The following is a 144,179-nucleotide window of genomic DNA, read 5'->3' as shown; positions in this document are numbered from 1 at the left end:
GGGAGAACATCAACGCCCCGCTTCTCCTTGAAAAATTTCTTTCTGACCAAAAAAAGAGGGGGCCTAAAGGGGGGGGGTACTGTAGCATCGGCGTCTCTGCCCCGTACTAGACAGAGACGCCGTCCCTCTCACCTCCCCGCTCCTGGCGCAGCGTCCTCCAGCGCTTCTCTCCCCGCTGCTTCCGGCACGCGCTCCTTCCCCGGCAGTGTGCTTAGGGAGTCCCCGGCCAATTGCCGGAGGACCTCTCATATATAAGGCACCGCCTCCAAAATGGAGGTGCCCGAGCAATGTTGTTGCAAAGCCTTCACTCTGCTTCAGCCCTCAGGTCCCGTTACCAGTTACCTGCCAGTCTCCTGCCAGATTTCTGCTTGTTACCTGCCAGTCACCTGCCTGATTCCTGCATGTTACCTGCCAGTCATCTGCCAAATTCCTGCTGGCAAGCCTGCGGTCCGACGGTCTGCTCTCCGACACCTGTCAGTCTGTCTATGGACCAGCCTGCCCGCTCACCTGGGAGCGCTCACCTGTTACTTGCCTGCTAGCCTACCTGGAGGCTCTGCCGTCACTTGCCGTGACCACCAGCCTACCAGAGACTCTTGCCTGCTCACCTGGGATCGCTCACCTGCTACCTGCCTGCTACCTGCCTGCTAGCCTACCTGGAGGCTCTGCCGTCACTTGCCGTGACCACCAGCCTGTCCAGAGACTCTTTCCCGCTCACCTGGGAGCACTCACCTGCTACCTGCCTGCTAGCCTACCTGGAGGCTCTGCCGTCACTTGCCGTGACCACCAGCCTGTCCAGGGACTCTTGCCCGCTCACCTAGGAGCGCTCACCAGCCACCAGCCCGCTGCCCTTCTACCCAGAGACTGTCCCTGTCACTTGCCGTGACTGTCTGCCCGTCTTCCCTGGGAGCCACCCGCTTCCTCACAAGGACTGCCCCCTTGTATAGTTGCACAGAGGTTCCACCTCCCAGACCCATTACACCTAACAGGGAAGAGTATCGCAGCTACAAAGATTGCACCTCAGTCAACAATCTATCGCATCATCAAGAACTTCAAGGAGAGAGCTTCCATTGTTGTCAAAAAGGCTCCAGGGCGCCCAAGAAAGACCAGCAAGCGCCAGGACCGTATCTTAAAACTGTTTCAGCTGCAGGATCGGACTACCAGCAGTGCCGAGCTTGCTCAGGAATGGCAGCAGGCTGGTGTGAGTGCTTCTGCACGCACTGTGAGGCGGAGACTCTTTGAGCAAGGGCTGGTTTCAAGGAGGGCAGCAAAGAAGCCACTTCTCTCCAGAAAAAACATCAAGGACCGACTGATATTCTGCAAAAGGTACAGGGAGTGGACTGCTGAGGACTGGGGCAAAGTCATTTTCTCTGATGAATCCCCTTTTCGATTGTTTGGGACATCTGGAAAACAGCTTATTCGGAGAAGAAGAGGTGAGCGCTACCACCAGTCTTGTCTCATGCCAACTGTAAAGCATCCTGAAACCATTCATGTGTGGGGTTGCTTCTCAGCCAAGGGAATCGGCTCACTCACAGTCTTGCCTAAAAACACAGCCATGAATAAAGAATGGTACCAGAATGTCCTCCAAGAGCAACTTCTCCCAACCGTCCAAGAGCTGTTTGGCGCCCAACAATGCCTTTTCCAGCATGATGGAGCACCTTGCCATAAAGCAAAGGTGATAACTAAATGGCTCATGGAACAAAACATAGAGATTTTGGGTCCATGGCCTGGAAACTCCCCAGATCTTAATCCCATTGAGAACTTGTGGTCAATCATCAAGAGACGGGTGGACAAACAAAAACCAACAAATTCTGGCAAAATGCAAGCATTGATTATGCAAGAATGGACTGCTATCAGTCAGGATTTGGTCCAAAAGTTGATTGAGACCATGCCAGGGAGAATTACAGAGATCTTGAAGAAGAAGGGGCAACACTACAAATATTGACTTGCTGCATTAACTCATTCTAACTGTCAATATAACCTATTGGTACTCATAATATAATTGCAATTATATTTCTGTATGTGATATAAACATCAGACAAACACTAATAAAAACCAGAGGCCAGCAGATCATGTGAAAATATAATTTTGGTGGCATTCTCAAAACTTTTCGCCATGACTGTATACACACTGATGTCACAGTATAGGGATAATAAACACAGTGATGTCACAGTACAGGGATAATACGCACAGTGATGTCACAGTACAGGATAATACGCACAGTGATGTCACAGTACAATGATAATACGCACAGTGATGTCACAGTACAGGGATAAAACACAGTGATATCACAGTACAGGGATAATACACAAAGTGATGTCACAGTACAGGGATAATGAACACAGTGATCTCACAGTACAGGGATTATACACACAGTGATCTCACAGTACAGGGATAATACACACAGTGATGTCACAGTACAATGATGATACGCACAGTGATGTCACAGTACAGGGATAATACACAGTGATATCACAGTACAGGGATAATACACACAGTGATGTCACAGTACAGGGATAATACACACAGTGATGTCACAGTACAGGATAATACACACAGTGATGTCACAGTACAGGGATAATACACACAGTGATGCCACAGTACAGGGATAATACGCACAGTGATGTCACAGTACAAGGATAATACGCACAGTGATGTCACAGTACAAGGATAATACACAGTGATATCACAGTACAGGGATAATACACACAGTGATGTCACAGTACAGGGATAATATACACAGTGATGTCACAGTACAGGGATAACACACACAGTGATGTCACAGTACAGGATAATACACACAGTGATGTCACAGTACAGGGATAATACACACAGTGATGTCACAGTACAGGGATAATACACACAGTGATGTCACAGTACAGGGATAATGAACACAGTGATGTCACAGTACAGGGATAATGAACACAGTGATGTCACAGTACAGGGATAATACACACAGTGATGTCACAGTACAGGGATAATGAACACAGTGATGTCACAGTACAGGGATAATATACACAGTGATGTCACAGTACAGGGATAATACACACAGTGATGTCACAGTACAGGGATAATACACACAGTGATGTCACAGTACGGAGATAATACACACAGTGATGTCACAGTACAGGGATAATACACACTGTGATGTCACAGTACAGGGATAATACACACAGTGATGTCACAGTTCAGGGATAATACACAGTGATGTCACAGTACAGGGATAATAGACAGTGATGTCACAGTACAGGGGTAATACACACATCGATGTCACAGTACAGACATAATACAAACAGTGATGTCACATTACAGGGATAATACACACAGTGATGTCACAGTACAAGGATAATATGCACAGTGATGTCACAGTACAGGGATAATACACACAGTGATGTCACAGTACAGGGATAATACACACAGTGATGTCACCGTACAATGATAATATGCACAGTGATGTCACAGTACAGGAATAATACACAGTGATATCACAGTACAGGGATAATACACAGTGATGTCACAGTACAGGGATAATGAACACAGTGATGTCACAGTACAGGGATAATACACACAGTGATGTCACAGTACAGGATAATACACACAGTGATCTCACAGTACAGGGATAATACACACAGTGATGTCACAGTACAAGGATAATACGCACAGTGATGTCACAGTACAGGGATAATACACAGTGATATCACAGTACAGGGATAATACACACAGTGATGTCACAGTACAGGGATAAGATACACAGTGATGTCACAGTACAGGGATAATAAACACAGTGATCTCACAGTACAGGGATAATGAACACAGTGATGTCACAGTGCAGGGATAACACACAGTGATGTCACAGTACAGGATAATACATACAGTGATGTCACAGTACAGAGATAATACATACAGTGATGTCACAGTACAGGGATAATACACACAGTGATGTCACAGTACAGGGATAATACACACAGTGATGTCACAGTACAGGGATAATACACACAGTGATGTCATAGTACAGGGATAATAAACACTGTGATGTCACAGTACAGGGATAATACAGTGATGTCACCGTACAAGGATAATACACAGTGATATCACAGTACAGGGATAATACACACAGTGATGTCACAGTACAGGTATAATACACACAGTGATGTCACAGTACAGGGATAATACACACAGTGATGTCACAGTACAGGGATAATACACAGTGATGTCACAGTACAGGGATAATAGACAGTGATGTCACAGTACAGGGGTAATACACACATCGATGTCACAGTACAGGGATAATACACACTGTGATGTCACAGTACAGGGATAATACAGTGATGTCACAGTACAGGGATAATACACACAGTGATGTCACAGTACAGGGATAATACACACAGTGATGTCACAGTACGGAGATAATACACACAGTGATGTCACAGTACAGGGATAATACACACAGTGATGTCACAGTACAGGGATAATACACACTGTGATGTCACAGTACAGGGATAATACAGTGATGTCACAGTACAGGGATAATACACAGTGATATCACAGTACAGGGATAATACACACAGTGATGTCACAGTACAGGGATAATACACACAGTGATGTCACAGTACAGGTATAATACACACAGTGATGTCACAGTACAGGGATAATACACACAGTGATGTCACAGTTCAGGGATAATACACAGTGATGTCACAGTACAGGGATAATAGACAGTGATGTCACAGTACAGGGGTAATACACACATCGATGTCACAGTACAGACATAATACAAACAGTGATGTCACATTACAGGGATAATACACACAGTGATGTCACAGTACAAGGATAATATGCACAGTGATGTCACAGTACAGGGATAATACACACAGTGATGTCACAGTACAGGGATAATACACACAGTGATGTCACAGTACAATGATAATATGCACAGTGATGTCACAGTACAGGGATAATACACAGTGATATCACAGTACAGGGATAAAACATAGTGATGTCACAGTACAGGGATAATGAACACAGTGATGTCACAGTACAGGGATAATACACACAGTGATGTCACAGTACAGGATAATGTACACAGTGATGTCACAGTACAGGATAATACACACAGTGATCTCACAGTACAGCGATAATACACAGTGATGTCACAGTACAGGGATAATACACACAGTGATGTCACAGTACAAGGATAATACGCACAGTGATGTCACAGTACAGGGATAATACACAGTGATATCACAGTACAGGGATAATACACACAGTGATGTCACAGTACAGGGATAAGATACACAGTGATGTCACAGTACAGGGATAATAAACACAGTGATCTCACAGTACAGGGATAATGAACACAGTGATGTCACAGTGCAGGGATAACACACAGTGATGTCACAGTACAGGATAATACACACAGTGATGTCACAGTACAGGGATAATACACACAGTGATGTCACAGTACAGAGATAATACACACAGTGATGTCACAGTACAGGGATAATACACACAGTGATGTCATAGTACAGGGATAATACACACTGTGATGTCACAGTACAGGGATAATACAGTGATGTCACCGTACAAGGATAATACACAGTGATATCACAGTACAGGGATAATACACACAGTGATGTCACAGTACAGGTATAATACACACAGTGATGTCACAGTACAGGGATAATACACACAGTGATGTCACAGTACAGGGATAATACACAGTGATGTCACAGTACAGGGATAATAGACAGTGATGTCACAGTACAGGGGTAATACACACATCGATGTCACAGTACAGACATAATACAAACAGTGATGTCACATTACAGGGATAATACACACAGTGATGTCACAGTACAGGGATAATAGACAGTGATGTCACAGTACAGGGATAATACACACAGTGATGTCACAGTAGAGGGATAATAAACACAGTGATGTCACAGTACAGGCATAATACACATAGTGATGTCACAGTACAGGGATAATACACACAGTGATGTCACAGTACAGGATAATACACACAGTGATGTCACAGTACAGAGATAATACACGCAGTGATATCACAGTACAGGGATAATACACACAGTGATGTCACAGTATAGGGATAATACACACAGTGATGTTACAGTACAGGGATAATACACACAGTGATATCACAGTACAGGGATAATAAACACAGTGATGTCACAGTACAGGGATAATACACACCTTGATGTCACAGTACAGGTATAATATACACAGTGATGCCACAGTACAAGGATAATACGCACAGTGATGTCACAGTACAGGGATAATACACACATTGATGTCACAGTACAGGGACAATACACACAGTGATGTCACAGTACAGGGATAATACACACAGTGATGTCACAGTACAGAGATAATACACATAGTGATGTCACAGTACAGGATAGTACACAGTGATGTCACAGTATAGGGATAATACACACAGTGATGTCACAGTACATATATAATACACACAGTGATATCACAATACAGGGATAATAAACACAGTGATGTCACAGTACAGGGATAATACACAGTGATGTCACAGTACAGGGATAATACACACAGTGATGTCACAGTACAAGGATAATACACAGTGATATCACAGTACAGGGATAATACACACAGTGATGTCACAGTACAGGGATAATATACACAGTGATGTCACAGTACAGAGATAATACACACAGTGATGTCACAGTACAGGGATAATACACACAGTGATGTCATAGTACAGGGATAATACACACTGTGATGTCACAGTACAGGGATAATACAGTGATGTCACCGTACAAGGATAATACACAGTGATATCACAGTACAGGGATAATACACACAGTGATGTCACAGTACAGGTATAATACACACAGTGATGTCACAGTACAGGGATAATACACACAGTGATGTCACAGTACAGGGATAATACACAGTGATGTCACAGTACAGGGATAATAGACAGTGATGTCACAGTACAGGGGTAATACACACATCGATGTCACAGTACAGACATAATACAAACAGTGATGTCACATTACAGGGATAATACACACAGTGATGTCACAGTACAGGGATAATAGACAGTGATGTCACAGTACAGGGATAATACACACAGTGATGTCACAGTAGAGGGATAATAAACACAGTGATGTCACAGTACAGGCATAATACACATAGTGATGTCACAGTACAGGGATAATACACACAGTGATGTCACAGTACAGGATAATACACACAGTGATGTCACAGTACAGAGATAATACACGCAGTGATATCACAGTACAGGGATAATACACACAGTGATGTCACAGTATAGGGATAATACACACAGTGATGTTACAGTACAGGGATAATACACACAGTGATATCACAGTACAGGGATAATAAACACAGTGATGTCACAGTACAGGGATAATACACACCTTGATGTCACAGTACAGGTATAATATACACAGTGATGCCACAGTACAAGGATAATACGCACAGTGATGTCACAGTACAGGGATAATACACACATTGATGTCACAGTACAGGGACAATACACACAGTGATGTCACAGTACAGGGATAATACACACAGTGATGTCACAGTACAGAGATAATACACATAGTGATGTCACAGTATAGGGATAATAAACACAGTGATCTCACAGTACAGGGATAATACGCACAGTGATGTCACAGTACAGGATAATACGCACAGTGATGTCACAGTACAATGATAATACGCACAGTGATGTCACAGTACAGGGATAAAACACAGTGATATCACAGTACAGGGATAATACACAAAGTGATGTCACAGTACAGGGATAATGAACACAGTGATCTCACAGTACAGGGATTATACACACAGTGATCTCACAGTACAGGGATAATACACACAGTGATGTCACAGTACAATGATGATACGCACAGTGATGTCACAGTACAGGGATAATACACAGTGATATCACAGTACAGGGATAATACACACAGTGATGTCACAGTACAGGGATAATACACACAGTGATGTCACAGTACAGGATAATACACACAGTGATGTCACAGTACAGGGATAATACACACAGTGATGCCACAGTACAGGGATAATACGCACAGTGATGTCACAGTACAAGGATAATACGCACAGTGATGTCACAGTACAAGGATAATACACAGTGATATCACAGTACAGGGATAATACACACAGTGATGTCACAGTACAGGGATAATATACACAGTGATGTCACAGTACAGGGATAACACACACAGTGATGTCACAGTACAGGATAATACACACAGTGATGTCACAGTACAGGGATAATACACACAGTGATGTCACAGTACAGGGATAATACACACAGTGATGTCACAGTACAGGGATAATGAACACAGTGATGTCACAGTACAGGGATAATGAACACAGTGATGTCACAGTACAGGGATAATACACACAGTGATGTCACAGTACAGGGATAATGAACACAGTGATGTCACAGTACAGGGATAATATACACAGTGATGTCACAGTACAGGGATAATACACACAGTGATGTCACAGTACAGGGATAATACACACAGTGATGTCACAGTACGGAGATAATACACACAGTGATGTCACAGTACAGGGATAATACACACTGTGATGTCACAGTACAGGGATAATACACACAGTGATGTCACAGTTCAGGGATAATACACAGTGATGTCACAGTACAGGGATAATAGACAGTGATGTCACAGTACAGGGGTAATACACACATCGATGTCACAGTACAGACATAATACAAACAGTGATGTCACATTACAGGGATAATACACACAGTGATGTCACAGTACAAGGATAATATGCACAGTGATGTCACAGTACAGGGATAATACACACAGTGATGTCACAGTACAGGGATAATACACACAGTGATGTCACCGTACAATGATAATATGCACAGTGATGTCACAGTACAGGAATAATACACAGTGATATCACAGTACAGGGATAATACACAGTGATGTCACAGTACAGGGATAATGAACACAGTGATGTCACAGTACAGGGATAATACACACAGTGATGTCACAGTACAGGATAATACACACAGTGATCTCACAGTACAGGGATAATACACACAGTGATGTCACAGTACAAGGATAATACGCACAGTGATGTCACAGTACAGGGATAATACACAGTGATATCACAGTACAGGGATAATACACACAGTGATGTCACAGTACAGGGATAAGATACACAGTGATGTCACAGTACAGGGATAATAAACACAGTGATCTCACAGTACAGGGATAATGAACACAGTGATGTCACAGTGCAGGGATAACACACAGTGATGTCACAGTACAGGATAATACATACAGTGATGTCACAGTACAGAGATAATACATACAGTGATGTCACAGTACAGGGATAATACACACAGTGATGTCACAGTACAGGGATAATACACACAGTGATGTCACAGTACAGGGATAATACACACAGTGATGTCATAGTACAGGGATAATAAACACTGTGATGTCACAGTACAGGGATAATACAGTGATGTCACCGTACAAGGATAATACACAGTGATATCACAGTACAGGGATAATACACACAGTGATGTCACAGTACAGGTATAATACACACAGTGATGTCACAGTACAGGGATAATACACACAGTGATGTCACAGTACAGGGATAATACACAGTGATGTCACAGTACAGGGATAATAGACAGTGATGTCACAGTACAGGGGTAATACACACATCGATGTCACAGTACAGGGATAATACACACTGTGATGTCACAGTACAGGGATAATACCGTGATGTCACAGTACAGGGATAATACACACAGTGATGTCACAGTACAGGGATAATACACACAGTGATGTCACAGTACGGAGATAATACACACAGTGATGTCACAGTACAGGGATAATACACACAGTGATGTCACAGTACAGGGATAATACACACTGTGATGTCACAGTACAGGGATAATACAGTGATGTCACAGTACAGGGATAATACACAGTGATATCACAGTACAGGGATAATACACACAGTGATGTCACAGTACAGGGATAATACACACAGTGATGTCACAGTACAGGTATAATACACACAGTGATGTCACAGTACAGGGATAATACACACAGTGATGTCACAGTTCAGGGATAATACACAGTGATGTACAGGGATAATAGACAGTGATGTCACAGTACAGGGGTAATACACACATCGATGTCACAGTACAGACATAATACAAACAGTGATGTCACATTACAGGGATAATACACACAGTGATGTCACAGTACAAGGATAATATGCACAGTGATGTCACAGTACAGGGATAATACACACAGTGATGTCACAGTACAGGGATAATACACACAGTGATGTCACAGTACAATGATAATATGCACAGTGATGTCACAGTACAGGGATAATACACAGTGATATCACAGTACAGGGATAAAACATAGTGATGTCACAGTACAGGGATAATGAACACAGTGATGTCACAGTACAGGGATAATACACACAGTGATGTCACAGTACAGGATAATGTACACAGTGATGTCACAGTACAGGATAATACACACAGTGATCTCACAGTACAGCGATAATACACAGTGATGTCACAGTACAGGGATAATACACACAGTGATGTCACAGTACAAGGATAATACGCACAGTGATGTCACAGTACAGGGATAATACACAGTGATATCACAGTACAGGGATAATACACACAGTGATGTCACAGTACAGGGATAAGATACACAGTGATGTCACAGTACAGGGATAATAAACACAGTGATCTCACAGTACAGGGATAATGAACACAGTGATGTCACAGTGCAGGGATAACACACAGTGATGTCACAGTACAGGATAATACACACAGTGATGTCACAGTACAGGGATAATACACACAGTGATGTCACAGTACAGAGATAATACACACAGTGATGTCACAGTACAGGGATAATACACACAGTGATGTCATAGTACAGGGATAATACACACTGTGATGTCACAGTACAGGGATAATACAGTGATGTCACCGTACAAGGATAATACACAGTGATATCACAGTACAGGGATAATACACACAGTGATGTCACAGTACAGGTATAATACACACAGTGATGTCACAGTACAGGGATAATACACACAGTGATGTCACAGTACAGGGATAATACACAGTGATGTCACAGTACAGGGATAATAGACAGTGATGTCACAGTACAGGGGTAATACACACATCGATGTCACAGTACAGACATAATACAAACAGTGATGTCACATTACAGGGATAATACACACAGTGATGTCACAGTACAGGGATAATAGACAGTGATGTCACAGTACAGGGATAATACACACAGTGATGTCACAGTAGAGGGATAATAAACACAGTGATGTCACAGTACAGGCATAATACACATAGTGATGTCACAGTACAGGGATAATACACACAGTGATGTCACAGTACAGGATAATACACACAGTGATGTCACAGTACAGAGATAATACACGCAGTGATATCACAGTACAGGGATAATACACACAGTGATGTCACAGTATAGGGATAATACACACAGTGATGTTACAGTACAGGGATAATACACAGTGATATCACAGTACAGGGATAATAAACACAGTGATGTCACAGTACAGGGATAATACACACCTTGATGTCACAGTACAGGTATAATATACACAGTGATGCCACAGTACAAGGATAATACGCACAGTGATGTCACAGTACAGGGATAATACACACATTGATGTCACAGTACAGGGACAATACACACAGTGATGTCACAGTACAGGGATAATACACACAGTGATGTCACAGTACAGAGATAATACACATAGTGATGTCACAGTACAGGATAGTACACAGTGATGTCACAGTATAGGGATAATACACACAGTGATGTCACAGTACATATATAATACACACAGTGATATCACAATACAGGGATAATAAACACAGTGATGTCACAGTACAGGGATAATACACAGTGATGTCACAGTACAGGGATAATACACACAGTGATGTCACAGTACAAGGATAATACACAGTGATATCACAGTACAGGGATAATACACACAGTGATGTCACAGTACAGGGATAATATACACAGTGATGTCACAGTACAGAGATAATACACACAGTGATGTCACAGTACAGGGATAATACACACAGTGATGTCATAGTACAGGGATAATACACACTGTGATGTCACAGTACAGGGATAATACAGTGATGTCACCGTACAAGGATAATACACAGTGATATCACAGTACAGGGATAATACACACAGTGATGTCACAGTACAGGTATAATACACACAGTGATGTCACAGTACAGGGATAATACACACAGTGATGTCACAGTACAGGGATAATACACAGTGATGTCACAGTACAGGGATAATAGACAGTGATGTCACAGTACAGGGGTAATACACACATCGATGTCACAGTACAGACATAATACAAACAGTGATGTCACATTACAGGGATAATACACACAGTGATGTCACAGTACAGGGATAATAGACAGTGATGTCACAGTACAGGGATAATACACACAGTGATGTCACAGTAGAGGGATAATAAACACAGTGATGTCACAGTACAGGCATAATACACATAGTGATGTCACAGTACAGGGATAATACACACAGTGATGTCACAGTACAGGATAATACACACAGTGATGTCACAGTACAGAGATAATACACGCAGTGATATCACAGTACAGGGATAATACACACAGTGATGTCACAGTATAGGGATAATACACACAGTGATGTTACAGTACAGGGATAATACACACAGTGATATCACAGTACAGGGATAATAAACACAGTGATGTCACAGTACAGGGATAATACACACCTTGATGTCACAGTACAGGTATAATATACACAGTGATGCCACAGTACAAGGATAATACGCACAGTGATGTCACAGTACAGGGATAATACACACATTGATGTCACAGTACAGGGACAATACACACAGTGATGTCACAGTACAGGGATAATACACACAGTGATGTCACAGTACAGAGATAATACACATAGTGATGTCACAGTACAGGATAGTACACAGTGATGTCACAGCATAGGGATAATACACACAGTGATGTCACAGTACATATATAATACACACAGTGATATCACAATACAGGGATAATAAACACAGTGATGTCACAGTACAGGGATAATACACAGTGATGTCACAGTACAGGGATAATACACACAGTGATGTCACAGTACAAGGATAATACACAGTGATATCACAGTACAGGGATAATACACACAGTGATGTCACAGTACAGGGATAATATACACAGTGATGTCACAGTACAGAGATAATACACATAGTGATGTCACAGTACAGGATAGTACACACAGTGATGTCACAGTACAGGGATAATACACACAGTGATGTCACAGTACAGGGATAATACGCACAGTGATGTCACAGTACAGGGATAATACGCACAGTGATGTCACAGTACAGTGATAATACTCACAGTGATGTCACTGTACAGGGATAATACATACAGTGATGTCACAGTACAGGGATAATACACAGTGATGTCACAGTACAGGGATAATACTCACAGTGATGTCACAGTACAGGGGTAATACACACAGTGATGTCACAGTACAGGGATAATACACACAGTGATGTCACAGTGCAGAGATAATACACACAGTAAAGTCACAGTACAGAGATAACACACACAGTGATGTCACAATACAGGGATAATGAACACAGTGATGTCACAGTACAGGGATAATACACACAGTGATGTCACAGTACAGGGATAATACACACAGTGATGTCACAGTACAGGATAATACACACAGTGATGTCACAGTACAGTGATAATACACGCAGTGATATCACAGTACAGGGATAATACACACAGTGATGTCACAGTACAGGGATAATACACACAGTGATATCACAGTACAGGGATAATACGCACAGTGATGTCACAGTATAGGGATAATACACACAGTGATGTCACAGTACAGGGATAATACACACAGTGATATCACAGTACAGGGATAATACGCACAGTGATGTCACAGTATAGGGATAATACACACAGTGATGTCACAGTACAGGGATAATACACACAGTGATGTCACAGTACAGAGATAATGCACACAGTGATGTCACAGTACAGGGCTAATACACACAGTGATGTCACAGTACAGGGATAATACACACAGTGATGTCATAGTACAGGGATAATACACACTGTGATGTCACAGTACAGGGATAATGAACACAGTGATGTCACAGTACAGGGATAATACACACAGTGATGTCACAGTACAGGGATAATACACACAGTGATGTCACAGTACAGGGATAATACACACAGTGATGTCACAGTACAAGGATAATACGCACAGTGATGTCACAGTACAGGGATAATAAACACAGTGATCTCACAGTACAGGGATAATGAACACAGTGATGTTACAGTACAGGGATAACACACACAGTGATGTCACAGTACAGGATAATACACACAGTGGTGTCACAGTACAGGGATAATATACACAGTGATGTCACAGTACAGGGATAATACACACAGTGATGTCACAGTACAGGGATAATGAACACAGTGATGTCACAGTACAGGGATAATACACACAGTGATGTCACAGTACAGGGATAATACATACAGTGATGTCACAGTATAGAGATAATACACACAGTGATGTCACAGTACAGGGATAATACACACAGTGATGTGATAATACAGGGATAATACACACTGTGATGTCACAGTACAGGGATAATACAGTGATGTCACAGTACAGGGATAATACACAGTGATATCACAGTACAGGGATAATACACACAGTGATGTCACAGTACAGGGATAATACACACAGTGATGTCACAGTACAGGTATATTACACACAGTGATGTCAAAGTACGATAATACACACAGTGATGTCACAGTACAGGGATAATAGACAGTGATGTCACAGTACAGGGGTAATACACACATCGATGTCACAGTACAGACATAATACAAACAGTGATGTCACATTACAGGGATAATACACACAGTGATGTCACAGTACAAGGATAATATGCACAGTGATGTCACAGTACAGGGATAATACACAGTGATGACACAGTACAGGGATAATACACACAGTGATGTCACAGTACAGGGATAATACACACAGTGATGTCACATTACAGTGATAATACGCACAGTGATGTCACAGTATAGGGATAATACACACAGTGATGTTACAGTACAGGGATAATACACACAGTGATATCACAGTACAGGGATAATAAGCACAGTGATGTCACAGTACAGGGATAATACACACCGTGATGTCACAATACAGGTATAATATACACAGTAATGCCACAGTACAAGGATAATACGCACAGTGATGTCACAGTACAGGGATAATACACACATTGATATCACAGTAGAGGGATAATACACACAGTGATGTCACAGTACAGGGATAATACACACAGTGATGTCACAGTACAGGGATAATGCACACAGTGATGTCACAGTACAGGGTTAATACACACAGTGATGTCACAGTACAGGGATAATGCACACAGTGATGTCACAGTACAGGGATAATACACACAGTGATGTCACAGTACAGGGATAATACACACTGTGATGTCACAGTACGGGGATAATACACACAGTGATGTCACAGTACAGGGATAATACAGAGTGATGTCACAGTACAGGGATAATACACACAGTGATGTCACAGTACAGGGATAATACACACAGTGATGTCACAGTACAGGGATAATACACACAGTGATGTCACAGTACAGGGATAATACACAGTGATGTCACAGTACAGAGATAATACACAGTGATGTCACAGTACAGAGAAAATACACACAGTGATGTCACAGTACAGGAATAATACACACAGTGATGTCACAATACAGAGATAATAGACAGTGATGTCACAATACAGGGATAATACACACAGTGATGTTATAGTACAGGAATTATAAACACAGTGATGTCACAGTACAGGGATAATACACACAGTGATGTCACAGTACAGGGATAATACACAAAGTGATGTCACAGTACAGGGATAATGCACACAGTGATGTCACACTACAGGATAATACACACAGTGATGTCACAGTACAGGGATAATACACACAGTGATGCCACAGGAAATAAATATTGTCACAGATAAAGGGTTATAAATATAGTGATGTCACAAGTGAAAACTGAGGATAGCTGTGATGTCACAGTACAGACAATCTAGTCATTAACATTCTGTTAGCTGGTGGTGAGGACAGCGCCAGCCCTTGGGCTCAGATGCAGCTACGCCTCCTATAGTTCTGCCTTTAAGCTACTATATTGCGCTGCGTTCAGCATGCGGCATGTTCTTATACTTCACGGCTGGCATATGCGGCCATGCTGCCGCTATGGAAGGAAAGCCAGCATACTTTTACTACACTTTTATAAAGTTTGCATAAATCTATACAATCAGACATATTTTTCGCCTTAGACGTTGACACCATAAGAAACATAAAACACTGCGTTAAATCTTCTAGCAGAGTTTCCAAGGACATTTAGCGCTAAAGGAAATCCAGGTGGCTTAGTAATGTGGATCGAAACATCTGCACTCCACTCCGAGGATGTCCTTGTGAACCATCTCTGGGGAAACTAAACTGATTGAAACCCTGCAGCTGATCCGACATTCCCAATATTCAACACTTGGAAATAATACAGATCCCGGAACCACCGCCGCACATCGCCAATTAACCCATTCAGGACATCTGGAAGCCTGCTGCTGACTAATTGGATATAAAAATTTTTTTTTTTCATTATTTTATTTTATTTTATTTTTTACATTATTGTCATTTATTGTTATATAAAATGGATTATTTAAAGAATGTTTCCACCTTAAATAAAATAAAAAAAACCTGGGTCCAGAGCTGGGCGAATACATTCTGTCTTTGTCATTTAAGATATTTTACAGTGTTTGGGGTCCACTTTCCTGAAAGTGGACAATCCCTTTAAGTCATGTTTTGGTATGAGCTGAGTGAGTGCTTGTGAGCAATCTCTTGAACGATTTTTGGGGGTCTCAGGGCCCGGACTCCTTCTGATCCGCAGCACTTTCAAAGGGGGAATAACATCTAAAAATATGAAATTATAGATACCCTTTAAGCCTCAAGAGAAGGATATGGAAAAAATATATCTGTGCAGATCAGACATCTGTGCACATAACGGCTTCACTCACAATCTGTTTTCATACTTTAAGAGCCTATGTGCTGTATGTGTCTTGTATTTCCCGTTCCCTGCAGCAGCGTCCCCCTCCTCCCCCATAGAACAGGTGCTATAATTCACTCTCATGTCCATCACAGCTTGTAGTTAACCAGATGGTAACATAACGCTCTGCTCCATGTCACCCGGGGTGCTCTTCTTCGGGAACAATCATGTGTTCTTTAGAGAAGGTCAAACTATACAGTTCTATATAGGTTTGGTGTGGTGCCCACTACTCTACAGCGAGGCATTAGGCAAGACCCTCTTGATGGATGTTGCGCTATAATTATTCTTGTATGGCTGGTTTTAGACTACAAAATACTAAGAATAAAGCCCCCTGTACACATTGGATAACCGTCACCCCCACCCAATTGCTTGGATGGCTTCCAAAAAATCACAGGGTCTCATAGCAGAAGATCTAATTGTCCCCCCCCCCCCAAAAAAAAAATATATATATATGAGTGTGCTACCCCTGGCCCGGCTGCTGAACCTACCGTATATACACAGCAGAGTCATATCTCTCACAACTTTTATAAACCATTCTATTGTGGCCTGTACACAGTAATTACTGTATGCCCTTGCTAAAGCCCCTTCTCACCAGCGATACTACTTATATGGTCATTGTAGAGTATGATTCCCCCATCCACCCACACACTGAGTATGGTATCCGCAGAGTTTCACCCCACACATACAGTATAATGACTCAACAGTGCCACCAATGCGGTATAATAACATAATACCCTCACAGCATGATGCCCCTAAAATGCCCCCCCATAGTGTGCTATCCCCATAGTTCCCCCCACACACACACACACGCACAGTATCATGGCCCCCAAACAATATCATGGCCTGGCAGTATAATGACCTCACTCAGTATGATGGCCCCCAGATTGAATGAAACTCTCACAGCCCCCCATTTAGTATGGGAGCCCTCACAGCCACTCACACAGTATAATGGCCCCCACAGCCCCCTACACAGAATGAGGGTCCCCACCGCCACCCACATAGAATGAGAGCCCCCAAAGCCACTCACTTAGTATGGAAGCCCTCAAGGCCCCCCACTCAGTATTGGATTTCCCACAGCCCTCCACTCAGTATGGGAGCTCCCATACAGAATGATAGCCCTGACAGCCATTCACACAGTATAATAACCCCCACAACTCCCCTCTCAGTGTGATGGCTCCCACAGCCCACCACTCAGAAATAAGGGCCCCCACAGCCCCTCACACAGTATGAGGACTCCAACAGCAGACCACTCAGTATAAGGGCCCCTACTTAGTATTTGGGCCCTCACAGTACTACACAAAGTATAATGGTCCCCACTCAGTACAATGGCCCACTCAGTATAAGAGTCCCCACAGCTTCCCACTCAATATGATGGCTCCCACAGCCCCTCACTTAGTATGATGCCCCTACAATTACTGACATTTAAAAAAAAAGCCGAACGAGAACCCCTTGACTCACAGGCCTCATAGCGGCCATATGGGCTCCCCGCTATGGACGGTACACCCCTGCCCAACTCTGCCAACTGTTTCTGTGTTCTCTATGGGAGAGATGCTGCCATACATCTCTGGCGGAGTCTTATCTCCCAAAGCAGAAAAGGATTGTCAGTCCGAAATCGAACATACAGGACCCTTATCTCCTTATCACATTAGATTGATCGTGACCATATTGGTGGGTTCAGACGATTTTACTCTAGTATGTATGGGGTCTTTTAGGAATAAATCATTGTGGTGTGAAATGGAAGCTGTAGAATTCTGTAACATCAATATACATTAGAAATAGAATTTACTAACGCTGGTATTTCAGCCGTAAGCCTTATACCGGACCCCGCTGTAGAAAGATTCGCCAAATTTATTAAGAGGCACATATTATTTACCAATGACAAATCAGGAACAACCGGGGGCTTCTAACCCGAACTCTTACATATACACTTGACTGTGGAGTTTGGTGGCTCTGGAGACCAGTGGTCAGTCCTGAAGTCGTGATTTGCACTCCTACCATAATATACCGGAGACATTATACAATTTGTAGAGTAATTATAGTAAATCTATCAGGCTTTAATTGACCCTGCCTCTATAGGCTATGCCCAGTGGTAAAAATTAGCAAAAAATTTTTCAACCAAAATGTTCGTGCTTCCAATGTGGGCCATTTTTATGCACCAAAAAAACTGGTGCAAACAGCTTAAAGTGGTTGTTCAGCATTACATTGGTTTTTCTTTTAGGCATGGGATGTAATAAAATAACAAAAAAGAAGTTTACCCATCTCTTGCTCGTGGATCTAGCTCCGGCCGCTCTGGTAGTTGATTCTGGCTCTGGAAGCGATGACTGAGTGTTATAGGACCTCTGAAACCTGTGATTGGCAGAAGCGGTCAGGTGACTAGAACAGTACGTCTTTGGATTTTTGTCCGGTGGCATGCTGTTTCAGTCTCCTGACCGCCGCAGCCAATCATATACTTAAGAGGTCTTATGACATTGGGGTAGCTCAGTCGTTTCTGCAGCCGGTGCCGACCACCAGAGTGACCTGTGCTGGATCCACAGGGATAAGATGAGGTCAGTATGCCCCCATATGGTTTTTTTTTTACAACCCAACTACATCCGCCACTCAAAAAAATAACGTCAAAATATCCCTTTAAGAAATCTTTCCTATAGTCTATTATCCCCATGTTTATTACCAAGTGCTAATGGTGTCCATATAATGTATGGGAAACTCAAATCTACCAGAGTGGGGGGTAAAAACACTATGAAGTCCATATACCCTAACGGGACATATGGACATGGGATATCCTGATGGGACATCTACCCCTTTAATACCCTGGTGTTATTTATGTAGCACCCTGAGGATTCGGCTGCTACAGGAGTATTGCACCTCAACCCAGAGGTGTGATATTCCACTCCCGGGCAAGGATGGAGTGTGGAACTGAGCTCGGTAGGCTGCATGCACTACACACATCCCATTTCCGAGGAGCAGACCGACGGTACTCCCACTTAGAAATGTGCAGGTACGACCGAGTCTGTTCCTGGCTGGAGTGGGAGGGGGGTGGTACATCCCAAGTAGTGTAGGGGCAGATAGGGGGAGCAGCCTGGGTAAAGTTAGGAGCTCATTGGGTGCTGGTCACCTGAGCTCACACATAGAGGGTGTATATAAGGTGGGCACCAACTAAGATCAGGGTCAGATGCAGAGGATCAGATGCAGAGAGTCAGTCAGCTGCAGAGAACAAGTCAAGAGCAGAGGAGAGAAGAAAGACAAAGACCCAGAGTGAGAGAGGAGAAAAGAGAGAGACCCAGAGCACAGAAGAGAAGGACTCTGAGATCCCAACTAAAAGCACCGGGTGAAGAGTCGGCATCAGGGTACCGGAACCCAAGCTGGTGGGGGTAAAAACATTCCCCAGCCAGAGACCGGAGACCGTGGGCAGCGTCTGCCACGGTCACCCATCACATCCACCCCGAAGGCACACCACATGAAGGGTCAGGGAACCCAGGGCCAAGGGTGTCCCAACAGAAGGCCCGAGGGAGCTGGACCTAGGTGGATTACTGGTGGGGACGGCCAGAGAACGGGACAGAAAGAGAGCTCAGGGCCACGCTCCGGACTTGTTTGGGGGTTGGCTGGATCCAGGACCTGGTGGACGCAGCATGGCTCGGGTGGTCACTAGCAGCTGGAGTGACCAGTACAACATCTGCAGTAAGTAAACACCCTTAACTGCACAACCCGACTCTGTCTTCACTGCCGTCTGCACTACACCACCACAACCCCCATCCTCTGCGCCTGTCCCCTCTGAGGCTATACCCCTCCCGTTGGGGGTTATCCCACCAAGCTGCGCACCCACCATCAGCCTCAGCGGACCCTGCTGCAGCGGTGGCCACAGTGACCGCATCACAACGGGTGGCGTAGTCGACACAAAAGAACTCTTAATAACATCTGTAGGACTGCCACATAACACTGAGCTTGACGCCCTGGGCACGGGCCGGGTCACAGCCGCTCGGAGACTACAACCCCCCCATCTGATCCGGTGCCGGGTATTCCCCTCAAAAAGGAATATGTCCCAGGGGGCGCGTCAACTTTGGCGTAGTCGGCAGGATTACGTGCCCGCAACACCCGGGTACTGCGTGCCTGAAGAAAAGTGCAAGTTTACCTCAGAAAGAAGTCTCCCGCCGGTTCCGGAGGGTCCACGCCATCGGACCCCATCACAGGTCGTTTCCCGCCGATTGTCCGCCATTTCCAGCTTGTTCCCGCCATCTGCAGAGTTTCCCGCCACTGGGCGACGCTTCCCGCCAAATCCGAAGATTTCCCGCCTTGGAAGAGCAGCGGACGCCATTATGGGCGTGCCAAAGGAGGGCAAGAGGCCACCTCCCATCGTGGGCCAGGACAGAAAATGGCGCCAAAAGTGGAAACCGCCCCCACCAACAGAGACTGTGATGCTGGAGGTGTCTGTCAGCGTGAAAGAACTACCCCTGGAGCTGACAGTCACCGAGTTGCCCCGGGACCGCCCTCGAAGTGGGAGGAGACGAAAGAAAAGAACGAAGATGGGTGCCGCCTGGAGCAGTCTGGAGCGAGCGCACCCGGAGACAAGAAGTCTGGAGAGGAGTAGCAGAGAAGCTCACCCGGAGATGTCCAGAGAGCAGAGCAGCACCGGCCCGCTGGCCAGGAGCCTGCTGGAAGAAGAGCAGAGCAGCACCGACCCGTTGGTCAGGAGCCTGCTGGACACCACGACCCCACTAGGCCTAGTGGAGGTCCTTGCACAGCTCCCCCGAGACCGGGAGTGTGCGCAGACTGCCCTGGAGGGCCTCGCACGGAGGATGGCCCGGGTACAGCGCGAGATATTGGCGGAATGGAGCCGGGAGATGGCCCAGCAAGCTGAAACCAAGACGCAAGCTGAAACCAAGACCCGGAGCACGCCAGCCGAGATGAGGAAGGAGACCGCCTCTGAGGATGGCGCGGGAGGACCCAAGGCCGGAGACGGCGCCGAGGAGGGAGCCGAACGCAGGGAGGCAGGTAAAGGGGACGCCTATACCCCAAGCCGTGACACCGCTTACCTGCCCCAGCTCCCCGTCGCAGAGCCCGAAAGTCCCCCTGCTGTGCCCGAAAACGCCATGTCACCGACGCAGACTAGGCCCCAACCGGAAGCCGCCGCCGCGACCCCTGTGACGTCACACGCCTCGACCCCGAGCGTGACCAAGCAGGAAGTACCACCAGCCTGGTCGCAGGGCCTAGAATTCCCGGGCGCCGCAACACCAACAGCGCCCCCTACCTCTGCGGAGCCTCCGGCCTGGTCGCAAGGCCAGGTAGCCCAGGGCGCCGCCGTATTAACGGTGCCCTTCACCTTCCAGGTGCCCCAGGCCTGGCCGCAAGGCCTGGGCAACCCGGGCGCCACCACCACCGCGCCCGCACCCGTAAAACCAAGGGTGCCACACCTGGGGGAGGACTTGTTCAGCCAGCTCACATGGCCGGACGGGTCTGAAGTTACCACCAGCTATAAGCAAAGAGCAGGAGGAAGACGCCGTTGAGTGCGGCAGAGAAGTGATGTAAATAGTTACCCGACCGGGTACCAAAGAAACTGTTGATACTTATATATAGTCCCCGTTGGGACCAGCTGAGTGAACTGTTTACCCATTAACCCCTTAATCCCACAGGCTGAGGACTGTGAGCAGCCATTCCCTTCCCTCTACCTGGCCGAGGACTGAGAGCGGCCAACTTCCCCTGTATATAGTTGCGCGTCCTAAAGCGCCCCCTACCGGTTTTATAGGAAAACCAGTTTTTCTAAGAGACTGTCGCACTTTTCCCGGACACACGTTGCACAGTGTCCGGAGGAGGAACCTGAAACAAGAGACGACGAGAATGTTATATGAAAAGTTATATATATATAATGTTTTATATGTTTTATATGTTCATATGAAAAATTTGTATGTTTTGGTGATGTTTTTTTTGTCTTTACAGCCCGAGGACGTGCTGTGATTTACCAGGGGGGAATGTAGCACCCTGAGGATTCGGCTGCTACAGGAGTATTGCACCTCAACCCAGAGGTGTGATATTCCACTCCCGGGCAAGGATGGAGTGTGGAACTGAGCTCGGTAGGCTGCATGCACTACACACATCCAATTTCCGAGGAGCAGACCGACGGTACTCCCACTTAGAAATGTGCAGGTACGACCGAGTCTGTTCCTGGCTGGAGTGGGAGGGGGGTGGTACATCCCAAGTAGTGTAGGGGCAGATAGGGGGAGCAGCCTGGGTAAAGTTAGGAGCTCATTGGGTGCTGGTCACCTGAGCTCACACATAGAGGGTGTATATAAGGTGGGCACCAACTAAGATCAGGGTCAGATGCAGAGGATCAGATGCAGAGAGTCAGTCAGCTGCAGAGAACAAGTCAGGAGCAGAGGAGAGAAGAAAGACAAAGACCCAGAGTGAGAGAGGAGAAAAGAGAGAGACCCAGAGCACAGAAGAGAAGGACTCTGAGATCCCAACTAAAAGCACCGGGTGAAGAGTCGGCATCAGGGTACCGGAACCCAAGCTGGTGGGGGTAAAAACATTCCCCAGCCAGAGACCGGAGACCGTGGGCAGCGTCTGCCACGGTCACCCATCACATCCACCCCGAAGGCACACCACATGAAGGGTCAGGGAACCCAGGGCCAAGGGTGTCCCAACAGAAGGCCCGAGGGAGCTGGACCTAGGTGGATTACTGGTGGGGACGGCCAGAGAACGGGACAGAAAGAGAGCTCAGGGCCACGCTCCGGACTTGTTTGGGGGTTGGCTGGATCCAGGACCTGGTGGACGCAGCACGGCTCGGGTGGTCACTAGCAGCTGGAGTGACCAGTACAACATCTGCAGTAAGTAAACACCCTTAACTGCACAACCCGACTCTGTCTTCACTGCCGTCTGCACTACACCACCACAACCCCCATCCTCTGCGCCTGTCCCCTCTGAGGCTATACCCCTCCCGTTGGGGGTTATCCCACCAAGCTGCGCACCCACCATCAGCCTCAGCGGACCCTGCTGCAGCGGCGGCCACAGTGACCGCATCACAACGGGTGGCGTAGTCGACACAAAAGAACTCTTAATAACATCTGTAGGACTGCCACATAACACTGAGCTTGACGCCCTGGGCACGGGCCGGGTCACAGCCGCTCGGAGACTACAACCCCCCCATCTGATCCGGTGCCGGGTATTCCCCTCAAAAAGGAATATGTCCCAGGGGGCGCGTCATTTACACCCAAAAAGTTTCAGTACAAATCATGCAATGGACTAAAATTCTCTTTTTCCATAGAAAATCATTCACGATAAAGCTTAAAAAAAAAGTAATAAGCCGCCACCAATCTCTTTAATTTGTGATGTTTTTCTTTACATCGGTATTTTACATTTTTTTTTTATATTTTTTACCTTATTTTATCATTAATATTTACTTTCTTGTACAATAACTACGTAAATAGGTAAATGTGTGAAACCTTTACTAATCTAATTATATATAATTGGCAGTGAATTAGGCAGAGGGAGAGGCCGGTCTCCATCTCTTTTATTTTACCAGTGTTTTGTGTGGTTTTTGGCTCATTTCCCAAAAAATACATAATTGCGAGATAATTGCTGACAGCGAGCAGAATGCAGAAAACCATCATTTGCACACCGTAATGATACTAATTGCCCACAACAGTGTTAGCTGCCTCCTAATTACTAACTAATTTGTTATTTGGGTGACATACTTTGTTGTTTTGTCTCATTATATTTCAAGTTGAAATTGAGGACGACCTTGTAACTTGGGCTTTCTTTTGATCTTTTTTTCCCAAATTGCGGAGTAAAATATACAAAAACATAACTATTACATTTCTATACATTTTTTTTAATAATACTGTCTGGTTGGGAAATCTATTAATTTTGCCGCTAAGTAATGAGTGTTGGCTCTGTTCACACTAATATAAGGCTACGGTTACACGAGACACCCACACGAGTGATCGTAAGCTGTCTGGTTGCTCGAATCTCCACTGATCGACCGTGATCTGTAGAAGAACCTGGAAGCAAGTGTTCAATAACTCTGCAGTGCCACCGCAGGCAAAATGAAGGATTACATGCTGCCTATTGAAATGAATGGGTCGTTCGGGTCCTCCAGAGACAAAGATGATTTTTGTTGCACTTCAGTTAATACATGGCATTTATGAGATGAGAAACAACCCTTTACTAACTCAAAATATTTTTTTTTAAATTAGACAATCCATATTAATAGTAAATCTGGATGTTACGCGCCTGTCCTGGATATGAGCTTTGCTCACCTCATCCCGGTCTGCTGAACTCTATTGAGCTCCACTTCGGGCTTAACAGATGGTATGGCGAGATCCCATGTGATCATCTTCCTGGGTCTATATAAGGCTCACCAAGATACACACCTGTGTCTTGGTATTAAGACTTTTAGAGTTCCTGTGTTCTGTTTGCCTGCAAACTACTACCTGTTCCCGGTCTTCCAGGACTTCTGCTACCTGTTCTCGGTCTGAAGGCCCCGTCACACTTAGCGATGCTGCAACGATCCCGACAACGATACAACCTGTCAGGGATCGTTGCTGCGTCGCTATGTGGTTGCTGGTGAGCTGTCAAACAGGCAGGCTCACCAACGATCAGGGGAGCAGCGACATCGTGGAAAGAATCTTTCCACGATGTCCTGCTCCTGGTTACCAGCCTGCTGAAGCAGAAGCAGGCTGGTAACCATGATAAACATCGGGTTACTAGGTGCGCGTGTGCCCCTAGTTACCCGATGTTTATCATGGTTACCAGCCTGATCGCTGCTCCCGCTGGTCACACACAGCGATGTGTGCTGACCAGCGGGAGGGCAACAACCAAAAAATGGTCCAGGACACTTTGCAGCGATCAGCGACCTCACAGCAGGGGCCTGATCGCTGCAAAGTGTCACACATAGCGACATCACTGGTGAGGTCGCTGTTGCGTCACTTAAACCGTGACACAGCAGCGATCTCGCTAGCGATCTCGCTATGTGAGACGGGGGCTTTATATTCGCCTGCGGTTTCTAGGACCTCTGCTACCTGTTACCGGTCTTCTAGGACCTCTGCAACCTGTTCCCAGTTTACCAGGACTTCTGCTACCTGTTCTCGGTTTTCTGCTTGCTTGCAGCTTCCAGGACCTCTGCTATGTGTTCCCGGTCTTCCAGGACCTTTGCTACCTGTTCCGGGTTTTCCAGGACTTCTGCTACCTGTTCTCAGTCTCCTGCTTGCTTGCAGCTTCCAGGACCTCTGCTACCTGTTCCCGGTCTTCCAGGACCTCTCCTACCTGTTCCCGGTTTTACAGGACTTCTGCTACCTGTTCTCGGTCTTCTGCTTGCCTGCGCTTCCAGGACCTCTGCTACCTGTTAGTGCACGCTGGAATACTCAAGGGGCTGGGCTGGGGTCACTCCCGAAGCTGATGCCCCCACCCTGAAACAAAGTGATGTTCTTTTCAGGGACTGGGCTATCCCCTGCTCTACTGAACATGTGCAAGTTGTCAATTCTGACACATGCTCAGTATCTGCTCCCTGTTCTTTAATCCGTTGAATGCACAGTGACAGTGTGCTCCATCGCTGGCTCTAAAGAGATGTGTTGAGCCGTTAACAGAGTGCACTGTCAGTGTGCATTGAAAGGGAGAGCAGAAACTAGAACACCCTACAAAACAGATGTCTCTTCAGTGACATTTATTTTTTATTTTAATACAGATTATATGTATATATAAAAAAGAACATAGTGAGGGGCTGTTATGTGGCTAGTTTTAACCACTGGGCTTTATTAGTGTGCCCTGGAGAATTGTTTAGTCTCTCCGGCTATCTCCCGCCATGTAATAATCTGCTACTGCCAATGTAGTGAAATGTGTTCCCATTATTTGCTGATAACTCTGAGCTGGATAAGGACAAAGTGTGAGGATTAAACACTCCCATTAATGATTAGCGACTGCTTTATGTCTTGTGATTACCAAAGGAAGTGTTTTCGGAACACAAGTAATCATGGAGACACCTGGTAATTAAACATGGAAGTCAGATAACGATTGAAAGCATTTCTTATGAAAAGGTGAATGCAAACATCCCCGAGGAGATGAAGGCAAGACATAATGTATGTCCGAAATGTATTTAAAATAATAATAAAAAAGATAAAATTAGATTTTGGAATTCTGGTTAAAATATATTTGTTTTATTTTGATAGTGATAACAACTATTATAGTTAAAAGCTAAAATGGAAATCTTGCAATTTTTTTCACTGACTTCTAAATCACTAAAAGTTTTGCACCATTTGCCTTCCATAGCCTCTTCAGAATGGGTTATCTAAGATCTGTCAGCGAGCTAGTTCTGATGAGAAAGTTTGTATCTCTTTTATCTTTTCTGAGCTCCTTTAAGCTGATTCATGACCACAGACCACATCAAAGTTAACGGTGCAAAATGTTTAATAAAACCTAACTGCAAAAATGATTTTTAGAGCCAAATACATTCATTTCAGTAAAAAAAAAAAAAAAGTCCAGAAAGCCCCTTTAAGGACCTGTGAAAGTTGGAGTCACTGTTATCCTGACGGCAGATGTTGCGGGAAAGAAGAACAGACTTGTTGTCAGAGGTGACTGGCTGCAAAGTAGTCCTCGGACATGCATGCAAGGCTTATATAAGTGTGCATGCTTATGGAGAGGTCAGGGCAAGATAATCTTGGCCTAATGTGTATGGCATGCTTTCGACTATACTCTTCTGGAGTGCCTGGAAGCAGGCTCGGACTGGCCGACAGCAGAACAGGACAATTCTCCGGTGGGCCTCCCTGAAGAAATAGGCTCTCCACTCCACCTACATGAGAAGTAATTAGCACAATATATTTGTTTCACTATGTTCAGACAAGGGCATCATCTCAACATTATTATATAAAAAAAAAATTACATTTGTGAATGAGGGTAATGTGATATTTGCATGTAGCTGAACAGTGGGCCGCCAGAGTCAATGTTCCTGGTGGGCCATTACCACCTCAGTGCCTGGAAGACTCCCGGAAGAAGTAGAAACTTCCAAGACTCCCGGAAGAGTTGGAAATTGTCCCGAGTTCACTCTGAATCCTCCTGATAACTTCCGGAAAGCTGTGGTCTTGGAAAAGGGGTTGGAAAAGTTGCAAAGGTAGAATGGCAAAGACATAAGTAGGATTAAAAATGTAAAGAGTCTACAGGGAAAAATGTAACAACTTTCGAGCAGGTGTTTACTTTGTGTCAACAATCATTAAAACAAAAAATGATAATGAATTGTCACTTTCCTCCTTCTGTGAAACTTTTCATGGTGACAGATACTTTTTTTAACCAGAGGCTTTCAAGCTATTCATTACCTTCACTTAATTAGTCAATGCAAAATGACACTGGGGATTTTTCATCTTTCGTGTGCAAAAATGATCTGATACTCATCATTAGCCAGATCCACCTTGACATTATAAAACACCCACCGGGAGCATTTTAAGATTTCCAGATCTAATTTCCAAACCCAGATGGTGTTTTTATTTCCTTTCTTTCTTTCGTTAATCAACCACAGCTAAAATATGATATTGTTCATACCCGTTCTGAGTCCTAAACCACACAGTTAGCGAGCGAGACACAGAACCGAGGAGGGACTGAATAGGTTCAGGTGTAAAGGGATATCCGATATATAGGGACAATTCGCTGAATCTAAACAAACAATAACGGGCTTAATTCATTCTGGTCATGTGAAAATTTAGAAAAATGCTCAATTAGCTATGGCAACATTAATATCACGCATGTTGGCTAAAGTTTTAAGTGTACCTGAATGAGAAACCGTCAATTTTTTATTTGGTGTGACCTTTTCAAATAACAATAAATATGTATTTTTTTTTCAACTGTAGTAAATGCCGCTGTTCTCCTGAATCCGGCGATGTTTTTCTTTTTTTCCTGCGCCTCTCCGTTCCTGAGATATGGCCCTTCTTCCCTGTATATAAATCTAGTCTTTTTATCCAAGTGGGCGTGGCCTTCAACGCTTCTCTGTGGGCGTTATCATGAGGACCATGCCTAGTTGGCTAAAAAGGAAGAGGAGGTCATATCTCAGGAACGGAGAGGCACAGAAAGAAAAGAAAAACGTCGCCGGATTCAGGAGAACAGCGGCATTTACACCAGGTTAAAAAATAAATCATATTTATGGCAAGTAATTCCAAGCTCAATGTTGACTGCACTCTGTGCATGGGGCAATAATTAACATTTTTTGCAGTGAAAATAAGATATTGCATGGCACGCATTAAAATAAATAGTTCACCATGTAATAAGAAGCGGCACCACGCTCACTAAAAAAAGAAAAAAATAAGGCCTGCACACCTTTAGTGTTAAATTAATGCATAAATACGCTATGTGGCCAATATACGAACACTGCAACTAATGAATACCCAAACTCCAATATTGCAGGAAACATTAAAACGTCACATACTTAGAGTTTTTTGATCAAAGAGCACAAAACCCATCCAACAACGTCAAGGTGACCTTTTAATATGGATGGTCCCTAACCATTATATGTCCTACCTCTCCATGTGCCAAACCAGCCTCATGTAAATAGGGAGTGAAAAGGAAACCATGTATGACATATAGTGGTTAGGGATCATCCATATTAAAAGGTCACCTTGACGTGGTTTGATGGCTTTTGCACTCGTTGATCAAAAAACGCTAATTTAAAGCGAAAGGTGTGCGGCCCCTATTTTTTCTTTTTTGTGCTTAGTAGCCATCGGGTGTTGTGGCCCCCTCCGGGGCTCAGCACCCTTATCCACCCATCTTACCCATCTTTCCCATACAAGGTTTTAGTTGCGAGCTACGCCTGGTTTCCTTTTCACTCCCCATTCACATGAGGCTGGTTTGGCATATGGAGAGTTAGGACATATAGTGGTTAGGGACCATCCATACTAAAAGGTTACCTTGACATGGTTGGATGGCTTTTGAGCTCTTTGATCAAAAAAAGTTACGTAAGTACCTTGCGTTTTTAACGTTTACAGAAATATTGGAGTTCATGTATTCATTAGTCGCAGTGTTCTGACGCATCGTGGATCTATATGTTACCCTCACTTAGTTCTGGTTATATCTGCTGGAGTTCCTTGCATCAGGTGTTGAGATTTTTAACTTTTAATGGACTTTTCACTTGATTCAATAAACTTATATATTTTTTATCCAGTCGATTGTGCCGGAAACTACCTTGGTTGGTCAAAAGAGGAGCCGGATATGGCAGCAGGTAGGAGGCGATTTGCAGAGTTCCCGTCAAGCAGCCATGGAATAAAAGACCTGGTCGATGGACCAATTTATTTGCTCATCATTACCCCCTTAACGATCTAAAAACAGCAATTTGAAAAACAGAAATACATTTTTTTTCATTTTTTTCTATAATTCATATACATGATTAAATTAGGAAAAACTATGTAAAACTTTTTCGTTAGGTGCCATATTATAGGACCACTGCTCATTAACTTTGGCTGCTACTTTGTAGCAAAGGTTCTAAAAAAGTATAAAAGGGCGCTGAGCAATCACTTCTAGAGTAAATAAATACAATAGAGATACAACTGGACTGACGGGAACAGACACCTACTGCAATGAATGCCGCTTACATAATAGCTCCTTTTTCTTGGATTTGATTACATACACAAACCATCAGCTACAATACAGATGAAATAACACCTTATCCTCCAAATGAGCTTTACTTCAAAGCCCCCTACAATTACAGAAAAAGCTGCATTTATCCTAAACGCAGGATTGAATTCCAGATACTTTGATCAACCTTAGCAAGGTGGGCGCTCACCGCTATCAGATTCTTCTCCATGCAATGTAATTAGATTTTTTTTTTCTTGCAAATCTCGAATATAAGAAAAAGAAATAGTAAAATAAATAAATAAATAAACAAGTTAATAAAGTCCAAAAGTGGGTGATGAATCAGCCTATAAATTGGAAAGTTTGCCATTAGGGCTTTCCTGGATACTCGCAACGGTGGGAAGTTACCCAAGATTTTTAGAGGTGCAACATTTTTAAAGGAAAAACAAAAGTAGTAGAGGCATCACTAGTGCCAAAGATTCATGGCAGTACCCTTGTCCCAGACTTCTGGTGAGATCCACTTTGGACTGTATTGGATCAACATGATGCTGATACAGTTGGATCCTGCAGAAGGGCGGGGAGCACGACTTTCCATCCTGTAGGCGGCTGTAGTCCTACTGTCTGCAAGATGTCACAGTCCCTGTGCAGGCGGTGCAATGACGTCACTGCATTGTGCCATCCCGTTCTGTCTGCAAGGGAGAAGATCATTGGAATTAGAGGAGTATAAACTTTTTTTCGGGGAGGTAGCACAATTTTTTTTGGAGGGGGATCACTGCTTTTTAAGGAGGCACTAAGGGGGATATTGATACTTTTGAAAAGGGGGCATTATTTGTTTTGAGAGAAAATTATTACTCACCTTGACATGCTTAACATGTCACTCTCCGCAAGGAGAAATGTTACCCCTTAGATACCGGTCTGACGCCTCTCACCTAGCCAAACCAGATCTCACACTTTGCACTGATGAGGGGCAGTCAGCAAATTGAATTTCTGGTTCTGGCTTTTATCCTAAATCATGTGACAAGGCTCGTTAAGGGGTCAATATTGACTTTTAGGATTGCTACTTCCTATAGTTGGCACTAGAGTTCTAGTTCTAATCCTCTCTGAAGAGACAATTTGCATATTTCCCAGAGGAGCATTGCGGCTTAAAAAGTCTCCTCACCTTGACATGCTTAACATGTCACTCTCCGCAAGGAGAAATGATACCCCTTAGATACTAAGTTAGGGGGAGCCATATTTGTGTTGGCCTTGGACAAAGCATCCCGTCTTGTACCACAGCCCAGTGGGGAGTATAATGCTGACCAATTCGGTTATCACTCATTTTAGCTGTCATCCAAACCCTTTGCTGATCGGTGGTGGTCCATCCTGAGAAGAGGATTCTGTTGAGCCTTGCCTAAGTTGAGCGGTGGCCGGACATACGTACCTCCGCTCAATTCATTCTCTATGGCGGTCCCAGCATTCGGATTCCCACCTCTGGATAGGTGATAACTAAAGTTGAGCAAAAAGATAAGTAAAACCCTTGTGTAGCAGCCACATCGATGGCTGCAGGGTAAGGGTACTATGCATATTTTTGCTCAACTCTAGTGATAACTTCAAAAGATGGGAATATGCCTTTAAATGGCTATTTCCATCTCCAAGATCCTTTCTCAATATGGAGTAGGTGTAATAATAATAATATTAGCTATGTAGTATAGATTTTCTGATTCGCTATGTTGCTTACCCCATGTGCAGGGCATTGCAATAATAGTAGGAATTCATGGTTACGACCACTAGCAACTCTGTTGCTTACCCCATGAGCAGGGCATTGCAGTAGTAGTAAGAATCTATGGTTACGACTAGTGTTGAGCGATACCTTCCGATATCGGGAAATATCGGATCGGATTGGATCGGACCGATACCGAAAAAGTATCGGATATCGCCGATTCCGATACCGGAAACCAATGCAAGTCAATGGGACATAAATATCGGAATTAAAATAAACCCTTTCTTTCCTTGTAGGTTAATTCTACATGAAGGAAAACAACTAAGAATAATGTAGAATGTATTGGGGGAGGTGGGGGAGACAATAAAGGCATAGAGGTTTAGCCCAGTCAAATGGAATAGCAGGAATTACTATTTTTTTATTATGTTCTGAGTTACGGAAATATTAACTATGTTAAGTATTTTTATATTTTGTTAGATATTTATGTTTCACTACTTCCATGCTCTTCACCTTCTTTTTTACTTCTCCCACACTTTCTCCTTCATCATCCTCAGCATCTTTTTCATCCACTTCTTCTTCACCTTCTTCTTCTTCACCTTCTTCGTATTATTCTTTTTTTTACATTCTTCATATTCTACTTCTTCATCTTCTTCATATTCTTCTTCTTCATCATATTCTTATTTGTGACAGGCATTCCTGTAGTTGTTATCTATAAAAGGTTGGACATTACACCTTTCGTTCTGCCCGTCACAAAAGATTTACAACAGGATTTGTCCGCGTTCAGTTTGGCCTGCAGCAGCAGGTCTTTTCCAGGGGCACCACGAGGAGGAACGGACTCACCCCCATACACTGCTTAGTCATCTTCTGCTTATAATTTAGATATTATCTTTTGCTCTGATTTTTAGTCTTATGCTTAATGTTCTTCCGCTTTTTGTTCTGCAGCTTCTTGTATTTCTGCTTCTTGGTTTTCTGTCTCTTGTTCTTCTGTATCTTGGTGCTTGTCTTCTCTTCTTTGTCTTCTTGGTCAACTTCTTCAGGGTCATCTTCTTGGTCTTCTTCGGGGTGGTCTTCAGGGTCGTCGTCTTCGGGGGTCCTCGTCTTCGGGGTCCTCGTCTTCTTCGGGTTGGTCTTCTGGGTCCTCGTCTTCGGGGTCCTCGTCTTCTTCGGGGTGGTCTTCAGGGTCCTCGTCTTCTTCGGGGTGGTCTTCAGGGTCCTCGTCTTCTTCGGGGTGGTCTTCAGGGTCCTCGTCTTCAGGGTCATTGTCTTCGGGGTCCTCGTCTTCTTAGGGTTGGTCTTCAGGGTCCTCGTCTTCAGGGTCCTCGTCAGGGAGATCCAGAGTAATTACCAAGAACCATTTCAAAAAGCTTGAACTTGGAAATGTAGCAGAAGGTACAAGAAAGCTGTGGAACTACCGAGGACCAGCTGACGGTACTGGAACCCGGATGGGTAGCAGAAGGTACAAGAGCCAATGGAACTACCGAGGACCAGCTGATGTTACTGGAACTCGGTTACTAAGCAGGAGGTACCTGTGCCAGAAAGCACTACCAAGGACCAGCAGACGTTGGTGGAACTTGGATACCGAGAAGGAGGCACCTAATCCAAAGGCACTGCCGAGAACCAGCTGACGGTACTGGAACCCGGATGGGTAGCAGAAAGTACCCATGTAAAAAAAAGTTCAAGGCCGCGAGCCGGCCGCAGTTACCAAAACCCACAGTCCTACAGGGGGTGCTTGTCCTATTGGCACTATGGAACCAGCCTTCATTGCCAGATCCCGCAGCCCACATAGGAGTCACCTAAACTGCAGGCACCATAGAGTCGGCTAACCCGACCGCAACACGACAGGACAACGCATTGGAGGCAAAGTGACGTTGACACTACCCGGAAACAGCTGGCGTGCTGGAACCAGGCTGGGCAGGAGGGAGTACCCGTGCCAAAGACACTGCCGAGAACCAGCTGACGGTACTGGAACCCGGATGGGTAGCAGAAGATACAAGAGCAAATGGAACTACCGAGGACCAGCTGACGGTACTGGAACCTGGATGGGTAGCAGAAGGTACAAGAGCCAATGGAACTACCGAGGACCAGCTGATGTTACTGGAACTCGGTTACTAAGCAGGAGGTACCTGTGCCAGAAAGCACTACCAAGGACCAGCAGACGTTGGTGGAACTTGGATACCGAGAAGGAGGCACCTAATCCAAAGGCACTGCCGAGAACCAGCTGACGGTACTGGAACCCGGATGGGTAGCAGAAGGTACCCATGTAAAAAAAAGTTCAAGGCCGCGAGCCGGCCGCAGTTACCAAAACCCACAGTCCTACAGGGGGTGCTTGTCCTATTGGCACTATGGAACCAGCCTTCATTGCCAGATCCCGCAGCCCACATAGGAGTCACCTAAACTGCAGGCACCATAGAGTCGGCTAACCCGACCGCAACACGACAGGACAACGCATTGGAGGCAAAGTGACGTTGACACTACCCGGAAACAGCTGGCGTGCTGGAACCAGGCTGGGCAGGAGGGAGTACCCGTGCCAAAGACACTGCCGAGAACCAGCTGACGGTACTGGAACCCGGATGGGTAGCAGAAGATACAAGAGCAAATGGAACTACCGAGGACCAGCTGACGGTACTGGAACCCGGATGGGTAGCAGAAGGTACAAGAGCCAATGGAACTGCCGAGAACCAGCTGGCGGTGCTGGAGCCCAGGGTAAATACTAAAAACAGAGGAGCCAGAGGTGTATTTGGAGGAGGTTTTAAATCCGTAGTACAGTGGATGTGGACAAAGCAGGAGAATTTGCCGGACACACAGCTGGGGATCAGCTGACGTTACTGAACCCCAATAACACTGGAGCAAGCGTTGACTGTGCAGACGGCACTTCTGAGCAGCAACTAGCGGTATTGGAGCCCAGGGTAAATACTAAAAACGGAGGAGCCAGAGGTGTAATTGGAGCAAGTTTTAAATAAGTAGCACAGTGAATATGGACAGAGCAGGAGAAATTGCCGTGAACACAGCAGGGGAACAGCTGACGTTACCGAACCCCAATAACACCGCAGCAAGTGTTGACTGTGCAGACGGCACTTCCGAGCGCCAACTGGCGGTGCTGGAGCCCAGGGATAAGAATGAAAACAGAGGAGCCAGAGGTGTAATTGGAGCAACTTTAAAATGTGTAGTACAGTGGATGTGGACAAAGCAGGAGAAATTGCCGTCCGTACAGCAGGGGAACAGCTGACGTTACCGAACCCCAATAACACGGCAGCAAGTGTTGACTGTGCAGACAGCACTTCCGAGCGCCAACTGGCGGTGCTGGAGCCCAGGGATAAGAATAAAAATAGAGAGGAGCCAGAGGTGTAATTGGAGCAAGTTTTAAATAAGTAGCACAGTGAATATGGACAGAGCAGGAGAAATTGCCGTGAACACAGCAGGGGAACAGCTGACGTTACCGAACCCCAATAACACCGCAGCAAGTGTTGACTGTGCAGACGGCACTTCCGAGCGCCAACTGGCGGTGTTGGAGCCCAGGGATAAGAATGAAAACAGAGGAGCCAGAGGTGTAATTGGAGCAACTTTAAAATGTGTAGTACAGTGGATGTGGACAAAGCAGGAGAAATTGCCGTCCGCACAGCAGGGGAACAGCTGACGTTACTGAACCCCAATAACACGGCAGCAAGTGTTGACTGTGCAGATGGCACTTCCGTGCGCCAACTGGCGGTGTTGGAGCTCAGGGATAATACTGAAAACAGAGGAGCCAGAGGTGTAATTGGAGCAACTTTAAAATCTGTAGTAGTGAGAATGTGGACTGAGCAGGAGAAATTGCCGTCCGCACAGCAGGGGAACAGCTGACGTTACTGAACCCCAATAACATGGTAGCAAGTGTTGACTGTGCAGACGGCACTTCCGAGCGCCAACTGGCGGTGTTGGAGCTCAGGGATAATACTGAAAACAGAGGAGCCAGAGGTGTATTTGGAGGAGGTTTTAAATCAGTAGTACAGTGGATGTGGACAGAGCAGGAGAAATTGCCGTCCGCACAGCAGGGGAACAGCTGACGTTACTGAACCCCAATAACACGGCAGCAAGTGTTGACTGTGCAGACGGCACTTCCGAGCGCCAACTGGCGGTGTTGGAGCTCAGGGATAATACTGAAAACAGAGGAGCCAGAGGTGTAATTGGAGCAACTTTAAAATCTGTAGTAGTGAGAATGTGGACAGAGCAGAAGAAATTGCCGTCCGCACAGCAGGGGAACAGCTGACGTTACTGAACCCCAATAACATGGTAGCAAGTGTTGACTGTGCAGACGGCACTTCCGAGCGCCAACTGGCGGTGCTGGAGCCCAGGGATAAGAATGAAAACAGAGGAGCCAGAGGTGTAATTGGAGCAACTTTAAAATGTGTAGTACAGTGGATGTGGACAAAGCTGGAGAAATTGCCGTCCGTACAGCAGGGGAACAGCTGACGTTACCGAACCCCAATAACACGGCAGCAAGTGTTGACTGTGCAGACAGCACTTCCGAGCGCCAACTGGCGGTGCTGGAGCCCAGGGATAAGAATAAAAATAGAGAGGAGCCAGAGGTGTAATTGGAGCAAGTTTTAAATAAGTAGCACAGTGAATATGGACAGAGCAGGAGAAATTGCCGTGAACACAGCAGGGGAACAGCTGACGTTACCGAACCCCAATAACACGGCAGCAAGTGTTGACTGTGCAGACAGCACTTCCGAGCGCCAACTGGCGGTGCTGGAGCCCAGGGATAAGAATAAAAATAGAGAGGAGACAGAGGTGTAATTGGAGCAAGTTTTAAATAAGTAGCACAGTGAATATGGACAGAGCAGGAGAAATTGCCGCGAACACAGCAGGGGAACAGCTGACGTTACCGAACCCCAATAACACCGCAGCAAGTGTTGACTGTGCAGACGGCACTTCCGAGCGCCAACTGGCGGTGTTGGAGCCCAGGGATAAGAATGAAAACAGAGGAGCCAGAGGTGTAATTGGAGCAACTTTAAAATGTGTAGTACAGTGGATGTGGACAAAGCAGGAGAAATTGCCGTCCGCACAGCAGGGGAACAGCTGACGTTACTGAACCCCAATAACACGGCAGCAAGTGTTGACTGTGCAGATGGCACTTCCGTGCGCCAACTGGCGGTGTTGGAGCTCAGGGATAATACTGAAAACAGAGGAGCCAGAGGTGTAATTGGAGCAACTTTAAAATCTGTAGTAGTGAGAATGTGGACAGAGCAGGAGAAATTGCCGTCCGCACAGCAGGGGAACAGCTGACGTTACTGAACCCCAATAACATGGTAGCAAGTGTTGACTGTGCAGACGGCACTTCCGAGCGCCAACTGGCGGTGTTGGAGCTCAGGGATAATACTGAAAACAGAGGAGCCAGAGGTGTATTTGGAGGAGGTTTTAAATCAGTAGTACAGTGGATGTGGGCAGAGCAGGAGAAATTACCGTCCGCACAGCAGGGGAACAGCTGACGTTACTGAACCCCAATAACACGGCAGCAAGTGTTGACTGTGCAGACGGCACTTCCGAGCGCCAACTGGCGGTGTTGGAGCTCAGGGATAATACTGAAAACAGAGGAGCCAGAGGTGTAATTGGAGCAACTTTAAAATCTGTAGTAGTGAGAATGTGGACAGAGCAGGAGAAATTGCCATCCGCACAGCAGGGGAACAGCTGACGTTACTGAACCCCAATAACATGGTAGCAAGTGTTGACTGTGCAGACGGCACTTCCGAGCGCCAACTGGCGGTGTTGGAGCTCAGGGATAATACTGAAAACAGAGGAGCCAGAGGTGTATTTGGAGGAGGTTTTAAATCAGTAGTACAGTGGATGTGGACAGAGCAGGAGAAATTGCCGTCCGCACAGCAGGGGAACAGCTGACGTTACTGAACCCCAATAACACGGCAGCAAGTGTTGACTGTGCAGACGGCACTTCCGAGCGCCAACTGGCGGTGTTGGAGCTCAGGGATTACAGTTCAGGTGGTAGAAACATGAACAGAACAGGAGACCTGGATACTGTTGCCAACCAATTATTTATTCTGGAAGAGGACTGGCAAATTCATGAGAGATCCAGGCCTTGTTCATTTTGAGAAAAGTAAGCCGGTCAACGTTATCGGAGGATAGTCGCATGCGACGGTCTGTTAGTACACCACCTGCGGCACTAAAGACGCGTTCCGATAATACACTAGCAGCAGGGCAAGCTAGCACCTCCAGTGCATACTGACTAAGCTCTGGCCATGTATCCAGCTTACAGACCCAAAACTTGAAGGGAGAAGAGCCGTCTGGGAGTACACTAAGAGGGCAAGACATGTAGTCTGTCACCATCTGACGGAAACGTTGCCTCCTGCTGACTGGAGCCGTCTGTGATGGTGTAGACATTTGTGGCGGCGGGGACACAAAACTTTGCCACATTTCGGCCATACTGGTCTTGCCTTGTGCTGAGGCGCTGCTTCTGCTCCTTCTTTGTGCAGAGCTTCCTCCACTGCCTCGACGCACTGAGCTGCTTTGTAAAGCACTAGCAGCACTGCTCTCGGTTGGAATGGAGAACATGATGGAATGCACCAGTGCGTCTTGGTACTCCCGCATTTTACGCTCCCGGTTCAACGGTGTTATGAGGCTTTGTAAGTTGTCCCGGTAGCGAGGATCTAGGAGGGTGGACACCCAATAATCAGCCGTGTTGAGAATGTGGGCGATGCGGCGGTCGTTTCTCAGGCACTGCAGCATGAAATCAACCATGTGCTGCAGACTGCCAACTGGCCAAGAAACGCTGTCCCCTGCTTGAGGCGTGATCTCTGCCTGCTCTGCATCACCCCACTCTCGCTCTAGATACTGACTACTAGAGCATTGTGTACCTCCCTCCTCTGGACAGATGTCTTCCTCATCCATTGACTCCTCCTCATCCTCCTCACAAAGTGTCCCCTGCCTAGGCCTTTGTGAGGAACCATGTTGCGCAGACTGTAGAGAAGCAGATGGCATTTGTGACTCCTCATCCTCCACCTCTTCCAAAACCTCGTCCCTTAGTGCTTGCAGTGTTTTTTCAAGCAGGCAGATAAGGGGGATAGTCATGCTGACTAGTGCATCATCTGCACTCGCCATCCGCGTGGAATAATCGAAGGCACGCAAAACGTGGCAAATGTCCTTCATAGAGGCCCACTCAGTGGTGGTGAAGTGTGAACGGCGCGCACTGCGACTTGTTTGCGCCTGCTGCAGCTGGTACTCCATTACTGTTGCCTGCTGCTCACACAACCTCTCCAACATATGTAACGTTGAATTCCACCTGGTGGGTAGGTCACATATGATGCGATGTTCCGGAAGACATAATCGGCGCTGCAGAGCTGCAATGCGTGATCTTGCATTGCTGGAACGCCGCAAGTGAGCGCACTCTATGCGGACCTTGTGAAGCAGTGCATCAAGATCCGGATAGTCCCTCAAAAAACTCTGCACGACCAAGTTGAGCACATGTGCCAGACATGGGATGTGAGTGAGGTTGCCTAGGCCCAGAGCTGCCACCAGATTTCGGCCATTGTCACACACTACCATGCCTGGCTGGAGATTCGCTGGCACAAACCACACGTCGCTCTGCTGCTTGATGGCATTCCAGAGCTCCTGCGCTGTGTGGCTTCGATTCCCCAAAGAAATTAATTTTAATACGGCCTGTTGACGTTTGGCCACGGCTGTGCTCATATCGGTCATCATAACAGGTAACCGTTCACGGGTCGATGTGGAGGTAGACCGTGACGGCTCCTGCAGCGCTGATTCAGAGGAACTGGAGTATGAGGAGGAGTCAATGTGTACAGACTGGATTCCTGCAATCCTTGGAGTTGGCAGAACACGTACAGCGCCACTCTCAAGATCTGTACCCGGCTCCACAACATTTACCCAATGGGCAGTGAGGGAAAGGTATCGTTCCTGTCCATGCTTACTGGTCCACGCATCAGTGGTCAGGTGGACCTTGCTACTGACGGCGTTTTGTAGCGCATGTTTAATTTTTCCCTCCACATGATGTTGCAGGGCAGGGACGGCTTGCCTGCTGAAATAAAAGCGGCTGGGCACGTTGTATTGTGGGACTGACAATGCCATAAAGTTAGGGAATGTGTCAGTCTCCACCAGCCTGAATGATAGCATTTCAAGGGCCAGTAGTTTAGCAATGCCAGCATTCAGAGCCTGTGCTCGGGGGTGGTTTGCCGAGTATGGGCGCCTTTTCTCCCATGCCTGTGCTAACGATGGCTGTAGACTGGCCTGGGAGTGTGAGGATGACTGGGAAAGTGGTGCTGTGGGTGGAATTACACTGTGTCTCTGTACAACAGTGCCAGAGATTCTTCCATGGCGATCCTGTGAGGAAGCCGAACCAGCTGTGTGTGAGCTGGAGGAAGAGGCTACAACACGAGCTGAAGAGGTGGTAGGTGGCGCTGTAGGTTGGCCTAGGTCTTCAGTGTGTTTGTGTAACTCCACCACGTGCTTGGTCCGCACATGTTTCCACATATTTGTGGTATTGAGGTTGCTGACACTTTTCCCTCTTTTCACCTTCTGATTACACAGCTTGCATTTGACAAAGCAAATGTCATCTGCAACTGTGTCAAAAAAGGACCAGGCACTGCAAGTCTTGGGAGCGCCCGCTTTGAATTTTGGAAGAGCCATGCTCCTAATGGGTGCCGAAGTGGAGGCTACAGGCAACCAAGTCTGCCCCCTCCCTCTCCCTCCTTTTTGGGCCGTTCGGGGAATCTCTTCCTCAGAGCTGCTCCCACCACCTTCCTGTCCCTCACGCCATGATGGGTCAAGGACCTAATCATCTACACCACCCTCTTCAAACAACTGCTTCTCCTGGGTAGTCTCGACAGCACAGTACGCACCAGAAAGTGGCACCTGAGTCTCATCATCAGATGCGTACTGAGGTGTGCTGCTGACCATAGGCACTGGCCCACCCGCCTCTTCAGATTCAGAGAGACAAAACGGTTGCGCATCACTGCATACTACCTCTTCTTCAAATTCTCGAATTCTGCTTGGCTGGCCTCCTCTTTCCAAGCCAAGAGATTCAGAGAACAGAAGTAGAGATGGCTCCTGTCCAGGGCTCTCTGACTGCCTGGGCAATTTGGCAGGTGGTGAAGAGACAGATGGGTGCTCTTCAGTGCTCAGGACCTGAGAGGATCTGGAACTAATTGAAGTCGATGCGTTAGCTGCCATCCATCCGACAACGGCTTCAATTTGGTCCTCGCTCAGCAGTGGGGTACGGCTAGCTCCTACAAAGCTGCGCATAAAGGACTGTTCCCTGGTAAAACTGGGGGATGCTGAGTCACTGGTGCCCGCAGCAGGCACAGAATCCCCACGTCCTCTCCCTGCAGGCACAGAATCCTCACATCCTCTCCCTGCAGAAACTCCACGCCCACGCCCACGACCACATGCCTTACTCCCTGCCTTCTTCATCTTGGTAGACTGATAAAGATAGGCAGAAAAGTACTAAGGGCTTAGTGTGCTTATTCCTGAACAGCTGCTAACAGGTATAAGAAACACTAATTTTATAAAGTGTGGACTAGACTTTAATATGAGCTAATGTGGCCTACACAACTGTAAAGTGGAGTGTTTGGTGAACTTTATTTAGGTTTTTTTTTGTCACAAAAAGACACTGGATGTGCCTAAAGATGTAATAACGATAGTATCACAAACTTTTTGTAGCTATTACAATGTAGGAAGGTAACCTACAATGCAATAGATGAGGCTGCAAAAAATAGGCTAATACTAATCTGGCTGGGGCTGCAGGGCCCAAGGCTGCAGAAAAGCTCCTCTATCTACTCCTATATAGTGTGTTTGGAATCAATTTAGCTGAATACGGATGGAACCACCACACTAATAGGAGATATCAGGAAAAATTATGAATTGGCAATAAAGGACAATGTATGAGGCAGTGACACACACTGAGTGCACTACAACCAGACGGGGTTGAAGCACACACTACAGGGTGAGCTGCACTCACACACACAGACCTTGCAGATAGCGGTGAACAGCACAGGGAACTGTGCACTAGCGCTGCAAGACCAAAAAAATTTCTCTATCTACTCCTATATAGTGTGTTTGGAACCAATTTAGCTGAATACGGATGGAACCACCACACTAATAGGAGATATCAGGAAAAATTATGAATTGGCAAAAAAGGACAATGTATGAGGCAGTGACACACACTGAGTGCACTACAACCAGACGGGGTTGAAGCACACACTACAGGGTGAGCTGCACTCACACACCAGACCTTGCAGACAGCGGTGAACAGTACAGATGCAGAGCACTGTGCACTAGCGCTGCAAGACGGAAAAAAATTTCTCTATCTACTCCTATATAGTGTGTTTGGAACCAATTTAGCTGAATACGGATGGAACCACCACACTAATAGGAGATATCAGGAAAAATTATGAATTGGCAAAAAAGGACAATGTATGAGGCAGTGACACACACTGAGTGCACTACAACCAGACGGGGTTGAAGCACACACTACAGGGTGAGCTGCACTCACACACCAGACCTTGCAGACAGCGGTGAACAGTACAGATGCAGAGCACTGTGCACTAGCGCTGCAAGACGGAAAAAAATTTCTCTATCTACTCCTATATAGTGTGTTTGGAACCAATTTAACTGAATACGGATGGAACCACCACACTAATAGGAGATATCAGGAAAAATTATGAATTGGCAAAAAAGGACAATGTATGAGGCAGTGACACACACTGAGTGCACTACAACCAGACGGGGTTGAAGCACACACTACAGGGTGAGCTGCACTCACACACCAGACCTTGCAGACAGCGGTGAACAGTACAGATGCAGAGCACTGTGCACTAGCGCTGCAAGACCAAAAAAATTTCTCTATCTACTCCTATATAGTGTGTTTGGAACCAATTTAGCTGAATACGGATGGAACCACCACACTAATAGGAGATATCAGGAAAAATTATGAATTGGCAAAAAAGGACAATGTATGAGGCAGTGACACACACTGAGTGCACTACAACCAGACGTGGTTGAAGCACACACTACAGGGTGAGCTGCACTCACACACCAGACCTTGCAGACAGCGGTGAACAGTACAGATGCAGAGCACTGTGCACTAGTGCTGCAAGACGGAAAAAAATGTCTCTATCTACTCCTATATAGTGTGTTTGGAACCAATTTAGCTGAATACAGATGGAACCACCACACTAATAGGAGATATCAGGAAAAATTATGAATTGGCAAAAAAGGACAATGTATGAGGCAGTGACACACACTGAGTGCACTACAACCAGACGTGGCTGAAGCACACACTACAGGGTGAGCTGCACTCACACACACAGACCTTGCAGACAGCGGTGAACAGCACAGGGAACTGTGCACTAGCGCTGCAAGGCACAGTGATTTAGAAAGTAGCTTGGGTAAAGCAGTATAGAGCAAATAGGTAGCTAAAACTGTCCCTCAGAACAACAGCGTCCTATCCCTAACTGAATTCACAGCAGAGTGAGCTCAAAATGGCGGCGGCGGCTTTTATAGTGCATCATGACATCATTTCAGCAGCCAATCACAGCCATGCCATTAGTTAAGATGCCTACATGCCTAACAGGATGTGCCCACACTTCTTAGGATCCTCATTGGCTGAATAAAATGAAAATGTCTCATTGCATTATGGGAACTTCCGATTCCGGTATACGATATTGCAAAAGTATCGGAATTAAGTATCGGAATTCCGATACCGCGAATATCGGCCGATACCCGATATTTCAGTATCGGAATGCTCAACACTAGTTACGACCACTAGCAACTAACTAACTAACTGCCCCTATATGAGTAGTCGTAACCATGGATATCTAAGCTACTGCAATGCCCTGTACATAGGGTAAGTGACATAGGTTATCAGGAGAACTATACTACATTTCTAATTGGAGCTATTTGCTAATAATATTATTATTATTATTATTACTACACTTAGTACATAATGGGATAGGATCTTAGAGATGGAAATACCCCTTTGAGGGTAAAAAAAAAAAAGAAGAAATTTTTAAAGCTGAACATTAGTTCCATAGCATCATTGCAGAACTATGTGCAACAAAACTTACACCTTGTGAACATACCCTCCTTTCTATGCGGGAAAAAAAAAAGTTTTAACAAAAGTTTTATTAAAAAAGAAGAAGGAAAAATAAACAAAACAGAGCACTTTTGCAATATGAGGCAAAAACAGAAAAGCGACAGAGTTCAACATAAATTTCCAACTGGGAAATACCCCTTCAAGTAATATAGATCTCAAATATTTCAGGAAAAGAAAAAAAGAGAAAAATAGAGATTCACTTTATTCAATCCCCAATTGTATTACTATTCCCTGACTGCCGGTCACATAGAAAACATAATATAAAGAAGACCGTAATGGTTTACAGTAAAGTTCAGATTCATGACAGATTACAACGCACCACTTGAAACTTTTTTAAATATTGGCGCCACCACTTCAAGCGAGTGTCAGACACACTAATCAATGCATTGTCCTGACATAGTCGGGGGATTACACACTTTATTTGTGCAGGAGAAATCTGTGCCGGAGTTAGTGACCGGATTTTTGTTTACGGTAGTCTTAGAAGACGCTTGACACCTATGCTGGTAGAGCGGCCGTACATCTCCTGTTATAACATGTAGGGTTCCTCCACCGGAAAAAGCAAATATGATCCATTCTAATACAAAGCAAAAGAGGAATGTTCACTGTAAACAGAGATACGAGGGTCTCGTGAGGTCTGAAAAGTGCAAAATTCTGCTATGTGCCTGAATATGCCGGATAACATCACTGGGGGATGGTCCACGTGGGATCTAGTGAATCTTAAAATAACAGTTCTCAAATTGGACTTTAAAGGGAACTCATCAATGGGGATTTTGACTATAAAACAACACAGAATTTTGGTGCTCCTCCATATAGAATAATGCACACCATATAGTCATTCATATGGTATAATGCACCCCATAGACTTCCATATAGTATAATGCACCCCATAGTCCTCCATATAGTATAATGCACTCCTCATAGTCCTCCATATAGTATAATGCACCCCATAGTCCTCCATATAGTATAATGTACCTACAGTCCTCCATATAGAATAATGCACCCCATAGTCATCCACATAATATAATACACCCATAGACCTGCATATAGTATAATGCACACCATATATACCTCCATATAGTATAATGTTCCCCATAGCCCTCCATATAGTATAATGCACTCCCCATGTTCCTTCATATAATATAATACACTCCCCATAGTCCTCCATATAGTATAATGCACTCCCCATAGTCCTCCATATTGTATAGTTATACACTCTCCATAGTCCTCCATATATGAGAAACACAGTAGCCCACATATTGAGATTCAAAATAGGGTGGTGTGGATAGATAACCACTCACACCCCATATCTATGTTGCCAACTTGAACAGAATATATATACACAGGAGAAAAAAACAAGTATATTGACATACAAAAGTTTATTATAAATTCATGTAAAATGGCATAAGTAAATAGCAAAAAGGTATATATCATAAAGTGCAGACATACAGATCCAAGGAAACCCCGCTAGGGTAATATAGATAAATACAGAACATATCAAGAATATCAAGAATAATACAAAACAAAAATTACAAAGATAGCACAGATTTCCACCTAGAAGGAGGAAAAATAGAAAGATAATAGAACAATAGAAATAAAAATAAAAAAGAAAAAGGTAAGGCAGGGCAAAAAGAGGTGGTATACATGGACAGAAAACATGGCACTTAATGTGTGGGGATAACGTATACCATGGTCCTGTACAGTAAATCCATTGCCAATGCATGTCATGTACAGGGCATTGGTAACTCACCCCAATCGTTGTCACACGTAACGGAGGGACAAATGAGGGCCAGTGTCTGTCAAGGAGGGCAGCCTCGACGCGCGTTTCGCGGGTGCTTTTTCGAGAGGCGCTATCTTTGTAATTTTTGTTTTGTATTATTCTTGATATTCTTGATATGCTCTGTATTTATCTATATTACCCTAGCGGGGTTTCCTTGGATCTGTATGTCAGCACTTTATGATATATACCTTTTTGCTATTTACTTATGCCATTTTATATGAATTTATAATAAACTTTTGTATGTCAATATACTTGTTTTTTTCTCCTTTGTATATATAGTCCTCCATATAGTATAATACACTCCCAATAGTCCTCCATATAGTATATTGCGCCCCACAGTCCTTGATATAGTATAATGCGCCCCATAGTCCTATATATAGTATTATGCACTCCCCATAGTTCTCCATATTGTATAATGCACAGCCCATAGTCCTCCATATAGTATAATGCACTCACCATAGTATAATGCACCCCATAGTCCTTCATATAGTATAATGTATTCCCCATAGTCCTCGATCCCCTCATAGAGTATAATGCAGCCCCCCTCATAAAATATAATGCAGCCCCCCATAAAATATAATTCAGTCCCCCAAAGAGTATAATCCAGCCACCTCAGAGTATAATGCAGCCTCCTCAGAGTGTAATGCAGCCCCCCTCAGAGTGTAATGCAGCCCCCCTCAGAGTATAATGCCGCCCCCCATATAGTATAATGCAGCCCCCAGAGTCCTGCAGTGTTATGCTCACCATGTACTCACTGATATATATATATATATATATATATATATATATATAAAAAAATAAATACAATACTTACCTCTCCTCGTTCCCCCATTGCTTCAGACTCTGCAGCGCATCTCAGCGGAGGGGGAATGACGGGGGAGGGAGTGTCACATGATGCTCCATCTGGCATCATTGCTTTCAACTGTATTGACATCTATGATGCTAATACAGTTGAATGCGGGGGGAGGAGCGGTACTGTAACTGGGCTCCTCTGACTCATGGGCCCCATAGCGGCATGCCACTGGCTGGGGGCCCCTGGAGAGTGGGGGCCCTATGCAGATGCCTAGTCTGTCTGCCCCTAATGCCGGCCCAGCTCACAGGGTATGTTATTGTCTGCAGCCAATCTTTGAGTCACAGCGACAGCGCTGCAGCCAGTCATTGAGTTCAGTTGCTCTAGAGCGGCTCAAGCCGTCAATTAGAGCAAAGCCGTCCATGTGGCATCAGCGCTGTAGACAATAACAGAATCAGCGGTGGAGACTCAACGTTGGACCTGGGGAGAAAGATTAGGGAACAGTTGTTTTTTTTAAACAAACTACAACCGGGTTGTTGTTGAAAACCGCGAAGACCCATTTAGATGACCGCCAGTTGGCTGGATGCAAGCCGATAGGCTGTTGTTTACTGGCCTGTTTGGACAGGCCGTTGAAAATTCAATGTACACAGAACAATCGTTAATAGGATCGTTCTGTGCACATAGAGCATGATTTTGTCAACAGCACATCTCCTTCCTAGGATGCAGTCAGACGCCGTATAAATCAGAGCGAGATCAGGACGCAGTGCTCGGACTGGCCGGCGGCTCTCCCAACCCAAGCGCGACAACTTCATGCATTTCTATGCAGCTGTCACGCTCGGGTGGGGAGAGCCATCGGCCAGTCCGTGCTCTGCGTTCTGATCTCGCTCTGATTTATACGGCCGTCCGAGTGCGCCCCTAACATGGGGCAATGTGCAGCCAATAGTTATGACTTTTAGGGCAGCTAAAAACTAATGACATCCGATGAATGAGCATTTTTCTCAGGATTTTTTTTTTAAGCCAAGTGGGTGTGATAATCAATTCTTCTTGACAACCACGTCCATAACCCCCTTGCTGTTATTTCATGTTTTGCTTTTTCAGAGGGGCAGGTGCTGAATTCCCTAGGAAAGTTGCCGATCCGCCCAGAAGCAGCTTCATGTTTTCTTTATTATGCAGTGTATCGTGACGGGTTTTCATTGCCTTTTTCCTACCTACCATAACGAACGTCTCATGTCTGTCTGGTGTGACATTTCATATGTCACTGCAGTGGGAGAAATAAATAAGAAAAAAAAATCCCCTTGTGAACAAATGTTGAGAGTGTGAAAACCGTAAAAACCCGTGCAGGCGATGCAACCAGAGAAGGCGGCAGTTTGGGCTGATTTTTATAGCTTGTACTATATTTGTTTTGTGTAAGATTATATTATTTTGTCTGTAAATTCAATTTTGTTTTCTTTTTGCATTTTGTTTTATGATAGTTTTTTTTTCATGATTACTCTGGTTCTATAGGGTTTATTCTCAAATTTTTTAATGGGTAAAATTTGCAAAGTTTTGGTGAAACAAGATTCTCCCTTTTCTCAAAAACGGGAGGATTTTTAATGCTGTAATTTACCACTCCATGCCAACGTTACTGAATACTACTGTAGTCTATCAGCGAGGGGCTGGTCTCCTGGCAAGGAGCGCACACTTGCGAGCTCTTTCCAACAGAGCTTGTAAGCGCTACTGTCATGATTCCACCGCTCAATGTGTATTGGATGCAGTGACTGACAGCTCAGTCGTCCAATCTAGTGCAGGGGCGTGCTGAGCTGTTAGTATGTTGATTGACAGCTCAGTTGTCCAATCTAGTGCAGGGGCGTGCTGAGCTGTTAGTATGTTGATTGACAGCTCAGTCGTCCAATCTAGTGCAGGGGCGTGCTGAGCTGTTAGTATGTTGATTGACAGCTCAGTCGTCCAATCTAGTGCAGGGCCGTGCTGAACTGTTAGTACGTTGATTGACAGCTCAGTCGTCTAATCTAGTGCAGGAGCGTGCTGAGCTGTTAGTATGTTGATTGACAGCTCAGTCATCCAAGCTAGTGCAGGGCCGTGCTGAACTGTTAGTACGTTGATTGACAGCTCAGTCATCCAATCTAGTGCAGGGCCGTGCTGAACTGTTAGTACGTTGATTGACAGCTCAGTCGTCTAATCTAGTGCAGGAGCGTGCTAAGCTGTTAGTATGTTGATTGACAGCTCAGTCATCCAAGCTAGTGCAGGGCCGTGCTGAACTGTTAGTACGTTGATTGACAGCTCAGTCGTCTAATCTAGTGCAGGAGCGTGCTAAGCTGTTAGTATGTTGATTGACAGCTCAGTCATCCAAGCTAGTGCAGGGCCGTGCTGAACTGTTAGTACGCTGATTGACAGCTCAGTCGTCTAATCTAGTGCAGGAGCGTGCTGAGCTGTTGGTGTTTTGAGTGACAGCTCAGCCATCCAACTTAAGTCTGGGAGGTTCTGAGCTTCTTTCAGGCGTTCTCTGTTCCAGGTGATTGCTCAGTTACGTAACCGAATTGTCCCAGATGAGTGCCAGTCATAGCTTTAAGGTCTGTGTGGCTTGTCCTCTGTGCCTTGCTCTGAATTCTGACATTCTGACCTTTTGTTGACAGACCCTGAGTTTGCCTAATGACTACCCGTTTTTGTTACCTCTTTTGTCTTGATGCACCCTGACCTTGGAATTCTGACTCTGGACAGTGACCTGACTATGCCTTTTATCTTACCCCTTTGTATATGACAAGCCCTCTTGGTATCTTACCCCGGACCTCTTGACCTTGTCCGAGAGTAGTGACTAGCGTCACAGCTGCTCTGATGATTGGATAGCTAGATTCTCAGCTCCTCTGATGCTGCAGAGGCTAAGCTGTCATTGCTTGTAGCATCGGAGAGCGCAAAGCTGGGGCCAGCGGTACACCTATGTTGCTGGTCCGAACTGTCAATCAATCGAGAGTGCACCACCTCCTAGAAAGTAGGAAGACGGGTAGCAAAGAAGCGGTGCACTACTGAAACAAAATGTTTAGATAATAATAATGGTACTTTTTTTTTAAAGGCCTTCATTTCGATCTCGAGCCATGGTGACTTGATGGATGAACACTCTGTAGGAAGTTCGATCTTGTGCAACCCTAGATAGGTCCACAAGGGTCTTCTCCGTCGTTATCTTGATTGTATCAAGCCATCGGGTTGCTGGTCTTCCTCTTAGGCTCGTTCCTTCTATTCTTCTGACCATGATGTCCTTCTCCAGTGGTTGCTCTCTTTCTATCATGTGTCCAAAGTAGGCAAGTCGTAGCTTGGTAATTATTGCTTCCAGCGACATAATAATACTAGTGGTCATAATAAACAAAAAAATATATTATATGCAAAATAAAAAGGGAATCTTTTGTTGGTGTTCACCCCATCTTTCTTTCCCTGTCAGCCTGTACTAAGGTGATCCATTTTATACCCTAATTCTTACTTTTTGTTTCCTTTTAGCCCTGACGGTTATTCTTCTGTCTCCTCCAATCTCTTTCTAATTTCACTTTAAAGTGGTTGTCTTTTTCTATTTTCTTGGCCATACAATTAGAAGGGTACTGCTATTACAGAAAGTATCATTAGGTGTCGGAGTGCCAGGAGGACCCCCCACCGATCACAAGAATGCAGAGATCTGTCCTTTTCACAGCAATGCCCCCAATCAGCAGTTGTGCAAGAAACTCCATTTTAGTGACCACCGCTGTGCTGGAAAACACTTTGAAGTGGAAGCAACACCAAAACAGAGCTATCAATTTAAGGATCGGTGGTGGTGCCATTATTTAGATCCCCATTGATCAAAAAGTAGAATCCATATCCAATTGATACGTCATTATTTTCTGCGTTTAAATAACCCTGAAATCAATTTTTAGAGCATTTTTTTACCATTTGTCACTTCTACTAATCCAGGTGCGTAGCTATTGTGGGTGTAAGAAGCCAAAGGTGGGGCACTGAAAAGATCTTTTTGGCCCATTTGAGAAGACTAATACTATTAAAGGCCCGTGATAGTTGGGCAAAACAAGTTTCAAGCTAAGGCGTAAATGTTACGTCTGCTGCTCCTCCTTTGGGTCAGAATTCAAGCCCCTTATTCTCCAAGTTCTCATCATAGAGCATCCCCTTATTTATCAACTCTTTAGTAATTATGAGACATAAAATGTCTTATATATGGAATATAATAAGCTGTGATGGTGGACCCCTAACCATCTATGCTCCTGTGCATCTGCCACTTGTGATACATCTGCCCCTTCTCCTAGATCATACATGTCAAACTCTGGCCCGTGGGCCAAATTTGGCCCCCAGGGTCGTTTTATTTGGCCGCAACACCAGAACCACCAACCCTATGTGGGGCCATTATACTGCATGGAAGACTATGTGGGGCCCATTATTCTGTATGGAGGACTATGTGGGGCCATTATTCAGTATGGAAGACTATGTGGGGCCATAATACTGTATGGAGGACTATGTGGGGCCCATTATACTGTATGGAGGACTATGTGGGGCACATTATACTGTATGGAGGACTATGTTGGGCCCATTATACTGTATGGAGGACTATGTGGGGCCCATTATACTGTATGGAGGACTATGTGGGGCCCATTATTCTGTATGGAGGACTATGTGGGGCCCATTATTCTGTATGGAGGACTATGTGGGGCCATAATACTGTATGGAGGACTATGTGGGGCCCATTATACTGTATGGAGGACTATGTGGGGCACATTATACTGTATGGAGGACTATGTTGGGCCCATTATACTGTATGGAGGACTATGTGGGGCCCATTATACTGTATGGAGGACTATGTAGGGCCATTATACTGTATGGAGGATTATGTGGGGCCATTATACTGTACGGAGGACTATGTGGGGCCCATTATACTGTATGGAGGACTTTTTGGGGCACATTATGCTGTATGGAGGACTATGTGGGGCACATTATACTGCATGGAGGACTATATGGGGCACATTATACTGTATGGAGGTTTATATGGGGCCATTATTCTGTATGGAGGACTATGTGGGGCCATTATTCTGTATGGAAGACTATATGAAGCCATAATACTGTATGGAGGACTATGTGGGGCCCATTATACTGTATGGAGGACTATGTGGGGCACATTATACTGTATGGAGGACTATGTTGGGCCCATTATACTGTATGGAGGACTATGTGGGGCCCATTATACTGTATGGAGGACTAAATAGGGCCATTATTCTGTATGGAGGACTATGTGGGGCCATTATACTGTATGGAGGACTATGTGGGGCCCATTATACCGTATGGAGGACTAAGTGGGACCATTATTCTGTATGGAGGACTATGTGGGACCGATTATTCTGTATGGAGGACTATGTGGGGCCATTATTCTGTATGGAGGACTATATGGGGCCATTATTCAGTATGGAGGACTATGTGGGGCCATTATTCTATATGGAGGACTTAGTGGGGCCCATTATACTGTATTGAGGACTATGTGGGGCTCATTATTTTGTATGGATGACTATGTGGGGCCCATTATTCTGTATGGAGGACTATGTGAGGCGCATTATTCTATATGAAGGACTTAGTGGGGCCCATTATACTGTATACTGGTTGGCCCATGACTTTGTTCAAGTTTTTCGTTTTGGCCCTCTGTGTGTTTGAGCTTGACATTCCTGCCCTAGATCTCTAGGATATGTCATCACATTATTATTGGTGGGGTCCTACCTTTCGGACCCTTATTGATCCTGAGACTGAAGGCGATGCAGCACTTTTTCAGCAACCCATTGTGCAGAGGAACTGCAAAACAAGTGGAAAGAGTCAGCTGAAGCTTCAGGCACAGCCTGATGACTACTGTGCAGGAGCTCCGTGTCCCTTCATTCTCTGGATAGGTGGAGTCCTAGAGGTCGGAAACCCACTGATCGTAAAGTGATGGCATATCCTTGCAATCACTTTATGAGATGGAAATATCCCTTTAAAAAATAAAGAATCCCGTAGCAGTTAAAACTAATAGAATAATACATATAATAACACAAGTGAGTAATTCCTTGTAAATTGGTGCTAAAAAATGATTTGTTACATTTCTTTATGAGAAAAGCAAGAATGCGGTGTGTGATTTATTCCCTACATGGACTACTGTACTGCAAGGTGTGAATTATTTTAGCAGGAGCGCGGTCCCACCTGAATATCAAGTGACAACATGTTTATAGCGCTCCGGCTAAATATGGAAACCAGTAAAATACAATATATTTTGTGAGGTTATTTTAGTAGATAAATGTTTATTTCTGGCCAGTAGAATATACTCTATACATGGAGAACATAGGTGGTTTTATTAAAGGGGGTATCGCCTACTTTAAAAACCTATTATGTATAGGCTTAGGCTGGGGAATTAAAAAAAAACAAACCTATGCTCACCAACCGGTCTGGTTTCCCCAAGGGTCTCCTGGCATAAACAATGGCTGCAGCCAGTCACTGATTGGCTGCAGCTTATTCTGTGTGATAAGCGATAACTTGCTGATTGGAGGGGGTCCATCCAAAAAAACAGGAATCTGTAGAGTCTTGCCTAAGTTGAGTGGTGTCGGAAACGCGCACCTCCGCTCAATTCATTCTCTATGGCGGTCCCAGCAGTCGGATTCCCACCTATGGATAGGTGAAAACTGGAGATGAGCAAAAAGATGAGTAAAAGACTTGTCTAGCGGCCACATCGGTTTCGGCACATCTTTTTTGCTCAACTCAAGTAACAACTTGAAAAAAATGGGAATACTCCTTTAAAGGGGTTGTCCGGCTTTAGGCTGCAAGTATGCAGTCACTTCATGTGACTGCAGACTTGTGAATTCTCCCATTGTGTTCACTGTGTACTGTGAGGATTGTCCGGTGCCGGGAGCGGGCGGTCTTGTGACTGCAAGTATGTGATTTCTATACTTCCGGACACATTCCGACTAGACGTGTTCGAATTCACTCAATACACTTGCATTGAGTGAGGCCATCCAAGACTAGTCGGCATGTGACCGCATGTATGCGAATCCTCACAACGCGCATGTTTCAATTTTTGTTGGCTGAATATTAGTTTCATGTGTTTCAAAAGAAACGAATATGATAGTTGCAGAACTATTTGCAACAAAATATGCACCTTGTGAACATACCCTAGAAGATCTAGAAGTTTTGGTAAAAGTTTTAGCAAAAATAAACAAACTTTGCACTTTTTCAATGTGAGCTGAAAACAGAAAAGCGACAGATCCTCTTTAAGAGTTAAACACCCAGGGGTTACAGGGTGATGAGTGGCTATTTCCCGAGCCCACCTGTGTATAACCCAACACACAGAGTGCCCTTCACAACAAAGACCACACTGTCAGACTTCAGAGAGCTGGCCTTCCATCAGAAAGTCTGTTTCCTTTGAAATAAGGAGATTGGTTCAATGCATGACAGCTTCCAAATGACCTGAAAACCCTTGAGGGGAGGATGCAGCCTCTTGTCTGCGTGTTGCGTGCAGCTGGACGGTGCAGTGTGCACAATCGCACAATCGTGGCAGTGTCCTGTCCCTGGTGTGCTACAAGCAGATGTACACCAAGATGTTATATTCTTCAATGGTTATTGATAGGATGAAATAATGCATGCAATTCTGTCCAACAGGATGTGTGAATGTGGACGACGACATCAAAGACACCGCCAGTAAATTTACAGACGACAAAATTAGACTTTTAACACTCTGTGTGCCACGTTAAAGGAGGATATCGCCACGGATGTTGCAATGCGAATGGTGAAATTTGTGCATTTCCACTATGGGTCTGCAGCAAAAAGGTCCAGTGGGATATATTCAGATGAAAGAATTTTTTTTTGTCCGTTTGCTTTCTCTGTGGACCAAATGTTAGCCCATGTGCTAGTTCATATTATATTTTTACACTGACCTTATGAAACAAAATAGCAGCATGCATTTGTCCGATCTGTTTTACGGAGCATGAAAATAGTAGGCAGCTCCTGCACCCTTCCGCTACGTCTGATTTTAGACTTAAACCTTATTCCCAAATCTGTTTCTTTTTTTTTGGACAGACAAGAAAAATGCACAGTTTTCCATCAGTGTGATGCATCCAATTTTCATCCATTTTTGGTTCTTGTGTTTGTTTTTCACCATCAATATTGCATCCGTTTTTCTCCTATCCATCAAATGGTAAAAAGCGGACAGCACTCGGGTGATGCATGGATGGTATCAATTTTTTATTTTAGATGGACCCATTGATTTGAATGGGCAAGTTTGATCTGTGTCTATGTTTTCTTGCGCACACTCAATTCACAAAAATACACAGACACGTGAACGGCCCCATAAACTATCATGGACACATTCGCTATCTGTGAAAAACACTTACAGATTATACACACGAAAAACGGACGTCGGAGTGAGGTCATAGGCTCGGTGGCGAAATACTTCCATAAATTGGCAGCACGGTGGCTCAGTGGTTAGCACTTGCAGCGCTGGGGTCCTGGGTTCAAATCCCACCAAGGACAAAATCTGCCAGGAGTTTGTATGTTCTACTCGTGTCTGCATGGGTTTTTTCTGGGTTCTCCGGTTTCTTCCCACACTTCAAAGACATCCTGATAGGGAATCTAGATTGTGAGCCCCAATGGGGACAGTGATGATTATATCTGTACAATGCTGTGGAATTAATGGTGCTATATAAGTGATAACTTGCCAATCACTGAAAGTGCAAATGCTGTGACACCAAGTGATCAAGAGGTCAGCCCTATCCTAAAAGAAGTGGAGATTCGGATGGTCAACATTCATTGTCTATAAGACTGATGGAAGTAGCCGAATGTAGCAGTTGGTAGCCACATATACAATGAATGGAGCAGAGTGCACCTCTGCAACATTTAAGTCGGGGCTGCGGAACCTTGTATCCGGAGTTTCCAAAGTCCCATTTTTAGGATCGCTGGAGGTCGCAGGGATCAGCAACTTGACTTGATTTTTTTAGAATAAACCATTAATTCCTGATGTGGCTTCTAACTGGCTGCAGCAGTCTGATCTAGAAGAGGGAAGCGGAAGACTCAGGTATTAGTGTCGGAAACACAGTCGAGGATCAGGAATAGAGATGAAAGAACTTAGCCTGGAAGTTCGGGGAGGACAGAGAGAGATTTTCCAGCTCCAAAGTTTGGGTCGTCATTGATTCCTATGGGGTTCAGATTCAAGTTCAGTTTTGGTACCCGAACCGAACTTTGAACTAAAGCTCAGTCGAACCCAAACTTCCACGGGTCCGCGCATCCCTAATCAGGAATGCATCTGCGACAAAATATGAGGGTTACGGTTTTCCTGCAAATTTTATTTTTACAAATGATGTTGACTCTTCCCATTGCAGAGGGTGAAATCCGTACCGGGTCCACATAAAGAACTGATACGCTGCAGATTTAAAAATCTATGCTCCAAAAAATATACACAATGGCCCCGATTCGTCAGGACCAGTATTTTGCATGCCAGTCTGCACTGGAGTAAAATGTGCCATATTGATTTAAAGGTGTGCGCCTCCTAATGAATTTGGTGCATCTTTCAGCTGCCGGAAACATACTCCGGTCAAGGAGTCCAGTCTGCTTTTTAAAAAGTTTGTTGGAGCTGGCCAAGACCGGTGTAAAAAACACAAAACGATGCAAAACTTTTGTACAAAACTTTTGTACAACTAATCACAAAAAAAATTGCTGCATTTTAATAATTTTTGCACCAGAATTCTGTCGTAAACTGATGAATCCGAGACCAAACTGTGGATGAGTTTGTTGTATTACCCTGAGGATTTTCTGTATGCAAATCCACTCAGAAAATCTGCACCAAATCTGCAATGTGTGAACTCACCTTAAAACCATTTTTTTTTTTACTAAGTGAAAAAGGGCGTTGGAAAACCCTTTAGGTTAATTACAAAACATTAACCATTACACCTTGAAATTTCACAGTACTCTGTAAAAGGAAAGAAATTTTCCATTTACAGACTACTTGATCCCCGACTTGATCCTTTATATGCCCTATATACAGATGGTTGCATATGCAACTCCAACAAGGGAGCACAGCGGTCTCTGAGTGCACCGCACCATACATGGGTGATACCCTACAAAGAGCCTTATTGTGTATTTTTTTCTACTGGAAGAGTCAGACGGCTATGTAACATAGACGAGGATCACATCGCAATGCTAGGACGGGCGGTCGGCTCTCCTGACCTGAGCACGACAGCTGCATAGAAATACAGGCTGTCACGCTTGGGTGAGGAGAGCCGCCGGCCAGTCCGAGCATTGCAATGCGACCATCGTCCGTGTTGTACGGCCGTCCAACTGCGCCACATCACTGAGAATATGGAAGAAAATGAATGTCGACCATCAGCTATAGTAGAGATGGGCACAGTCCCCGATAGGGATGCTGGGGCCGTCTCGTGCTTTTAACTTTACAAAACATACATTTTAATGAAAAATTAAAAATACATAGTGTGGAAAGGACATTTAGCAATGGGTGGGCAGTGTCAGACTGGGATGCCAAGGGCCCACCAGTACCCAACTCCAGGGCCCCACTTTTCATCTACATGCAAATGTGACATTATCCTCATTCACAAATTTATATAACAATGGACTGGGTAGATTATTATATGAATAAGATGCCGCCTTTGTCTGTACATAGTGATTCAAGTATACTGTGCCAAGTACTATAAGAGGGGGCCTACCGGAGAAGTCTCCTGCTCTCCTGTGGGCCAGTCCAAGCCCGGGTGGCAGTAGTTCAACTGGTAAAGAATGAGATGATGGGAGGAACAATACTTTTGGATAATAAAAGAGAAGCTCCCACATGAAGGTTGGGGTGAGTTTTACTTGAAAGGATTGTGTAAAAGATATTAAAGGGGTTTTCTAGTTTCGGGAAACCCCTGCTCCCTGACTGCAGTTCACGCACTGCTTCCTGGGTCCAGCGCTCACTCTCTACCGCTGCTCACAGTGTCTGTTATTATCTGCAGCACTGACTTCATTTTGACAGCGCTGCAGCCAATCAGTGAGCTCAGCGGTATTGAGCGTGTCGTACCATTTACTCACACCATGCTCACTGATGGCGTGTAGTCAGCACTGCAGAAAATAATGGACTTGGAGGTTCAGCACTGAAACCAGGGAGGTTGAGGTTTAAAAGCAAAAAAAACAACTCTGGCTGGAGGATGAGGGTTTACCGAAATCAAAAAACCCCTTTAACATAATGCGGATGTCAAATCCACAGCGACTGTCAATTAATGGTTCGGATTTTTCTCCACAGAGTGTTGGCGAGATTTCATAAAAGATCATACTGTTCCACGCGCTATGTGTCTGTGTGCACACACCCTCAGACTGGGTCCACAAGGGTCCCATTTGGTGCGGATTTTCTGTACGGATTTCTAAAATGAAATATTTGCATTTAAGACCCGTGGGTATTTTCTGCACTCATTCATACGGTTTTATGCATTTTTGTTGTTGTAGAAACCCAATAACACAACAGTTGTTTCACCTGCGGATTTAGGCCCCCCCCCACTGAAATGAATAGGTAAAATCCACACCAAAAAAAGGTGCGTTTCCTCAACAAAGATTAACATGCCGCAGATTTAAAAAAAAAATGCAACAAAAAACAATTTCCATGTGGATTTTTCACCATAAAACGCAGCATGTGGATCTCATGGAGCTGTAAAGTGCTACAGATTTTACGAGCAGAAAACCTGTATGTAAAATCTGCAGACAGATGAACCCAGTCTTATGGTATATTAAGACTTTCTCAGGTATTAGTGGTGACTGGTACAATTTAATTATTTACTGTTATGCTTCCATTCCAGACAAAAATAATTAACAAAGTGCAGAACATCCCATAACGCAATTTTTCTGGCCTAAAAAAATGGCGCTTGGCTCCTGTCGCACTTATCACACCATCTATCAATTTTTGGTCACAAATTATTCAGGCCTCTCAAAAAAAAGTTATAGTTTAGTAGTTGCGCCCTTATCCTAAATCGGCCGCACTGATGTAAATGCCCCCTCCCCAATAACACTGAGCAATTTTTATTGAAATATCATTTATTTTGCGGGAATTATCTGTTTTGTGTTCGACCATTAAAGCTTTTAGCAACAACTGAAAACATGTCTTATATTCTAGGTTCTTCAAAGTAGCCACCTTTTGCTTTGATGACTGCTTTGCACACTCTTGGCATTCTCTTGATGAGCTTCAAGAGGTAGTCACCAGAAATGGTTTTCACTTCACAGGTGTGCCCTGTCAGGTTTAATAAGTGGGATTTCTTGCCTTATAAATGGGGTTGGGACCATCAGTTGTGTTGTGCAGAAGTCAGGTGGATACACAGCTAATAGTCCTACTGAATAGACTGTTAGAATTTGTATCATGGCAAGAAAAAAACAGCTAAGTAAAGAAAAACAAGTGGCCATCATTACTTTAAGAAGTGAAGGTCAGTCAGTCCAAAAAATTGGGAAAACTTTGAAAGTGTCCCCAAGTGCAGTTGCAAAAACCATCAAGCGCTACAAAGAAACTGGCTCACATGAGGACCGCCCCAGGAAAGGAAGACCAAGAGTCACCTCAGCTTCTGAGGATAAGTTTATCCGAGTCACCAGCTTCAGAAATCGCAGATTAACAGCATCTCAGATTAGAGACCAGGTCAATGCCACACAGAGTTCTAGCAGCAGACACATCTCTTCAACAACTGTTAAGAGGAGACTTTGTGCAGCAGGCCTTCATGGTAAAATAGCTGCTAGGAAACCACTGCTAAGGACAGGCAACAAGCAGAAGAGACTTGTTTGGGCTAAAGAACACAAGGAATGGACATTAGACCAGTGGAAATCTGTGCTTTGGTCTGATGAGTCCAAATTTGAGATCTTTGGTTCCAACCACCGTGTCTTTGTGCGACGCAGAAAAGGTGAACGGATGGACTCTACATGCCTGGTTCCCACCGTGAATCATGGAGGAGGAGGTGTGATGGTGTGGGGGTGCTTTTCTGGTGGCACTGTTGGGGATTTATTAAAAATTGAAGGCATACTGAACCAGCATGGCTACCACAGCATCTTGCAGCGGCATGCTATTCCATCCGGTTTGTGTTTAGTTGTACCATCATTTATTTTTCAACAGGACAATGACCCCAAACACACCTCCAGGCTGTGTAAGGGCTATTTGACCAAGAACGAGAGAGATGGGGTGCTACGCCAGATGACCTGGCCTCCACAGTCACCAGACCTGAACCCAATCGAGATGGTTTGGGGTGAGCTGGACCGCAGAGTGAAGGCAAAAGGGCCAACAAGTGCTAAGCATCTCTGGGAACTCCTTCAAGATTGTTGGAAGACCATTTCCGGTGACTACCTCTTGAAGCTCATCAAGAGAATGCCAAGAGTGTGCAAAGCAGTCATCAAAGCAAAAGGTGGCTACTTTGAAGAACCTAGAATATAAGACATATTTTCAGTTGGTTCACACTTTATTGTTAAGTATATAATTCCACATGTGTTAATTCATAGTTTTGATGCCTTTAGTGTGAATGTACAATTTTCATAGTCATGAAAATACAGAAAAATCTTTAAATGAGAAGGTGTGTCCAAACTTTTGGTCTGTACTATATATATATATATATATATATATATATATATATATATATATATACACACTGCTCAAAAAAATAAAGGGAACACTTAAGCAACAGAATATAACTCCAAGTAAATCAAACTTCTGTGAAATCAAACTGTTCACTTAGGAAGCAACACTGATTGACAATCAATTTCACATGCTGATGTGCCAATGGAATAGACAATAGATGGAAATTATTGGCAATTATCAAGGCACCCTCAATAAAGGAGTGGTTCTGCAGGTGGGGACCACAGACCACATCTCAGTACCAATGCTTTCTGGCTGATGTTTTGGTCACTTTTAAATGTTGGTTGTGCTTTCACACTCGTGGTAGTGTGGCGCTCCTGAGGGTTCAGTCGCAACAGAGGTACTGCATCTCACTCAGAGGTGTGGTATCCCACTCTCAGGTAAGAATAGAGTGCTGCCCGGGACCCTAACACCTGCATCCAACACATCCACTTCAGTAGGGCAGGGCGAGATTGCTCCTAATGGAGAGCACAGTCCCTGGTCCCTGGCTGGAGTGGAGGGGAACCAAGTGAGGGGGAACCATGTAGTGGGTGTGGGTGGAGGACGAAGATCAGGGGAGCACTTGTGAAGGAAGTGATATAAAAGAGGGAACTATCTTGGAAAGTGAGTCCAGTCAGAGTGGTCAGTCAGAGGAGGAGTGGAGGGAGCAGGGGCTCTGCACGAGCTCTGCTCCAGAGTGGACCTAGCAGAGAGGCCCAAGACTGAGAAGGAGAAAGTAGCAGCAAGGAAGGCTCGAGGAGGAACGAGGGGATCCTAGGGGTACGGGCAGTGCTGGAGGCCACCCGTACGCCCGAATCTACCTGGTGTGGAAGGATCAAGCCGCAGGGGGGACTGGCCCCTAAACTAGTGGAGAACTACAAGGCTCAGCTAGAAACCGGAGGCCACAGAGGGTCCAGGGGACTGCAGGTCGCCCGACAAGACCCGAGGCTACCGGCTTGGGACACTGATTGTGAGGCGCAGGGCAGGAGGGCGAGAGCCAGTGCAGAAAGACGACTGAGGAAGGCTCATAGAACGGGGTCCTGTCAGGCACTCTTGAACTACCTGAGGGATTGCTGAACCCCTGCCTGGTGAACGCAGCATGACGTGGGAAGTTACACCGGTACCTGTAACTTGGATTGCAACAACTGTGAGTAAACTCTGAAGACTGCACCCCACTGTCTCTGTGAATTACTGCTGCGCCATCACTCCCTGCACTACACTGCACTACAACGCCCAGCATCATCTACAACATCTCTACACTGCCCTGGAGCTAAGCTCTTTACTTGTGGAGAGCTAAACCAACTCTGCTGTGTCAACACCAGCTCCAGAGGACCTGCTCTGCAGCGGCGGCTCCACATAGCCGCATACCACAGGTGGCGTCACGAACTATATATAAAAACTATAAATCCCCTGTAAATAATCCCCCTTTTTACTGACCGCCCTGGGTCACGGACCGGGTCACCGCCACTGTGACATCTCCCCAAGCAACGACCGGCCCGGCACCGAGTACCACACGGCCCAGGGGGCGCGTCAGTAGCATGAGACGGACTCTACAACCCACAGAAGTTTCTCAGGTAGTGCAGCTCATCCAGGATGGCACATCAATGCGAGCTGTGGCAAGAAGGTTTGCTGTGTCTGTCAGCGTAGTGTCCAGAGGCTGGAGGCGCTACCAGGAGACAGGCCAGTACACCAGGAGATGTGGAGGGCAACAACCCAGCAGCAGGACCGCTACCTCTGCCTTTGTGCAAGGAGGAGCACTGCCAGAGCCCTGCAAAATGACCTCCAGCAGGCCACAAATGTGCATGTGTCTGCACAAACGGTTAGAAACTGACTCCATGAGGGTGATCTGAGGTCCCAACATCCACAGATGGGGGTTGTGCTCACAGCCCAACACCGTGCAGGACGCTTGGCATTTGCCACAGAACACGAAGATTGGCAAAGTCGCCACTGGCGCCCTGTGCTCTTCACAGATGAAAGCAGGTTCACACTGAGCACATGTGATAGACGTGACAGAGTCTGGAGACGCCGTGGAGAGCGATCTGCTGCCTGCAACATCCTTCAGCATGACTGGTTTGGCAGTGGATCAGTAATGGTGTGGGGTGGCATTTCTTTGGAGGGCCGCACAGCCCTCCATGTGCTCACCAGAGGTAGCCTGACTGCCATTAGGTACCGAGATGAGATCCTCAGACCCCTTGTGAGACCATATGCTGGTGCGGTTGGCCCTGGGTTCCTCCTAATGCAGGACAATGCCAGACCTCATGTGGCTGGAGTGTGTCAGCAGTTCCTGCAAGATGAAGGCATTGAAGCTATGGACTGGCCCGGCCGTTCCCCAGACCTGAATCCGATTGAGCACATCTGGGACATCATGTCTCGTGCCATCCACCAACGTCACGTTGCACCACAGACTGTCCAGGAGATGGCGGACGCTTTAGTCCAGGTCTGGGAGGAGATTCCACAGGAGACCATCCGCAACCTCATCAGGAGCATGCCCAGGCGTTGTAGAGAGGTCATACAGGCACGTGGAGGCCACACACAATACTGAACCTCATTTTGACTTGTTTTAAGGACATTACATCAACGTTGGATCAGCCTGTAGTGTGTTTTTCCACTTTAATTTTGGGGGTGACTCCAGATCCAGGCCTCCATTGGTTAATAAATTTGATTTCCATTGATGATTTTTGTGTGATTTTGTTGTCAGCACATTCAACTTTGTACAGAACAAAGTATTCAATGAGAATATTTCATTCATTCAGATCTAGGATGTGTTATTTCAGTGTTCCCTTTATTTTTTTGAGCAGTGTTTATATATATATATATATATATATATATATATATATATATATATATATATATATATATATATATATATATATATATATATATATATATATATATATATATATATATACATATACATACACACATTGCCCATAGCAACCAATCAGATCCAGGTTCTCACTGGTGTTTCCCACAACAGCCAATCAAATCACTGCTTTCATTTTCTACATGAAAGCTGTAATCTGATAGGTTGACACAGATACTCATGTCCACCAATAAGGTCACTGTCTATGTCTAATAACAAAAAGAAAGCTGGAATTTGATTGGTTGCTAGTGGTAACTGCGCCACTTTCCTTTCCAGGGATTATGAATTACGGTCTTGCGCTCTCACACCGCTGCCTATAGCTTTTGCCAACAGTTTCACTAAAAAATCAAAAGTGTAGGAAAAGAATCAGAGAGCGAAGGAAAGGGAATATCGCTGACCAATCAGAAGCCTCGATACAGTCGCCAATGACTTACTGTTTGCGAGAACCAATCAGAGCGCGGGTTACTCGGCGAATTGAATCCAGGCAAATCCAGAGGCGAAGGAGCAGCAGAGCAGAGCTGTGTGCGGGGGATCTGCAGCGGGAGTGAGTGCGGTGCTGCTGCTGCCCGGGATACCAGCGCTGTCCCATCTGCCGGACTCGTCTCATCCCTATACTGGACGTAGGAGCCCCCCGACCTGGAGGACCCTGCTATCTGCTGCTCCGCGAACATGGAAGGATCAGTGTGATTATTCCCCAGCGGCGGCTCATCAGCAGCTAGCAGTCTACAATTAGCGGCTTCACAGCGGATTACAACATGCAGCAGCCCGGGGCAGGACCGATCCTGGCGCTCTGCCTCCTCCTCCTGGGATGTTCCCTGGCCTCCAGGACCCCCTGTCCCACCAGCTGCACCTGCACCGGGGAGATGGTGGACTGCAGCAACCTGGGGCTCACGGAGCCACCCACTGACCTCCCTGCGTGGGCAGCCCACCTGTAAGTCCTGCACAGCCCCCTGATCACTGTATATATAATGTATCATCTGTCTCATGTCTTCTGGATTATTGGATGTTCTGGATTATCAGATTGCTGCATTGTGTGTATGTGCGTGCGTGTGTATATATATATATATATATATATATATATATATATATATATATATATATATATTATTAGATGTTCTGGATCACCAGATGGTTGCGGTGTGTGTCTATAATAAATATCTATCATGCTTTCTGGACTATCAGATTGCTGCACTTTGTACACACACACACACAAAGTGCATGATAGAGATATATATATATATATATACACACACATATTGAAGCCATCTGATAGTACAGAACATCCAATAATCCAGAAAGTAGGAACTGTGTATAACATATATGTTATACACAGTTCCTACTTTCTGGATTATATATGTTATACACAGTTCCTACTTTCTGGATTATTGGATGTTCTGTACTATCAGATAGGAGCATTTATTTATTTCCGTCTGTTGCTCCAGATTTTCTTCTCATGCTGAGTTCATTTCTGTTTGTACTTAACTTGCAACTCCTCCCAGTATGCATCTACAGTCTGTGGTACTACAACCTCCAGCATGCCCTGACTGCCTGTGTGTGGCTTTATGTTGGGTGCAAATCATCTGCAGCTTCCCAGCTTTCCCTGAGTTTTAGATGCAAAACTACAGCTTCCAGTATTCCCCGGCCGCCTGCAGCTTTCTGGGAGTTGCAAAACTACAGTTTCCATCGTTCCATTACGGCCTGTGATACTCCACCAGTTTGGGAACTACTTCTCCCAGCATGCCCTGACATCTTGTGACTTTCCAGAAGTTTCAAAACTCTCATTCCCATCCTAGCCTGACAGCCTGTGGCATTCTGGGGAGTTGCAAAACTTCTCTTTCCCAGCTTGTGGCTCTTCAGGAGCTGCAAAACTAAAGCTCACAGCACTGCCCTTACGGCCTGTGGTTCTCCACCAGGTTGGGAACTACTTCTCCCAGCATGCCCTGACGGTTGTGACTTTCCAGGAGTTTCAAAACTACCATTGCCTCATGTCCTGTGGCGCTCCACGAGTTGCAAAACTACAGTTCCAAGGATGCCTTGACGGCCTGAAGTTTGGGAACTACAACGCCCATCATGCTCTTACATCTTATGGGTCTCCAGTTGTTTAAAAACTAAAACTTCCAGAATGTCCTGACAACTTTTTGCTCTCTAGGAGGTGTATAACTGCAACTCCCAGCATGCCCCGATTCTCTTACGCTCTCTAAGAAATCGTTTCAGCTGGGAGTTGTAGTTTTGCAACACAGGTTGGAGACCCCCAGTTTATATGCCCCCCCTGACGTGATTCCATTCCTGTGATTTATGTCTGCGGTATACAGGCGGAGGGTACCCTGGTGTATACATTATTATTACTGCTGTGCCAGGTGTGTGCAGTGTTGGGAGATCTGCCAAGCGAACCTTTGTGCTCTTCTAAAATCTCACGATAATATAATCCATGTTTTCAGGTTGGATTTTACATTCTGAATCTTGGGGGTTGTGGGGGGGGACACATGATGCAAATTAGGGCCCGATAAATTATTGCTAATACGATTTTCTGGTTGCAGTTTGCCCAGAGCCATTTACTAAAGCGCAGGAGCTTCTGTTGTTGTGGTTCCTGGCTACGTATTTACTTTTTTTTTTTTTTTAATAAGTTTTTGGGAACTTTTGCATTTAAAAGTGTAGATGACATTGCCAGGACTTATACAATGTACCAGAGGCGATCTGTATGTCTGCAAGATTGACCATTCCCCAAAAAAAGTTAGAAACAATTTTGACCTCTTAGGTCCAGGTTGCCTCTCGGAGGGGTCTTCACTATGACGGCTGTCTGATGTGAGCGAGTTTATGCGATATGTGATCACTACGTAAATGACAGTAACAAATAAACAGTGTTTTGAAAAAGATTTAAATATATTTTTTTTTTTTTATCTTTTTTTGTTTTTCCAAAATATTTTAAGTTGAGACTTAAGGTGATGTGGTAGTAAAGTCAGTGGTCTCTGTTGTAAGTTCTGGAGAGACGAGCCCCTCTGTATGTCCCCTGCAATGCTATGGATTTAAAGTTTCCCCTCCTCCTGAGCAGGTTCCTCTTGTGTAGTACAGTATGATGAGGATTGTAGTACTATAATCACTTCACAACCTTTTCAATACCATGATTGCCTTTTTTTTTTTTGCTATCCTCTTAGTGAGATTCCTAATATTTATGACTTGATACAATAAGGAAACTTTTGGAAAAGTTTGATAAACTAAGTTAAAAGTTTTTTTAATCTGTTTCAAAAAGTTTACATTCCCATCTGTAAGATTTGTGATCGCTGTTACTTTGTTTGGGATTTATATGGCTTCGTTTTCTTAGTTAAGTACAAACTAAAACTTTTTTAACGATCATCCAATACATCACTAAGGCTGTAACCAAAAAACGATCGCACGTCAATGATCACAGCAATTGCTTTAGAAAAGTATAAGCCAGTTGTGGTAACATATAATAGAAAATGTAAAAAAAAAAATATTTAATGCATTTAAGATACTTTTCAAAAGTTTTGTCGTCTGGCTAACTTTTCCCACCACGATTTGAGTTCTCGTCCTGACACAATCCAGTCTGCGCTGGGTTAAACATACGTCGGACCATTGTAGTTTTATGTCCGCTTTGATCATTCCTCGTGATAAAAGAGCAAATTAACAGGTGGAAATCATAAACCATGAGGCCTGGGTTGTGGGTATACTGTAATGCAAATCTATTTCCATACCTTAGAAAGGTCACAACCCTTTAACTGTCCTGGAGAAAGCAAGGGGCTATTTGTGATACCGGGGGGGGGCGGCCGTGGATGAATGACGGCGCTGAGTACAGTAGATGAGGAAGTCTTACAGTTCAGAGGGTCGTGAATGAAATTATTTTTATTCTTGGCCATGAATTTTACTATTATGACTTTTCCAAGCGCTTCTCTGACTCATGTGGTCATGGGATCCAAAGTGGGTCATTAGGTTTTAAAGGGCATTCCCCCCCCCCCCCCCCCCCTAAATGGAGAAGTGAAAAACTACTAGTAGCTGAGTTATTGAGGTGCTAAGTTCCATTGTTGGAAGAATCCACCTCTGTGGCTTTACTTTCACCATTAGATATGTTTCTGGTGTTGGCACACTTACCCACTGAGCCCAGTTCAATTAATAGGTTCCAGAATTGACAAAAGCCACTATGTATTTTGTTGTTAAATTCATAACCTTTTTTTTTTTTGTGACTTTTTCTGTTTCCTTTAGTTTAAACTCTTCCTCCCGCCATTTATTGGACTCCCGTATGGATAATGTTCCATTTTGCTGGCGGTGAATCCCCCCCCCTCAACTCTCCTGACTTTTTTTTAATGGCTTTTTGTGGTTTCTTTATTATAGTCCTACCAGGGAAAACCTTGTATCTTCTCCCAAGCAATCCCATCCTATATATATATATATATATATATATATAATGCACGACCATTCACCACAGTGAATGTTTCCCTTTGGCTTTTTATTATTGTCACCTTGAGGTTCCTTCCCATAAATCAACCTGAAAGAGAGGAAAAAAAACACTTTTGGATTTTTAAATATCTGTAAATATTTATTTTAAATACATTTTTTTTTTTTTTAATTTGTCATTTTGAACAAGTTCTGTTGCGGTTGTTTTTATTATTAGTATTATTGTGTTTTTATTTAATTTGTGGTTCTAAGCAAGATTTCAAAAGATATTTTTGTAGAATTTTTAGATACATTTAGCTTTTAACAGCCATTAAATAAGTTTATTTTCTCCATCTCTTACTGAATTGATGTCCTCCCAGACATTTCTGTTTAGTACTGCTAGGAAAGTGCATTGTATGACGGCGAGAAACACTTAGAAATGTTAGTAACGGTTATTTATAATGAGACCACATGTGACTTCACCATGTGTAATTATCAAGTTATCAAACCTCAACATTGGGAAAACTAGCTGAACACTTTTTTTTTTTTTCCCCATGAATTTTTTCCATTAGGTGCAGTTTGTCCTTATGACCAGAGGGGCGCTGTTGAGCACCACCTGCTTATTTCCTGTCATTTCCTCTTCGATAAAAGCTACACGGTGACCAAAAATTGCTGTGAAGTTTTGCGGTGTATGGAGATACCTCACTCTGATGCACATTATGGGTCCATTTTACAAATTTGTAGTGAAGTCCCTGCACAATTGTGCAGCTCTGTGCACAGCGTTTGGTTTGGATCAAGTATATTATGTAATGTCACCAGACCTGAACCCAATCGAGATGGTTTGGGGTGAGCTGGACCGCAGAGTGAAAACAAAAGGGCCAACAAATGCTAAGCATCTCTGGGAACTCCTTCAAGATTGTTGGAAGACCATTTCCGGTGACTACCTCTTGAAGCTCATCAAGAGAATGCCAAGAGTGTGCAAAGCAGTCATCAAAGCAAAAGGTGGCTACTTTGAAGAACCTAGAATATAAGACATATTTTCAGTTGTTTCACACTTTTTTGTTAAGTATATAATTCCACATGTGTTAATTCATAGTTTTGATGCCTTCAGTGTGAATGTACAATTTTCATAGTCATGAAAATAGAGAAAAATCTTTAAATGAGAAGGTGTGTCCAAACTTTTGGTCTGTACTGTATATTAGTTATTTTTGATTTTGGTACTCTTACTCACTGAGCTTAGTGGTTTGGTTCAGTTGAAAAAGTGAAGAATTCTCTCAGAATTTGCATATATAATAGTCTGTAAGATACTGGTGTAGTGTGACGTACGGTATTAGCTGCGCACAGCTTGGCTTGCGGTTTTATTGATGTGCATTATTGGTTCAGTGATAAGGGAGGGCTAAATCTGTCTCTTTTATCACTAGTCCGGCCAACCACTATTGACATTTACAATTAGTGCTTTGTGTTTTTAGATACACAGCTTTACTTTATCTGTAAGTGACTCTCTGCACATCTGTCCTTTACGAGACGTGATGGGTTCTTATTTTTTAGAATTTGTCGTGTTTCCAGCGTTTTACGATCCATTTATAGGTAGCGGGTTTTGCTATGATCGGAGGATGGTCTGAAGATCACTTTTTTTTTTTTTACCTCCCCCCAATAAATTGGCTTTTAACTGTTTGCAATAATCTGTTTTTCTTATTCTATTATTACGAGAATGTGACTTCTGGTTCCATCTGAATGACAAACGTTCCCATCCCCTTCCTGGCTTCGATGGCCGAGAGGAGCGTGTGTCAATATGCAATGTGTTTAACTACCAGTCATGGCAGCTCTTTTTCCATTAAATCCTCGTCCACCGCAGCTGCCACTGCTGCAAAAAAAAAGTGCTTGTGATCATAACGATGCTCGACGGGGAAAAATGACAGCGTAAAGTGTGAAAATAAGGATAATTCGCCTTAGGGCCTACTAAAAAATTAATTATAGCCTTCCCTCTGGTGACCTTGTCTAAATGTAGGTCCCAGGCACGGACGGGGGAGGGGTGAGATTCTCAACTGTCACATGTTAACCCCAACACCCCTCCAAAAACCTAAATTAGGTCAAGAAAGAGGGGGGGGGGAGATAAATAAAAATAATAATAATAAAAAAAATATATAATTTTACTTCCCTCTTTCTTGACCTAACAAATCTACTTCTTATTATTAATATATATTTTTTGTTAATGTTTTTTTTCCTTCACCTAATATATATTTTTTACAAAAATATTTTAGAAAGATGAGTGCAATGAAACATTATTTTTTTATGACTATTATTATGCAGTTTTCTTAAAGTTGTTGTTTTTATTTTATTTTTTTATTGGCATTTGAAATGCCAATTTAATAATCAGGTGGCAATGACTCAAATAGTGAATATCTGATATTTTTCCTTTTGGACATAAGATATTTTTCTGCTGAAATCCCCCGCCAATCTAAAGCTTAGAGAGCTGTCTGCTGAACCAACACTCGGCTGATGGCTATCTCTCAAGACTCCTCCGTACACATAAGCGTTCGTGTTTTTTTTCAACGAAGAGAAAGCCGCCTGAAAAAAGGAAGGATTGGGCTTTAAACTTCCAACTGCTTGGTCCATCTTCTGCCCCAAAATCATCATCATCAGTCATGGAGGCCATGAAAACAAAAAGATTGGGCATTGAGATTGCTTAGTCCTTTTCTCCTCCTTGACATAATTTTTTGGGTGAGAGTTGGAGGCCCACCCTACACATTAGATGGCCCGTTTTTAATTTAGATTGGCCCTTTAAATAAATTCTCCCTCCCCGAAGAAATGGATTAAGTAATTAAAACCCAACATCCTAATCCTTCTCTCCGCTGAGATCTAACTTTGTGAGACCGCCACGTACATTAGAAGGGCAGGCGATTGTGCCAACATCGGCGAGATCAGTGACTGAGGAGCTTAAAATGTCTGGGTCGTCAGCTTCATTTTCTGTATTTTTGGGAAATTTTCTAGGAACAAACACCATTTCAGAGTTTGCAGACCATGTCCTGATCACCACAGACCCTTCGTATGAGATTATTGTACACGTATATTAGAAGTGACTTCTGCCGGTGGGATCATTAGACTTGCTGAACGTCGACATACTTGGTGCAGATGGGCATCCATCAGCCATTTATATGTAGCTTGGATCTGCTCCTGCAGCTTTTGTCCACCACATGTGAATTCCACTTGTCAAAATAGTCTTCAGCTCCCGGTGATGAAGCATTTTGCTTTTAGGCGAAGGGAAGTGAGGCCTCAGCTGCTCTGAGGAATGGGCAGGAGGTTGTCCTACTGCACCGTCCTTCACCTAATGCTTCTCACATGTGGCTCGCTCCTCGTATAACACAGTGGGGCACGTTTGCGAAAAGTGACTTTTGGCCGTCCACCTCTTGTCTGCAGATTTTATTACATCTGTGTCATATTGACTAAAACATCCATTTTGGAGACCATATGGTCATGTTGTGCCATTTTCTGCATGGCACCATAGAACCCGTGATTCCCATTAAAGGGAATCTGTCAGTAGGGTCATCCCTCCTAAGCCGTCTATGTGCATATAGGTCATAGAAAGTTGAAAAAAATGGCACCTTGATATCTGAGATCCCATGCCTTATTCCAGAGAAATCCACATTTTTCTTAATATGTATATGAGCTGTTAAGATCTATGGGCTGGACATAGATCTCTCCAAGAATCTGCCTTCAGAGCTGCTCATAAATGAAAGGTGACGTTACCAGTGACCGTCAGTCATTACATGTCTCACACTGGTATCGCCCCTTTCATTTACAATAAGCTCTGGAATAGATTCTCACCTTAACCTCTCCGAAGCCCTGTAAATCGAATGAACAAGTTCTCCAACAAATGCAGCAGGAAGGATCACAATGTCAATGCCATATAATAAAAATAGTATTTTTTTTCAGGATTTTTCAAAGATCTGAACCAACGTGGTCCAGATCCACTGTCCATAGATGGCTATTGTTCCTTCTGTTCCTCCTCATGTCGCTCTCTGTAATCTCGTCTATGGAGAAGATTTGTCTATCTTATCTTCAGCTCAGCTCTTGTCTCAAGTGGAAACACTTTTCTCTGTGTACTGATAAGAGGCTACTAACAACCTTTCAATCTTCCTTGATATGGTCAAGTGTTGTCCGGCAGGAGAGGGCTGTGAAGGATTTACCGTAAGTGTTTTATTGCCCCATGTAAAGCAGTAATTGCACCTAGGAGTTCAGTGCTGGACTTTTACTCACTTTTCGAGGCTTCTGTTAACATCTTTATAAGGAGTACCGTATTTCCACAATTTTAAAGTTGTTGATCTCTTAGGGTCTGAATGCTGAAACCTTCAGCAATCCCAAAAATTGGACTCTGCAGCGCGAAAGCAGAGTTACAGGGCTTTGCTAGTTCCAGCAGCCCCATAGCCATTGGTGGGTAGGTCAAGCATGGGTGCCAGATGGGACGGCTCTGTAGGATCCCCAGAGATCAGTAAGTTATGGATCATTGATTACTTGTAATTGTGGGAATAATAATAATAATTTTTATTTTTATAGCGCCAACATATTCAGCAGCACTTTACAATTTTAGGGGGGACTTATACAGACAATATAGAATAAGCATATCTCATATCAAAAGGAGTGAGGGCCCTGCTCGCGAGCTTACAGTCTATGAGGAAATGGGGGAGACACAAAAGGTAAAGTGTACATATATTGTATAATGCAGCCTTGATATACAAAATAGGATAAATAATAATACATGGACTGGCCGCCTGCCAGTATGTGTGCAGTCCTGACCGAGGCTATTAAGTGCATGAATGGTATGAACCTGAAATTGAAGAAGAGTTTAATATGGGGGAGAACTGGGACGGACAAATAGTGTGTGGAGGCGATACACCAGTCTAAAGAAATGGATTTTTAGGGTCCGCTTGAAACTGTGGGTATTGGGAATTAATCGAACTGTCCTGGGTAGTGCATTCCAAAGAATTGGCGCAGCACGCGAAAAATCTTGGAGATGGGAGTGGGAAGTTCGGATTATGGAGGATTTTAGTTTTAAGTCATTTGCAGAACGGAGGGCACGTGTAGGGTGATAGACTGAGACAAGGGAGGAGATGTAGGGGGGTACTGAAGCATGGAGTGCTTTGTGGGTAAGCGTGATAAGTTTAAATTGAACTCTATATTGGATGGGCAACCAATGCAATGACTGGCACAGGGAAGAGGCATCGGTGTAGCGGTTGGCGAGGAATATGATCCTGGCTGCTGTGTTAAGGACGGATTGGAGAGGGGAGAGTTTAGTAAGAGGGAGCCAGATAAGTAGAGAGTTGCAATAGTCGAGACGAGAATGAATAAGAGCTACAGTAAGAGTTTTTGCCGAGTCAAAGGTGAGAAAAGTCCCGATTCTTGAGATGTTTTTGAGGTGTAGATGACATGAAGGAGCGAGTGATTTGATGTCAGGAGTGAAGGAAAGATCTGAATCAAAAATGACCCCAAGACAGCGGGCTTGTTGCTGGGGAGTAATGGTTGAGCCACAAACAGAAATGGCAATATCGGGCACAGGTAGGTTAGTGGAGGGAGGAAAGACGAGTAGTTCAGTTTTTGACAGATTTAGTTTTAGACAGAGGGAGGACATAATGTTAGACACAGCAAAAAGACAATCACTGGTGTTTTGTAGTAATGCAGGGGTGATGTCCGGAGCAGAGGTGTATAATTGGGTGTCATCAGCATAGAGATGGTACTGAAAACCGAATCTGCTGATTGTTTGTCCAAATACCCTTTAATCTGGCTCCTGGAGTAGTATACCAAGCTACTTCAGTCTGGTCCATGCTTGTAAATGGCGTTTTTCGGCAGTGGGTGCATGAATTTTTCCTTGAGTTGCGCACAGCCTCCTCAAACCCTGAACTCTGTCCAAAGCCTTATTCACACGTCCGATTTTTCACGTGCAAGTTCTATTCGTGGTTTTCACAGATCACACTCATACCTGCCGTGGTCTATTGGGCTATTCACAGGTCCGGGGAAAATCGCAAAGACAGCCGATTGTTGGATCAAAATCTGCAATGCAAGTCAATGGGTCCGTGAAAAAAATGGACCGCTCTTGGATGAAATCTGAATGGCATCCAATTTTTACAGACTGTCAGAATGGAGAAGGTGGAGAAACTTTTTTTTTTTTTTTTAAATCTATCCATGTACGAGAAAAATGGCTGAGTCTCGGCTGGGTCTCGGCAAATGAGCCCTAGCACAGTGGATCAGAGATGCCTGCAGTGTTCCTTTTAATTAGTAGGACACCGATTATATGAGGGAGTTGTCTGAAACCGGACAACTCTTTAAAAGGATTTAGAAAAACATCTGCAGCCTTCCTTTAAAAACCCCCAGAAATAACAGCGCCACCTCTGACTACAGGTGGTGTATGGTATTGCAGCTTTTTCACCAATCACTTTCTCAGATGCTGGGATGCAATGGAAGACACAACCTGTAGGCAGAGGTGGCGCTGTTTCTGGAAGGCGAGTCTATTTTCTTACCCCTTTAAACAAAGTACACTGATTTAAAATACTTTTTTATTACAGTGGTTCCTGATCCTTTCTTGCTTTTTGGTCATTGTTGGAGGGGCTCCCTAAGTGCAATCTGCGGTCCGTTACTGCTGAGTGAGGCAATAGACACTTTGGATTTGTAACCTTAGCATGTAATATTGAGCAATCGCCGTCTATCACTCGTATGATGCATTGAAAAGCGCTTTTATTGTTTTATATTCTCGCACCTGGAGCGAGAGGCGAAATGTCTTCGTGTGGACGGAGCACCAGGTGCTGGGATCTAAACATTACAGACCGCAGGGATCGGGTCAGTTTATTATTCTCTTTGCCATTTGTGTTTGTGGGAAGCGCTGGGTGTTTTTTTTTTTTTTTTGTATGTGTAAGTTGAGTCCGTCTCGTTTATAACGTCCCATAGACCACAACCGCTGCAAATCCAAATCCGCACGTCTCATTCTCAGAGTATTAATATCGGCGTTTACTACGCGCCAAACAAAAGTGTGGATAGCATTCACTAACGGGTCACGTCTGGTGTAAAGTTTATCAAATTAACCCTGTCCATCTTTATTCATTCTGTTTATGGCAATAAAATTTGATTGAAAAGATTGCAAAACTTTCATGTGTTCTTAACTAGCAGAGAGGAGGTAAGCCACTTCCAGACTCTTCTTGAAATTCCTACAAGCCCAATCCTTCTCTCCCTAAGACTGCATTCACATGTTGCAAAATTATGCGGTTTTACTGCGTTTTCACAGTTCGTACAAGGCTACATCAACACGGAACAGACTTGTTGCAAGATTTCTGCAGCGGAAATTCCATAGCGGCAACATCTGCATGAAGTTGTGAGGTTATTGCTTTGATTTCATAAAATAAAGCAGCAGATTTTGCCCTGGAAAAATCTGCTGCGAAGCCGTCCAGTATGAAAGCACCTTTTTTTTTTCTAAGAATTCAAAAACCGCACATTTTTCAAGCGGCAACCGCTTCAGCAAACCCTCTGATATTTTTTTTTGAGTGGTTTTGGAAGAGGTTTTTTTTTTTTGATGCGTGTTTGCAATTGGACCATAACATGCAAATGCAAGAAGGTCTTTTCAGAAGCTTGTGATAGTTCATTTAGGCTCAGTGGGTGGGCACGGCCAGGAAGTCTCCCTTGGACTATATAAGACCCCCATTGTTCCTCAGAATTACTTGCGTCTTTTGTTTTGTGTGATCCCCTCACTTGCTGGAGGAGTCCCTTTTGCCTCTATGCAGTTTTTGTAAATGAGAAACCAAGAAATATTTTCTGAAGTGGAAAACTTTAATTTTTTTTTTTTTTTAACTTTTGTTTGCCAACTTATCAGACCTTCATCAAATTCCCATTTCCAAGATAGTTTTATTTTTAGCTTTGACCTTTTTTTATAAATGTTGGGAACTATTTTATGTTTTCATAAAAAATTACTCTCCATATGTTGTACTTTCCTCTGTTCCTTATCTGGTCCTAGTGGGTGAGACACTATAGTTGCCTTCCTATTGTCCTTTTTGGAAATCTAGATAAGAAATGGTTGAATAGACATTTTAAGAAAAATTAGCTTTAATTACTTTTTTTTTATTTTATTTTTTTATCTAGAACTCTCTCAGAACTAGTGAGTTTCCGAGGCGTGGTGGGGGGGGGGCATTAGACCTCATTATTGTCACTGTTCCTATTGAGTGACTGAATGCTCGTGAATATCTATTAAATGCGTTTCTGCCTACATTGTAGATAAAGGATTCAAGTAAAAAAAAGAAAGTTCTCCTTTTTTTTTTTCTAAAAAGCATTGTGTCCCCCAGGGGCCCCTGTCGGTGAGAATAGTTAGAGGTCTTTGCTTTCTGAATTCATTTTACACCCAGGGTGTAGATTGTAGAATAGAGAATCACATCAACATTTCACGCATGGAGGCTCTCGGCGGGGGGCATTGGAGTGGGCTTGACTTTCTATTGAGACCCTCATTGAATACGAAGAAACCCTTTACCATGCATTGATGTCTATTCAGACTTGACAGGTCAGAGATGATTCAATTTACATATCTATACGGATGACCGAGGCGGCGGCCTTTGTGAAGGGGGGTCTATTCATGGGGATTTTGAAGCTGATGTAGAAAGTTGAGCTTTAGATGAGGCAATTTATACCCTTCTGGCGAAGATTATATACTGGCGTAGAAGCTAGCTGGTAGCGAGCACCGTGTTTCACTTAGAGTTACAGGACTATGGTGCACGTTACTCTTGAGAGAAAGTGTAAAACTCAATTTTTTGAGTATGACTAAAGCAAGACTTAGACTTTCAGAGCCATAGTTGTGCTTATTCTTGCTAACTTTTAGTTATGCCCTTTTGGGAGGACATTGAATGCTTGCCGAATTATTTTTTTTTGCCCTTCCTCTTCTAGAACTGATTTGAAGACCTTTTGGAATCTATGCTTTCTAGAAGGTTTTCACTGGTTTTTGGTAGATTAGCCACCTCTTTCTAGAGACAGGAGGTCTCCCCTTTATTCTGGAGCCTCCCAGATGTCTGGGGGGGAAAATTGGCAAATATAGATTTGCAGTAGTGTTGATCGAGCACTGAAATGCTCGAGTACTCAGAACTTGAATCGCGCACTTTGGACACGCTTGACTCGAGTAGCGAGCATAATGGAAGTGAATGGTAAACTCAAGCATTTTTCTGAAGGACCTAAAAATGATCTCTCTCATGCTCGCCCATCACTACTCTAGACCCTTAAGTGTGGAGCCATTAGGTTCTCAGAAACGCCTCCATTTCCTGCTCCAGTTGAGAGAAACATGATGAGGCCAAAATACTTTTCATGAAGGGAGGGGTTATCCACTACCTTTTAATCACATTCGAAATAGTGGGAGAATTTTTTTTTTTTTAATTCGATACCTACCGGACCAGCACTGCTCCTTCATACTTCATACTGGGTCCTTAACTGGTCTCCCAACTTCTTGTTTTGGTGGGGTGAGGGAGCCTGGATTCATGTTTTGTCCGAACTAGAAGAAACTATCGCTTTTGAGGCTTGGATGCAATATGAAGGCTGTATTGTCTTCTTGATGGCCTCCCCACCCACAGAGAGAAGATGCCAGCAGACTCATGGGTGAAACACAATGTGGAATATGGGGGACTAGCTCTGGTCTTTTAAGTGAGTTTATTTTTGTCCCACCATCCCTGACCCATTTTAAGTGGACAAGGGTTGTGTGGTCTCATCTGACACCCCTTTCAAAATGTGTCCACCATGACAAATCGGCAGATCTTCTGGAATCTATCTCAGGTTTTGGCCTAACTATCCGCCATAATGGGCACCTCTCTGATAGGCTCCTTTTTTTTGGGCTAATGGGGAATAAGGGGGTGTCCTGAGCTGCTTCTGATTTCTAAAGATCTATAACCTCTCAGACATTGCCAATTGATTAGCCGTTTTTTGTGTGTTCTAAGCTTTTATAAAACATAGTCGACCAATGTTTTTTAACTTTTTTTTTTTTAATTTAAATTTTCTTTTCCCTAAAAAAAAAAAAAAAAAAAAATTGAAAGCCTGCCTTGAACTTCTTCTAAATCCCGTAATTGTTTTAGGAGATTTGAAGAAAATTGCTCTCAAGTCGTTAACCTGACTCGCGACCTCTTGACACAGGACCATTTGCAGCACAGTTTGACCTTTCCACCAGTCCTTGTCGGGTCGGCTTCCTGTAAAAATTCACTATCATTTTTCACTGGGAGAACAGGGGAGAAAATGTCCTTAGAACTGCTGCCTGCATAGTTTTAACTTTTTTTTTTTAACGTTTTTAAAAGTTTGGTGGAAAGCAACTTCAAAGTATCGGATATGTCGGTGCCAGACGCCTCGTAGTTATTGTTAGAGGAATTTTTTGGAATATAATTGAAAACAATCCATGATGTGTATTTGAGATCAGGGCCAGCGCTGGCTCGGTAGGGAGGTAGTACGGAAAGCTTGTCTTGCTTATGGCCCTATGTCTACGAGTTGGTCATGAGAGATGAGTCATCTGTGAATTTTGTGCATCTGGTAAAAGTTTGCATATCTGGGGGAAAAAAAAAATTTTTTAAAGATGAGCTTTACAAGAACAGCAGTAGAGATCTCTCTTGGAGAAATGATTTTTTGCAAAACAGGCGTTTTATTACTTAGCATCCAGTTGTGATTTTTCCAGTGTTTTTAGTGAATTTTTGCAGACTAATAGCAGTGAGAAATCGCTTTCTTTTTATTTCATTACAACACTGTATTAGTCTGATAGACTGACACTAGCAACAATATCCGCATCCACTTAGAGAAATGGGAATCATTTTGAACAATGGCTCCTCGTGGGTTTCCAATTGCCAGACAGTTCATAGAAGAATACCCATAGGTGTCAGGGCCCTAATACAAATACACAACTGCTATGTTTTTTTGCCTGTAGATGGGGTTTCAGAAGCCTTATTTGCATGCAGCAATATATATATAATTTGAGTTGCACTGGGCTGAAAATGGGATCAATCTTTGTGCGGATGTGCTATTGGGTATAGTAAGAAAATACTCCTACCAAAACTGATATACATTGTACAGCTAAGCGTCTGGCACAATCTAGAAGAGTAAGAGGGTTTCCATTCATTGACGACAAGCAGAGATTTGGTGACAATGAAAACGCAGTCGGTCCAGTCAGTCTAATCAGCCGATTTATGACCACCTTTCACATATCTGTAGTTTTCATGGGGTATTTAATGTTGCACCTCACAATTATTGTAACGTAAATATCCTTCATCCACCTACAAAACATTTTGGGTCTCTCCTGGGTCCCAGAGAACATATTTTTCTGCCAAGTGTTTATGCTGCTGTAATTTGCCTATTAACAGTGGTGAGCCTATGACTACAAGGCCCGTAAGCACCAACTGTTGTCATATCCATGGGAAAACCTGGGTTTTTATTTGTGGAATAAGCAAACGTTCACTAACTATTACAAGTTGCTGGCTGAGGCCTCCAGTGTGTTATGATCTGCAACATGTACTAAGGAAAGATAGGGGAAAGCTCTCCCTACAGTAAGACTAAGCTGAATCCCTACGATGTAGCAGGCTGCCTGTTCCTAGCGAACAGACCCGCCTTAGTCCTTGACTAGTCTGAACGAAGACCTATAGAATTAAGGGAGGGGTCCCTAAAAGATCTAAGGACTGGGACAAAAAAGGGACACCTCCTAAACAGAAGTTGTTGCAGAGCAAAAAGACAAACTGACCAAAAGTACTAGAGGTCCCAGAGGACCAAGCGAACTGACAGAGAAAGGCACAGAAGCACCGGGCTAGAGAAACAGTCAAACACTGAAGTCCAGCACAGCCAGAAGGGCGGAGCTGGAATATAAAGGCAGATGGTCACGTGACCACAAAACACAAGATGGAAAAAACAAACAGGAGGGTTGTAACACAGTGAGGGTACACTCAGCCCCTCTAAAAATGATTGTGCCCCCCCTCAGCCTGGCCCACCTGCTGCCTCCTCCTCCCTCCCCCCCTGCCTGCCCCCCCCAGCCTGGCACTCCCACCCTGCCCTCCCCCCAGCCTGGCCCTCCCGCTGCCTCCTCCTCCCTCCCCCCAGCCTGGCCCTCCCGCTGCCTCCTCCTCCCTCCCCCCAGGCCTGGCCCTCCCGCCGCCTCCTCCTCCCTCCCCCCAGCCTGGCCCTCCCGCCGCCTCCTCCTCCCTCCCCCCAGCCTGGCACTCCCACCCTGGCCTCCTGCTGCCTCTTCCCTCCAGACGACTATGCCTCCTCCTGACTATTTACTTATTTTCTGTATCATGCATTTCATGTTTTGCCGTGAGCCGCCACACAGATGTACGTCAATTTCAATAAAGTTTTAAAGCGTGTGATGGCTGCTCCCTTCAAAGCCGTCCAATAAGTGACATGTGTTTGACGTTACGGAAAACATTTGTTTTTCATATTTATAGCGCGTTCTCACTGCTGCTTTTGCTATCTTAGCCTTGTCCTATTTATAAATGGCAGACGGTCTCAATTTAAGCAGAGCGCGCGCTAACACCGCAAAGTTTATTGTACAGCGGTGCACAGATGATTATGGGCTGGCAGGGACTTCTTCACCACAATCTTCATATATACCTTCTTAATGTTGTTTATCTCATCCTGCTCTTGTAAAAACGCGCAGACTGATCCGGAGTGACGTGGACTGCAAGGCATTCAAAAAACTGTTTCTTTTTTTGTTTTGTTACATTATTGTATATTTTTGTATCATTTCACATAGTCTATGGCACTGATCTCCAGCTGACGCAATATGACAACTCCCAGTGTGAACTATCCCTGCATGCTGGGAGTGGTAGTTACTCAGCCGCTGGAGACGCACAGGTTGGGGACCGCTGTTCTGCGGTCATTAATCAGTGTTTTGTTCGAGACTAACTTGTGATCCAGTATCTTATGCCGAGAAGGGAGCGGGACGGAGCCTTTTAATGTACTGATTGTATATTAATGAACAGCCAGGCAGGAGGCCTCTGCCAAAACTCGGCAAGAAAAAGGAGCCAACAATATCAATTTGAACTTTGCACTCTGGAAGTGTGAAGTGATGTCGGTGAAAGGAGTTTACGGCACAAGTGCGGCTCGGGCGGCTCCTTTTGAAGCTCATTTTTTAACTTCAGTAAAACAGAGGAGTGTAATAATTCATCCTGGGGAAAGATTTCCTCTTCTACTTTGGCCCCTGAATGTCCCCGTTACGTTTTCAATTCCTCAGATGCCGTTTGCAGTCAGTGAATGGAAACGTGTGTACATGTATGTATAAAATTCTCCATGCAGATTTATGGCATCGCTTTAAATAAAAAAAAAAATGTTCAACCTAGAAGTTGCATACATGGACGGAAAATTAAAGGGGTATTCCCATCTCCAAGATCCTATCCCAATATGTATTAAGTGTAGTAGTAATAATAATTCATAGCTGTAATTAGAAATTTAGTATAGTTCTTCTGATTCGCTGTCTCCTTCCTCATGTGCAGGGCATTGCAGGACCCTAGCAACTAGCTAACAAACTTTCACTATATCAGTGGTCGTAACCATGGATATCTATGGTCTTGCAATGCCCTGCACGTGAGGAAAGAGACACAGCTAATCAGAAGAACTATACTACATTTCTAATTGGAGGTATTTTCTAATATTATTACACCTACTACATATTGGGATAGGATTTTGAAGATGGGAATACCCCTTTAAGTGTTAGCCCACATTTTTATTTATTTATTTTTTTTATCAGAAATGTGAATATCCCTTAAAGGGCTGTTCCCATCTTCATAGGCTGATGGAGCTTGTAAATCCAGTTTCGAAATTTACCGCTTAACATTTTCAGTCATTCTCGAGATACAATTTATTTATTTTTTTTTCTTTTAAGAACATTGTGCTGGGGTATCAGACTCTCTTTTTTTATTATTGGATTCTAGGCTAAAGAAATGTTTAAGGTGTGTTTTTTTTTTTTTTACAGTCGTAACTTTTTATTTAATAAATAAATCAGAACTTTTTTTTTTAAAAAAACTTTGGAACATTTCACACTTGGAGAAGTTTGGGAAAGAACTCCTTTTTCATGTTGCTCCTGGAAATGCCATTAACGTCGTCCGCGGCCGTATTCCAAGAAGACGCGGGCTCGAGGCAGCATGGGAGGAAGCGTGTCACGTCTACGGGAGTTTAGGAGCAGATTGGAAATGCCCCCGGGTTATTTCTGCCGCCGACTCGTCAGGAAATGACTCTTAAGACCGGGCCTAATGCTCATCTGATGGCAGCGGCCATAGGCCAGGACTGAACTGTGCTCCTAAGGTCTCCGCTGAGCTGTGCCTGGGTAATTATTCAGGACAGGTTTACTGTAGGGAGGTGTGAAGTGTTCGTCTGGCTTGTGGGACGGCAGGAAGGCCGAGTTTGGGGGAGAGGTGAAGGGATTTAAAGTGACTTCAATGGCAGCTGGAGGAAAGTAATTGAATTCTGTTTGTTCCTGGGTTACGGGATGTGAAATTGAGTTTAGGTCCTTACGAAATTGTTTTGTCCACCTTGAATGTGGCTGGAAGGACAGTTTTTATCATTAAATGGCTTTATTTTACAAAAAAAAAGTTTGTCCATAAGCTGAAAAAAAGTATTTTCTCAAAATATCAAGACTTTTAAATTCTGACTTCTCGGCTTCATAAACCCCCAAAAACTGCGCTTTACTCGGCCTCCCCAGGTCCAGCGGCAGGTGCGTAACTTAAACGTTACGAGCCCCAATTATTGTAGGTTTAGTAATAGTAATGGTCATTTCACATGGAGCAAAAGGATCTTTTTGGCCCCCATATTTGATAGCAGCCTTCACCTATTTTAATCCAGCGCTGAGTCTGCATCACTCTTCCCAGTGTTTGTTATTGTCTGCAGCGTTGACTGCAGCGCTGCAGCCAGTAGCAGCTCTGCTCGAGTAGATGGCACAAGACGGTGAGCTTCTTTATTGACCAATATTGTTTAAAGGACCCCTTGTAATACCTCTCTTGCCCTGTAGAGGTGCTGTAGGGAAATTGAACACTTGACGACAGGTCCCCCCACATATTACAACTGAACTCTTTTATATACTTTTCTAAGAAAACTGTGTCATAGCCAATAACGTTCCATTGTTACTACCCATATTGCTCAGTAACTTGGCATCTTTGTTTTTTTCGGGTATCTAGAAAAGCTGTAATTTGTTGGTAGCCATCCTGTACACGTTGCCTGCGGTTTTGGGTTCCCATTTTCCATTTGTCCTTGCTGCCATTTTTTTTTTTTTTTTTTGGTAGACGATCAGACGGTTGATATAACGTTGCGTCAGCCACCTCCATAACTTTTCGCCCTTGCATGCAGAAACTCCTGGCAAAATCTCTCTCTCCCTCTGTCGAGTAAAGAAACTTTGGAAGGATTCGGTTCACTTAGCCCTTGAGTTTTGTAGACGTTAAAACCGGATTGTGTAGCTGTCATCTGCAGAAAATGGTGTTGGGCAAACAATGGTGAGCGTAATAAATCACACACTCACCGCAGCGCTCACCTCTATTGATTTATTCCGCCACGTGTTTACCTAATAGGAGATACGCGCAAAGCTGCCATAGGTGTAGGTCAGAGAGTGCGGAAAGATGAAAGACGAGGAAGGAAAACGCCGAGCCCTGTCGATAATCTCTATTGTGCGGAGGTGCAGTGGCGAATGATTCATGGAGGGGGCGCTGGAATGAGCCCGGTTTATGCAATCGCGGTTGCACAGCCCTAGATAAATATTGACAAGCCTAGATCTTGGCAGGTCTCTCATGTTATCCACCCATGAAAATAAAAGATCTTTTCACCGGTAGATTGCTGTTGTTCGAAAAGACCCTAGCAAGTTAGTGCAAGAGGATCAGTCAGGCTGTTGTGCGGTAAACTGCTTCTATCAGCCTGTCCTACACAGGTAGCAAAGCTGAGCTTGTGATTTAGGCAGAACTCTTCCGATATTACAAATTACATGGTCTTCAACATATTTGTCAACTGTGGGGGACAAAAAAAAAGGAGACCTCCTGCAGGAGACAAGTCTCAGGTGTCTGGTAAATCTGCCCAAACTTTCCACCAAATCAGCAATTCCTGTTGGCTTCCTGTATGGAGGTGGCGTGGAAGACTCAAAAGAGCATAGCCTGAAAAAAGGAGTGGAATTGGGGGTTAGAATTTTTGGGAATATATAAATTAAGCTACGATTGGTTGCTCTTGACAACAAGGCCAGTTTTAATGGTAATCTGCAGGGTTGTGGAGTCGGTGTCCATTTTGGTGTATAAAATAGACCGACTCCAACTCCTAAAATATATAATAAATTGGGTACAGAAGTTCAATGCAGTTTGTGGGGAATATTTTTTTCCTAAGAATTTGGGAAAGTTATGAAATGTCTAGACTTTTAGCTAATATGAATCTTTGCTTCAGTTTATGTACTTGATAAGTAGTGAAGCTCCTCCTCTACAGATAAAGGGGGGGAAAAAACACAGGGAAGGGATGCCTGCACTCATCTCAGAACTGCTGGAGTGAACAGGATTAAGGTAATTACTTCTTAAAGCATATCTAAACTTTCAATAAAACTGTGTATAAATCAATAGTCCAGTATATGTTGTCTCTGTATACTTGATGTTTTAGTTTGTTTTTCCTCTTAGAACATAAAATATATTTATGAGCTATCTAAATGGCTTGATTATTGTGTCGTCATAATGATTAAAAGCCTGATGTTACCATTTTACCACAGTAAATTTATCACTTAAACATGAGCCATGTATGAGGGAGTCGGAGTAATTTAAATTGAGGAGTCGGAGGTTTGGCTTAGCGACTCCACATCCCTGTTCTTATTGCGCATGTGCAAAGGAAACTTCTTCTCACGCGGTGGTCACATATGACGATCCAGCAGAGCTGGCATACGGGAGCAAATCCTGACAGTCTGTTGTCTGTCCTATTCCTGATCTAAGGGTCTAGGCTTTTAGCTGAGATGAATCTGTGCTACAGTAACTTTATCACTTAAACATGAGCCATGTATGAGGGAGTCGGAGTCAGTCGGTGTCATGGAAATTGAGGAGTCGGAGGTTTGGTTTACCGACTCCACAGCCCTGGTAACCTGGATCCTGATCGGTTGCTGCTTTGCATGTGTATTGAAAACTGAGCTCCGGTTGTCTTGGGGCAACAAGTCGAGCTTAAAAATTAAAACTGGGTTCTCATTTGTTAAGGCCAACAGCGCCAGGTTCAGAATTCAAAATCCGAACTGGGTTCTGATTGGTTGTTTTTGGGGAACAAGGACCATTTTAATTGAAAACTGGACCCTGATTGGTTGCTATGGGAAACCAATTTAAAAATTAAAATTGCACTCTGGTTGCTAGAGGCAACAAAGCCAGCTTTAAAATTCAAACTACTCTGGTTGCCATAGGCTACAAGGCCAGGTTAGCAAATTTAAAATTGGGATTTCATCATTACTATGAGCAGAATAAGCCAGTTTAAAACAAAATAAATATTGAGCTCCAGTTGCTATGGGCTGCAAGGCCAATTTAAAAGTTAAAACTGGGTTCTGATTAGTTGCTATTGTCAGCAAGGCCAAGATTTTTCTGTTCAGTCCCCCCCCCCCCCCACCCCCATACACATTAGAGTAACGTCGGCAGAAACTGCTAATATCAATTGGGTTTGGCCGACAGTCTTATTTGTATGGTGTCCACTGACCGATGATTATCAGGAATGGTAAGGAGCTGACATGTCTGATTTTGGACAGCCGATAATTTTGTTGTCCCTGACATAAGCTGCCAGCAGAGTGGTCTCCTTGAGAACACAGGAGTGGTCAGCAGATCTAGTGCTCCTGTGTATGGGAGAGCCGTCCAAGATATCTTCCGGCCAAGTGATCGCCCGAACTATCGTTTGACCGATGGCCAACTAAGTATGGGTGGGAGGCTTTAGTCTTAGTAAAGTTAGTCTAAGCAAGATGTGTTAATGAGTTTACTCTCTCACCCAAGATCAGTAGCTGATTAAGTGTCTACACAACAGATTACAATGTAATTCTCCACTAGCGCGTTTCGGATAGCTGATCAAGGTCACTCGAAACTCGGCCTTGTTTACTGTACTCCTTAATAGATCCTAAAGTCTAAAACGGGAGCTGATAAGTCCTAAACATGTGGCTGCAGAGCAGATGAAAGGACTGATGTGGCTTTAAAAACAGGATATTTTTGGAGAGATTTCTTCTAGTTATGAATGTGACAGAGGACACATAGGAAGATTTGGAAGTCATTCACTTGCTGATGAGTCTGATCCTCCGAAGGCTTTTGCTGCGCTCATAGCATCTACTGGGAAAGTCTTATTTTATCTGCTTATAGATGACATGAATATGAAACCGACATTCACACTGGCCAATTATCGTCAACGATACATATTAGAATTTTCGGCCGATATCGTCGGGTTTGGCCTACTTTAGTCTAATGTGCATGGGAACTATAAAATCTATATATATAATTGTCTTATCCCGTCTATCTGTCTGTCCAGGAAATCCCGCGTCGCTCATTGGTCCGGCAGCGGCCAATCAGCGCCGCGGGATTTCAGAAAAAAGATGGCGGCCGTTAGCGGCTCATCTGCGGGACAGAGCTCAGCGGCGTTGCAGCCGGGAGATGAGCGGCGCGAGGCGCTCATGTCCCGGCCGGTAGCAGCGGAAGGACCGCCGGCGTCGCTGACATCCATGCGGAACGGAGGACCGGGGAGCGGCGCTGTGGGTCGGGATACTTCTGCTGCGAGCGCCCGCTCATGTCCCGGGTTCTGGCAGCGGAAGTAGCCGCGCAGGCAGCGCCGCTCCCCGGTCCTCACCAAGACGATTCACTGATCTTAGCGCAAAAGTTAAATACCGCTGTGCTGATTGGTCGCGGACGCTGCCTGCGACCAATCACCGATTTGGGCGCCAAATTTAAATATAGGCCGCGACCAATCAGCACAGTAGTGGTTAACTTTAGCCGCAAGATCAGTGATTGGTCGCGGGCCAAGACCGCGACCAATCAACGATTTGTGCGGCACATTTAAATAGCGGCCGCGACCAATTGAATGTCAGCGCCGCTCCCCGGTCCTCCCTTCACACCCTTGCCGCATGGATGTCAGCGGCGCTGCCTGTGCGGCTACTTCCGCTGCGAGAACCCGGGACATGAGCGACTGCTCGCAGCAGAAGTATCCCGACCCGCAGCGCCGCTCCCCGGTCCTCCCTCGACACCCTAGCCGCTGATGTCACCACAGTATCTGCATGGTGTTACAAAGATCCGGACATTTGTGTTAAAAATCGCTGATTGGTCGCGGGCACCGCCAGTGACCAATCACCGATTTGGGCGCCAAATTTAAACACCGCTGTACTGATTGGTCGCGGCCGTTATTGAAATGTTGCGCCCAAATCGGTGATTGGTCGCGGGCAGCGGCCGCGACCAATCAGCAGAGCGGTGTTTAACTTTAGCTCCAAGATCACTGATTGGTCGCGTGCGGAGAGCGCGACCAATCAACGAATCGTATTGGTGAGGAGCGGGGAGCGCCGCTGCCTGTGGGGATACTTCCGCTGCGAGAACCCGTGACATGAGCGACTGCTCGCAGCAGAAGTATCCCAACCCGCAGCGCCGCTCCCCGGTCCTCCCTTCACACCCTAGCCGCTGATGTCCCCACAGTAGCCCCATGGTGTTACTAAGGTCCGGACATTTGTGTTAAAAAATCGCTGATTGGTCGCAGGCGCTGCCCGCGACCAATCACCGATTTGGGCGCCAAATTTAAATATCGGACGCGACCAATCACCGATCTTGGCTCCACATTTAAACACCGCTGTACTGATTGGTCGCGGATGCTATTTAAATGTGGCGCCAAAATCGGTGATTGGTCGCGCCCAGCGTCGGCGACCAATCAGCACAGCGGTGATTAAATGTGGAGCCAAGATCGGTGATTGGTCGCGGGCAGCGCCAGCGACCAATCAGCGATATTTTTTTTTTTAACACAAATGTCCGGACCTTAGTAGCACCATGGGGCTACTGTGGGGACATCAGCGGCTAGGGTGTGAAGGGAAGACCGGGGAGCGGCGCTGCGGGTCGGGATACTTATGCTGCGAGCAGTCGCTCATGTCCCGGGTTCTCGCAGCGGAAGTAGCCGCACAGGCAGCGGCGCTCCCCGGTCTTCACTAATACGATTCCGCTCCCCGCTCCTCACCAATACGATTCGCTGATTGGTCGCGCTCTCCGCACGCGACCAATCGGTGATCTTGGCGCTAAAGTTAAACACCGCTCTGTTGATTGGTCGTGGCCGCTGCCCGCGACCAATCACCAATTTGGGCGCCACATTTAAATAGCTGCCGCTACCAATCAGCGATTTTGGTGCCAAATTTAAACCCCGCTCTGTATCGATCTGCTGATTGGTCGCGGTCGGCGACCGATCAGCAGAGCGATACATAGCGGGGTTTAAATTTTGCGCCAAAATCGGCCGCGACCAATCAGCAGTATTGGCACCAAATTTAAACACCGCTCTACTGATTGGTCGCGACTAATCAGCGATTTTGGTGCCAAATTTAAACACGCTCTCCAGTCCTCACTAACACGGTTCGCAGATTGGTCGCGGCCGCCGCCCGCGACCAATCACCGATATTGCCGCCAAATTTAAACACCGCTTTGCTGATTGGTCGCGGTTGCCTAACGCGACCAATCAGCGATTTGGGCGCCAAATTTAAACGCCGCTCTGCTAATTGCGCTCCGTCGGCCGCATACCTATTCTAGAATACCCGATGCGTTCGAATCGGGCCACCATCTAGTAAAGCCATATTTTAGGAGAAATATAGGATCCCTATAAAGGGTCTGAGAGTAAAGTTTAAGACTCCTAACCTACGTCAACTCTTCTTTCTTCACTCCTTTGCTTATTCACTGTTCTCATTGATCTTGACAATCAAATATACTTTGCAAAAATTGATTGCTTCATGCACCCCTGGTCCAGGTCAGTGTCCTTTGAACAGGAGCTGTGCGAATTTCCTGAGCTTGCGGGTTCCTCTGCATTTTATTCGCTGGCCTGGCATGAGGTCATCTCTGTGTTGTGCGGTGCATAAGGTGATGTCTTGCCAGTTTGGCTAACCATAAGTTGAGCCTGGGATCCCGGAGAGGAAGGGAATTTGCAGCTTGGTCCACTGCTAGAGAGCACTGACCTGAACCATGGGCTGGGGTCTTGCAAAGCCATCATGTCATCTCTAGACACAACCTATGAAGGGAGATCTTCTTTGCCTATCAGAGCGATCTGTGTCCATGTGTTTCATTTTTGCTTGTGGAAAGAAAAGTATCCCTGATATACATACTGTCAGGATTTGTTCCCGTATGCTAGCTTTTCCGGCTTTCTCCATAGGCAGAATGTCATATGTGACAACTGCTTGAGAAGCTGTTTGCTCTGTGCATGCGCAGTACGAATGTCCTGGTTTCTGGTGCATGCGCATCACAAGAACCAGACTGTGGTACTATCGTGACTTGGGGTCATAAGATGAAGCTGGGAGGAGTGGGGTGACCTTAGAAAGTAGTAGGAATGTAGAAGTAATGGATCTTGTGCCTACTGAAGTCGGCACTAAGAAGGCTGGATTTTGCAGGGAGCAGAAACGCGTTAGGAGCGTTAATATGCATTTTAAAGATGGGAAATTTAGTATTGGAAAATTGAAGGTTGCTGTAGGAAAATCCTTTTAATGTTTTGTTTTTTTTCATCACTTGGGCTCTTAAAACTAGGTCAGGAACTGATTCATATTGGTAAGTTGGAGTCCTACCACTTTCTCAGCACTTTTTAACTTTATACAAAATGCAGGAGAACCCCTTTAGGAAACGAAAACCTCAATACCAACCATTTCACCGCACAGAGTTCTTTTCTGTATATGATTATAAGTGATGGCGACCGCGGCTGAAAGATTAGCACCGCCGATTATGGTCGACCACAGAGAACACACTTCACTGCGGTGAAATCATACCTGATAAATCACCAGTGTTTTGAGCCTCAGTTATTACAGGCCACATGGAAGTCTTAAATGTTTGCTTAATTTCTAAGACCTCTGGCGACGCAGGCACCCAGACAGATGCTTTTAAGATGGAGTCGACTTCTGTAACGGCGGCACGCGATGCAAATGTTTTGAAGGTGGCTCTTTAAAGTATAAATTCTAAGAAATGATGTAGATCATAAAAGATGGAAGGTAGGATTTTCCTTTTCTTTTTTAATACATAAGAACTCTTTAAACTTTTTTTTTTTTTTTTAAATCCATAGCACTGCGCTAGTCGTAAGGATGTCCCTTGTTAATGTTAGACAGAGCGTTTCTTCCCTGGCATCTTAAGTCCGGTGTCCAAATGCTACATGCTTTTTTTTTTTTTTTTTAAACAAATTTCATAGTAAATGGTGAGATCTGCACTGAAATTTGGCGAGGCTTCCACAACACAACGGACAAGCCCCTGAAACTGCTGCTGTCCCATAGACTTTGAATCTAGCGGGATCAAATCTGGCGATCAGTGAGGTTTTAGCAGTTGCACCTTCACAGACCTATTAGTTTGTGCCCCAGAATACTCCTTTAAAAGGAAACTCCATTCAATTGGCATCTGAAAAATGAAATAACGGAGCAGTTAGCTGAGTTTTATTTACTACACTAATTATGACTGCAGTTTCTAACTTATTTTGTAGTTCATTTTTGGTAGCCTAAACTTCACCGTGATAGAAAATTTGGCTTTGTTTGCCCCCATACACATTAGACTATAGTTGACTAAACCTGCCAATAGCTGTATGATTTTCCATCAGTCTAATGTGTATGGGGGGCTTCCTGACTCCCCCTTGTTAGAAGATATTGAGGGAGAGAATGATCCGGCACGTTGGGTTCCCTATGGTCTTTCCAGGAATGGTGCATATGGCAGAGAAGGGTTAGGGAAGACTGCTATCTGATGTTTATGGTTAAGGAAGACGGCTATCTAATGTTTATGGTTAGGGAAGACGGCTGTCTAATGTTTATGGTTAGGGAAGACGGCTATTTAATGTTTATGGTTAGGGAAGACGGCTATCTAATGTTTATGGTTAAGGAAGACGGCTGTCTAATGTTTATGGTTAAGGAAGACGCCTGTCTAATGTTTATGGTTAGGGAAGATGCCTGTCTAATGTTTATGGTTAGGGAAGACGCCTGTCTAATGTTTATGGTTAGGGAAGACGCCTGTCTAATGTTTATGGTTAGGGAAGACGCCTGTCTAATGTTTATGGTTAGGGAAGACGCCTGTCTAATGTTTATGGTTAGGGAAGACGCCTGTCTAATGTTTATGGTTAGGGAAGACGCCTGTCTAATGTTTATGGTTAGGGAAGACGCCTGTCTAATGTTTATGGTTAGGGAAGACGCCTGTCTAATGTTTATGGTTAGGGAAGACGCCTGTCTAATGTTTATGGTGGGGAATTTGGTATCTGACCTGATCTGTAGCCTCTGCAGTCCCGCCTCCAGCCTACAAGAAAACTTTTGGCATTCATTACCATGTGCTGTTATTTTAAGGAAGCCTGGACCTTCTGTCAGATAATTTTTATTCTTTCCCGGTGGGTTTCCCGCAGAGTGACAGTGACATTTATCACCATTTTCACACCCATGTGTTTTTGGTTTAGTTATCCTCTTTTATAATGAATTTTGTGTTTTTTGACAAAAACCACGGATGGCAATGAAATCCATTCTTGTTAATTCATTTTCACATTTCAACAATTTTAGTTATTTTTGTGTATGTAAAAAATAAAAGTGCCTTTTAGGGAGAAATGTGTTATGGACAGTACAGCTAAATATTAGTTTTGGCTTAATGGGAACACACAAGAAATGGAAAGGCTTTAAGTGCCAGTGTAGACCCCATTTCTGAAGGATCAGATTTATGAATGAAGACACTAACCTGAGTGGGCGGGGCATGACCACATTGGACTGGTCATGCTCCTCCCCCACATATCTAACACTCCATTATCAGTTTTGTCTGCAGTGCTTCTTTAGAGAGTAACCGTCGTTTTAATTTTTATTTCATGACTGAATATACATGAAAATAAGAAACCTTTTAATATCTTGTCAGAGAAATCTGCTTCTTTCTCCTTCTTGATTGAGCTTTAATTCTCAATGTCCGGGTATAATCTCTATTCAGTGAAGACAGATATTCATTCATTCATTCAATTAATAATGCTGGTGGTAATGCCCCGAGATCTCGCAGATTTGTAAAAGCACTTGCCTTGATATTCTGAGCCTACAGAGGACCTTGGCTTCTTAACATGGTATAAAATAGCTTGGAACGAATCCCAAAAGTCTGGTGTGGCCCATAGATAGTATACATCCTCTTCTTTTGACCTGGATGGAGGGAGGTCCCTTCTTTTTATATAGGATGAGCATTCTATTTTCTTTTTAAAGTGATGTCTCATCAACTCTGCAGTTTATTAAAAATGTTCTCAGTTCTCAAGGTTGGAGGGATTTTTAACTTTGTTTCCTAGGCTACCGGCCACTTCTGCAGTCTTATCAGCAATGGTGCCTTGCCTAGGCAAGGAGCGTAGTGATTACATGCTCTCTGCCGTAGAGCATATAAGTTCTGAAGCTAGCTGAATCACTGAATCTCTCCGGCTTCAGTGTCACCCCAATTTTTTTTTCCGATGCTACAGACTCAAAGCTTCCCCATATTGCTGCATCAGAGACAGCACCGTTCGGACCATCGGTGCAGTAAATCGTCAGAAGCGCTCCATCTTCTCCATTCTGTGAGTCAGCGTATATCGGACTGCACTCAGATGACATCCAAGTGCAGTCCGATGTTTTGCACAAACCCATAGACTTGTATAGGTGCACACCGTCCGATATACGCTGCCAATCGCAGCATGCAGCAATTTTTTTCTCATGCTTAATCGACATGAGAAAATAATTGCTAATCTGCACTGCACCAAAGTATAAAATTGGAGCAAGTGCTATCCGATGAAACATCGAATATCTTGTGTGAATTATACACTGGCTACTTGCCCTAATACGGTCAAGTCAAGAGAGCAAAATCGCTTGCTTTGCTCACTTTCGCTTGCTTTTTCTCGCTCTTTCGTTCGCTCTCGCTCTTTCGTTCGCTCTCGCTCTTTCGTTCGCGCTCGCTCTTTCGTTCGCGCTCGCTCTTTCGTTCGCGCTCGCTCTTTCGCTCGCGCTCGCTCTTTCGCTCGCGCTCGCTCTTTCGCTCGCGCTCGCTCTTTCGTTCGCTCTCGCTCTTTCGTTCGCGCTCGCTCTTTCCTTTCCGCTCGCCCCTCGCTCGCTCTTTTTGCTCGCCCCTCGCTCGCTCTTTTTGCTCGCCCCTAGCTCGCCCCTTGCTCTTTTTTGTAATACACTGACAATCTTTCAATTTGAATGGACCTCGTGTAATGCTGACTTTTGCCTGTGGCGGCGCTGCAGGGAAATTTGAACCCTTACTACCAAGTTTCTGTGCATGTTGCAGCTGATCGCTGAGAGTACTAACAGGACGAAGCACTGTGTGATCTATGAATTGTCAGAGGTCACTGCGGAGATTCCTTCTAAAAATGAAATCTGGTCCAACAAGGCAGCAGTATCATTCTAAACATTATGAAATATTCCACCATTCTTTATGGCTTAAGGTATTTTTTTCTGAGCAGTTAGTGTCCCTTTAACGGCGGAGTTCACGTAGTACGCCATTATCTCCGTGCACCAGCATTTGTCAGGCTGCATTATATGTGATTTAATATGTCATACGGATATTTTATTTGTCCATTAAGACTTCCTCACTACGATTCAAATCAGTAGTGACACGTTCAACCTAACCTCATTATGTGGTTAACCAGTAATGCAATCTCCTCCGAGCAAATTACATTTTTGTCCTACATGTTATCAAATGAGGCATAGGCTCTGAATGCACTGTCAGTCTATGTCTCATACGGCTTTCATTCAAGTAGATGTTTTGCAATTTAGGCTGAATGGCCGCTAAGACTCTTTTATCAGGGGGCTTCGTGTAACAAAGGAATAGTTATAGTGTGCACAGTGCTCAGCCTCCACTATAAGATCGTTACAAAACAGGTTTCGGCGTCCATGGATCATAATACAATAATGGCGTCAAACATGTAAGGAGCTTATTGAATAGAACATGTATTGTGCCAGGAGCCCGCACACTTACTACATTGCATTACCTGAAAGGGTCGCATACTTTTTGGAAAGTGGCTGTCAGCACTTATATATTTAATCCTGTGATCTCATCGATGCTTTCTCTGATATATTTCCCATTCTCCAAAATTAAGTGTACCTTTACTTTTAAACGCAACCTGCTGAAAAGTATGGTCTTGCAGCACTCCTCCCCCGTGCATTTGTTGCACATGCAATCCTAATTCTTTTAGGAATTAACAGAATTCTCATGCTCTATAGCTTAATTTTCACTCTTTTTCAGTGGGCGGTTATCAGCATTCTGTCAGCACTATAAGTGTAGGGACTTACTTTTCCTTACTTCTCAGCGTCTTAGCTGAAAGCCCTGCCTCCCCATGTATGTAATCTGACAGACAGGAAAGCAGCAGAGAAATAAAGCTGTGTCTCCCTACACTTCCTGTGGCAAGAAGGCTTTGCCCCCATACTTTCTGTAGAGACAAGGTCCCTCCCCATACTTTCTGTAGAGGGTAAAAGAATCTCCCTTTCCACTCTCCATACTTTCTGTAGAGAGAGAGACTCTCCCTTTCCGTCTCGGTCTGTCTTGTCCTCTCCCTTTCCGTCTCGGTCTGTCTTGTCCTCTCCCTTTCCGTCTCGGTCTGTCTTGTCCTCTCCCTTTCCGTCTCGGTCTGTCTTGTCCTCTCCCTTTCCGTCTCGGTCTGTCTTGTCCTCTCCCTTTCCGTCTCGGTCTGTCTTGTCCTCTCCCTTTCCGTCTCGGTCTGTCTTGTCCTCTCCCTTTCCGTCTCGGTCTGTCTTGTCCTCTCCCTTTCCGTCTCGGTCTGTCCTGTCCTCTCCTCTCCCTTTCCGTCTCGGTCTGTCCTGTCCTCTCCTCTCCCTTTCCGTCTCGGTCTGTCTTGTCCTCTCCTCTCCCTTTCCGTCTCGGTCTGTCTTGTCCTCTCCTCTCCCTTTCCGTCTCGGTCTGTCTTGTCCTCTCCTCTTCCTTTCCGTCTCGGTCTGTCTTGTCCTCTCCTCTCCCTTTCCGTCTCGGTCTGTCTTGTCCTCTCCTCTCCCTTTCCGTCTCGGTCTGTCTTGTCCTCTCCTCTCCCTTTCCGTCTCGGTCTGTCTTGTCCTCTCCTCTCCCTTTCCGTCTCGGTCTGTCTTGTCCTCTCCTCTCCCTTTCCGTCTCGGTCTGTCTTGTCCTCTCCTCTCCCTTTCCGTCTCGGTCTGTCTTGTCCTCTCCTCTCCCTTTCCGTCTCGGTCTGTCTTGTCCTCTCCTCTCCCTTTCCGTCTCGGTCTGTCTTGTCCTCTCCTCTCCCTTTCCGTCTCGGTCTGTCTTGTCCTCTCCTCTCCCTTTCCGTCTCGGTTTGTCTTGTCCTGTCCTCTCCCTTTCCGTCTCGGTTTGTCCTCTGCTAGAAGTGGATTACACTCTACAACAGGCAGCGGGCAGTATGTCAAAAAATAAGGTTGATACCTAGTGTCCAGCAGTTTAGTAATTTTTTGTGTGGTTAAGAGGACATAAGTGATTTAAAAATTATATATTTAGAACATTAGGAAATGGGATCAATTTGTCTCAAAGCACAGTCTCATTTTTTTTCCCCACAGCTAGAAGTCCCAATTTGTTTAGGGTCCTGAATTTGTGCCTTTACAGGTCCTATAGGGCTTGTTACTCAGCTATAGTACGGTCTGATTTTGCAAATTTACCAAGTAACGGGGCCAAGAGGATGTTTTATTGCAGAATTAATTAGTTTGCTGGTTGACAATCAGTTTAAGGTTGTTTCATTAGATTTGAATAACCCTTAGCTATATATTTTATCAGATTGTATGAACCTCATGTAGGATGTCAAAATCAATAAACGAACAGAAGGGCGATTTCTGCTTTGGAGGTCTGCAGGCAGATACCACCATGGATGGTAGTCATGTAATAACCCATTTCAAGTTGTGTGAAAAATGTGTAACAATCCACCGCCATGACCATTTACCAGGAGTTTTTGATGATCGGCTAATGTGTAGTTGTGTCCCCCAACTAGGACAACCCCTTTACTAGCAGACTGGTATTTTAGGCACTGTACAGTTTTCCCATTCATGCTTTCCTAGCTTCTCTACTGGAACAAACATCTCATTAATTGCCATAATTCTACTAATGGCTTGGAAAATGGACAAACGAGCCTGTCGCTTACTAAACGCTCCAAGATTGATTTGTTTGACTCTCCGAAACCAAAGAAAATAAATGAAAACAAAACACAGCCTAATCCGGTTGAATTTGCTGATTTAATTACCAGGGAGCGCAGCATCCAGAGCATTTCATGTCTCCTCGTAGTGCCTTCTGTAATTGGCTTGTTTGCCCAAACTGAAAAAAGCATTGCCATTTCCTAAGTGCTCTTGTATAACAGCAGATCGTTTTCTCCATGCGATCCAGAATAATTGTCAGGCAGGTTTTTCTGCTGACCTCAGTGACTGCCATGTGCTGATTCGATTGCCTTTTCTTTTTTTTTTTGTAATTCTAACAGAAACCTGAGCCACAACAAGCTGAAGGAGATCGATCCGGCCGCCTTTGTGGAGCTGCAGAGTCTACGGGAAGTGTGAGTATTTTCTTCTTTTTTTTTGTGTAGCTTTCGTTGCGCTTTTCGAGGATATCTCTGGTGCTTTAGCTGGAGGATTGAAACAAAATCCGCGGTCCCTGGGCTCCTGCTTCTCCTGGTTCAGTTACATCAGCAGATTAGCCTTTTTTATGTGTTTTTTTTCTATTAAATACTGCCCTTTCTTACTTTTACTTCTACCATATCTGTTTGGTGATTTGTTTTTTGTGATTGCAATAATGGACTTGAGAGTTCCTGGAGTTGTCGTTGTCTTCTAGACCGAAATGACCATTTCTGACCCCATTGGTATTTTCGCCACAACTGAACAAATCTAAGGCTGCCAATACTCCTAAATGTCCACCTATCCCCCAGATGGGCCAAAGAATGTTGTTAGTAAGTTGAGTGAACAATTGTTCATCAATCGTCACCCCCCCCAAAAAAAAAGTCTACATGACCAGATATTGGATTTTTACGGACATGATGCAGCCAGTGCTGATCATCTGCCGAAAAAAATCGAAGGCTCCCAATCGGTGCTTTGAATTATGGACATTTGTAGGTCGGTCAAAACAAGCGATCATTTTCTTCAACAATCGTTTGGCATGATCAAAACCAAAAATTTCATTGGCTTTTTATCTAATAGGCATGGGCTTACCTTAGGCTACGTTCAGATGTTGTTTAGCGGATTCCACTCATCGGTTTGCAACACATCTGCTAACATTTCTCATCTAATGCAAGTAGTTGGGGCACTTTTCACTTTATTCCCATACTCCTGAAGGAAATTAGCACACCACTAACATGAATGAGCATGTAAACTATTTGTGTGGATCCTCCTGGGAGAGAGAAAAACGTGGATCAGCCCCACTAAAAGAAGCAAAGGCTCTGGTTGGATAACTACTATTTCTGCTGGAGAATATTTGATTGTCCGCCTCAGATTTCTGCTGTGGACTGAAAGGAGTTGTCCACTACTCGGACAATCCGTTCTCAACTGCTATATTTCCCTATGTAAAATAAAAACTGCTTGCATTCACCTCCAGTGACTTCAGCAGCAGGGCTCGCTTGACATTATGTCACATGAGCCCTGCAGCCAATCAGCGCCCACTAATGGGCCACTCCTGTCTCACTTCCTTTGGACAAAACTGACATGCAGAGGAAGTGAGAGGTGTTGCCGTTCTGATTTCCTCTGGACATGAGAGTGAAGTGGACTATTAGGGGTCACTGACTGGCTGCCGGGCTCACATGACATAACGTCACAGGAACCCTGGCACCACGTTGCTGGAAAGACGCTGGCCCCGGAGGTGAGTAGTGGTTGTTTTTATTTTACATGGGTTAATATAGTAATTGAGAATGGGTTGTCCGAGTAGTGGACAACCAATTTAAAGAAAAATAGTATTCTACAAATGCCAAGTGTTGGTTGTTTTTCTTTTTTATGAATGTCTATGAAAGTTCTTACTGGAAGGCACTCGAAAATGTAAAAATGTTGACCCTGTTGTAGTTTGACGTTCTTCAAAGCTCTGCAGAAGTCTTGTATTCAGCATCCACGTCATGAGTGCAACATTGGGACCATGGTGTCGGCTTGCTGACACGCAGGTCAGTATGCTCCAAACCTAGGTCAAAGTGCAGAGGAGGGGGACGCTTACATTTTTGGGTCTATGGAGAGCAAGAGCCCCTTTTAGGTTCACACTACCCCCAAGGAAGCATTAGCTTCTTCTATATGGACATCATAAAAGCTGAATGGGTTAAAACACCCAAAAGTAACCCATAGTCTCCTTTATTTTTTCTTGTTGGTCTTGGGTAAGACTTATTCTTCTTCACGGCCATCACTAGTAATCTGAACCATGAAAGCGGCAGGAAAACAGTGCTTGCCGCGGAGCGCCAAATGATTAAAACACAGCCCTATGGAATGAATTTACTCTATAGCCAGTGCCTGAATGTAGGAGAATCTGTCCCAAATCAAATTGGCAAAAAAAGCCACTGAATGAAGTGTCCCTGTTTCTAATGGAAGTAACAGAATAATCCCCCCGACCTCCCATCTTCCTGCTGGTCACATTCACTATTGACTGTGATAGATTAAACAAATGTCCCATGTGACTGGTGAACTTTTTGGGAATGTATCCGATATCGGAGGTTTTGTTTAATTTCCCATACATTCAGGCATGGGTTGCTTTTTAACTCTTTGAAGAAAGTTTATTTTCCAAGAATCCCAAGCTCGATGGCTAGGAATATTTGGAACAACATAGTCATTCATGCATTTGCAAAAATTGGGGTGTCTTTTCCTATGCGCTTACGGTGATACTTTCCTTCCATTGATGCCTGACATTCAATGGATGCCTGCTGCAACCTCCAAAAATTTACCGTGCAACCGATTATACAGCCGTATCCCGGATTCCTGCTACATCCTCAGAGTTGCCTAAAGTCACAGATTTCTTGGGACTCTTGTGCTGAAAGGAGTAAGGATTTATGTAAACCCCAGATGCGCTTGGGGCATTTTGGGAACTCGTGGTGGAGTTCCCAGGAGGGATGGGGTGGGCAGTGGGACATAAATATCCCCAGAAATGTTGACCACTTTGTATCCTTGATATTCCAGTCCGGTGAAAAATGAGGTTGTGTGCAAAAACAAAAAATCATTCGTTCCGGTCACTCGGCGTATGCTAATGACTTGGCTCTAGTCCGGGCAGGGCATTGTGGCCCCGTGCGAATGATTGAAGGACTCGTCACTTGTTGATGTCCTCTTGGCAGCTCTTGAAGTGAAGAGGCCATCAGTCACGGCCATGGGGGTGCGATTATGGTATATGACTAGAGCTAAGTCATTAGCATCTGCCGAGCGACAGGAATAAAGGTTTTTTTTCCCCACACGTTTCGACATTTAACTAGGACATTGTTGGAATCTTGGAGTAGGGCTATCTAATCTAATGGGGGCAGGGTAGGAGGCTTGGAGAACCTGACAGGCTCCCTTTAAGCTGGTACGTAAACTAGAACATGAGTAGCGGAAGCAGTAAAGTGTCTAGACTGTGTCCAGAAAAGAAGCCACCTCCCCCAGAAACTAGGAAATGCCTTAAGAACTACATACACAGCTGTGTTTTTGTGTATATAGTGTTGTTACTCTTTAATTAAAACCTCAATCAGCACAGTGGAGCGATCATCTTTTGTTAAAGATAATGAGATGGCTCTGCTGACTCTGCCTCAGTCTACACAGCAAACCTGAAACAAAAAAATGCCAGCCTAATGTGTGCTCCAGCAGCTGAAAACTAGTATTTTTTTTATATGGCTAGTTAACTAAATTTACTTTTTTAAATAAATATATATATTTTTTTTTATTAGATTTTTTTTCTGACCAACAAACAGTTCTACATAATCTTGAAAGCAGCATCTACTTTTCCTTTGAGTATATTATTTATGTTCCCAATCTTGGTCTGTAATCCCCATTTCTGCCTTTTTACACCTCTTCCTACTCCCCTTTCATTTTTTGGAGATTAACATTGCTTAGTACACCAGCTCGCAGGGTACAAATGGTCTGGATTTTAAGAGCCTCTGTTTTCACTTGACACCAAATTGGCAGCTGGTCCATAAATATTTTATACGGAGAAACCCTCCTCAGCCCGGGCGGCTGTTTATGAGACGCAGAAAATACAGAGGTAGCCAAAAAAACAATTATCCCGGCAGCAATAAAAAGCCACGTATAGTTGCAGAATTAATAAAGTCCTTTTTTACGCCATGTCAAAAGGGGACAAAAAAAAAACCTCACCGGCGAAGACAAGTTAATGGGAAAATGACTGACTGGTTTGTCATAACACGATCCTCCGTATCGCTTCCAGAAATGTCTTTACTCGTCCTGCACAATGCCAGACAGAAGCCGCGCTCTCCTCCTTACACCTCACTAAACAATTTTTCTTGATGTACAAACCAGCCATATTTAATTACATTTTAATGAGGCCGCGTTATCAGTGTGATCGGACGTTTCAACCCAACCAGTCTAAAGCCTATAATCGGTTTTCAAAAGCCCATATGGAAATGTCTTCATAGGTTTATTTATGGGAGGGAAATCTTGCTTTTCCCCTTATTTGGCAATTTAGATTTCGGTAGATGTCCTCTTTTGACATATAGAAGTAGTAGAACAGGTTTTTCTACTTTGAAGAAACCTTACCCCCTTGAAAATATCTATCATCTCAGGAATCTCCACTACTCCTTCAAAGGAGAAAACCCTTTCCACCCCCTGTCAAGAATCCTAAGTTATTTGGCTAAAACTGTGGTCATCTGCCCAGAAAATTAGGTTGCTCATTGAGTCAGAAGTTGGTCATAGTAAAGATGACCTGTCTCTAGATCGAAAGCGTCCAGTTTTTGTTTTTTTCCTCATTCCCAATGCTCCCTTGATTACTCCAAGCCACACTTGACCTGGTGAAAGGTCTTGTTTTAGGCTAGGCCTACACGGTGACCTTGGCCGCAACACCTGTCTCACGACCAAGATTTGCTAGAGGCCGCTGCTACATATCAGCCCACTACAAGTAAATTGGGTTGCATTGCGGTACAGAAATAAAGCAAAAAGAATTTGATGAGGTTGCACTTGCCTGTCACGGTACCCTTGAGGTCAACCCTAGTCACTTGTATTGCACTGCGATGTAGCAGCGGTACCAACCGAGCCTAGGTCGCGAGAAAAGTCTCCGCGTAGCCCCAGCCTAAAGGAGTGGGCCGGTTTTAAAAACCCATTTTCAAATTTTTTTTAAGGAGGAATCCTGATGTAAGGTTTTTTTGGGGGGGATTTTTCAAAAGGGAAAGTGGAAATTTTATTAAAAAATTAAAAAACATAAATCTGTCTCCATAATCCTGGCCAATAGCAGAAGTGAAGACATCTCATCCATCATTTACAAGACCACTGCAGTCAATGGATAGCCTTGGTGATCATGCGCCATGCATGCAAATGTCACCATTGAGGCCAGGGAGGTGGCTTAAGGGGTTAAATCACGGATGCTTCTTTATTTTGAAGAATCCTTTGAAACCCCTTTAATAGTTGGGAGTCACCGTTCAGGAAAATATTCTATTATAATTATTTGAGTGCGGCAACAGTGAGCTCCTTTTTGCTCTGAAGGACCCAGCAAATCCATGCGCTACAAGGGTGGGCATCCTGTTATACTTCATTTGTCCTGTGTGTGGCGCTGCAGGGGAATTGAACACGTTCTGCTAGGTTTCTGCACTGGTTTATGGTTTACAAGCTGATTGCTGGGGACGACATGTGATTATGGTTTAGTGACCATTTATAGCAATGCGAAATCGTCTAAAGGGGAAAACAACTTCATCATGATGTGTTTATTACATTTTGGTCCTGAGAAGTTATCGTTCAAGATAATTGTCATTTCTGTTTCGTCCACAGAGGTTCAGGTCCTGAGACCCCCACTGATTGCTGAATCTGAAGGGCTCATCTGAACCCTATGATAAAATCAACTTTTGGCGTCATTCAACAGCCAACCGAGCAGTGGAAATTCTCATAAAAAGTTTAAGGCCGTACTCCTAGGAGCTCAGAAAGGTCTGAGTGATCTGCTTCTGCCACTTTGCCTTAGCGATCTGTGCAGGGCATGGGACTTGGGTCTACACCAATCAAAACTTTCGAAAGGTTTTCTCAAATGATCGTTAAACTTTCATGTTCGTTGCCTCTTCTGTAGGAGGCCATGCCCACAAATATTTATCTAAAGAAGGTTTTGTCAAGTATTCAATGGATACGTGTTACGATATTGTTTGCATTTTCTAGTCCGTTAAAAATGCAGAATGTGCTCCATCTCCTCCGTCCATTTGCTTAATTCAGTTCAGCCTTCTTTACCTTACAAAACATTTACCTTAACATTCATTACCATCCCATATTCTGAAATGTACCTAGTTTAGAAGACAGGTTCCTACTAAATGAAGACCACCACAGGGGTATCTGTTGGGGCGTCAACAATTCTCTTTGGTTCCTGTTATTATTTTCATATAGGGGGGATTTGCCACAAAATGTGCAACTTGGGGGGAAAAACTCGTTCTTTGTAAAAGCATAAAATAAAGCTGCTAATTCAGCAAATCGTGTGGAGGTGCCCCCTTACATTCCCGAGCTGGAAGTAAGCAGTTAATTGCTTCAGTATGCCGCTGACGAGCAAGAGAATCGAGGAGGGTGGCCAAAGATTGAGCCACCAATCATCTGCCTAACAATTGCCTTAATTAGAGAAATGGCTCATCGGACAGGTACGATACTAAAATAATTATTTTATCCACTTATATCTATATATATATTTTTTTATATATAACAAAGGGTCTCTCATCGGTTCCCCTCCTTTTTTTTTTTTTTTTTTACAATTGTTTACCAACATGTGCTGTGTATTAAAAAAGTGAGCATTAAACTGTTCTGCACATTTTCGGTTAGTTTGTCCTAATGACCAGCAGATTGCACTCTTGCCTTTATTTACATAGCAATTGGTAGATGTGGAAGAGATTTAAGAGGAAAGCTGATCCCAAGGTCGAAGGTCAACACATGACCTCCGCAGTTAAAAAATACAGTGTAATGACAAGGTACATTTTTCCTTGTTGTGTTCACAGGTGCAAAAAGCACATATATAAAGTGACACATTTAGGGAATAAAAAATTGTGATGTGTAATGCCAATGTTCTAGAATAATAAACTTGCCTAACCGATCTCCTGCCGTTCCTGTGCCGATGCTTCCCTGGTCCTCCAACGCTTTCTGTTCACCTGTCTCCCTAAGTGTCACGTTGAATCAACATGTAACCACGGCAGTGATTATCTCAGCGGTGTCTCAACCTCACCACTAAAGCCAATGATTGGCTGCAGCGGTTCCTCATGCCTGGAGTCTGGTAAGCAAAGACCATGTGGGAACAGAGAAGCATGGGCACTGGAAGGGGATAGGTAAGATGAGTCTTAGCCTTTTTTTTTGTATACCATTTGCGGCTTTTTGTAATTAATAATAAAATAAAAATTGAGGTTTGGGAACCCCTTTAAATCAATGTTTATTTTTCTTTACTTAAAGGGAATCTGTCAGTAGGATCAACCCGTCTACATGGACATGAAGGTCATAAAAAAGTTGAATAAAACTATACCTTGATATCTTTGATCCGATGTCGTAATCCAGAGAAATCCGCATTTTCTTTTAACATGTAAATAAGCTGTTAAGATCTATGGGCCGGACATAGATCTTCATGAGAATCTGCCTCCAGACCTTACTATAAATGAAATGTTACCAGTGTGAGACATGTAATGACTGACAGTCGGCTCTCCTGATCTACATGTCTCACATTGGTAACGCCCCCTTTTATTTAAAATAAGCTATGGAGGTAGATTCTCGGGGAGATCTATGTCCGGCCCATAGATCCTAACAGCTCATTTACATATTAAGAAAAATGTGGATTTCTCTGGAATAAAACATCGGATCGCAGATATTAAGGTATCATTTTATTCAGCTTCCTATGACCTACATGCCAATATAGACGGCTTAGGAGGATCAAATCTACTGATAAATGCCCTTTAAAATAGTTTATTTTACTGATGTCTTCTTTGAGATTTAAAACTGAAAACGTCTACCTTCTTTGTAATTGAAAAATGTGTAAAATGTACAATTTTGTAATGTTTGCTATTTCTAACCTTATGTCCATATTAATAGTTATGTTTTGTATATTTCTTTTAGGCAATTGGGCTACAATGAATTTAGTGCCATCCCCTCTCTTGGATCTGCCTCCTCACAACTCATCAGCCTTTCCCTGTAAGTCAAACTCATGCCCCCACGTAACATTATTTTGCGTATGTGGCGCTCGACCGCTTTTATCTATTGTATTTGGCCGCCATCTTGTAATGTAAAGATAGTCTGCACGCACGGACAACGTTTCATTAATATTCTGAGACATATTTTGATTTTATCGGCCTTCTTGGTCTGCAAGAACGTTGCTTTTTCATCAATTTTTTGGGGTTCTAAATTGTCCAAACCAACAACAAAAATTTAGGTTGGTAATTCTAATTTTGTTCGATATTTGAACCAGCCAGTTAATGACAGCCGATAATTGACTGAGCGTCCTGTCTCGTGAAGAATTGCGGCCAGTTAGCTGACCAGTGAGCAAAACACTTGATTATTGAACTGAGTATCATTGATTGTTTTGTACTTATCCTTGTATGTATCGGCCCATGTGAAAGGGCCTTAAAGGGAATCTGTCAGTAGCTAATCTGAGAGCAGCATGATGTAGGGACAGAGATCCTGATTCCAGCGATGTATCACTTACTGGGCTGATGCTTCATTAAAATTAGTGTTTTATTAGCAGGAGATTTTCACTACAGGACTAGTTTTCTCATGCTTCCTGGTTCAACCACGCCCCCTCCTTTGATTGGCTGCTGTATTCACTGTATAGTGACAGAAAGCTACCAATCAGGGCTGTGGGCGGGGTTATACACAGCTCTGCAGCAGAGAAAACTGTGATTCTATCACATCTGCTGCACCAAATAAACTAAGTGATACATCGCTGGAATCAGGGTGTTGGCCCCTATGTCATGAAGCTGTCGGATTACATAACGAAAACCTGCTGACAGATTCCCTTTAAACAGTCGCTGATTTATCAACACCCGTTGAACGAGCCTTTTAGTGTGAGGGTGTTTCGGCCAATGTGAACTGCTCATTTTGGTACCTCCCCGACTGTAACCGCTATTTTATTGGAACCCAAGATCCGGTGAAATGTGTTTTGTGAAGGTCCGTACGCCTCATTAAACTTTTGGATTTGTGCTTTATCTTTGCCAGGAAATGCTTCTACTTTAAAGTCTTCTGTTGTTTACTTTTAAGTTAGTTACAGAAGTTACTTCTGATTAAGCCGAGCATTTAATCCGACAGCGCTATTGATCGGCATTTTGTCCGAGGTTGATACGTTCAATCCCCCTCTGTTTCAATTTGCTCACCTGTGTTTACTTTCAAGTGGAAAAGAAAAAGACTCGACAAACACGGTTGAGGTGACTTGGCATGTTGCTCCATCAGTAAAAAATGTTGATATAGCTTGTAGATCTGAGATTGACGCTGGAAAATGGCCATAATCTTAAGGCACCGAGTCCTCGCCAATATCTTGTCGTCCCTTGGGTAAACTCAAGACTTAGATTGTTTTTTTCTCATTTGTTCCGTAAATGATTTGCATTGTTGGTTCATATTTTCGGACTTACTAACGAGCAATGATTATTTAAAATTAATAAATCCTAAGGTTAAAATATCGATCACAATTCTAAAATATTAATAAATCATAATTCTAAAATATGAATACATCTGAACGTTAAAATATTTTTTAAAGACAGAATACGCTTTTTTGAAAAATGTTTTGAAATTTTAATATTCATCGGCTGTTCAAAAATTTTCAGAGATCTCCCAGATCGATCTGTTCTACCATAGAAAAGTTTAATGTCTTATGGGATAGATTTTGGCAAATTTCCACTTTCCTGTGGCTGTGTACATTCTTAAAATTGGAGGAACGCTTTTGTATATGTTTATATGTATCTGGAGATAAATGCGCCAGAATTTCACTGCTCGCGCCATATTTGTGTTTTAGAAAGTTTCTGCTCCTTGTCTGACAAGTGGGCGTTACCTAGCTGAAGAGGGCTGTGGTCTTAACATATAAGACTGTGCGCCAAAAAATGCACTGCACAAAAATTTTGGCACAAAGTGGGCCAACTAGTAGGTGATGTAAACGTAAGGCCCCTACACTCATTAGATAGTTGTTAGGCTGACGGCTCACTCCTCCGACTCTTATATACAGGAAGCCTAGCTCGTTTTTAGCGTTCCTGCCTTCTCCGGTAGCGGTTTATCTCACGAAAAAAAAAATCTGCTGATTGACAGCTGGCTCCCCGCTGCATAACTGCAGGGAGCCAGCTGTCAATCAGCATGACGGTGGCAGTCACACCCCATCGACAGAGCAGCCTGGAAGAGGAACAGCTGCTCTGTTGACGTGGAGCAGCTGAATCACCGGAAGGGGCGGTCAATGCTGGTGACGGGCAGAACATGCAGGTAGTTAGCAACTACCTGCCTGTTAGTTTTTAGGCCAATAGTAAAAAAATAAATAAAAATTTAAATAGTCCTGGGTTAACCATTTAAATTTATACCTTTCTTTTTTTTAAAGAAACTCGGGTTCTCGTTCTTAAAGTAATCATCCATTGACGTTCTATGCTAATGAGGAATAAGTGCAGCTGGGCTGGAGGCTGTCCTTGGACTTCACCAGCCTCCAGTTTTTACTGCTTCTTCTGGTCAAAATCTCTCGCAGACCCCACCACTGCCACGGGCGGCGCATGCGCAGATCAATTTCTCAGCTCAATGACGTCATGTGGAAGTTAATGCGAATATTCGCCTTCCCCGGGAATGAAGGCGCCTTCGCAAGATTTTGATCAGAGGAAGAAGGTCATTGTGAAAGCAGTGAACTGTCAATCAAGGACCGGAGGCAGGCGGAGTGGCGGGAGAAGACCAAGGACAGCCTCCAGCCCCGCTGCACTTGCTCCTCCTCGGCATAGAACGTCCCAAACTAATGCCCTGTTCTTAAAAATCTGTATAAAAGCGCCATTATAGACAAGTCTTCACTTTGCAATCCAAAATCCTGTCGACAGGACCTCCTTCAAAATACAGCAGATTAAGTGTCATGAACTACGATGATAAATCTGGAACATTTTAAGACAGTCTAGTGAAAGCTTGCTCTGTCTGGAGAGTGTTGATAAATCTTCCCCTTTAAATTTTTTAGGATTCTTCGGTTTCTTCTCATTTCTTCAATACCAAATTCTAAAACTCTGTGTTCTCTGAAAAGAGTTGTCACGAGTTTGGCCGAGAAAACGAAGTCTGAGCCTTTCAAAAAGCTTCTTTTAATCTCCAGATGTTCCTCTACTATGTTTTGTGTTTAATAGAAAATGGTCAATTAGCCGTCCCCTGCTATTTCACAAACACCGAGGGGCTCGGCAGCAAGGAAGTAAATGCTGACTATTGGGATCTGGAGAAAAATAGTCTTTAAGATGCCTTGAAATTTCTTTTTTTTTTTTTATAATTATTATTCAGCATAAAAGAAAGCACACATTTCAATGCAGTATAACTTCAAGGAGGTTTTTCGAAAGTCCCCAAGTGTTCCAGTCACTAGCACTTGTACCAAAGAATCCTTTCTCCAACTTAAACAAGTATGGGCTCCCACTGTTTTCTTGTCTTATTTTTGCTTTCAATGGATCCTCGGTCCAGAAAGTAGAAGCTTTTCAAAAGAAGAAAAACCTCTTCTTCAAAGGGTCAGTGTTAAGAAAGTGACAAAGAGTCGGGGGGGGGGGGGACTGCCCATCATTTTTTAAGCAACAGATTGTAAAAAATGATTACAACCTTTTAACTGAATTAATAGTGTTTTGCTGTTATGGAACCTTTTAAAATGTCCAGTAAAAAACTTAATTTTATTTTAAGGAAAGTGTACCCCAAATGTTCTTATATACCTAAAATAAAAAACTGAGCAGGTACCGGTCGAGGTAGATGTCACAAGCTGCAGAGCCTGGTGATTGGTTGCAGCGGTTATGCGTGCTGTCGACATGACCTCACCGCTGAAGGCAAAACGCTGTGACTCAAGCAGCGGAGGGGAGACGACGATGGTCCCGGGGAGGGAGAGTACCTGCTCTGTGTGTTTCTTTAGGTATATAAGCGAGTCCACTCCTTTAACTATTGGCACAAACCTGTCCATCGATTGCTCTCTTGAAGTTGCCATTTTTTTTGGTGTTCCCCATTGTGGTTACATAGTGAGACTACACTTAAGAAAGTCTTTTATGTCTGACAGTATACCATGAGTCTTGTGAGGTGTCAAAATATGAGAAAAGAAGCCACCATATGTCTGACTGGCATTGGGAAACTTGTAAATCGGTGGAGGACTCTGGAATAAGTGACTTTTACTGATATTTACAGCACAGTTGGGAAAGTTATCTTGAATGGACAGCCCCTTTAAGCAAGGAAATAAAAATTTTGATGGACAGGTACCTTTTAATCATACCTTGGAATTAACCCCACCCCCAATACACATTAGGCTAATGTTGGCTAAACCTGCTGATATCGATGGGTTTCGCAGACTGTCTATGTATGGGAATCCTGGGTAGGCGAGGGGGTATATATCAATCCAGCATGTCCGATTTTGGACTGCCAATCATATTGTCTCCCAGAGATAAGCTGTCGCCAGAGATTTCTGTCGAAGTCTCCGGTAGAGAACATAGGATCTTGTTCTCTTGAGTAAGGGAGAGCCAGCCGTGATGGCTGCTCTCTGAAGGGTCTGCCGAACCAGATGGCTGCCCTCTGAAGCGTCTGCCGAATCACCGTTTGGCCGACTGCAATCTCATGTATAGTGGCTTTAAGACTGTATGGCAACAAAACTCCAGAGTTAGACCGGTATCCACAAAATTGGGATAGGGGATAACTTACTGATTTGCAGAAGGTCCCAACACTTGATCCTGAGAATGAGACACTATAGGATCCTGTAACAAAGGGGTTTCCCAAAATCACAAGTTATCCCCTATTGGTTTCAGTTTTGTGAATACCCCTTTAAAGAACTTTCAAACTATTGGTCACATTTTCGAGATGGTGGGGGGTGTTCTTCCGCAATTTTGGGAGTCACTATAGCTATTCTTCCATAGCTTTAGTTTTCATCAACAGGCATTATAGAGCTTTCAGATTGGGCTGTAGTAAAGAACTGTTTGGTCCTTGTACCTAGAACCACTGAACGTGTGTATACATCTTGTTGGAAGATTGGATATAGACCTAGATGAGCTTCAGTCCTTCAACTTCCAGTGACTACCAGCCCTGTGATGGCCAAATTGGTGGCCTATCCAGTCGGACAGGTGGTTACCCTGATATGTGGGATCTGCCCAATATTGTATATATTGTCAAACTACATTTAATCCTACTTAAAATATTAGAAGATTTACCATCGGGTAAATTCTATTCCTTTTTGGCTTCCTGAAGAAGAGCTACTGATAAGTTTTATCGATCAGTAGAAGCTACTCTTCAGTATTCTCAATTCTTTCATCCGCAACCATTGAATTTTCCAGCGCAGTAATTAATAAGCAGCTTGAACCCGATGGCCACCAGTATAAAAGGTTACTAATTACATATCGAATAAAAACCCAAACTTTAGGCAAGGGGGGGGGGGGGGGGGCGGGTGAAGGCAGTGGAAAATAGGATTAGATGGTTCACAAAGGGCTAAGCGGCTTTCTGCAGAGTATTTACTGTTGAAACTAAATCAATAGGTCTATATTGTCACTACAGAGAGTATAAAACTCTATTAAAAAATCAATCTGTTTTACAGGCTAATTAATGTCCAGATCAATCCGCATTAAGCTGCAATTAAATAGACTGAGTAGACGGCAGCAATGGATTTTCTGCTTTGCAGACGGCAGAAATCTAAGCCTGCAGATTGGGCATTGTTTTTTTTCTTCTACGGATGATTGGTTTTATTGGTTGCATCATTTCTTATTTATTATGAATGCATTCACTATATAAAACATATAAAACACACACTTATTACACTCTTGTTTCCCATGGGATCTACTTTATTGGACACCCCACATCCCGCGGCTTTCGAAGACTGTAGGACCGCGTAAGTAAACTCGATACAGGTGGATAATACATGGAAGGGTTCCCCTCGGAGAGCAATATATTGTAGCCTGATCATGACCAACTTTCTTCTAAATGGTGGCCCTATCTGGGTCAAGGGCCTTATTAACGTGTACATAGGCCCTCTCGTGTCTGCGGACAAATCCAGGCAAATTTCAGCTCTGGCTCATCGATGGAGGTCCTAAACTAACAAAACCCACTCACAGACCCTCATTCTTAAAACATGCCTCCAGTTTCAGAAACTTTTGGACATATCCCAGTGACTCGTCAGAAGTTGGTGTTGAGACGTTCACCAAAACCAAAGGGTAAGTGCACAACTGAGCATTGTGTCTTTTCGAAGAGTTGGACACATCCGTGGAGGCACAATGCTCTACTGACCGCTTCTGCTCCTTCGTTTTCAGTGTTCAGTGGGGATTTCTGCACCTGGACCCTCATGTGTTCTGACATGTGAAAAGTTTTCTGAAACTGGTGGTAAACTTGGTCCTCTAAATGATCATTCAAGAAAAAGGTACGGCAAAGCTCACACTAGACCCTTAGGAAGTGACGTCAAGACCACAAATGGAAGCAAAGCGTCAGATTCCCCCTCAAATCCACATTCTGGACCTCTCACATATATCTGAAAATCTCTTATCCTCATTTTTACACACTGATGCCTAGTAAAATAATGATCCTAAGATCACGGAGTGCCAATACTTCTGTCGTTTTATCAATTTGTCCTGTGCCGTATTATGACGCGAGGTTCGAATTATCTTCCACCCGCTTACAACTCTTACAACATTACAGCAGCCTTCTGTTTTCTTCCCCTCTCCATTATCTGTTCATCTCTTGCTTCTATTAGACATTGAAATTACAGATCAATATAATTTTAAGCTTTTAACCCACCTCGTAAACCCCGACCTAACCGCAATAATCCCGAAACGGCTTCAACGTAATGCACGCTTAATGCCTAAAATATGTAATCCTGAGTAACACTAAAAAAGAGCAGCAAACGCAATTATCGTTAACAAAGGCGTCCACCTCATGCTACACATTAGGGACAAAGTAGTTTAATCAAGGTTAGTACTCTGGGCGAATTGCTTACATGCGGCACATTTGGTAGCAATTATGCATCTGGCACCTAATCACAGTAATAATGGTGGTATTTCCAACGTTCTTATTGCCCTATTTGGTATTCGGGATTCACAAGCTGTTTCGAATTATTGAGCTGTGATTCACTTTGAAATCCTCTAGAATGCATCTGATAGATATTACTAAAGGCTTCGGCTTCCCTCTAGCCAAGTACAGTCATGTGGCTCCAACCTCCATATCAAAGTTTTCCTTTGTCTCTGTCTTCCCAGAGATCTCTGCAGAATACGGCCTCTTGTTTAAAATGAAGGGGCGTTGTCTCTCGTCGACCGGGCTGGAGGGGAATCTTTATTTAGTTTTTTGGCAAATTCGCGTTGACATTCGATGACATTAACTCAGATCTCCAGATGTTGGTGATGCTTATATGATATTTAGGGTCTTCAGTCTAGTTTCATTCATGACGTCATGACAGGGTCTACGGAACGTCAGAGATGCCCAGAATGCTGGTCGTAAAAGTGAAGCCTGCCCCTCCGGTCCAATTGCCACAGAGTACCAGATTGGAAGCTGGATCAGGGCAACACATCTTTTTGCTGAACTGTCATTATCGACTGAGAGCGGTAATGCCCTGTTGGTGGCTGTCTATGGCAGTGTTCCCCAACTCTGGTCCTCAAGAGCCACCAACATGTTTTCAGGATTTCCTTAGTATTGCACGGGTGATCAAATTCTTGCCTAACCAGGTGATGCAATTATCACCTGGGCAATACGAAGGAAATCCTGAAAACATGACTTGTTGGTGGCTCTTGAGGACCAGAGTTGGGGAACACTTATCTGGAACAATGAGGTGGAATAAGATTCTACAGGTAAACAACTGGCTACGTCGATGGTGCCGTCAACAAGGATTTGGATTTCTGGATCACGGAATGAATTACCTATACGATGGACTACTTGCTAGAGATGGGGTGCACCTTGCGAAGACTGGAAAACATGTATTTGGAAGTCGCCTTGCTACACTCATCAGAAGAGCTTTAAACTAGAACAATGTGGGAAGGGAAGCAAAAGGCCAGAAAAAGCCATACAGCTGACAAATACTATTGAGATCTCTGCTACTGGAAGTGGAAAAGAAGAACAAAGACAAAACAATTTAAATAATAAAAATATGGGAGGAAGAGAAACCAATCACAAACTAAAATGTTTTTATACAAATGCACAAAGCATGGGCAACAAACAAGGAGAATTGGAACTACTAATGCAGGAAAAGGAATATGATGTCATTGGAATCACTGAAACTTGGTGGGACGATACACATGATTGGAATAAAAGGCTAAAAGGATACAACTTATTTGCAAGAAACAGACTTGATAAACGAGGAGGAGGTGTTGCATTGTATGTTAGAAAAGCGTATATCTGCACAGAGATTGAAGCTTCAGAGACTGGGAGTTCTGTGGAAACTGTTTGGGTAAGAATACAAGGAGAGAACAACGGAAAGGACACCATTGTAGGCATTTACTACAGGCCACCTGGGCAAGCTGAAGATATGGATGAACTCTTTATGTATCAAATGACCAAGTTCTCCAAAAAATATGACGTAGTGGTCATGGGAGATTTCAACTATCCAGACATTTGTTGGGAATCTCTCTCAAGTAAAACTAACAGGTCAAGCAAATTCTTATCCTCTCTTGCTGACAACTTTATCTTCCAAAAGGTAGGGGAGAAAACAAGGGGATCTGCTACTTTGGATCTAATCCTTATAAACAGGGAGGAAATGGTTGAGGAGGTAAAGGTGGCTGGGACCCCAGGAGGCAGCGATCATGCTATTATAGAATTTTGGATAACTAGAGGAGGAAGAAATGTGAAGACTCAAACTTCAAGGTTAGATTTTAGAAAGGCAGATTTTAAGAGACTCAGAAAGAGAATAGGAGGGATCCAATGGCTGGATGTCCTTGAGGACAAAAATGTCCAGGAAGGATGGGAAATTTTTAAAAATGAGATTCTCAAAGCACAATCGTTAACAATCCCGAAAAGTAGGAAGAATGGGAAGCATTTAAGGAAACCAGGATGGATGAACACAGAACTTAAACACATGCTAAAAAGAAAGAAAGAAATGTTTATTAAATGGAAAGAGGGAGGCATATCTAAAGAAGATTATAATGCAGTCTGCAGATCCTGCAGGGCACGTATCAGGTTAGCTAAAGCTGACAATGAATTAAGGCTTGCAAGAGATGTCAAAAGCAATAAAAAAGGATTTTGGGGGTATGTCAAAAGTAAAAGAAAAGTCAAAGATGCTATAGGATTTTTACAGGATGAAAATGGAGAAATGGTAAGAGAGGATGTTGAGAAGGCCGAACTTTTTAATTCCTATTTTGCATCTGTTTTCTCTCAGAAAGAAAATGTAACATCAACTGATCTTCACTGTCCTTTTAAAGGAATAGAGGAATCCAAGTTATCTGTAAACAGAAAGATTGTGAGGGAATATTTAGCTAACATAAATGAGTTCAAGTCTCCAGGTCCAGATGAATTACACCCCAGAGTACTGAAGGAGATCGTAGAAGAAATTTTAGAACCACTCTCCATAATCTTTTGAAAATTCTTGGAGAACAGGAGAAGTCCCAGAAGACTGGAGAAGAGCAAATGTTGTTCCTATCTTCAAAAAGGGGAAGAAGGTGGACCCAGGGAACTATAGGCCGGTGAGTCTGACTTCTATACCAGGAAAGATCTTTGAAAAAATTATTAAACAACATGTATGTAAGTACATGGATAAGAATGAAGTGATTAACCAGAGTCAGCATGGGTTTGTAACTAACAAGTCATGTCAGACTAACTTAATTTCCTTCTATGACAGAATCACTGACTGGGTGGATCAGGGAAATGCTGTAGATATAGTATATCTTGACTTCAGCAAAGCATTTGACAAAGTATCTCACACCATCCTTATTGAAAAAATGACCAAGTATGCAATGGACCAGGCAACTGTTAGGTGGATTCATAACTGGCTTAGTGATCGAACTCAAAGGGTGGTTGTAAATGGCTTCACATCCAGCTGGATGAATGTCTCAAGTGGGGTACCACAGGGCTCCGTCCTGGGACCTGTATTGTTCAACATCTTTATCAATGATTTAGATGAAGGAATTGAGGGTAAACTGATTAAATTTGCTGATGACACAAAGCTAGGAGGGATAGCTAATACTAGAGAAGAGAGAGAGAGGATTCAAAAAGACCTAAATAAACTGGAGCAGTAGGCAGCAACCAACAGAATGGTTTTTAACAGGGAAAAATGCAAAGTACTACATCTGGGCAATAAAAATGAAAAAAGCATATACAGAATGGGAGGAATAGAGCTAAGCAACAGTACATGTGAAAAAGACTTGGGTATACTAATAGATCATAGACTGTCAACAGTGTGATGCAGCAGCAAAAAAGGCAAATACAATTCTGGGATGTATTAACAGAAGCATACAGTCTAGATCACGTGAAGTCATTATCGGTCTTTACTCCTCTTTGGTCAGACCTCATCTGGAATACTGTGTACAGTTTTGGGCACCACATTTTAAAAAAGACATAGACAAACTGGAGCAAGTTCAGAGAAGAGCGACCAGAATGGTGACTGGTCTGCAAACCGTGTCCTATGAGGAACGGTTGCAGGATTTGGGAATGTTTAGCTTGCAAAAAAGAAGACTGAGAGGAGACTTAATAGCTGTCTACAAATATGTCAAGGGCTGTCACATTGTAGAAGGATCATCTTTATTCTCATTTGCACAAGGAAAGACTAGAAGCAATGGGATGAAACTAAATGGGAGGAGACACAGATTAGATATTAGAAAAAACTTTTTGACAGTTAGGGTGATTAATGAGTGGAACAGGCGGCCACGAGAGGTGGTGAGTTCCCCTTCAATGGACGTCTTCAAACAGAGGCTGGACAGACATCTGTCTGAGATGATCTAGTGAATCCTGCTTTGAGCAGGGGGTTGGACCAGATGACCCAGGAGGTCCCTTCCAACTCTACTATTCTATGATTCTATGATCTATGGGATTGCCAGTCCCAAAGACAATAAATGAAGCTGTGGCATTCTATTTCAACTGGGCGTTTCAGAGCCCTACTCTTGGTGATGGGTGTCCTAGCGGTTGGAACCCCACCGATCAGCAAGTTATCACATATCCTGTACATTCAATGTCGGGAATAACCTTTGAAACTGGCTATTTTTTTTTTTACGAATATGAACCACTCTAAATCCCCATGCACATTGGAGAGCTGTTGGCCAACAGTGATCTCTCCCAAGTCCACCACACACAGGAACTCTTGGCCGAGTGCTTCTCAATGAGAGACTCTTCTGGCAGCTGCTCATATCCCGTTGAGCATAAGAATTAGTGGTTGGAAATCCAACGTGTCTTCATCTGTCAGGGACGTTATGGATGACCCCATACACATTAAAATCTCTTGGCTGACATCAGGCCTTTTAAGCTGACCATACACAGGAGATAAAAGTCAGCTGAACGTTCGCTCAGCAAATCTCTCTTGACTCTAACGTACACATGGGCACTCGACGTTCATGTGTTTTGTCAACGGGAGAGGAGCAAGCTAACACAATATTTCTCTGGGAACTGCTCATTTCCTCTGAAAACAAAAGGCTCTACTATTGAAGTTCTAACTGCTCGATCGTTCTCTCCTCCGATATCCTCTGTCGGGGGACATCGGGAGCCCCCATACGCTTCAGATTGTTAGCCAGTTTTGCCAACTTTCATTTCTGTATGGGGGGAGGCTTAAACCATATTGAACTAGTAGACAGACCTGTAGAATGTTTTTCATCTTTGTTGGGGGGGTCCTCAAAGAGATGAGGGCTTATTGATTCTAATTAAAAGCCAACGGCTTTTATAGTCAAAGTTCTGATTCCGACAGGATTTTTGCAGGCTGAGGGGGGTTAATAATGATGGCTGATTATTTCTTACATTTTTTTTTAAGGTCTTTCTGCCATTGTAAAACGAATCAATTCCAGGTTGTGACGCCACAGTTAATTTTGTTCTGTGCGCTCTAACTATTTGACTCTTAAAGAAAGATCATAATCTTAATATGTCTCCATAAATCTCTGCTCGGTGTATTTTATTGTGCAGTTTTTAATAATCGCATGCTTGTAAAGTCGCTATGACTTTTTTTTTTATTTATTAATTGCGTAATATTTGATCCGTACGTAAAACGAAATCATAGAAGGGTATGAAAGCGAAGCGCGCTTCACTGGTCGGGGTTTCACTAAAATGTAGTCTCAAGTTTAACAAATGTGGTACAATATTTCTTCCCCCAGACCTAATATGATAGAAAATCAATAGGTCCCCAGTGTGCAGATTTGTGTTCCCGATAGGGAGAACTATCATAGGGACAAATGTGAGTGGTTATATAAAGAAGATGGCAATATAATCCTCTTTGGAAGTCATCATGTGCTTGGAAAGTGTCCATTCCTGGGAGCAAGTCGAGGCTCGTTCTGGCCTCCCGGGTTCATGGTTTCAGTCACTGGCCCGTCCTTGTGTTTTTGGATTACATTCCCACCTGAACAAACACAACATCTGCAGCCGGCCTGAGAATTCGGCCAGCTTCCCTCGGGAATCACTGACTCTGCAGATTCATGAAGATGATGATATGAAAGTGTTCATTTCCTGTGAGATGAATAAAAGCCAAAGAGGCGCAGTTGACCCCAATGTAACAGACCCCCAGTCTCTTCTGAGGTCCCATTGAGTAGGATGCACTGAATGCCGCAGGCCGCCAGAGGCTCGTCAGCAGGTGGCAGGGAATACATGTTACTTTACTTAAATGGTTTTATGTCAGTACATATCAGATCCTTATGTATTTTCTGCAGGCATCACAATAAGATTCGTAATATCGAGCAGAGAGACCTGACGCCGTACACATCACTGGAGACCCTGGACCTGAGCTCTAATGAAATCACAGAAATCCGAAGTGGTTCGTTCCCCTCTCGTCTTCGTATAAAAGACCTGTAAGTATCTAGTTATCTCTCATACTTCTTACTTCTTTACGTACATTGGTGCTGACCAAGGGTTCATATCATAAAAAGGGCAAAATATTAGCTGTTTTTGCGGCACTCCAAGCAGTTAAAGTATTAATTTACTTGATCTATTTTGGCATGCTGTACTCTTTGTCTCACTCTGACATTTTCTGGCTCTTGCACGCCCGCCTTGACGTTGTTGCTCGCTTGTTCTGGTGCTCTTGCACAATCGTTCTCTCCTGCACTCTCCTCCTCTCTCGCGCATTGGCTCCCTCCTCTCTTTCTCTCTCTCTGCCTCCCTCTCCCTTTCCCCCTTTCCCTCTTACAATGTTTTCCCTCCTCCCCTGCATGTCATAGTGCTCTGTGATGTGCAGTTGCAGCAGCCAAGTCCAGGCACTGTGACATGCAGGGGAGGGGGGAAATATTGTAATTCACACAGGAGGCAGGGATTTCTTCCAGTCCCAGGGCCTACAAGAATCAGAAACCTGATTGAATAAAAACAAATTTCACGGCAACAAGACCTCTAATATGAGGCATACAGGTAGGTATAGAGGTCAGAAAAGTGCAAGGGGGTGACAGTTTCCCTTTAAGACCTCATTCACAAGTCCAGTTTTTGATGTGCAAGTGTAACCCTTTTTTTTTCCCGTATAGCCCTCTTGCGTATGACTGTCTTTAGAGCTGTTCACTTTTCAGAATTTTTCCTCTACCCAGTTGGTCCGTGCAAAATCGCTGAGACATGTCCGATATTGATCAAAGTGTCGGATCAAAATCGGCAATTCAGGTCTATGGGTCCATCCTTTCGTGTGCTGTCTGTTTTCCTATCTGACAGATAGGAGAAGGTGTATAAACAACTTGGACTGATTTTCTCGTACGTCAAAAAACCTGAAAAACTGACATCTGAATGATGCCTAAGGCTTGGGCTTCGTGTTGACGTTTGGCCAAAAATTGTGGATTAGTGCAATTGCTGCATGACCAAAACGTTAGGAATAAAAAGTTAAGAAATGATGATTTCAAGATTTTCAGTCACCTGGAATGTTCTTCCAGTTGTCATTTTCCCACGTAGTGACCTAGTAAGAGTCCAGGGAACCTGCTACTTTGCTGTGAGCACTTTCCCCGGACCATGTATCTAGGACATACTGTTCTGGAGCTTCTAACTTGTCGATCATCTTACTCGTTGACCTTCAGGGCGGCATGCCTGGCTCTGCAGAGAGGGTGCACGTCCATTCTTCACTTTGAAATAGTTGACATTTTATTTCTTTTCTGCAAATGTCTTTTTTTTTTTTTTTTTTCTTTTCCTTTTCTACAGCAACCTGGGGAGCAACAAGCTGAGCAGCCTGGAGTCTGGATCATTTGACAACCTGTCACGGTCTCTGCTTACACTTCGTCTGAGCAAAAACAGAATCTCGCAGCTTCCTGTCAAAGCGTTTAAGCTCCCCTTACTAACCCAGCTGTAAGTATGGGAGCGCGGTGTAATTACGGCTCCTCGCCCGCTCTGCACATGCCGCACCTCATGGGATCACTGTGCCCACTGTGATAGTCTCTGTAATGCCCTGTGTTCATTAATACAAAAACAACACCCAATAAAACATGTATTAGGCCCCTTTTTTTCTTAGATAAATGGCTGTTTTGTAAAGATTAGGGGCCCGATTTCAGCTAATAAAGCCACAGCCCGGGAGACTTTCAGCCGATCAGGGGCCTCTCAACCTCAAACAGCCTTAATGTGATCAGTAATTTTATCACGCGCGTTGGTTGGGGTCTGGCGCAGAGCTAACATACTCAGACCACACAGGGGCTGATTAGGCAGGAAATGTTCTACAAGGTGATAGTAAAATGAATCTTTTGTTTTGGTAATAAAACTTTGCGGAGAGTTTCCAAGCTTACAGCGATTATTGTAATGCTGGAGTATGACATTTTCTGACTGTGGTACGGGTGGTAGATGGCCACTCTTGGTAAAACACCTGTAACACTGCAATACACAGAATGTCGTATTGTAGTTATATTCTTCTGGATAAGGGCAGTATTATAGTAGTTATATTCTTGTACATAGGGGCAGCATAGTAGTAGTTACAGTCTTGTACATAGGAGCAGTATTATTGTAGTTATATTCTTATACATAGGGGCAGTATTATAGTAGTTATATGCTTGTACATAGGGGCAGTATTATAGTAGTTATATTCTTGTACATAGGGGCAGTATTATTGTAGTTATATTCTTCTGGATGAGGGCAGTATTAGAATAGTTATATTCTTGTAAATAGGGGCAGTATTATAGTAGTTATATTCTTGTAAATAGGGGCAGTATTATAGTGGTTATATGCTTGTACATATGAGCAGTATTATAGTAGTTATATTCTTGTACATAGGGGCAGTATTATAGTAGTTATATTCTTGTACATAGGAGCAGTTTTATTGTAGTTATACTCTTGTACATAGGGGCAGTATTATAGTAGTTATATTCTTGTACATAGGGGCAGTATTATAGTGGTTATATTCTTGTACATAGGGGCAGTATTATAGTAGTTATATTCTTGTACATAGGGGCAGTATTATAGGAGTTATATTGTTGTACATAGGGGGCAGTATTATAGGAGTTATATTCTTGTACATAGGGGCAGTATTATAGTGGTTATATGCTTGTACATATGAGCAGTATTATAGTAGTTATATTCTTGTACATAGGGGCAGTATTATAGGAGTTATATTCTTGTACATAGGGGCAGTATTATAGTAGTTATATTCTTGTACATAGGAGCAGTTTTATTGTAGTTATACTCTTGTACATAGGGGCAGTATTATAGTAGTTATATTCTTGTACATAGGGAGCAGTATTATAGTGGTTATATTCTTGTACATAGGGGGCAGTATTATAGTAGTTACATTCTTGTACATAGGGGCAGTATTATAGTAGTTATATGCTTGTACATATGAGCAGTATTATAGTAGTTATATGCTTGTACATATGAGCAGTATTATAGTAGTTATATGCTTGTACATATGAGCAGTATTATAGTAGTTATATTCTTGTACATAGGAGCAGTATTATAGTAGTTATATTCTTGTACATAGGGGCAGTATTATAGGAGTTATATTCTTGTACATAGGGGCAGTATTATAGTAGTTATATTCTTGTACATAGGAGCAGTATTATTGTAGTTATACTCTTGTACATAGGGGCTGTATTATAGTGGTTATATTCTTGTACATAGGGGGCAGTATTATAGTAGTTACATTCTTGTACATAGGGGCAGTATTATAGTAGTTATATGCTTGTACATATGAGCAGTATTATAGTAGTTATATTCTTGTATATAGGGGCAGTATTATAGGAGTTATATTCTTGTACATAGGGGCAGTATTATAGTAGTTATATTCTTGTACATAGGGGGCAGTATTATAGGAGTTATATTGTTGTACATAGGGGGCAGTATTATAGGAGTTATATTCTTGTACATAGGGGGCAGTATTATAGTGGTTATATTCTTGTACATAGGGGCAGTATTATAGTAGTTATATTCTTGTACATAGGGGGCAGTATTATAGGAGTTATATTGTACATAGGGGGCAGTATTATAGTAGTTATATTCTTGTACATAGGGGCAGTATTATAGTGGTTATATTCTTGTACATAGGGGCAGTATTATAGTGGTTATATTCTTGTACATAGGGGCAGTATTATAGTAGTTATATTCTTGTACATAGGGGCAGTATTATAGTAGTTATATTCTTGTACATAGGGGGCAGTATTATAGGAGTTATATTGTTGTACATAGGGGGCAGTATTATAGTAGTTATATTCTTGTACATAGGGGGCAGTATTATAGGAGTTATATTGTACATAGGGGGCAGTATTATAGTAGTTATATTCTTGTACATAGGGGCAGCATAGTAGTAGTTATATTCTTGTACATAGGAGCAGTATTATAGTAGTTATATTCTTGTACATAGGGGCAGTATTATAGGGGTTATATTTTTGTCCATAGGGGGCAGTATTATAGGAGTTATATTCTTGTACATAGGAGCAGTATTATAGGAGTTATATTGTTGTATATAGGGGCCAGCATTATAGTAGTTATATTCTTGTACATAGGGGGCAGTGTTATAGTAGTTATATTCCTGTACATAGGAGCAGTATTATAGTAGTTATATTCTTGTACATAGGGGGCAGTGTCATAGTAGTTATATTCTTGTACATAGGGTCAGCATAGTAGTAGTTACAGTCTTGTACATAGGAGCAGTATTATTGTAGTTATATTCTTGTACATAGGGGCAGTATTATAGTAGTTATATGCTTGTACATAGGGGCAGTATTATAGTAGTTATATTCTTGTACATAGGGGCAGTATTATTGTAGTTATATTCTTCTGGATGAGGGCAGTATTAGAATAGTTATATTCTTGTAAATAGGGGCAGTATTATAGTAGTTATATGCTTGTACATATGAGCAGTATTATAGTAGTTATATGCTTGTACATATGAGCAGTATTATAGTAGTTATATTCTTGTACATAGGAGCAGTATTATAGTAGTTATATTCTTGTACATAGGGGCAGTATTATAGGAGTTATATTCTTGTACATAGGGGCAGTATTATAGTAGTTATATTCTTGTACATAGGAGCAGTATTATTGTAGTTATACTCTTGTACATAGGGGCTGTATTATAGTGGTTATATTCTTGTACATAGGGGGCAGTATTATAGTAGTTACATTCTTGTACATAGGGGCAGTATTATAGTAGTTATATGCTTGTACATATGAGCAGTATTATAGGAGTTATATTCTTGTATATAGGGGCAGTATTATAGGAGTTATATTCTTGTACATAGGGGCAGTATTATAGTAGTTATATTCTTGAACATAGGAGCAGTATTGTAATTATATTCTTGTACATAGGGGCAGTATTATAGTGGTTATATTCTTGTACATAGGGGCAGTATTATAGTAGTTATATTCTTGTACATAGGGGCAGTATTATAGTAGTTATATTCTTGTACATAGGGGGCAGTATTATAGGAGTTATATTGTTGTACATAGGGGGCAGTATTATAGGAGCTATATTCTTGTACATAGGGGGCAGTATTATAGTGGTTATATTCTTGTACATAGGGGCAGTATTATAGTAGTTATATTCTTGTACATAGGGGCAGTATTATAGTAGTTATATTCTTGTACATAGGGGGCAGTATTATAGGAGTTATATTGTTGTACATAGGGGGCAGTATTATAGTAGTTATATTCTTGTACATAGGGGCAGTATTATAGTGGTTATATTCTTGTACATAGGGGCAGTATTATAGTAGTTATATTCTTGTACATAGGGGCAGTATTATAGTAGTTATATTCTTGTACATAGGGGGCAGTATTATAGGAGTTATATTGTTGTACATAGGGGGCAGTATTATAGTAGTTATATTCTTGTACATAGGGGGCAGTATTATAGGAGTTATATTGTACATAGGGGGCAGTATTATAGTAGTTATATTCTTGTACATAGGGGCAGCATAGTAGTAGTTATATTCTTGTACATAGGAGCAGTATTATAGTAGTTATATTCTTGTACATAGGAGCAGTATTATAGTAGTTATATTCTTGTACATAGGGGCAGTATTATAGTAGTTATATTCTTGTACATAGGGGCAGTATTATAGGGGTTATATTTTCGTCCATAGGGGGCAGTATTATAGGAGTTATATTCTTGTACATAGGAGCAGTATTATAGGAGTTATATTGTTGTATATAGGGGCCAGCATTATAGTAGTTATATTCTTGTACATAGGGGGCAGTGTTATAGTAGTTATATTCCTGTACATAGGAGCAGTATTATAGTAGTTATATTCTTGTACATAGGAGCAGTATTATAGTAGTTATATTCTTGTACATAGGGGGCAGTGTCATAGTAGTTATATTCTTGTACATAGGGGCAGTATTATGGGAGATATATTCTTGTACATAGGAGCAGTATTATAATAGTTATATTCTTGTACATAGGGGCAGTATTATAGGGGTTACAGTTTTTGTTCTGGTAGTTACGTTCTTGTACATTTTTTATCTATAGGGCGGTATTATGGCCCTGTGGCATGACTGGAGTGAGTGTTTAGCTCAGTAAGACAGACAGTAAAGACGTCCTATTGATTGATGTCACGGATCTGTGTAGTAAGCCCATTATGGGTATCATTGTATAATTGTGTTTGCAGTCATGTTACTTCTACCTTCGCAATAGGCTGTAAGTAACAGAAAACTGGTTCCAGGTCGGGCAGGTTCCCTACTTTTAATTAACTGCAATGCACTTCTGGCAAAGTTTGCTCCTGGGACTTATTTAATAATAAGAAAGTCATGTTTGGTTTCTTTCGAGCGCTGCACTGGGAGATTTGTTTTTTAACTAAGCGAGTATCACTTTACTACCAATTCAGACTGACAAGACGGAGGGAACAATCAGCGTTTTCAGATCCTTCTGGTACTTCTGTAGAAAGGCCTGTAGTCCTTTGCAGGTCCTCATTTCCCCATGGAGGTGAAGATGGGGGAGAGAGATTAGAGAGCCATGCGATCCGACCGTCCAGCCCTTACACTGTGCGCTCCTGGCTCTATGTCACGGTGCGGGCTGACTACCAGCAAGCAAGGTAGCAATGTTACATGACATGTCTCTATTTGTAGGGAACTCAACCGGAATCGCATTCGCCTGATAGAGGGACTCACGTTCCAGGGGCTGGACAGCTTGGAAATTTTAAAGTTACAGCGCAACAATATCAGCAAACTCACTGACGGGGCCTTTTGGGGACTTGCAAGGATGCAGGTTCTGTAAGTATTAAAAAAAAATCCTAATAGTATTTAATAAAGTTTGCACTACTGTACGTCATAAAGTGAAACTAAGGTCTGATGCCAACTTCCAAATTCCTGTAAATGTTAAAATTCTGACTTCCTCTTCTCACCAGTAGGGGGAGCTGACTGCGAACTGTTTATACTTGGAGTTCAATAATAAAACATAAGGCTCCGAAGCTCCCCCTAGTGGTGGCTGCATTCAGCTAGAAATTGAATTTTTTTTTTAAAAAAAACTTTTTTTTGTTTGTTTTGCAAAAGGTAGAAATGCTCATTACTCCTTGAAAGCTCCGCACTCCGGTGGTGTCCCTTTTATCATTCTCATAACCACGGGGGCCAGTAATTGGCCACATGTCTAGGTAGCTCATTAGCACCTGCGATCCGGTGGCCAGCTCCTCTCCCTTTTTGAAAACTCCCTTAGATGCCACAGTCACGTTGACCAAGGCATCCAAGGGGGTTTAAATGTTTGCCCTGTACCGGCTGGGTACATATCTGTGTGTGCCGGTGCCTCATCAGCCGGTCTACTCTTATTGCCTGGGGTAATGGATTTGGCGGGGGGCCGGTGTTTTGGATGCCGCGACTGCATTTTGCTGGTTGCGGGTCTGGATCCTTCTAGTTGAACTTCCACAGCTGAATAAATGTTAGGTAAACAGTGACAATCTTGTTTCTATCTGCAGCGAATATTTGTATGATGAATGTATATACGGCATGGAAAGGCCACACTTTAACCGCCGGTTTCATCCCTTCTCCTTCCTCCCGCTCGCCTGTCTCTGCAGACATCTGGAACATAACAGCTTGACAGAAGTGAACAGCGGATCTCTTTACGGGCTCAGATCCCTGCAGCAACTGTACCTCAGCAACAACTCGATATCCAAAATCAGCTCCGGAGGCTGGAGCTTCTGCCAGAAACTGCAAGAGCTGTAAGTGACTCCGACACCTCCGAGTACCCCCCTTATAGTAATGGAAGTCACAGCTGCTATCCTGCAATGTGGGACGGAGCAAAAATAGCAGCGGTAATGCAAAATGTAATATAGGGTTGTTACAGTTTACTGTCACCCATACATTGTATCACCCTACAGTCCAAACGTCTATACGAAGGGTAAGTAATAGAGCACAAAAGATTTGCAAGACGCTGGTCCAGCAGTAACGTTAGAAGTCCATGGCCGGTGGACCAACGCCCTGCAAACCTTCCATCCGCAAGATCCCCAGAGTTGCTTCTGATTTCTAGGGCCCGCGACATCATCATATTGCAGTGCGATACACGTATGACACCGAACCTACTAATCAGGAGAAGCTGGCAGGTAGGAGCAGGTTCGCAGGACTGTCTTTCACAGGTTGACCAGGTTTTTACAATGTATGGGTGATAGTAAACTGTATCACCCTGCAGTCCAGGGGGACTTGCTGTAAGTTTAGCGTCTATACGAAGGGAAAGCAATAGAGCTGAGCACAAAAGATTTGCAGGACCCTGGACCAGCAGTCACATCAGTAGTCCATGGCCGCAGGACCAAAGCCCTGCGAACCTTCTCTTGTCTACAGGATCCCCAGTGCTGCTTCTGATTACTAGGGCCCGCAACATCATCATGTTGCAGTGCGATGCACGTGTGACGCCGAGCCTACTAATCAGAAGAAGCACTAGGGAATGCTGGCAGGTAGGAGGAGGTTCACAGGACTCTGTTTCTCAGGATGACCAGGATCCTGTGAACTTTTTTGCTTAACTCTAGTAATCAATGCTATTCACACTGATTAAAATCAACCGGAGATGTTGAAAAATAGGGAGAAATTGATGCACAAAGTAGCATAAAAAGTTTGCATTAAATAATGATTAGAATTTAAATAAAACATGAAAACCCCTTTTAAAAGTATTCTTTAGACAATTAGCTGATCAAAAAGTGTCTTGGAACCTGGCAGTAAGTGTTTAGTTTTCCTGCAGCTCCCCAACAGGGGAAATGAAGTATTACACAGTGAAGGAACGAATGGGTCCTCCAGAGGGAGAGACGCTTTTTGTAGCCACAGATGAGGATCGTGAGCAGAGGACTCTTTACTCAGTGTAACACAACAGAATATTCTTGGCCTTTTCCATGGATATTCCACGTAGCCCCGCAGTCATGTATTGCTCAGGACACTAGGCCACCCCGTATGATGAAATGCCCCAACCAGCAGTAGCTCGTAGTCGGGAGCTGTGCTCCTTTTTCCCCTTTTTTGTTTGAATTATGCGACCGCAAGCCAAAAATATAATATATAGGTCATATAGATCTATTCCTGCTCCGCCGGTGACAGATGTTTTCTCTGCGTTTTATCAAAGTGAACTTTTTCTTGCTTTTAGAAAATCCAGGTCTTGGGTTACTTTCTCAGAAATGAGTTTATCTCTTGGCGAAAATTCTTAAATAGTAAGTGTAGACATTATTTTGGGTGCGCGCCAGTACGAGAGTTAACTCTTTATAAAGTGTCGCATAGCTCATTAGTCAGGGATGAACAGACCAGGGTTGTGCTGCTGGGACCAGACATCGATTACACGGGCCTCTATATTTTTTAGATTTTAAAGGATTTTTCTGGAATGTTTTTTTGTAAACCCTCCTTTACACTTTTTAGCAGTCCGGTATTACACATGGTCTTTTTCCCTACCGTTTGTGCACTGGGTGTAGTACCAGACACAGCCCATAGACGAGGGCAGCTCTGTTTCTGGATAAAAAGATGGTGGTTGTTTGTTTTTTTTGTAGTCTTATGGAAAAAAAACAAAAGTACTTTTGTATGTAGAGCATTTTTTATGTTTCACTTTTGACTTTAAAGTAACATAAAAGAGAAAAATGGAAAAACACTGAAGAATGTGCTATGTTTGAAACCAGCTTGACGGTGTGTGTTTTTTATTTAAAGTGCAACTAACCTATTAAATCTTTTTTTTGTATATTGTAGCCCCTGGAAAGTATTATTGATCGGTGGCGGTCAAAGTCCTGAGATCCCCACAGATTACTCACACCAAGTGAAAGCATGCTTGACCACACGATCGATCGCCCGATTGGGATGGGGCACCCTGGGTGGGTCACCCGATTGGGATGGGGCACCCTGGGTGGGTCACCCGATCGGGATGGGGCACCCTGGGTGGGTCGCCCGATCGGGATGGGGCACCCTCGGACATAAACTGAGCAGTTCTCCTGGTGATCGCTGGGGGTCTCAGGACCCGCCCCCCCCCCGTCCCCGTCCCCCCCCTCCGAGAGGCTACAACATATAAAAAAAGATATTTGAAAGTTTAGTTCTTCTGGTCTGACTGTATCTCTCCTCCCCCAATAATGTCTTCCTGTCTCCTCCGCAGAGTCCTGTCTCATAATAACCTCACCCGGTTAGATGAGGGAAGCCTTGCCGACCTCGGCTCGCTGACCGTCCTGCGTCTCAGCCATAATTCTATAAATCTGATCGCTGATGAGGCATTTAAAGGGCTCCAGAAGCTGCGAATATTGTAAGTATTTAAGTTAAAGGGCTGTTCCTTTCCATCACAGTGATTATTGCAGCTGTTATTGTAAATGGCAGAGGAGGCAGATACTCCGTCCTCTGTGCCTCTGGTGGCCTCCAACCTGTCGCTCTCCAGTTGTTGGGGCACTACACCTCCCAGCTATAAGGTGGAGACTTTAACCCATTTTTATTAGTTTTACACAGGATCAGACTACACACAGACATTTTTGTAGTCTGTAACCATGGAGATGCATAGATCTGCATAGATGCTGTATACCCAAAGATTCTTATTTTTAATCACTTTTTCAATTTAAAAGAAACAAAGCATTAGCACCTGTTGTCAGGCGAATTGCACGGAGCTGCAATTTCCGACTGCGCCTGTGGACAAGTGTGGCGCTGTTTCTGATCTCATACAGCCCTATTACTAACTAAAACAACCAAAAAACTTCAACCCAACATTTTATAACAAAATATCCACTCTCAGAATTTTTTAAGAATTTGTTTTAACATCATTACAACCGATGCATCCAGTAGAGTAAATATTCTGTTTCCTAGTAATGAGCTGTTAAGAAATTTTTGAAAAAAAACCCTCCCATTTCCCGCTTTTCTTCTGCCCCCATCTCCCCGGAGATCTCTAAAGCCGCAGTTTCTGGCACACAGGACGCTGGATGCCAGCTGTTGGTGCCTGCACTTTGTTTGGGATTTGCTAGCTTTCCAAAAAGAGTTGTAGAATCTGGATGTGTTGAGGTTTTCGTGCACAGATCCTTTCAGCTGGGGGAAGAATAGCAGGAGAGAGATGGTGGGCGAGCTCTAATTTAATAAGCGGGGGTGCACACAGGCTCCTACACCTGGTGAAAGGGAGCCGAGCACGTTTTAATTACAGCCCATTGTCTGCGTGCCTTTACTTGGTGCGAAAACTGCTGAATTACTGGCCCATTCACATAGAGGTCAGCCTGGAAGACCTCACAGTCCTGCAATTAACAGGGACACTCGCTTTTAGATGCAGCCAGCCAGAAAGAACGGGAAATTGGCATGGGAGAGAAGAGGGCTGAATAGCGAAAACGATGGGCTAAAGCCCCTCATTGTCTCCTCCACAATACACAGGCAAGTGTCCAATGGAAGAGCGCGCCCGAGCGAAGAGGAGAGAAGCATCATGGACTCATTGTAACGTTATGGATTTAGTATAGAAATAATGATGCTACGCCGCATTCCAGCACTCCGACACTCACTTCCAATGTAGATTATTATTTTTTTTTAATATACAGTCTAGTCCGTCCAAAGTCCTGTGAAAGGTTAAACTTGATGGATTTAGGTCTTTTTTTTCAACCTATGTAACTATATATAACTATGTAACTGTGAAATGGGAGAATTTCTAGGAGTAAAAGAAATTTGTCTCTTTTGTGATCTTTCTTTCTTGCCCTTTGCCTTTTGCGCCGGCCCCTTTGCCTTTTGCGCCGGCCCCTTTGCCTTTTGCGCCGGCCCCTTTGCCTTTTGCGCCGGCCCCTTTGCCTTTTGCGCCGGCCCCTTTGCCTTTTGCGCCGGCCCCTTTGCCTTTTGCGCCGGCCCCTTTGCCTTTTGCGCCGGCCCCTTTGCCTTTTGCGCCGGCCCCTTTGCCTTTTGCGCCGGCCCCTTTGCCTTTTGCGCCGGCCCCTTTGCCTTTTGCGCCGGCCCCTTTGCCTTTTGCGCCGGCCCCTTTGCCTTTTGCGCCGGCCCCTTTGCCTTTTGCGCCGGCCCCTTTGCCTTTTGCGCCGGCCCCTTTGCCTTTTGCGCCGGCCCCTTTGCCTTTTGCGCCGGCCCCTTTGCCTTTTGCGCCGGCCCCTTTGCCTTTTGCGCCGGCCCCTTTGCCTTTTGCGCCGGCCCCTTTGCCTTTTGCGCCGGCCCCTTTGCCTTTTGCGCCGGCCCCTTTGCCTTTTGCGCCGGCCCCTTTGCCTTTTGCGCCGGCCCCTTTGCCTTTTGCGCCGGCCCCTTTGCCTTTTGCGCCGGCCCCTTTGCCTTTTGCGCCGGCCCCTTTGCCTTTTGCGCCGGCCCCTTTGCCTTTTGCGCCGGCCCCTTTGCCTTTTGCGCCGGCCCCTTTGCCTTTCGCGCCGGCCCCTTTGCCTTTCGCGCCGGCCCCTTTGCCTTTCGCGCCCATTTTCTCTTTTCAGAAGTGGCACAATGTTGGCTTTAGGCTGCGCCTGACATTGCAGCTCAGCTATATTAAAGTGATTGCAGATAGAGTGCAGTACTAGAACATGAGAGTGCAGCTGATGAAGTTACAATGTAGACACAATGTAGACAATGTAGCTTGCTTTCCTGCTTTCTTTTTTTTTTTTTTTTTTTTTTTTTTTTTAAGAAGACTTTGCACATGAGGCACCTTTTATTACCAAAGTAATTACTACTTCTGCATCATTTTTACCCTAGTTTTTTTCATCATTTTTGGGGTAGTTTTCATTATCCAGATGTTTTCTACTAATCCATCATTAGCGTTGTATCGAATTGTCTCAATATTTTGCACGGGTATTTACACACCTTATTAGAGCTGATTTAATAGTACGCAGAGTGCGCTATATAATATCACATGGTCAATGTGGCCAAATCTGGTGTGGCTCTTGAAGGGTTAATTCCACCACTGAATTTTAATGGTTCTTTTTGTTAATCCCTTCGAAACCTTTCCAGAATGTGATTGTACCTTGTCTTTTTTGTATTCTCTTTAGGGAGCTGGACCATAATGAGATCTCGGGCACAATAGAGGATACCAGCGGGGCCTTTCGAGGCCTGGACAGCCTGACCAAGCTGTGAGTATTTCACCTCCTAAAATCTTTCACTGTTCCACCCCCCACTCAGTAGGACTTCTCCCTCCTCCCGGTGTGTGTCCTTTATTCGAGGGTCCCACAAATGAGGACGTCTATTCACACATATATCTTCTACAAAGACTGCCTCAATGGCCCCTGCTCTAGAATAACTTGCATTGTATCAGGCTCTAGGTAGTTGCGAAAGAAGTTTTGAGAAAGTTTGTGAAAGTTTTTGGGTGGTCCTCTAACTAGGTGAGAAGTGGTTTGTCACTATAAAAGAAAATCTCTTTGCTCATGATGGGAAAGTAGCAGGATATAAAGAAAAAGACCCTGTAGGATTTATCAAAAATAAAACGTTCTTTTTTTATTTTGACACTTTAGTAGATACGGGAGCCACAACGGAATAGAAACAATTACAACTAATTAGTTCAAAATTGAGAAATGTTATAAAGGAGTTGCCAAAGATGAAAAAAAAACATTAAAAATAAAAATCACCAGTTCAGTCCTCCATTGTACTTGGGCTTTGCTGCAGTAATCACTTTCCATACATCTACGTGATTGGCTACCCTGGTCACGACCTGTGATTGCTGCAGCAAAGGCCTACAAGGGATTGCACAGGTGCGGATTGTTTATTTTTTTAGTTTCTTTCCTGCCATTAGACACTTTTTTCCTTTTAGTCCCGGACAATCTCGTTATGTGATGCAGACTTTGGCAATCACTCTTAACTTTTACATGTATTTTTTCTGATTAATTTCTTATTATATTACTTTAGTGGTCAGATGTGATAACATTTTGTGTGCTTGCAGTGCCCAATAGGGGAAGACATTACAAATTTACTGTATACTGTTTGTGAATTAAATTTAGTAATAGAAGTCTACATGAGGCTCCCCCTAGTGGTGCCAAATTTTACCAACGTGTACTTATCCTATGAATTTATATAGGAGCTCGTCTCCCGATAAAAATGACACCTTTTTTGTAGAGATCCTGAGAAATCTATCCTGGAAGCTAAATAAAGTTGGGGGTGTGTTGGTTGACTTGGCCTGCCTCCAGTGCACCTTCTGCCTAATTTGCATACGGCTTTCAGGCTAGATTTCTCAGGACTGGCAAATCTGATCTCTACCAAAAAGGTGTCGTTTTTATCAGGAGACAAGCGACTACATGGCTATATCGCTCCGTCCATGTGTATAAACGTCCCTTTAATTCTATGTCCACGTAGAGAATTGCCAAAATCAGAAATTAAAAGGTGGCGAGTCACTTGTAGGTGCAGGATATGATCTGACAGCGCCGGTCTTTAATGGCTTGTTAGTGCCACGGCCTAACAAGAGCACTGAATGGTGGTATTCTCACAGGAGAGAATACGTGTGATTCAGCTCTGTCATCGCTGGTAAATTGCATCTCTGATAAAAAAGGATCGCCTTACAGCGGGCAAAAGAAAGCGAGAGGCCCTAATCTCCACCGTGGATATTGATAGCAGCGCCGTGCAGCGGACATGAGATCTGTTTCACCCCCGACTAATTCTGCTTTCTCTTCTTCTCCCTTTTCTCCCCCTTTTTGTTTGTCTGACCCCTGATGTTTGGAAACTGCAGATCTCTGTTTGGAAACAAGATCAAGTCGGTGGCCAGAAACGCTTTCTCAGGCTTGGGGGCCCTGGAGCACCTGTGAGTGTCCCATCATGCATTGCAATTTTTTTTTTTTTACAGTGGGTTGCCAAAAGTAGCTGCTTGAGAGGTCTGCAAGCAATTTAATAGCGTCTTTGTAAGCTGAGAAGCTCGTCCATCTGAGAGGACCAGCTGCTTCCTTCTCATTATAAGTCAGCTTCAACTTTGGCCTCTCGTCGTGCCAAGAAAGGAGCGAGGGAACATATGGCAAATTTGGGCGCATTTATTATTTTGTGATTAAGCTGAGAACAGACAACACTCGCTCGGATGCGCAAAAAAAAAGCGCAGTCACTTACAAGGACGACACCACCTTAAATTTCCTTTAAGAAAGTTGACTTGTATGGAGCAAACTTGGCCGGAGAAGAGCAGGTTTTTTTTTTCCCTTCCTCTCTTCTTCCCCGAGGACCATAAATGCTTCTCGCACTGAATCAGCACTGGTTTCCTTTTATAAATGAAGTGCAGCCTGGACAGTATATCCCCGGGATGACGAGGCTTGTACTTATTAATATTCTGATTTGTGGAAATCCTATTCACCGCCGCCAGCTGCACACGACATTCGTCTTAAAGCAATTTTCGTATTCACAATTAGAAATGTTAATGTTTGCAAAGATTTGTCGATTGTTTTCCAAACTTTTTTTTTTTCTGGGCAGAAACCTTGGCGGTAATGCCATGCGGTCAGTGCAGGAGGAGGCGTTTGGAGAAATGAAGATGTTGAAAGAGCTGTAAGTAAAGTTTTGATGCGCAGAGTATTTAAGTTCCTTTTCGAGGACGCAACTGCATATTTGCATAATACAATATTTGGTGTGATCTTGTCACATACTGCGCAGAGAAATGCAGCACAGCTTTGTTCAGCAGAAGCAGCACTGAATTTGCACTTTTTTGGGGGCTTATTTGTCTCATTCTTGTATCCAATGTTTTTTTGTTTTTTTTGTCCTCGCGTGCCTTGCTTTTCTCGTCCTTTCGTCCCTTGCCTTTTTTTTTGTCCTTTTGTCCCTTGCTTTTTTTTTGTCCTTTTGTGCCTTGCCTTTTTTTTTTGTCCTTTTGTCCCTTGCTTTTTTTTTTTGTCCTTTTTGTCCCTTGCTTTTTTTTTTTGTCCTTTCGTCCCTTGCCTTTTTTTTTTTTGGAGCCCCATTTTAGTCACCCTAGCGTTAATCTATCACTCACAAGAAGTAAATACCCCTTAAATGGGAATACCCTTTTGAATACGACCCACCTAGGGATGATTTACTTTTCTTCCACCAAAGATAATAATAGCTTATTCATAAGATAATGGAAAACATAGAAGCTATAGACAAGAGGTCTCCATTTTATGGAAACAGACACTCAAGTGTCTCATCTTAGGAGTTTAATGCTCAGGGTCCCATTGCTTGTATCCCCCCCTCCTGTGATCATGCCCATTAATACTTTTTGTTGGAATACCCCTTTAAGTGTATTTTTCCATTTTCAAAGTTTTGAAAACAAAGCCTCTTTAAATAACTATAATTCTTTCCCTTTAAGATTTTGGCACTTTCCTATAAATAATTTTTATCATTACCCCATTCACCCCAACTTGTGTTGTGCAGCGCACAGTCAGTGAGTGAAATCCTAAATAGTCTGAAGTGTCTAACAAGGCTTTTTTCTTCCCAAGGTACATCAATAGCGAGAGCTTCTTATGCGACTGTCATCTGAAGTGGCTTCCTCCGTGGTTGACTAGTAGAAAGCTGCAGTCCAATGTGAAAGCTCTTTGTGCCCATCCAGAGTCCCTACAGAACAAGAGCGCCTTCAGTGTCCCGCTGCGGAGCTTTGTGTGCGGTGGGTGTCACTTTTTCTCTTTTTATGTTATACAAGTGAAATGATTGCATCTTATGAAAAAATGACAACACCAGATCCGCGTGCAGACCTATGGAGATTATTGTGCTCGTCATAAATATGATAACGTCACTGCTGGTAGAAATGATTGTGAAGTAAATAATGCATGTCAGACGTAACCGTAGCCGCTTATCTTACAAGGGAAGAAGATAGGCAACAAAAATGAAAAAAGCCATTATTTTTTTTTTTAGATTTGTTGGTAGGCAAACTGTCCACAGAACTAAGGTGGGACTGGACTGCATTTTTTTTTATAATCCAGAGCTGCATTCATACTTCTGCTAATTTTTAATAAAAAAAAAACAGTTCTATAAATTCACATGTAGCTGACTTATTTTTTTTGCAGCTGTTCAATTTATTTTAAATGGAGTTTTCAGAAAGTCAGGTAACAGATCTGCTGCATGGGAATATCCCGTCAATCACTGACCGGACTACATTTTTTGCAGTGAGGCTCAGCAACTGAAAGATGGTCCAATTTCATTAGGTGACGCACACCTCTTAGTAAATGTGGCACATTTTACTCCAGCGCACCATTTTCTTTATCAAGGACGGAATGTGAAATAAATGAATTGGGGCCTATATATTATTATTTATTATTTTTTTTTTTTTATAGAAAAACAGATGTCCAGAAATATCTAGATAACACAAGTTCACAATGATTCACATCAAAGTGATCAGCGGGTGCAACATGACTATAGAGCCTGTGCACCCTGCTGCAAATCGAGAGACAAATGGTATTCTCTAGATATTTCTGGACATCAGTTCTTCTATCACATAGGTTTGTTTTGGTATCTGCATACCCCATTTAATAGAATGGAACAGCTGCAGAAATTTCTGCAAACTCCCTCTCCCCCCCAAAAAATTGGTGCATCTGAATTCACCCTTATAAAAATGTAATTAAATGAAATCCGGCAGAATTGCAAATACTGCTCTGGGTTATAATAAAATTTGATTCTGTCAGTTTGGGCTGACCGTAAACCTGGGTCCCATTAATATTGTTGGGTTCTGCCAACGAAAATCAGTTTTTGGTGCTAGTCTTGTCGTTTTCTCCCAAGATAAAGGGCAACGGTTATGTCTGTGAGACACATTATCTCCTTCCTCCAAGTTACGAGGGAAATCAGCGGTGATAAGAATCGTTTCTATCAGCAGTGACCTGATCTGGTAAGTGTAAGACCAGATATCTTCTGAAGCCGCGCTGGTCGTACAGTCGTCCGGCAGTCCTCGATACAAATCCGGATTATATCTAGATATTTCTGGATGTCTCGAGGCTTGAGTACAGATGGCGGAGTACTGATGAACTGTTATAAAACCCATGTAAAATGATGAGGTGGCGCGTTGCAACGAGGAGCAAGAAGATGGATCCAAATGTCCCTCCGTAAGCTGCGGAAATCTGCACATTTGTGAGATAGTCGCTGATCGATAGACGAGCCGCTGCTCCAGAAAACTGATGACCTAATTTCCAGCGCACAAAAAAGTGCTCTCTCTCTCTTTTGCGACGCCTCGCTCTCTCTCTTTTGCGACGCCTCGCTCTCTCTCTTTTGCGACGCCTCGCTCTCTCTCTTTTGCGACGCCTCGCTCTCTCTCTTTTGCGACGCCTCGCTCTCTCTCTTTTGCGACGCCTCGCTCTCTCTTTTGCGACGCCTCGCTCTCTCTCTTTTGCGACGCCTCGCTCTCTCTCTTTTGCGACGCCTCGCTCTCTCTTTTGCGACGCCTCGCTCTCTCTTTTGCGACGCCTCGCTCTCTCTTTTGCGACGCCTCGCTCTCTCTTTTGCGACGCCTCGCTCGCTCTCCCTCTCGCGACGCCTCGCTCGCTCTCCCTCTCGCGACGCCTCGCTCGCTCTCCCTCTCGCGACGCCTCGCTCGCTCTCCCTCTCGCGACGCCTCGCTCGCTCTCCCTCTCGCGACGCCTCGCTCGCTCTCCCTCTCGCGACGCCTCGCTCGCTCTCCCTCTCGCGACGCCTCGCTCGCTCTCCCTCTCGCGACGCCTCGCTCGCTCTCCCTCTCGCGACGCCTCGCTCGCTCTCCCTCTCGCGACGCCTCGCTCGCTCTCGCGACGCCTCGCTCCCTCTCGCGACGCCTCGCTCGCTCTCGCGACGCCTCGCTCGCTCTCGCGACGCCTCGCTCGCTCTCCCTCTCGCGACGCCTCGCTCGCTCTCCCTCTCGCGACGCCTCGCTCGCTCTCCCTCTCGCGACGCCTCGCTCGCTCTCCCTCTCGCGACGCCTCGCTCGCTCTCCCTCTCGCGACGCCTCGCTCGCTCTCCCTCTCGCGACGCCTCGCTCGCTCTCCCTCTCGCGACGCCTCGCTCGCTCTCCCTCTCGCGACGCCTCGCTCGCTCTCGCGACGCCTCGCTCGCTCTCGCGACGCCTCGCTCGCTCTCGCGACGCCTCGCTCCCTCTCGCGACGCCTCGCTCGCTCTCCCTCTCGCGACGCCTCGCTCGCTCTCCCTCTCGCGACGCCTCGCTCGCTCTCCCTCTCGCGACGCCTCGCTCGCTCTCCCTCTCGCGACGCCTCGCTCGCTCTCCCTCTCGCGACGCCTCGCTCGCTCTCCCTCTCGCGACGCCTCGCTCGCTCTCCCTCTCGCGACGCCTCGCTCGCTCTCCCTCTCGCGACGCCTCGCTCGCTCTCCCTCTCGCGACGCCTCGCTCGCTCTCCCTCTCGCGACGCCTCGCTCGCTCTCCCTCTCGCGACGCCTCGCTCGCTCTCCCTCTCGCGACGCCTCGCTCGCTCTCCCTCTCGCGACGCCTCGCTCGCTCTCCCTCTCGCGACGCCTCGCTCGCTCTCCCTCTCGCGACGCCTCGCTCGCTCTCCCTCTCGCGACGCCTCGCTCGCTCTCCCTCTCGCGACGCCTCGCTCGCTCTCCCTCTCGCGACGCCTCGCTCGCTCTCCCTCTCGCGACGCCTCGCTCGCTCTCCCTCTCGCGACGCCTCGCTCGCTCTCCCTCTCGCGACGCCTCGCTCGCTCTCCCTCTCGCGACGCCTCGCTCGCTCTCTCGCAGGGACACATGTGCCGCCTGCTGCTCACACCCAAATTCCAGCGTTCCTCTCCTCTTCAGGTCCAGCTGGCTCCGAGCTCCGGCCAGCTGAAAACATATTTCTGTTCCCGCTGAACGACTGTAAAAAACAAAAGGTTTAATTAAAACAAGGACGAGGCCGATCCGGCCGAATTCGGAGCGTTGGTGCTGCAGTGAGGGACGCGGCTTGGAACATTTTGCGTTGCTTATTTTGTTTACTGATTTGTACTTTCCGCCAGAGGAACTCGCTGAAGTGGAAATTTGGCATTTTTAGATTTCAAAGCGGCCACATGTTACACGAGCTGCGGCTTCCCGGAAGGAGGCTGCTTACTTCACGTGTTTACCATCACTTTGGTATTAAGATTGTATTCATCACGCTAATTAGGAAACTGTTTTCTATCCGCGGAAATCTTCAAACGAACGCCAGCTGTTATATACGGGTAATCAAGAACAAATCAGTGCAGTATTTAAAGGGGTGTTCCTAGAATTGTGCACAGGATAGGCAATTAATATAGGATCACAAGGGGGTCTACCAATACCTAGAAAGGGGTTCTCTTCCGTCTACGATTGTATTATGGGATGGAAACAGTACTCGACCGCCACTCGGTGAAGTATCGAGGATGAATTGGGCATCCCGGACCACCATTCTAGTGATTGGGACGATCTGATACATGACAAATGTCCATGTTGGGACAACCTCTTTAAAGGGGTATTCCAGACTACCCTCTCCACTGGCCATGCAATAGATGTTAGATCGGCATAGGGCCTACTGTTGGGACCCTCAAACTTGTGTTCACTATTTCTTGCTGGCCGCAAGTCTACAGCTAAGAGGAGTCAAATGGGCGCTCGATTCAGGTCTTTGGTGAAGATAGCTAGGCTTAAGGTATCTTCTTTGGAGCTGCAGGACGCATTTGCGACCTGATGCGCCATTCAACTCCCAGCCACTGAGGTGATCGGTGGGAATCCCGATCTAACAGATATTACCTAGCCAGGAGATATCTAGCAGGAATACCCCTTTGTCTCATTAGGTTTCTCATAATGGCCTGAAATTGTATGTAAAAATAGGTAACCCTTTATAAATGTTAGAGAGGTTTTCCCTTGCCTTGCTCTCAAATAGTAATGAAAAGGAAAAGGGTGGGTCTCCTCGCTTGAGTGGAAGACCAGTCTAGACTAGAAGGTGTTTGCGTTGGACACCATGCTGACGCACCTCAGGCAAAAAGAAAAAAGTGAGCATTTCCCAGTGCAAATCACCCTGAACCGCAGATTGGATGTGTTCCCCTCTCGGCTTTGCATAATCCTTAAATGTAAAATAACATTTGGATGAGATGAGCACAATGAAAAATGGAGCCACCTACAACCATTGGCACTGCGGGGTAAACAGAGGAATCGTCCCACCAGTATCTGTTTAGGTAAAACCGAGGGAACGTGATCCTTCAACTGTCAGTGACGGGATCTCAGCAGAACGATAAAGGGGGAAAAAGTCCACCACGACTGAGTAATTGTGGGTGGAAACTCGCATGAATTATCTGAGAGGGACAGTCTAGAATTAGAAGCTTTTTGTGACGAGTAAAGTCCAGGTTCTCACCAAACCCTCGTTAGCTGACCTGGAGATCTTCTCCAATATGGAACGGGAAGGACAATTCTTCTAGTATTGACACTTTGTGTTCTTCTATTTCTAACCTTTTAGATGACCTCCCGAAGCCGCACATCACGGTGCACCCAGAGAAGACCATGGCGGTGGTCGGAAAGGACATTCGCTTCTCATGTTCTGCCGCCAGCAGCAGCAGTTCCCCCATGACCTTCGTGTGGAAGAAAGATAATGAAATCTTGCACAACGCGGACACGGAGAACTTTGCCAACATCAGGGAGAAGGATGGAGACGTGATGGTTTACACCACCATTCTGCATTTACGCAACGTGACTTTTGAACACGACGGACAATACCAGTGCATCATCACCAACCACTTTGGTTCTACCTACTCCAATAAAGCCGGACTTGTTGTGAACGGTGAGTAACATGGAGCACCGCCTATAAAAATAGTAAATTGGGAGTACAGATCAGGCTGGGAAACATCAGTGCACAGTGTATGTTCAACCTACTCTGGATTCTTCCTGACTACTTCTTGGTCAGATATTGCAAATGTGATACGACCACGGGAGACCTAATTGACTATTTATTCGAAAGAGCGCCATGTAGTACTACATTTCACCTGTAGTGGCCACTGCTGGGAAAATGAGTGCCCTCATGGAGGTTCCTCTTGGAATATCAGCTGATCGCTGTGATTTTTAAGAATCTAGACCAGTAGAGATGAGCAAAAAGGTTGGTAGGACCCTGTAGTATGTCGTCTCAGGGCAAATGTCCTACCTTACGGCATTCCCAGATCCTCATTTGATTAGTTGGCATGATGACAAGCATCTGACTGATCAAAGGAAGAACTGGGAAAGCCGGCAGGTAGGTTTGCCAGGTGTAGCTGATCTTATTGCTCATCTATAGTTGCCAGGAGTGGCTTTATTTTAAGGCATTATTACATTTGGCACTGATTTTACCTTATTCTAGTTTCTGATTAACCCCTTTACTTGTTGTGTTGTAACATTGTTTCAAATCTTTATTACAGTTCTGCCATCCTTCACCAAAACTCCGAGAGATAACACCATAAGGACCGGTACCACCGCCAGGTTAGAGTGCGCCGCCGACGGATACCCCACCCCGGAAATCGCCTGGCAGAAAGATGGCGGCACAGACTTTCCCGCCGCCCGGGAACGTCGCATGCACGTCATGCCGGACGATGATGTCTTCTTCATTACGGACGTGAAGATTGAAGATATGGGGGTCTACAGCTGCACCGCACAAAACCCCGCAGGGTCGGTTTCTGCAAATGCCACATTAACAATACTTGGTAAGATGAGAATTTTTTTTTTTTTATATATATTTTTGCCCGTACTTGCAGGACTGATATTTTTATATATATTTTCAGAGATGCCATTTTTGGCTCATCCATTGGAGGACCGCACTGTTTCAGCAGGGGCTACATTAGCCTTACAGTGTAAAGCCAGCGGGAGTCCCCCTCCCCGGATCACATGGCTAAAAGGCGACGAGCCCCTCGTCATGACTGAGAGGCACCATTTCACTCCCGGGAACCAGCTCCTCATCATACGCAATGTGGTCCAGGAAGATGCTGGCAAATATACCTGTGAGATGTCCAACACTCTTGGAACGGAAAGAGCCTACAGCCAAGTCAGCATCTTCCCCACCTCCGGCTGCGTGCAGGAGTCCAGTAAGATGGAGGGCACCATGACGTTCGGTATCATCACCATTGCGGTGGTGTGTAGTATCGTTGTCACCTCGCTGGTTTGGGTGTGTATCATCTACCAAACCCGGAAGAAGAGTGAGGAGTACAGCGTCACTAACACAGGTGATGAACAAAAAAAAAAATGTGTTGCCCTTTAAATCTTAAAGGGCCAGGCGCTTATATAGATTAATATATAATGACATAAAGTAACCCAGATCTCTTCTCATTGTTTTACAGATGAAACTATTGTGCCGCCCGATGTGCCAAGTTATTTATCCTCACAAGGTAAGTCATAGAAACTTAACATTTAGCACCACAATCCCCAACTCGGATTGGCAGATTGTAAAAAAAAAAAAACTTTTACAAGCGCAAATAATATCTTAGTAGTGAAAACAGACTCCCTCTTGCCTATAACCCAGGCATTTAGTCTGAATTCATGATTAAATCAGTCTACAGCAAGCAGATGGTTTTTCAGTTTTACTCCGATCAGGTTACAGCTGCCCATGAAAGTCTATGGAGAGGGAAATGGGTAGCTGCTTCTGAGGGTGTGCTACAGAGAGAGAGGAAAAGGATCTCCTCTCCTGTATGCACCTTATAAAGAGACATCACAGCAGCTTGTCTCCATAGACTTTTATGGGCAGCTGTAACCTGATCTCTCAGTGAAGCTGGAAACTCTTTTCATTAACTCTGATAAAAATCTGTTTGAGGCAGAGAAGGAAAGGAGACAGAAGTGATGAAATTAACTTATGCAAAGTAAAAAATCCTTATTTGAACCCAGAATATCCCTTTAAGTATCATACACTGGTTATGGCGAGTGACTGTTTGCCATCCGGTTCTATTTTCCAGGGATATGTTCCAGCGAAGGCATTGGAAACATGGATGTTGAGGCGTGCAATGTGGGGTATAGACAACCAAGACTCTACATAGGATGCAACGCGGATGAACCTTGTAAAACAGCAGATGGATTGTTCTCCACGGACAGTAATGGTAACTGCACCGACCATCTTATTCTGATTTCTAGGCCCAATATCATGTCTTTATAGCGGTCAGAACCCCCATGTGGCCACAAAATTAAGTACAATTTTTGCCTCTGCAACAGCCACTGCATGGAGGTCAATACATAAACACCATATAGAGAGCTCCCTCTAGTGGTGGATGCAGGCATCTATAATCTTACCATGTTGGGGGGAAATCTGAAAATTATTATGTATGCAATAAAAGTGGTGCAAAATAGTTTGATAAATTATCACATTCCAAATTTGCTCAATTATTTGCCACTTTTCTTCCCCTATTAAAGGGATTGTGCAAGTAAAAAATAAAATAAAAAATGCATTATTTTAGAAACAGCGCTACACCTGACCACAGGACGTTTCTGGTATCGCAGCTCAGCTTTATTGAAGTAAATAGGGCTAAACTACAACACCACAAGCAACCGGTGGGGCTATATTTGAAAGAAAGAGAGACCATTTTTTTTTTTTTTTTTTTGGAATGCCGTTTTTCTAATCTTTGACACCCCAGCACCCCCCATTTAAAGAGATTTAGCAAAAAGTAGAGATTTGATGAATTACGGACCCATTTTGTTATCATTCCAGGATATGGATACCAGGTGGTATGTACAGACTGCTTGGAGGGTCGAGCAATGTACAGCAAGGACCCGGACTACTGCCCCCAGCCGTTATCCTCTATTGATTGCTCATATGAGAAGCCCCAAAACGACCAGGACTGTTATAGGAACGGCATGGACCATTCACACCTGCCAAATTGCCAACAAAGCTACAGGAAAACGGACGCCAGCGACTTTGTGTATCCCAGTAACCACGAAAGGGTTCCTCTCTTCGGTGATCAGAAGTCACACGTCTTAATTTCAGATGCGCAAGGTAATAACCTGTACGTCACCCCTCCTCCGCTCATCCTGTACTGTATGCTCCTTGCGGAGATACATGCAAAGTAGCCTTCCTACAGAAGTTTTGCAGGAGAGCTAATTTGTATTACTTGGATTTTAAGGGGTTATTCCCATCTTCAGAGATGGATATATGTCAGAGCTTGAAAAAATAAGCACTTTTGCAATTTACTGCTTGTTAAAATTTCTATCCGTTCTTGAGATATTAACACTTTTTTCTTTCGTTTACAGCTCGTTGCCTAGGACACCGACCACCACTGCGATCTAGTTTGTAAGCGCTGCACTAAAGCGGATAGTAACAGCGCGCTCCAGTTGGTAGTAACAACACACTTCTGGTAGTAACAGCGCGCCCCAGTGATCTTGGCCAGCTTCAAAACAGTGTTTACTAGCTTAATAGTAAAGAGATTGTAAGTCCTGTGCCTGTTCTGTCGTCTAGCAGCGGCGGTCGATCTCCAAGGCAACGAGTTGTTTTCAAAAGAAAAGTGTTAATATCTCAAGAACAGATGGAAATTTTAACAAGCAGTAAATTGCAAAATTGCTAGTATTCACCGGCACTATCCGACAATACCCATTTATGAAGGTGGAAAATAACCCCTTAAAGGAACGGTAGAAGATTAGTGGCTGCTTTCTCTACAAAAAACAAAACAAAAACACTCCTGACTTTTTATAGGAGGCTGTTCCCCTCTTTTAAAGTGAATGGAACTGGGCTGCAATACCACACATGACCTGTGGACAGGTGGTGGCGCTGTTTCCGGAAGAAAGTAGTCATGCCTTTCAAATTTACCCTGATTTGTAAGACTCGTGTGCACGGACATATTACGAGTCCATGGGCCCACACTCTAGATTAATATGAAGAAAATGTCTGATATGTAATGTCTCCTCTCCCTTTATTTTCAGGTTCACATCTGGAGCCATTAATCTGGTCACGTGACCAGGCGGCATATCTGCCGCAGACGGCCCCGGACTGTTTAACACGGCGAGCGTCACATTTAGGCGATCCTCTACAAGAGGCCAAATTGACTGTGCTCTCGAATGGACACACGGCGTCCCCGGCGCCCTGCGAACACCGGACGCACAACGGATCATCGTGAGATTCCAAGTGACTCTTGCGGGCAAGGAATTAAAAAAAAAAAAAAAAAAAGAGGAATTTTGCACTGAACCGGCACAGATTTTGCTACCTCAACTCCTAAACTCTCCATTCAAAGGGGGAGGAGAAGGGTGATCGTAAATGAGGTACGAAGCTCGGGGAGAAGAACCCGACCCGGATCATCGCTGGGAGAAACGGACTTTACAGACTTCTAAAGTGTTGGTAGCTGAAACGTCAGATTGCATTTAACGCACAAAAATGCTAAGAAAAAACACTCGTAAGTCGTGAAAGAGACATATCTGATACATTGTACATAAGAGTTTTCATAAAGAGATATATAAATATGTAAATACCGAGAGGTTAGATATATAAATCTATACGGAAAAGTTTTACAGAGTCTATTTTGATTGTTAGTGCACGGGTCGCCGGAGCGGAGCTGTGAAACGCGTCAATGTTTTTACAAAAACTCATTTGGAGAAGAATGAATTAGGTGCCTTACAAAGAAATACAGGAGGAGCTACTGACTGAGGGGGGCAGCTGCCAAAAACATTTTCTTTGAGGTGCTCAGTATTTTAGGAAATGATCATTTCAGCATCTGAATTACAACCAATCGCACGTTTAACGGGTTGTACAGGATTAGCGCCACACCCGCATAGGGCCCAGCAGCCAAGGAAAACAAAAATGTGTGGTCCAGGATTAGGATGTTTTCAAAACAGCGCCCCTCTGGTCCATGGGTTGTGTCTGGTATTGCAGCTCAGCTTTATTAAAGTGAATGGGGTTGAGCTGTATTACTCCACGGCTCATGGACGAGAGTGGTGCTGATTTTGGAGGTCTTTTTTTTTTTTCTATTCCTGTTATAGTGGTGGCATCAGACTGTGCTTCGTCGTGTCTGTAGAGCGCAGCTGTCACTTTCTGCTCCCCGATAAATACCTGCCGAGGCTTGCACAAAAAATGACGGTAAATTGCACTTAAATGTTATATTTTTGCATCTTCATTTGAGACATTGTGTGTGACGAACATGGAAGGAAGGTTTACTAGGTCACATTCCA

General features: G+C 44.0%; 1 protein-coding gene across 3 annotated transcripts; it reads left to right on the top strand.

Annotated features, from left to right (window-relative positions):
- Positions 1-64,137: 64,137 nt before the first annotated feature.
- LRIG1 (leucine rich repeats and immunoglobulin like domains 1) lies at positions 64,138-143,519 on the top strand. Of its 3 annotated transcripts, none has more exons than XM_073644703.1 (19): positions 64,138-64,601; positions 96,599-96,670; positions 104,322-104,396; positions 117,167-117,304; positions 118,620-118,763; positions 123,963-124,106; positions 124,901-125,044; positions 127,432-127,575; positions 130,262-130,342; positions 131,926-131,997; positions 132,648-132,719; positions 133,625-133,788; positions 138,541-138,861; positions 139,469-139,750; positions 139,829-140,266; positions 140,381-140,428; positions 140,990-141,130; positions 141,736-141,981; positions 142,941-143,519. In XM_073644703.1, exons 1-19 carry the CDS (start codon positions 64,426-64,428, stop codon positions 143,132-143,134), a joined length of 3,096 nt encoding a protein of 1,031 aa, XP_073500804.1. In that variant the 5' UTR covers positions 64,138-64,425; the 3' UTR covers positions 143,135-143,519. The 3 variants fall into 3 exon arrangements, with proteins under 3 accessions (XP_073500804.1, XP_073500803.1, XP_073500805.1); XM_073644702.1 differs by having other exon boundaries at positions 64,140-64,601; positions 141,736-142,020; XM_073644704.1 differs by lacking the exon at positions 96,599-96,670 and having other exon boundaries at positions 64,140-64,601; positions 141,736-142,020.
- The last annotated feature ends 660 nt before the right edge of the window (positions 143,520-144,179 follow it).

The sequence above is a fragment of the Phyllobates terribilis genome, unplaced genomic scaffold (assembly GCF_046119375.1).
Source record: "Phyllobates terribilis strain yellow unplaced genomic scaffold, ASM4611937v1 Scaffold_8__6_contigs__length_399053987, whole genome shotgun sequence".
NCBI lineage: Eukaryota > Metazoa > Chordata > Amphibia > Anura > Dendrobatidae > Phyllobates > Phyllobates terribilis.
Note: the sequence above shows the minus strand (reverse complement) of the source record. Positions and strands in the feature narration are given on the sequence as shown.

Coding starts and splice junctions, on each gene's coding strand:
- LRIG1 (XM_073644702.1), top strand. CDS start 64,426: ATGCAGCAGCCCGGGGCAGGACCGATCCTGGCGCTCTGCCTCCTCCTC. Junction 118,764..123,962: donor CTCCCCTTACTAACCCAGCT/GTAAGTATGGGA, acceptor CTCTATTTGTAG/GGAACTCAACCGGAATCGCA. Junction 140,429..140,989: donor AAGTTATTTATCCTCACAAG/GTAAGTCATAGA, acceptor TCTATTTTCCAG/GGATATGTTCCAGCGAAGGC.